Source organism: Symphalangus syndactylus, chromosome 8, assembly GCF_028878055.3.
Source record: "Symphalangus syndactylus isolate Jambi chromosome 8, NHGRI_mSymSyn1-v2.1_pri, whole genome shotgun sequence".
NCBI classification, from domain to species: Eukaryota; Metazoa; Chordata; class Mammalia; order Primates; family Hylobatidae; genus Symphalangus; species Symphalangus syndactylus.
Genome location: NC_072430.2, coordinates 142,610,093 through 142,749,403, shown reverse-complemented (window position 1 = coordinate 142,749,403; position 139,311 = coordinate 142,610,093). Strand labels below are relative to the sequence as shown.

The 139,311-nt window shown below is 52.6% G+C and overlaps 6 protein-coding genes across 15 annotated transcripts in view; 1 reads left to right on the top strand and 5 right to left on the bottom strand.

The window, feature by feature from the left end:
- The window catches only part of ILKAP (ILK associated serine/threonine phosphatase), a 33,341-nt gene extending 9,218 nt beyond the window's left edge, over positions 1-24,123 (top strand). For 2 of the 3 annotated variants that reach the window (XM_055291113.2, XM_055291114.2), the window contains 10 exons: positions 257-313; positions 4,497-4,616; positions 6,244-6,370; positions 9,249-9,355; positions 10,409-10,502; positions 10,786-10,873; positions 12,349-12,470; positions 20,905-21,024; positions 23,509-23,590; positions 23,848-24,123. In XM_055291113.2, coding sequence (XP_055147088.1) covers positions 257-313; positions 4,497-4,616; positions 6,244-6,370; positions 9,249-9,355; positions 10,409-10,502; positions 10,786-10,873; positions 12,349-12,470; positions 20,905-21,024; positions 23,509-23,590; positions 23,848-23,988 — 1,058 coding nt within the window. In that variant the 3' untranslated portion in view covers positions 23,989-24,123. The remainder of the gene's footprint in view (positions 1-256; positions 314-4,496; positions 4,617-6,243; positions 6,371-9,248; positions 9,356-10,408; positions 10,503-10,785; positions 10,874-12,348; positions 12,471-20,904; positions 21,025-23,508; positions 23,591-23,847) is intronic. The other variant, XM_063645818.1, reaches the window with a different exon arrangement.
- Positions 24,124-25,634: 1,511 nt separating this feature from the next.
- On the bottom strand, positions 25,635-35,578 carry ERFE (erythroferrone). The gene is made up of 8 exons (XM_055291115.2): positions 35,346-35,578; positions 32,812-32,934; positions 31,658-31,760; positions 30,499-30,761; positions 30,315-30,423; positions 30,138-30,228; positions 28,834-28,912; positions 25,635-27,575 (listed from the first exon to the last, which is right to left on the bottom strand). The coding sequence occupies exons 1-8, from the start codon at positions 35,538-35,540 to the stop codon at positions 27,477-27,479; spliced, it is 1,062 nt and encodes a 353-aa protein (XP_055147090.1). The 5' UTR covers positions 35,541-35,578; the 3' UTR covers positions 25,635-27,476.
- Positions 35,579-41,534: 5,956 nt separating this feature from the next.
- On the bottom strand, positions 41,535-55,727 carry KLHL30 (kelch like family member 30). Its single transcript, XM_055291103.1, has 8 exons — positions 55,637-55,727; positions 52,876-53,719; positions 51,465-51,597; positions 49,407-49,493; positions 48,562-48,717; positions 46,367-46,555; positions 45,240-45,385; positions 41,535-43,659 (listed from the first exon to the last, which is right to left on the bottom strand). Exons 2-8 carry the CDS (start codon positions 53,647-53,649, stop codon positions 43,408-43,410), a joined length of 1,737 nt encoding a protein of 578 aa, XP_055147078.1. The 5' UTR covers positions 53,650-53,719; positions 55,637-55,727; the 3' UTR covers positions 41,535-43,407.
- Positions 55,728-60,968: 5,241 nt separating this feature from the next.
- Positions 60,969-92,415, bottom strand: ESPNL (espin like). 2 transcript variants are annotated; one of them, XM_055291082.1, is made up of 9 exons: positions 92,043-92,415; positions 90,626-90,816; positions 87,911-88,097; positions 84,787-84,969; positions 76,280-76,411; positions 68,329-68,443; positions 66,469-66,581; positions 65,304-65,501; positions 60,969-64,108 (listed from the first exon to the last, which is right to left on the bottom strand). In XM_055291082.1, exons 1-9 carry the CDS (start codon positions 92,334-92,336, stop codon positions 62,504-62,506), a joined length of 3,018 nt encoding a protein of 1,005 aa, XP_055147057.1. In that variant the 5' UTR covers positions 92,337-92,415; the 3' UTR covers positions 60,969-62,503. The 2 variants fall into 2 exon arrangements, with proteins under 2 accessions (XP_055147057.1, XP_063501472.1); XM_063645402.1 differs by lacking the exons at positions 76,280-76,411; positions 90,626-90,816; positions 92,043-92,415 and having other exon boundaries at positions 87,911-88,057.
- Positions 61,498-62,277, bottom strand: LOC134737416 (uncharacterized). Its single transcript, XM_063645403.1, has one exon. It carries the CDS (start codon positions 62,275-62,277, stop codon positions 61,498-61,500), a length of 780 nt encoding a protein of 259 aa, XP_063501473.1.
- Positions 92,416-93,342: 927 nt separating the features above from the next.
- SCLY (selenocysteine lyase) lies at positions 93,343-132,402 on the bottom strand. Of its 7 annotated transcripts, none has more exons than XM_063645813.1 (13): positions 132,206-132,386; positions 128,883-128,995; positions 125,184-125,284; positions 123,863-124,043; positions 119,485-119,580; positions 111,733-111,860; positions 111,360-111,524; positions 110,221-110,327; positions 101,717-101,753; positions 98,668-98,751; positions 98,102-98,204; positions 95,744-95,819; positions 93,343-94,483 (listed from the first exon to the last, which is right to left on the bottom strand). In XM_063645813.1, exons 1-13 carry the CDS (start codon positions 132,292-132,294, stop codon positions 94,330-94,332), a joined length of 1,434 nt encoding a protein of 477 aa, XP_063501883.1. In that variant the 5' UTR covers positions 132,295-132,386; the 3' UTR covers positions 93,343-94,329. The 7 variants fall into 7 exon arrangements, with proteins under 7 accessions (XP_063501883.1, XP_063501884.1, XP_055147079.1 ...); XM_063645814.1 differs by lacking the exon at positions 132,206-132,386 and adding an exon at positions 132,000-132,158; XM_055291104.2 differs by lacking the exon at positions 119,485-119,580 and having other exon boundaries at positions 132,206-132,402.
- Between the last annotated feature and the right edge of the window lie 6,909 nt (positions 132,403-139,311).

Below are 139,311 nucleotides of genomic sequence, written 5' to 3'. Positions count from 1 at the left end.
CTGGTTCATTTGAGTATTTATTTTACTACCTGAAGTACAATTTAACTTTTTAAGGCAGATTTTTATTTCCTTTGAAATAATAGGACTTTAAAATAGGTTCAAGATATTATTCACTGCAGTATGAGTTGCCACTGGATTGACGCAAAAGTTTTGAGTTTATTTCAGTAACCTACATAGGCGTCCTGGTGGGATGGATTCTGAAACTTAAGCCTTACGTATTTTTTGTGGGCTCACTAAGTGTTCTGCTGTGTTTCAGGATCAGGGGGACCTTTGCTTTTTGATGATCTCCCACCTGCTAGCAGTGGCGATTCAGGTAAGTGGTAGGAAAAATCCAAGGTGCTGATGGAAATAATACATATAGTATTTTGCTCTTGTGTGAAATTTATGTATAGGTTTTAACAGGATTTTGGATGACATTAAGTCATAATACAGCATAAGGTTTACTAAAACTATAAACAGGCACATTAATTGGAAGCACAGAGATAAGATAATACTATATCACTTTCTGGTGATATTAACTTCTTGAGGTTCAGATTGTTGGAACTGCCTTTAAGAATTAAGAGTTCACTAATTTACTCTTAACTTTGTTATTAACATTTTTTAAAAATTCAGAGTCCATTATTCTGATTTGCCTTGTTAAACAGAGTGCTTGACTCATATGTATCAAGGCTAGTAGCATCGGCTCTACCTCCTCCTGAAAATGTTCCTTTTCATGTCCTAATTAAGTAGAAGGGAAGAATAGAGCAGATTCCTGTTGCCATTGTGGCAAAGGTATGATTCTGTCTCATGAGAACTTCTTAGGTAGAGCTCCTCTGGTTGGGGAAGGTGAGGGTTAGGAGAGGCTGGGAGATAGATGGTGTGGGGGCAGCGGGGAATGCAGGTAATCCCCTTTCATATGCAGGTGTATTTTCTGTATTTTAGAAAAAGTACTATAGTCATCTTACATAAGAATTCTCAATCTTCAGGGCTGTTGACCCATACCAAAAGACTGCAGCATCCTCACACTCACAGTGTAGCCTGAAACCTTCCCAATAAAGATAGTACCCTTAGTTGTAATGAAAGTTAATATGTTCTGGCTGGGCACGGTGGCTCACGCCTATAATCCCAGCACTTTGGGAGGCCAAGGCGGGTAGATCACTTGAGGTCAGGAGTTCAAGACCAGCCTGGCCAACATGGTGAAACCCTGTCTCTACTAAAAATACAAAAATTAGCCGGGCGTGGTGGCACGTGCCTGTAGTCCCAGCTACTCAGGAGGCTAAGGCAGGAGAGTCGCTTGAACCCGGGAGGCAGAGGTTGCAGTGAGCCAAGATCACACCATTGTACTCCAGCCTGGGTGACAGAGCAAGACTCTGTCTCCAAAAAAAAGGAAAGTTAATATGTTCAAAGAAGGCTGTTAAGGGATTTAATAGAAGAAATGAAGATACAGTATAGCTGTCTCTTAGTTATCTACAGGACAAAAGACAAAGTAGTAAAAATTTAGAAGATTTACATAACACTATTAACAAGCTTGATTTTTTGGATATATAATCTTGGGCCTAGTGTTTTAGATTTCTTGAGAAGTTACATTCTTTTTTTTTTTTCTTGAGACAGAGCCTCACACTCTCACCCAGGCTGGAGTGCAGTGGCGCAATCTCGGCTCACTGCTACCTCCGCCTCCCGGGTTTAAGTGATTCTCCTGCCTCAGCCTCCCGAGTAGCTGGGACTACAGGCGTGTGCCACCATGCCTGGCTAATTTTTGTATTTTTAGTAGAGATGGGGTTTTACCATATTGGCCAGGCTGGTCTCGAACTCCTGACCTTGTGTTCCGTCTGCCTCGGCCTCCCAAAGTCCCAAAGTGCTGAGATTACAGGTGTGAGCCACTGCACCCGGCCAATAACACATTCTTTTTTTTTTTTTTTTTTTTCCTTTTTCGAGACTGAGTCTTGCTCTGTTGGCCAGGCTGGAGTGCAGTGGCGTGATCTCAGCTCACTGCAAGCTCTGCCTCCCAGGTTCATGCCATTCTGCTGCCTCAGCCTCCCAAGTAGCTGGGACTACAGGCACCCGCCACCACGCCCGGCTAATCTTTTTGTGTTTTTAGTAGAGACGGGGTTTCACCATGTTAGCCAGGATGGTTTCCATCTCCTGACCTTGTGATCCGCCCGCCTCAGCCTCACAAAGTGCTGGGATTACAGGTGTGAGCCACCTTGCCTGGCCCGATAACACATTCTTAAGCAGGCAGGAACCATTTACAAAAGTTGATTATGTACTAAGCCATAATTTGTTTTGAAATTTTATTATTTTTCTTTTTTTAAGACAGAGTCTCACTCTGTTGGCAGGCTGGAGTGCAGTGTTGCGATCTCGGCTCACTGCAACCTCTACCTCCCGGGTTCAAGTTCCTGTCTAAGCCTCCCAAGTAGCTGGGACTACAGGCACATGCCACCACACCCAGCTAATTTTTGTATTTTTAGTAGAGGCGGGGTTTCACCATGTTGGCCAGGATGGTCTCAATCTCTTGACCTAATGATCCGCCTGCCTCTGCCTCCCACAATGCTGGGATTACAGGCATGAACTGCCACGCCTGGCCTTTTTCTTTTCTTTTTTTTGAGATGGAGCCTTGCTCTGTCGCCTAGGCTGGAGCGCTGTGGCGAGATCTCAGCTCACTGCAGCCTCCGCCTCCTGGGTTCCAGTGAGTCTCGTGCCTCAGCCTCCCGAGTAGCTGGGATTACAGGCACTACCATGCCCGGCTAATTTTTTGTATTTTAATTAGAGACCGGGTTTCGCCATGTTGGTCAGGCTTGTCTTGAACTTCTGACCTTAGATGATCTGCCCGTCTCAGCCTCCTAAAGTGCTGGGATGACAGGTGTGAGCCACCACACCTGGCCATCTGTTTTGGAATTTTAAAGGAGATAGTTTCACATCCATATGGGGAAAACTGGAACCCATGCAGTAAGCCACAGGACACTAATGGGGACCTTTGGGAGAGATACTGTTGGAAACATCTGTGTTGCATTATGCAGGGTGCGTATGTGTATTATGTTATACCGTTGCAGAAATAGGTCCTTGTGCAACTAATTTATTCTTCTTGAGGACAGGAACGTTTTCATTACTTTTTCCTCAGCACTAAGAAATGTCTGACACAGGGAGTTTGAGACCAGCCCACCCAGCATGGTGAAACTCCGTCTCTACTAAAAATACAAAAATTAGCTGGGTGTGGTGGTGCACGGCTGTAGGCTGAGGCAGGAGAATCGCTTGAACCCGGGAGGTGGAGGTTGTAGTGAGCTGAGGTTGCATCACTGCACTCGAGCCTGGGCGACAGAGTAGACTCCGTCTCAAAAAAAAAAAAAAAAAAAGACACCTTGTGTTTACAAAAAAGTTAAAAAATTAGCCGGGTATAGTTGTTCCTGCTTTCAGTCCCAGCTGCTCAATTGGCTGAGGTGGGAGGATCACTTGAACACAGGAGTTGGAGGCTGCGGTAAACTATGATCATGCCACTGCATTCTGGTCTGTGTGACAGAACGAGACCCTGTGTCAAAAACAAAAAGAAATGTCTGGCAAAGAGTAGGTTGAGTAAGTAAATAAGTACTTGTATCCTTTTTTTTTTTTTTTTTTTTTTTTTTTTTTTTAAGAGAAGCGTCTTACTACTTTGCCCAGGCAGGTCTCAAACGCCTGGGCTGAAGTGATCCTTCTGCCTCAGTCTCCGGAAGTAGCTGTGACTGCAGGCATGTGCCACTGCATCTGGCTATTGCATACTTTATACCTAAATGCAGAGAACATTTCAAGTCATTTATTAGGACAGCAGCTGCCCTTATTGGAGATTGATGTGTTAGGCACTGTGACAAATGCTCTTCCTACTTGTCCTAACCCATTTTCAAACATCCCTCTGAGATGACAGTGTTCTTACTGTGTTAAGCACAGGTGAAGACAGCTGAGAATGAAAGGTTAAGTTGCACACCTCTTTGAAACTTGACTTTTCTCATTTCAAACACATACACTGCAGATTCCCTTAGCTTTGAGTACAGATTCATCCTTTTGCTAGTGGAAACAGCTGTGGCAGCCTTATTTTGCCTTTGAAAGGATGTATTACAGTTCTTAAAGGCTGCTATTTACCTCATTTTGAGCCGTTTCGGGTACTTGTTACTTTTTGGAACTTGATTAGGATATGTTAGTTTGCTTACAGATTTTGTAAGTGTTTGTTTAACACTAAGAGCCTGTGGATATACAAACATGTATATGCTACAGGCCAAAAAAAAAATGTATTTTTACCACTGGGAAAAGTCTTACAAACCCCTTCAGCAGGGTCAGTTTGACTCAGGGCCTGGATCTCAACTTTATGTTCTCTCACTGTGGGACCCCCCACCCTGCCAACCATGAAGACACAACTCCTGAATCTGCCTGGGTCTGCCAGTCCTTGCTTAAAATGACCTTGTCTTTGAGTGCTAGGATGAAGCCCAGTCTACTAGTGACTTTTTCCAACAGTCTACAGCTGTGTTTCTGTCCGGCTTTTACTTTATTTCCAGGTTCTCTTGCCACGTCAATATCCCAGATGGTAAAGAATGAAGGGAAAGGCGCAAAGAGAAAAACCTCCGAGGAAGAGAAGAATGGCAGTGAAGAGCTTGTGGAAAAGAAAGTTTGTAAAGGTTTTCAGACAGTTTGAAAACAAATGTATTAGACTTCATATTTTAAAACAACCCAGAGCAAAACCAGTTTCAGCTTTCTAATAATACTTTCTTTTTATGTCTGTATTTAAGAAATGAGTAGGGTTCCCTTTTTGCAAATGAATTTCCAAGTTTCTCTGCGCTTTCTCCTACTTTTCATGTACAACTATCTCTGATCCTACCTTTGATCAGATAGGAAACCTACATTTGTTCCTCAAGAGTTAAAAAATACAGGTGGTTTTTTTCTTAGCCTTCTGCAGTGAATGGTTAGTTTTTAGACCACCTAATCTCTCTCTGACTTCCAATCTTTGTTCGCAGTTTGTCAATTAGTGCTTTGAATTACGTGATTTAGCTTAGTAGGCAGCTTCCCTAAGCCTGGAAAAAGCTGTTGAAATTTGTAGTCAGTTGTGTAACTTGTCAAAGTTAGTGAGGAAGAAAACGAAAAGTATTAACTAAAGAGAATACTTCAGTTGTGGTACTAAAGTATTCTTGAGCTATGGGATTTTCTTTTCTTTTTTTTGCTTTTTGAGATGGAGTCTCGCTCTGTCGCCCAGGCTGGAGTGCAGTGGCACCATCTCGGCTCACTGCGAGCTCCACCTCCCGGGTTCATGCCATTCTCCTACCTCAGCCTCCCAAGTAGCTGGGACTACAGGCGCCCTCCACCATGCCTGGCTAGTTTTTGTATTTTTAGTAGAGATGGGGTTTCACCATGTTGGCCAGGATGCTCTCGATCTCCTGACCTCGTGATCTGCCCGCCTCGGCCTCCCAAAGTGCTGGGATTACAGGCGTGAACAACCGCGCCCGGCCCGAGCTGTGGGATTTTCATTAACTGCATTGTCCTTTGTCACAAATTACCTCAGTGAAAGCTGTATGATGCAGGCAGAGGTATGTGAAAAAACCCACTTGTAGCTTTGCTGGGAAGATGTCTTCTTCAGCTTAGCTCGTCACTTCCCAGAAGACAGCTCTTCACAGTGTTCATTTTATTATTTGTCTGGCATTAGGTATCAGAAAATAAGCTTAAATGAGTCTAACCATTAAATGTAAATAGATCTCTGCCTGCGTTGGAATCTTTTATCTTTTTCTTCCTCAGTTGAAGTAAAAGCAACCGATCTTACTGTTTGTTCAAATTCTTCACCAGCCTTGAGCATGGCATGGAAATACGTATTTTCAGAGCATCTTACAGGGCTTTTGAGACAAACTCTACTGACTTGCATTTGTCTGACTGACTGCATTTGTCCTTATTCAATTATCACAAGACTAATTTGCACATGATCCTTTCCCCTGATTTGAATCTCACTTCTCTGGGATGGCAGCACATCCCTTGCCCTGGTGCTTTGACTTATACCCTAGACAGAGTTGTTTTGTGCTCACTGACTCCTCTCTCGTGTCCCTGTGCAACCTCTTAGAGCTCACCCTGTCCAGCAGTGCTCCGATTTTAGTTACAGACTTGCAGCTGGGGAGATGCCTTAAGGGATATTGCTTATTTGTTTGCACCATTAGGATATCGCTGAGTCAGACAGTCATAGTTCCCTCTCATTTGCTCTGGGACTAGGGTTTCCAGAGGGTTGGGCACAGTTTTGTATTGGCTTTTTTGTTCTCTTTTCCTTAGCCTCTTCGGTGATCTTTGGTCTGAAGGGCTATGTGGCTGAGCGGAAGGGTGAGAGGGAGGAGATGCAGGATGCCCACGTCATCCTGAACGACATCACCGAGGAGTGTAGGCCCCCATCGTCCCTCATGTGAGTCTCATGTAGGAAGCCCGGCTGGCATTAACATCTCCTGGGTTCCCACTGGCATTTTGGACTGGCTAGTTTGTATTTACTAGAAAATCTCACACATCACTTGATTCTACATCAGTGATTCTCAGCTGGGGTTGATTTTGCTCCCCGCCCAGGGGACATTTGTCAGTGTTTGGGTACATTTTTGTCACAATTGCGGGAGGGCGTTGTTACTGGCATCTGGTGGGTAGAGACTAGGGATGCTGCTAAACATCTTGGAAGCACAGGGCAGCCCCACAACAAAGAATTGTTCAGCCTGGGATGTCAGTAGTGTCGCGGTTGAGCAGCCCTGCTGAGCGGGAGATGACGCTCCATGGCATGGCTCTGCAGCGTGTGTTACTCCTTACCAGCAACTGAGCAGCTTCTGGCAGAGAATATTTTTAATCCATGGCCTAGAAGATAAGAGTTGGAAGCCACTAATTAAAGTATGAATGGTGATCAAGGAGAGCTAGTAGAGATAATCAGGGCCCAGGAAGAACAAAAGTCAAAATGATGTCAAGGAAAAGACAGACAATGAAAAATTAGCTGCAACTATACAAACTAAAATGAAGCCTTCTGGATAAGCTCTTGGGCCTGGAGGAAAAGAAACCAGAAGGTAGGACATTAAGTTGGCTGTTAACATACATTATAGTACATATTTAATAATATATATTACATAGGTTACATAATTCAGAATTACATAATAAATAGCTTACGTACCTTTACTGACACCAGCTGGTCATTAACATACAGTGTGCTGGAGCCGTTTGGGCTGATGGCGTTTGTCCAGTAGATGAGGTGTACTCATGGAGATGAGGTGATGGCTGCTGCAGAGCAGCTGATCATATGTAGAGGGGACAAGATACACACCCATTGAGACAGGGTCTTGCTGTCTTGCTCAGCCTGGAGTACAGTGGCACAATCACAGCTCACTGCAGGCTTGACCTCCTAGGCTCAAGCAGTCCTCCCACCTCAGCGTCCTGAGTAGCTGGGACCATAGGCATGTGCCACCACAGCCGGCTAATTTTTTGAATTTTTTGGAGAGACAGTGTCTCCTTCAGTTGCTCAGGCTTGTCTCAGAGTCCTGGGCTCAAGCCGTCCTCCCACCTTGGCCTCCCAAAGTGCCGGGATTACTCACATGAGCCACCATACCCAGCCTGGGATTTACATTAAAACCAGGAAGGGGACCTCTGGAGCCCAAGAAGGCAGATCCTTTGAGTGTAAATTTAATTGGGAACACTAAATCATGCCTTGCAAATAACAGGCAGTAAGAACAGCTCTGAGTTATAAACCAGATGAGGTTTTTTTCTCATGGCTCAGGATGTCCTGAATTGAAAAGGAATTCCAAAAAATTTGAAAGAAAAGCAGCTCTCTAGAATAAATGTCATTTCTTGTAGGCATTTTTGTTTTTTTTTTTTCTTGAAATAGTTTATTTGATGTCTTTTATTCCATATATGTGGGTTTTCTGGCAAAATTTGAAAGGGGAATGGGAATAAGAGTAGTAAGATAGGTTTTAGAAATGAGATATTTAAAATTTATTTGAGTAACAATTCTGTAATATCCTCCCTGCTCTTACACAGTCATGTGCTGAATAACAACATCAAGTCAGTGGTGGGCTGCATATATGACGGTGCTCCCATAAGATTACACATTTTGTAGAGATGGGGTCTTGCTATGTTGCCCAGGCTGGTCTTGAACTCCTGGCCTCAAGTGATCCTCCTGCCTTGGCCACCTCCCAAAGTGTTGGGATTAACAGGCATGAGCTGCCGTGTTCAGCCATAATACCATGTTTACTGTACCTTTTCTACGTTTAGGTATGTTTAAATAACACAAATACTACCAGTGTGTTACAACTGCCTATGGTATTTAGTGCAGTAACATGCTATACAGTTTAGCCTAGGAGCAATAGGCTCTACCATGTATGTAGCTTAGGTGTGCAGTAAGCTACGCTGTCTTAGTTTGTGTAAATATGTTCTATGATGTTCACACAACAAAATCACCTAACAACACATTTCTGTTAAGTGATGCATGACTGTTTTTTACTGTTTTCGATAAATAACTTGATCTGTTTGTTAATGTTTAAAACCAAATCTGATTTAAATAGGAACGGAGTTCTGAATTTTAGTTTTGTTGTCAGTGAAAAATCAGAATTAACAGATCTTGATCTTTGAAGCAAATGTGAGTTTTAAACATTTAATGTAAAATACTGTGAAAAGTGTTACAGCTCTTTTAGAATATTAGACCTTTAGCAGGTCTTGTAGTCTTCACCAGAAACACTCCCACACCTACACACACACACGCACACACACACACAGTGGTTTTTTTTTTTTTTTTTTTAAGACAGTCTCGCCCTGTCACCCAGGCTGAAGTGCAGTGGTGCGATCTCAGCTCACTGCAAGCTCCGCCTCCCGGGTTCACGCCATTCTCCTGCCTCAGCCTCCTGAGTAGCTGGGACTGTAGGCGCCTGCCACCACGCCCGGCAAATTTTTTTGTATTGTTAGTAGAGATGGGATTTCACCATGTTAGCCAGGATGGTCTTGATCTCCTGATCTCGTGATCCGCCTGCCTCGGCCTCCCAAAGCGCTGGGATTGCAGGCGTGACCCACCACGCCTGGCCCACACACAAGTATTTTTTAAAAAAAAAAAAAAAAGATAAAATGCTGTGAAAGTTACTTAAATATTTGTCTCAGTTAAAGCCTTTTTTTTCCCCATTTGTAACAGTGTGTGACTGGTGTCTTAACCAGTGTGACTTCCTCTGACTTATTAATGTTCACTTTTTGAGATGAAATTTAAAAGCTTTAATGGAAAAGTGTGGTTTTTGCTGTTGAGAATTTGATTAACTCTCAATTCGTTCTTTCAGTACTCGGGTTTCATATTTTGCTGTTTTTGATGGACATGGAGGAATTCGAGCCTCAAAATTTGCCGCACAGAATTTGCATCAGAACTTAATCAGAAAATTTCCTAAAGGTGAGACTGAGAACTAAATCAGTTGATACTCATTTTCGTTATTGCTGTTTGGATGGCTGTGTGAGGCAGTCAGATGTGTCATTTTGGCTTTATCAGAGAATCATTGATGAGTTTTAAAAGAGTGGTGCTGAGGAGTGGACTCCAAGGCTTCCAGGAGTAGCGGCCATGCAGGTGTGACTTAGAATGGCACTTCTCATGATTCTAAGTGATAGACACCTTTTGTGAATTGTCTTTGGGTTCATTTAGTGTCTTGCCTTTATTGGAAAACTAGTAAAACCAACTTCAAATGGCACTGTGTTATATGTGAGGAAACAGAGATTGTTCTGGCTGGGCACGGTGGCTCACACAGCACTTTGGGAGGCCAAGGCCAAAAGATCACTCAAGCCCAGGAGTTTGAGACCAGCCTGGCAACATAGGGAGACTCCATCTCTACAAAAAAAAAAAAAACCTAACTGGACATGGTGGTGTGTGCCTGTGGTCCCAGCTGCTCAGGAGGCTGTGGTGGGAGGATTTTCTGAGCCCCAGGAGGTTGAGGCTGCAGTGAACCATAGTTGCACCATTGCACTCCAGCCTGGGTGACAGAGTGAGACCCAGTCTCAGAAAAAAAAATTAAAAAAAAAAAAAAAAGAAACAGGAATTGTTCTTAATCATGCTTGAAAATCAATTGATGTGCAGAAATTACAAAAACAAAATGGCCAGCCCTGGTGACCCACGCCTGTAATTCCAGCATTTGGGAGGCCGAGGCAGGTGGATCACAAGGTCAGGAGTTTGAGACCAGCCTGGGCAATGTGGTGAAACCCCATCTCTACTAAAAACACAAAAATTAGCCTGGCGTGGTTGCGCGCGCCTGTATTCCCAGCTACTCAGGAGGCTAAGGCAGAAGAATCGCTTGAAGCTGGGAGGCCGAGGTTGCAGTGAGCTGAGATCGCGCCACTGCATTCCAGCCTGGTGACAGAACGAGACTCCGTCTCAAAAAACAAACCAAAATGACAGTGGGAGGAGGATAATCTTCCCTCCTTGAGAGATTGTTTTCTTTTGGCCCTTCTGTAACAGGAGATGTAATCAGTGTAGAGAAAACCGTGAAGAGATGCCTTTTGGACACTTTCAAGCATACTGATGAAGAGTTCCTTAAACAAGCTTCCAGCCAGTAAGTATAACTTGATGATGAAGTTTGAGTGGACTGTGTGTGGTGTTTTCCTAAATGCATTTCAGTCTTCTGATGTGGTTTAACACTATTGCTCACTGTCTGAAAAGTGCATAGCACTCAGTAAGCTCTTATAACCATTAGCTAAATCTAAAACAGAAAAAAAGCAAGTATCAAGGAAATGGTCCATTTTGAAATATAAGATACTTCCCATTGAGCTCTGAAAATTAGTCTCAAAGTGCTAGGCTGTTGGTGGTGACTGTGTTTCTGATGTGTTTCCCCCCAGGAAGCCTGCCTGGAAAGATGGGTCCACTGCCACGTGTGTTCTGGCTGTAGACAACATTCTTTATATTGCCAACCTCGGAGATAGTCGGGTATGTGGCTCTGGAGCCACCCACTTAGATGACAATACGTTTTATGGGGAAAAGACTTTAGCAAGTACTTGTTGAATAAGATTAAAGTGATGATGTCTGGTTGAAACCTTTCTTCTGGGGTTGCTGCAGAGTGTTCTGCTACAGTTTAACTTCTGGGTAAGGGAACAGCAGCTCAGCTAGAGGCCGTTTGTTCTCTGGGGAACTTACGCCCTATGATAGACTTGTGCTTTAAAACCCAGATCCCGTCTTTTTTGTTTCTTTTTTCCTCCTGTGGTTTGTGTGTGTGATGCTGTGGATCAGAATGTAATCAGTATGCAAGTAGCCTAAATCTTCTTTTATTTCCTTTCTCTGACCTTGGACAGTAATGAATGAAAAGCTTTAACCCCTGTCTCTCAAAGTTACTGTGATTTCAGAGTAACTTGAGAGCTGTGGCTGGAAAATACCAGATGAGGTGCCGTTCATCCCCTGAGCCCGGTCCCTGGCTGAGGGAGAAAGCCCAGGGTGGTGTTCCCCCTGGTGACAGTCGTGGGGATGCTGTAAAGCCTAGAGGGTGCTGCTGTGGAAAGCTGGATGCAGACCCTGCCTCCTCTGCGTCAGTACCTTATGTTCTGTTCCATTGCCACTTTTTCAGCCGGCCTCCTTACTCCTTCAGCAGTTACAGGAACCAAGTGACTCTGTCCACAGTTAAGCAGCATCTTTAGACCTCTCCCCACGATGTTTGTAGGGGGATGATTCATCAAATACTAAGCGCTAGGGGTATGGCAGGGACTATAACAGATGACAGCCCCTGCCTGGTGGAGTTTATATTCTGGTGACCCTGTAGTAGACTGGCCCTAGCCCACATGTGTTTAGACCACATGATTTCATAAATAGCAAGAGGAAAATTGGCAAAAAATAAAAAAAATAAAGACTTAGGAGTCAGACCCAAATTCAAATCCTGGCTCTGCTCTGTGACTTTATTGACTTACTTATTCTTCAGTACCTCAGTGTCTTCCTGTAAAACAGACACAGTGAGCCTGGCAGGGGTGAGAACACCTGGAGGCACTGGTGTGGACGGCCTGCCTGGCACTTGGCCAGCATGCACAACGCTTGCCCTCCTCTTTGCCTTCCGTAGGCTCATGGACATGTCTCTGGCCTTGTAGACTCCAGGCCAAAAGGGACCTTGATACTTGTTGAGTGCTTCCTTTTATGTCACAAATGTGACAACAGCCAGAGTGAGCGCTTGGCTGTAGTTATTCAGCAGAGTTTGCACCAGAGTTGATATCAAAACCAGGGGCGACTGTCTACCTGTTGTGTCTTTGACACTTCTTTGCTGCTTGATTCTCTGAACTTATGTTTATCAGCACGAGGCTGAATGTGAAACTCCATTGTTAACTGTTTTCTTCAAATTCCATTGTTAATTGTTTTCTTCAACTGGTACCTTTAGATGCTGCGCCCACTGGATTTCATGACTATTATAATCTCCATCTTCCCAGGCAATCTTGTGTCGTTATAATGAGGAGAGTCAAAAACATGCAGCCTTAAGCCTCAGCAAAGAGCATAATCCAACTCAGTATGAAGAGCGGATGAGGATACAGAAGGCTGGAGGAAACGTCAGGTAACCGAGGGACTGAGAGGAGCTCATGGGAAGGAGGGCTGTTGGCTGTAGAAGGGTCCCGAGACCTTCGAGGAGTAGAACTTTCCCTGTTACGTAGTCTTCAGTGTGACGAGGCTCTGTCTGGGATCTAACGCTGGTGACATAGGTAGGTGACTGTTGTAGATTTCACGTGTCCAAGTGGAAGGAAACTTGCCTCCCTACATTTGCAAAAGGACAAATTCATATTTACCATTCACAGTGTTTTCTCTGTGCCTAGGAAGTTTCTTAAATACTGTCACTTGTGGTGGCAGGCGCCTGTAGTCCCAGCTACTTGGGAGGCTGAGGCAGGAGAATGGCGTGAACCTGGGAGGCGGAGCTTGCAGTAGCCAGGATCACACCACTGCACTCCAGCCTGGGCAACAGAGTGAGACTCCATCTCAAAAAAAAAAAAAAAAAAAAAAATACTGTCACTTTTCGCATTGAATAAGTTACAGTTTTAGGTGAATTCTCCAGAGAGAAAATCTGAAGTAGTTAAGATGGGTTAAGTAATGTCTTTGGACTTCTTGGGAACAACTGGCAGAGAGGACCATGTCTTACTTGGCTCTGTCTTTTGCGGTTTCATTTCACTCTCTCTTTAAATCTTTGAAAACCATATGTCTGCTCTGGTTTTATTATCTGCTTCTAGCCAAGGCAGCTAAAGGAGGGCCTAAGTCTTTTCTTTAGAATTCCACTTCACGGACATTGCATTATGAATTAGACCAGGAGTATTTTCTGGTTTATTGTACAGTTTGACTATTAAAATTTTATTTTCTGCCAGAGATAAGAGAGATGTCATCTCTTAGTATAAGACTGCACTTACCTGTCCTTTGAAGTGTAGTTTCTCTTCTGTTATTCATTTGGGAAAGCCTTTTTTATTGCTCCAGGCTGAATCTAGTCAGTGGTACAGGGAGGTTTCTGGAGAGTAGTTGGAACCCTTAGCGTTTGTTCAAAAAGCTCCTGGATTAGTAAGAAGCAGTTTCATTCACGGTTGCTGCAGTTTACGTGAGCAGTGATGGGATTATAGGCCTGGTTTCAGGCCTCAAGCAGTGCTGTTTGCCTAGTATTTGCCACTGTAACTACGTCCTAGTAACTACTGTGGACAGTCATGCCTGAGAATGTGACTCTAACATGAGGGTAAGCATCCCCTCTTCTCCCCTTTCTTGTAAGTTTTACATTCATTCTGCTTTTGCCTGAACTCCTTGAAAATAATTTGATACTGACAGTCCTGTGGCTGAAAGTAAGGCCAGTTGTGTTGCAGTTGCTTCCTATATCCCAGTCCTTACCTATTTCAGAGAAGTGTTTATATGCCTTAGAGAAATCATTTGACAATGTGGGCTTTGGGTGAATCCTTCATCTCAGAGAAGGGGGGCTGCAGGCTAAGAGACCAGCAGCTTGGGTCTCTGCCCTTGAGCAGCAGAGCCCTGTTGTGGCCTGTTCTCCTGCCTGAGGCCAGGGCTGGCTCCCCCACTCTCAGCTTTTATTATTAAATTTTTCAGACATACAGAAGAAACTTTACAATAGTAAAACAAACATTTCCAAATCTACCAGCGGTGAACATTGTGTCGTGTTTAGTCTGTATAGATGTGTGTCAGGTTGAGCTGTTTAAAAGTTGCAGATACGATGACATAACACCCTAAATACTTAAGCATGCATCTCCTGAAGATAAGGACGTTCTTGACATAATTAATGAGAATTTTCACACCTAAGACAATATTTCCTTAGGTTATGTTAGGTTATCTAATATCCTGTCTATATTTTTATTTCCTGAGTTATCCCCAAAGTATCTTTGTTTCAAACCAGGGTCTAGTCAGCATTCATGCCTACCGTGGACTTCGCATTTCTTTTTCTTTTTTTTTTTTTTTTTTTTTTTTTTTTGAGAGAGAGAGTGTCTTGCTCTGTTGCCTGGAGTGCAGTGGCACGATCACAACTCACCGCAGCCTTGACCTCTGAGGTTCAAGCGATCCTCCAGCCTCAGCCTCCCAAGTAGCTGGGACCACAGGCATGTGCCACTGTGCCTGGCTATTTTTGTATTTTTTGGTAGAGACGGGGTATCTGTCTGTGTTTTCCAGGCTGAGCTAAGTGATCCTTCTGCCTTGGCCTCCCAGAGTGCAGGGATTACAGGTGTGAGCCACCGCACCCTGCCAAGACTCATTTCTTACCAGGCTTTGAACCGTGTTATAGGCCAGCAGTTGTACAGAGTCACCAACATTCTGAACCTGCGTGTTTTTTTACGGTGTTATTTCTGTATGTTTCCTATAAACTGGAAGTTAGGTGTAAGGCCTTCTTTAGATTCAGATGAGATGTTTTTAGCAATGTTTTATGGGGGATGCTGTATACTCAGTAGTCCTTCACTTCAGTAGGCACATAATGTGACCCTTAATTAAGTTGCCAAATCCCAGCACTTGGCTCCGGTGGTAACAGCCGGATGCTCCTGTTACCTTGTGTCATCAGCAAGTAATCTGGGGAGGTTCACTGGTATCTTGTGAATATTCTGTTTCCTGTCAACCTTTCACCTAATGGTCTTAGCATCCCTAAATCATTATTTCATCAGGAATGTCAAAGATGATTTTCATATTCTGTGATTCTTTTCACATGTATTAGTGGGCATTCTGTAAAGAAACTTCTTATTCATCATCAATAAGAGAACATCATAGATTCTTCTAAAAAAGCAGGGTCTATGTTTCATTCTGTCCTTTACCAATTTGAAAGGAAGATAGTCCACCTATAGTTGTGGAAATTAGTGTTTTTCTTTGACTCCTGCTTCTCTCCCTCCATCCTTCCTTTGTGAATCACTGTGTGCCAATTGACTACTCATTGTGTTGTAGTCACAGTCATGGTGTTTTCGGCTGCTCACTTTATTTCAGATATGGCCAGTGGAAACTCCTGCCTGCTGGTTCCTGTGTCCTTTTCATATGTGTATATTAATGTTTAAGAACCAAATCCAGGCTGGGCGCAGTGGCTCACATCTGTAATCCCGGCACTTTGGGAGGCTGAAGTGGGTGGGTCTCTTGAGCCTAGGAGTTCAAGACCAATTTGGCAACGTTGGTGAAACCCCATCTCTACAAGAAATACCAAAAAATAAAAAAGAGAGAAATTAGTCAGGTGTGGTGGCACACACTTGTGGTCCTACTCAGGAGGCTGAAGTGGGAGGATTGCTTGAGCCTGGGAGGTGCAGGTTGCAGTGAGCAGAGATCATACCATTGCTCTCAAGCTTGAGTAACAGAGCAAGACTCTTGTCTGAAAAATAATAATAATAATAATAATAATTGATTTACATCAGTGTAGGGAATACATTTTTTTAAAAAGAGCCCAAACCCATGTTCTCGGGTGCTCAGTTCAGTTGGAGTGTCCTTAGCTCTATGTCCACTCAAGACATGCAGAACTAGGAGACACAACACATTTTAAATTGCAAGCTTGGAGTGCTATTTCTTACTCATATTTAACGTTACAGAGTTTTCTCTTCTTTGGTTTAATATTTGTAGCTCATTTCTCTTAATGCTAGAAATCTTGGTTCTTAACAACAGTGTATTTATTTGTTAAAACAGTTTCTTAGTATCAAAATTAACACTACTAGGGGAGCAGAGGGCTCACACCTGTAATTCCAGTGCTTCAGGAAGCCGAGGCAGGAGGATCGCCCCATGCCAGGAGTTTGAGAGAAGCCTGGGCAACGCAGTGAGACCTTATCTGTACAGAAAATAAAAACAGCACCATGGAGCCAGTTCTGGTGGTGTGCGCCTGTAGTCCCAGCCACTCAGGTGGCTGAGGCAGAAGAGTCACTTGAGTCTAGGAGTTCTAGGATGTGGTGAGCTAGGATTGTGCCACCGCACTCCAGCCTAGTTGACAGAGTGAGACCCTGTCTCAAAAAATAAAAATAGCCTAACTTCAGTTTGTGTTCCTTGCTGTTCTCTTGTCCTTAGAATATACCTCACTAAAGCAGTACTGTTGGCACTGTGTGCAAAAGTGAAATAACTGTTTTTACTGTGGTTATTTTGCCACTTTGGTTATTAATATTATTAGTTTTCCATTTATTCAGTTTATTGTTTTCAGTTTATCCAATTTATAAAGGGCTTTTTTCCCTTTATAAATTACAGGGAGAAAATGAGAACCCCTGTGCATGGCTGGCGGGAATGTGAAATGGTGTAGCCACTATGGAAAACAGTATGGCAGTTCCTCAAACATTAAACACAGAGTTAGCATATGATCTGCAGTTCCACCTCTGGTATATACCCGAAAGAATTCAAAGAAGGAACACAAACAGATATTTGCACACCTTTGTTCACAGCAGCAGCATTCACCATGGGGAAAAGGGGGAAGCAACCCAAATGTTCATTGACAGATGAATAGATAAGCAACGTGTGAGATGTCTATATAACAGAATATTATTTAACCTCAAAAAGGAAGGAAATTCTGACCCATGCTACAAAATGAATGAACCTGAGGACTTTATGCTGAGTAAAAGAAGCCAGATGCGAAAAGACAAACACTAGGACTTCATTCATAGGAGGTACCAGTCAAGTTCACAGAAAGTAGAATGGTGGTTATTGGGGGGCGTGAGGTATGAATTGTGGGGAATGAATCGTGGGGTTAGTGTTTAATGGAAACAATCTCAGTTTGGGAAGATAGAAAAGGTTCTGGGGTTGGATGGTGGTACTGATAACACAACAGTGTGAATATATTTAATGCTGCTGAACTGTACACTTAAAAATGGTTAAGATGGTAAATGTCATGTATATTTTACCACAATAAAAAACATGAAAAACTCCCTATTGCATGCTTCAAAATCTAAATTGAGTAAAAAGACATTTAGAGATGTCATGTTTTCATCCCTGTCCCCTTCATCCTATTTCTTGATTCTTTCCAGTATTTCTTAACAAAAGTATGTAAATCTTTGTGCATTCTTATTTTTTTCTACTTTCTTACATTGAAGGTAGCTATGTAGCAGTGAATTTTTCTGAGAAGATTAAGACAAGTTTTATTTTTATTTTACAAGGAAGGCAGCTGAACAGATGGGAAGTTTACATATAGCATTTAAATTTAAATGTCAGTACTGTGTGCCTAGAACTTGATCAAGTGCAGGCCTCTGATAACTAAAAGTAACTGTTCTAGCATTGTACCTTTGGTTATCTCTGTAGCACTCATTGTATTAATACGTTGGATTTAGGCATCCACCAGTCTTTGGATGGTCAGGAGATGGAGCTTCCACCTCCCAGCCTTAACTTTGCAAACATCACTTGTGGATAGTCTGTTTATTGAGACCAGCTGTGTCTTGCTTTTACTGACATGCAAGAGGAGCTGAAGACCAAGCAGCTTCCAGCTGCCTTTAGCAGCCAGATTAGCCTTAAACACACCAGTAGTAGGATGTCTCAGTCTCACCCAGTCTCTCTCTCTCTCTCTGGAGAAAGAACAGAAAATATCAACAAAAATTAGCTAAGATCTGAAGACACTGTTGAACAGCTTGTCCCACAGTAGGAAAACGGTTTTCTGGTTGGCAGAAAACAGAAGAGAAATAAAGCAGCACAAAGCAAAAGTTGGAAGTGTGTAAGGGCAGGAGGCCAGTCCTAATGAGGGCTGGTACCAAGCGACAGGCAGATTGGCTTGGTAGGCTGAGACTTAAAATGCCACTTACTTGGCCAGGCGCAGTGGCTCCCACCTGTAATCCCAGCACATTGGGGGGCCAAGGCGGGTGGATCACGAGGTCAGGAGTTCAAGACCAGCCTGGCCAAGATGGTGAAACTCCATCTCTACTAAAAATACAAAAATTAGCTGTCGCGGCAGCAGATACCTGTAATCTCAGCTACTTGGGAGGCTGAGGCAGGAGGATCACTTGAACCCAGGCGGCAGAGGCTGCAATGAGTTGAGGTCGCGCCACTGCACTCCAGCCTGGGCAATAGAGTGAGACTCTGTCTCAAAAAAAAAAAAAAAAAGCCACTACTTGCTAAGCATTGTAATTATGGGAGTGGGGGGAAACTGAGGGAAGGGGAAAGAGAATGAACTTTGGGCAGTTTGTTTGAACTTTGAAAACTGGGCAACGGGGAGAACCTGCTGTGAAACAGACAGCTTTCTATTGTGTCTAGGGTAGTACAGACTTTCTAAGAAATGGACATGGATAGAGTATGTATTGGTGTCATGCGCCTGTAGTCCCAGCCACTTGGAGGCTGAGGAATGAGGATCATTTGAGTCCAGGAGCTTGAAGCTATAATGCGCCACCATGTCTGTGAATAGCCACTGCACTCCAGTCTGGGCAACATAGCAGGACCCTTTCTCTTAAAAATAAAAAAGAGTTCCGGTGAAATGGATAAAGCAGACTGGGAAGTACGAAGCCTGTGGGGCTGCTGGGGCTGAGTCCCGACCAGCTTCATCAGTGGTGATCCCTTTGAACTTGTACCAAAGTTTCCAAAACAGAGGTGGCATGGATTTACCCTTGTGTGATGCTCGATCTCAGAGTTGGGACTCTGTGATTGGCCTTTGTTGAACTGACAGGTAGTTGAATGTGCACATCCTACGTAGGACATTGCATTGAGTGTAGGCATAGTGCCAGGGCAGCTTGCCTCATCATCACCAGACGCTTTTCCTGGGATCCATCATTCTGCCCATTGTGCTTTCTCCTGTTACTCTAGTAGTTCAGTGAATGTAAGATTATTACTCTGTACGTGGAACTTTGAAAACAAGAATGAGGCCACATTACGCCTGTAATCTCAGCACTTTGGGAGGCTGAGGTGGGAGGACTGCTTGAGGCTAATTGTTTAAGGACCAGCCTGGGCAACACCCCATCTGTACAAACAAATTTTTTTTTATTTACCTGGACTTGGTGACACCTGTAGTTTCTAGCTACTCAGGAGGCTGAGGTGGGAGGATCACTTGGGCCCAGCGAGAGCGATTGCACCACTGCCCTCCAGCCTTGGCAACAGAGGGAGACCCTGTCTCTAAAAAAAAAAAAAGAGAGAGAGAGAGAGAATGAGAGATGGCAGTTCCTGTGCTGCTCATGTTTTCCTTCTTTAGACTTAGGAATTGTTTCACATTTTCTGTACTGTGTTGTGCATTACCAGAAGCTGCTGGTAGCTACTTGGTCTTCTGGGACCTGCCATTGCAGAGGTGGTCATTGTAATCTTAATCTTGTTGAAACAGGATGGGTTTATGACTGGGATGGCCGGAATCCACACCAGACACCCAGTCACCTGGTCATGGGAGCGGTACTTTGTTGGCTTTTCATAGTACTTACACTGTGAGCTGCTTCCTGAAGTGGCACTCTTAAGGCCAAGTGCCCCACCCATCTTCAGTCCTCAGCTCTTCCCTGTGCACTCTGTTTCCTCTTGCTGTTTAACAGTTTGTATCCTAAAAGATCGCTAGGCTTTTTGCAGATACCAGCAGAAGTCTGAAGAAAAAAAACATGTTTGTTACGGATACTGAACTGTGAGCCACTGAGAGGGTAACGGGGGCCCAGAGAAGGGCCAGGCTGAATTCTGCCTTTAGGACAGCAGCCCAGAAAGCATTTTCTACCATGTGCAGCCATCTGCACCGCATCTCCTGAGCTTGCTTGGTCCATGATTTGGGAGCCCCGTGGTGATCCTAAACGCCCATGTACAGCCATGGCATTTGCGGAGTGCTCTCCCACACTTTGAGTATGGTTCTCTTCCTTGCCTTTACAAACAAGGGCCTGAAGGGGAGAGAGCTTGCAGCTGCCTAAGGCAACAGTGCTACAGCCTAGACCAGAATTGTTTTTTGGGGCAGTAGGCTCCCCCAAATGGTTTTTCCTTGGCAATAGGACTGTCCCTTAGATGCCTCTTCCCGTTTGTAGATCACCGCCCATCTCCTCCATATCCCCTCACCTAAAAATAGAATGGGTGAAACTATGATGCTATGCAGGATACAGTCATTTACATTAACATTAAACCATACCTGTACTTGATGCAAAGGACGTGTGCTCCACAATCCAGGAATAGCCACTTTCAGGGATTTTCCAAATCTAATTAGATTGAAATACAAAATATCCCGCTGTTCTAGCTATTGTTAACCCTGGCTGCATGTGGGAAACGCTCAAGGAGCTTTAAGATACAAAAACACTGCCAAGCTCCTTTACCCAGTCCAGTCAAATCCGATTCTGGAGTTTGAACCTAGGTGTGTGATGAGAACTGCTGAGTCCTATTGAAGGGTAAGCTGGGCAGTACTGCTTGGCAGCCACTGGAGGTGCTGTTCCCACCCATGTGCAGCTGGGTAGGGTCCCTACCCCAGGGCAGCAGTTAATGGCCTAGACACCCCTGCATATTTGAGATCAAGAAATGTCAGTACTGGTTAATAATGTGAATTCCACAGTCTGTATCTTTCACACTTCCATTCTCTGCTTTTAAGGTGAGATTCTAAGTACTGTGGACCCATAGTCTGTCAGGTAGAGTCTGAAATGTTTTTCCTCTCATTTTAGGGATGGGCGTGTTTTGGGCGTGCTAGAAGTGTCCCGCTCCATTGGGGACGGGCAGTACAAGCGCTGCGGTGTCACTTCTGTGCCCGACATCAGACGCTGCCAGCTGACCCCCAATGACAGGTAAAATGGCCCTGTAAGAGGCACAGGTGTGTGTGCATGTGGCTTTATTTCTCTTCCTCACTTCTTCCAGTTTGTATCAAGCTTTTGTTGGAGGGAAGGTGTGCATGGTGCTAGGCCCTGGGGATGCAGAGATAAACAGAATGTGGTTTCTGCTCTGGTGGGGTCGCAGTGGTAGGGAACACACATGGGGATGGGCAGCTGCAGTCCAGTGTGTCCTAGGCATGTGCCATGTGCTGGGGTCTTTGGCAGTAGGGGAAGGGGGTATCCCTGTCAGAGGAGAAGGGCCTTCCTGGCAGAGGGAACACACAGTAAGGCATTAAAATGTGACAGTGTGAAAGCATGGCCAGACAGGCGCTTGAAGGACCAAGGGAGTGGTGGGAAAGTGATAGCAGGGTACTTTGGGGGCAGATCCTGAAGGGCCGGCCCTCAGTCCCATGCTGGAGACTTTGAATTTTAGTTGATCATTGATGGAGAATCGTAGGACGTTTTTACACAGAGCCAGGATCGGTTGAGAAAGACTGTTCACTTGTTCATCTCCTGTTCTGCATGCCTAAGGGTACGGCACCGTGCTGGCTGAGGGCAAGGTCTCAACAGGTGATTGTTAAAGATGGTATTGTGGGGCCAGGGAGGCCCGTGAGCAGCGGTGCAGCAGCCCTGGCCTGATGGTGAGGGCTGAACTAAGGCAGTAGCAGGAGGGGGTGAAGGAAAGCTCCCGGAAGCAGGATTCACAGCACTGAGTTGATGAGGGGAGGCGAGGGACACTAGCGGCACGGTGGCGGGGTGGTCCTCCGAGTGCTGCTCTGAGTCCTGCCCCAGTGCTGCGGATGAAGAGCACGTGCCTTGCTTTGGCACTCGCCTGCTTGGCCTTGTCTTGAGCCACTGCCCCATTCTCCACATCTTCCTTCAGTGTGTGTGTCATGTTCTCACATACCCCAGAGTCCTCCATCATCTTTCCAGCAGCCATCTCCTCTGGTTTTCTGAATGATGCACCTTCTGCTTTGCTTCCTAGCTCCCCTTCCTGGGTTGTAATCATGGGTCTGTGTGATTGGTTATTGAGGGTCTGACTTTCAGGACACTGGAAGGGGCGGGAGCCTGCCAGGACTAGGCCCCACTGTGTTCTTAGCATGGATGATAGGCTTAGCAAATAGTGGCTGAGTGAAAGCCTAGTCAAAAGAGGAAAACAGGCTGGGTGTGGTGGCTCACGCCTGTAATCCCAACACTTTGGGAGGCGGAGGCAGGTGGATCAGCTGCAGTCAGGAGTTTGAGGCCAGCCTGGCCAACATGGCAAAACCTCATCTCTACCAAAAATACAAAAATTAGCCAGGCATGGTGGTGGGCGCCTGTAATCCTAGCTACTCAGGAGACTGAGGCAGGAGAATCACTTGAACCTGGGAGGCAGAGGTTACAGTGGTCGAGATCATGCCATTGCACTCCAGCCTGGGCGACAAGAGCAAAAGTCCGCCTCAACAACAACAACAGCAACAACAACAACAACAAAAAGACACAGATATTACTGAGAAAAGGAAGGTGGCTTATACCGCAAAGCTGTGGGGAAGCATATTCCCCACCCCCAATGCCAGGAGAACTAGAACTGTCACATTGAATCCATTGGTGTTCAGAAAGATTCCAGGGACAGTCTAGAGGGGGGTTGATTCTGAAAGGGAGAGCATGTGGTTTTCAAACACAGGAACATGCACAGCTGCCCCTTCTTGGGCCTTGGACTTGGAGGCAGCCCCAAGCTGTGCAGTGTGCCCCCAAGGATGTTTCACCGAGGCTGGGCTCATTCTCAGCTTTATGTCTGTAAGTGGTGTAAGGCCTATGGTGTTACAAATTCTTGTATATTTTCCACAACACCCATGTTTTTATTCAGTGATTTTTCTTGAGTTTGTCTAGGAAAGTGCAGCACCTAGTGTTTGAGGTAATTAATAATTCTGTTAATTTGTGAAGAGAAGGATGGTCTCAGTTTTGATGTATAACATCCTATCCACAAATACTTTTAAGTAGTTTAAACCTTTGTCTCGGAAATTAAGTGGGTTTAAACAAATCTTAGCCTGGCCAGGCGCTGTGGCTCATGCCTGTAATCCCAGCACTTTGGGAGGCTGAGGCAGGTGAGTCACCTGAGGTCAGGAGTTTGAGACCAGCCTGGCCAACATGGTGAAACCCTGTCTCTACTGAAAATACAAAAAATTAGCCAGGTGTGGTGGCGGGCACCTGTAATCCCAGCTACTCAGGAGGCTGAGGCAGGAGAATCGCTTAAACTGGGAAGGTGGAGGTTGCAGTGAGCTAAGATTGTGCCATTGCACTCCAGCCTGGGCAACAAGAGTGAAACTCCATCTCAAAAAAAAAAAAAAAAAAAAAAAAAAAACCTTAGCCTTTGAATAGTTGCACAAATACTTATTTTATCTCCATCTCCAGGCCCTTTTTTTATTTTTTATTTTTTTGGTTGGACCTAAAACGCATTTATATTTCTCCGTGGTGTTGTAGGTTCATTTTGTTGGCCTGTGATGGGCTCTTCAAGGTCTTTACCCCAGAAGAAGCCGTGAACTTCATCTTGTCCTGTCTTGAGGTGAGAAATCTCACACGGGGGTGGTTGTTGTCCCAACTGTGTCTTAGTTTTCAGAGAAGTCCTGAGACCCCGTTTCCTCCCATTTGTGGGACAGCCCTTGTGCCCTTTTGCAGTGTGAACTCTGCCTACTGACTCACTGGTCATTTTGTCCTGCCAGCCCTGATGGAGACCAGAGCAGCTCTTCTTCCTGGCAGTAATGTCTCAGGAAGGTGACAGGGTGCAGAGTCACTCCACTCATTCCCTTTCTCATCTGGTAGGATGAGAAGATCCAGACCCGGGAAGGGAAGTCCGCAGTCGACGCCCGCTACGAAGCAGCCTGCAACAGGCTGGCCAACAAGGCGGTGCAGCGGGGCTCGGCCGACAACGTCACCGTGATGGTGGTGCGGATAGGGCACTGAGGGGTGGCGCGCGGCCAGGAGCACGCATGGTATTGACTTAAAAGGTTCATTTTGTGTGTGTGCACATTGTGTGTTTTGTGTACTCCTGTGGGACTCCCATGGTTGTAAATAAAGGTTTCTCTTTTTTTTTTCCTAGTCTTTTGAGTTCTTATACTGTGAGCACCTCTTGACCCTTCGGAAGTTGTGTTTGCTTTTGAATATGCTGTCTTTCCTTGTTAAAACCATTATAGGCATCTTGGACTGGCTCGTAGTGGCCTGCAGGCTGCTGGTTGTGTGATGTTTTGTAGTTCACGGGCATTTTGCAGTGCTTTCACTCTCATGATGACCCTGGTTGGGGAAGTGGCATGTTGCAATGAAGAGACCCAGGGGATGACTGGTTAGAGATAAGGCTAGGACCAGACCAGGGCTTTTGGAACCCTCTAGCTCTTTTCAGTTTTCCCTGTGGAAGTAGTGTTGCAAAATGTTACATAGCATGAGCTCAGGCTTAGCCAGGAAATAGACTCATATACAAGGTTACTCATGCATCAGACTCCCCAGAAACAGTACAGAATTAGCGATTCTGATTCCATTGGTGAGAGCTGCAGTCTGGTGGAAGGAGTCTGTGGAGGACTAGGTTCAGTGGCTTCCATCTGGACTCCTGGGTGTAGGTGTGCACCTTCCTGTTGGAGCAGGCAGCCTGCTGCTCAGCATGTCCCGGAAATTCTGCTTCCTACGTGAGGTGGGTGTAGGGGGTTGGCCCTGTGCTGGAATAAGGTTAATCTTTGCAATAACACCTCAAAAGGGGACACTTCTGTGAAAGATGTTAAAAGCATGAAAAGAGTGCATGAAGAATAACAAGCTCAGAAGAATAAGCTTTAAAATACTTTTCAAGCACTTGTTTATATAGAAAACATGTCATCATTATGACTGTAAGTAGTTTTTAGTAAAGCAGCTCTTGGATCCTTTTGTGTAAATGTTTGGCTCAGGATGATGTAAGAAAGATTCTAAAAATTTGCATTTTCAGAATCTGTTTTGTAATGCTCCCTGGCCCCTGCCCAACACACACACATGGTTTTATCACCCAGTTGATTGAGTGGAATTGGGATCCATGCTGCGAGGACCACAGCGGTAAACGCTTCCTGTAAACCTTAGATGCCTCCTGGGGGTCTGTTGTGTAAAAACCACAAGAAAGAACTGAACGAAGTGTTGGTGCTGCCCCTTTCTTCCCCAGGGAGTTTTAAGAGCCAAGTACCCATTTCAGTTTGAGGACTGGGACATTGTACAGTGTGGTATCATTGAAGAAAAGAGCCCTGGCACCCCAGAATCAGGAAATAGAACCATTTATTTGGTAAATATCTTCCTATAGCAAACCAGGTGTTTGCACACTGATGTCTGTGACTCTCATAACATCCCTGTGTCTCACTGTCCCCGAGAGGTTTGACCCTAGTTTCCCAGGAAGGTTCACTCCCAGCCTTCAAGGGAGTCCCTCCCACGTAGAGGCTGGAGGCCATCTCCACTTCACCTTCCAGGTTCCTCCTTACCGTGCTTAGTTTAGCGAACCTGGGCTAAAGGACTGATTCCGGATCTTAAGGTCTGTCTTTTGTTTTGTAACTAACTGTTGTGTCACATAGTTCTTAAGTGCTTGAACCACCCCACGAAGTCAGTTATATAAATATATTCCACCTGGCAGTATTAGACAATAAATACTTCTTTAATAAATTGCTGCATAACACACTGAGAAAATGAAAGAGATGTGGATATGTGGCTTTTTCAAGAGTAAAAGATAAGTTCTCTAAAATATCTGTGCCCAGTGGATACAAAGTGAAATCTAGATAAGGGCGTGGCCACATCACCCCCTTATCAAAACGCACGGGATGCAGTACCCAGGCCAGCCCAGTACTTCTAGGTAGGGTGGATATGAGTCCTACTGAGAATCGCTCCAGGCCTGCCCCAGGGCAGAGTGTTTGTTTGGTTTTTGTGTATTACTGCACTTGGGGATGGAGATGTTTGTTTGATTCGGAGTTGGGGTTTGGAAGCTGGGCACCTGGGGAATCATTCAGGCCTGGCGGCAGTCACCTCATCTGGAGGCTAGTTAGAAGGTGAAGGTGACTGGCCATTGCTCCCTTCTCTCCCAGGCCTGAGCACCCTTGCCAACCAGCTTGGCTCCCAGGAGGTCCTGAGGCACCAGGTTCTTCATAGCCTGTTGTGTGGGGAGGCAGTGGGTTAACTCTTCCTCAGCAGGTAGAAGGCCCTGGAGGTCGCTGCCGAGGGCCTTGTCCTCTTCACTACCTACTCTGGGACAGTCCTGCACTTTGAGGAAAATGTGGTAGGCTACATTTGAGGAGGCTGCGGGCTCACAGCCTGTGTGTCCTCATGAGAGCCTGCTGTCCCCATCCCCAGGCCCCATCACTGCCACAGGAGCACAGCAGGCTTGGGACCAGCCCTCCCAAGACCACCCTTTCTCAGGACCATTTCTCGTCCACCACCTGTCCAATGTCAGCGCCGCATCGCCACCCAAGTGGGAAAGATGCTTGGGAGGCTCATCCCAGAGCCGCTGGACCCAGCCAGGCCCTGGCACCCCTAGTGGAAGCCTCTGCTTCAGCTATTCGGATGAGGGGTCAGCAGGCCCAGCTGTCTCCAATCTGTAAAGACGTTCTAGATCTTTCTTTCCTCTGGTGGGTGGATCCTACCAGTGAGTCAGCACCGCAGAGGGGAGGGGAAAAGGGATCTCATCCACCTCTGGAGAGGGTGGAAGGGACCTTGGCTGTGAAAAGATTTGCAGAGGAGGGGAAGAGTGGAGCTCCCATTTGGAAAGGCCTTCTGAGGTGAATTTGTGAATTAATCTTGCATACATTAGAACTAGAAGCTGGGCCCAGACTTACTGTCCCCCAAAGGCCCTTGTCCAGTGTCCCTCTGGCCCAGGCTAAGCAGTGCTCAGCTCCACTGGCAGGTAGAACACAGGGGAGGGGCAGAGAAGACCAAGGAGCCCAGATGGAGACCAGGGGAGTGGTGAGTGACCCTGTCCCTTCTAAGCAGTAAGAACACAGCGTACTTCCCTGTGGCAGCCCGCTCAGCCCTGCGTCAGCTGACCCTCTTCCAGGCAGGGGCCCTGGCTGGTGCGCTGTGCACTCCATGAGAACATGAAGAGAGGTGGAAAAGGTGGGGCTGGGCACAGGAAAGACGCAGAGGCCATCTGGACAGGTGCTGAGCAGGCCAGGAAAGAGCCTGCAGCTGGGGACTAGCAGGTGCCCCTAGGCACGCCGACTCTTTCCTGGATAACAGCCCAAGATGGTGTCCTGAATCACCCCTGGCTCCGGGACCACCAGCGTGCATGTCACGTCCGTAGGCCTGCCTGCAGTGGCTCTGTGGGCTGAACTGCAGTGGCCAGTGTGGGCAGAGTACCGGGTGGGCCTCCTCCTCCATGTGGCCACTGCTACTCTGACACTGTCCACACATTGTCTAGACCTGTGCTCCATTTGCCCCCGAGAGGAAGGGCCTGTGGTGGCTGCTCACACGCCCAGGAGGACAGCACTGAAGTGGGAGCCACTGCGCACCGTGAGGGAGGAGCCGCTGGCGTTGTCCAGGAACACGGAGGTCCACTGCCCCATCTGCAAGGAGGCTGCCTTTGAGGCACTGGGCCGCCCCAACAGCCTGCAGAGGCGACCCAAGGGCCAGCAGCCACGCTCCCTCCTGCCCACTCAGCCCCACATATGGGAAGGGCTCAGGCCCAGAGAAGAATGTGCCGCCAAGGTCACAGAGCAAGGGCCCGCACGGGTTGGGCCCCACCCAGCACCTCTTCTTTCCCTGCAGTGCCCTGCGGTTCGCGTGTGTGGGAGCGAGCCCCTGCTCAAGGCCAGAGTGGGATTCGAGAGTCCAGCAGGTTTCTCAGCTGCAGGGCTTCTCAGAGCCTGTAAGGGCTCCAAGTCAGGTGCGAGGGTGGCCCTTCCCCACAGGCCTGGCCCTGCAGTCATTTGGCAGAGCCTTCCGTGAAACCAGCACTCTAGCCTGGCTGCTCCAAACGTGGTCATGCACCAGCAGCGTCACATTCCCTGGGAACTCCCGGAAATGTAGAATCCGGGATTCACCCAAACCTGCCTCAGGATCTGCATCTTAAGATCCAGGTGGGGCAGAGACCATCTGAGTTCACCAAGCATGCTGTGCGGCACCCAGGAGGGATCTCTAAATGCCTTTCAGCAAGCACAGACTCTGGAGCCGGAGAGCCTGGCCTCCATTTCTGGCTCTGCTGTGTGAACTTGGGCTAACTCAGGCAGTAGCACTACCTTCCCCAAAGCTCTGGGAGAATTCAATAGCAGCTGTTATTCCACACACCTGCACTCAATTGTTTTCTTTGTTAGTAAATTCCACCTTTATGTCCATTTCTCTACCACTTGCCAAAATTCCCACAGTGCCAGAGATGGTCACTTAGGGTTTTAGGTAGGAAAATAACATATCTGGCTTCCCACAGTCACAGGGGACTCAGGGCGTCAGCCTGGGCAGAGTGCTGGCCTCCATTCCCTCCCTGCACTGGTCCCTTCAGCGGGCCTGTGGCGGCCAGGAGTACTGGGCCTCAGGATGAGGTGCTCAGGAAGTCTGAATATCAGGAGTGCAGAGCGGAGCAGCTGCTCAAGCGGGCAGGCGCCCTCGGGGAAGGGCTGCATTTGGAGGAAGGAGATCAGGACTTGAAGCCTGGCTGCGCCCAGACCAAAGTAAGCGCTTGGCATGTCCTGGATCCTCTCCCAGGCCTGGAGTCTGAGGGTGCTGCACCCGACCCGGTGATCCTGAGCATCTAACAGCACCCCTCTGCACCCAGCCACCCGTGGCCGTGCCCAGGCGGTGCCCCTCCATGCCCAAGCCTGACCCACTCACCTGCAGGTACAGGACGCCATTCACGGAGATGGTGAAAAGCTCACTGCTGCTCTCCAGGCCCACGATGGCCTCCAGGGAGCTGTAGCCAAAACAGGAGGAAGGTCAGCCTGCCCCATGAGACCCCACCAACTTCACCCACAACACACAATCCTGCCAGCAGCCAACACATGCCCAGCAAAGTGCCTGGCCCTGGCCAGGTCTTCTAGTGGAGGTGGTGTCTGAACCGAGTCCCCAAGAGGAGGAAGGACACAGGGCCAGAGGCACGCTTGCTGTACTGGGAAAGGCAAGGCGAGGGCCCAGCAAGAGGCAGCTCTGATGGGAAACAGGACACTGGCTGATACAGCTGGAAGTGGGGGTGTGGTGGCAGGTGATGCTAAAAGTTGGTTCAGGCCAACACACTCTGGGGGTTCAAAGGCAGACTAAGAAGTTTTGGACTTGATCCATTCATTCGAGTCTGCTCCAGCTATCCTATCCGCAGGGCATCTCCGCTGTACGTGGGCTCCCTTCTGGGTGTGGGGAGACAGGGAGCTCACACTCACTGCACTCATGGGCTAGATGCTGCAGGAGCAAGGGATGCGATCATGGGGAAGAAAGTTCCCGGGTGAGGAGTGGGAGGGCGACTGAGGAGGGGGCCTCCAGAAAGCTGTCTGGAGAGGCCTCTTGGAGTAACACTGGTGCTTCGAGCCCCAAGATGAAAGTCCCCGAGGTGGGAAGGAGGCGGGAGGCTGGGAGGAGCCGGGCCTCCTAGGACCTGGGGAGGAGGTGAAGGTCTGGGCAGGGAGTGGCCTGGAAAGGTTTTTTTTTTTTTTTTGAGATGGAGTCTCGCTCTGTCGCCCAGGCTGGAGTGCAGTGGGGAGATCTCAGCTCACTGCAAACTCCGCCTCCCGGGTTCACGCCATTCTCCTGCCTCAGCCTCCCGAGTAGCTGGGACTACAGGCGCCCGCCACCACGCCCGGGTAATTTTTTGTATTTTTAGTAGAGATGGGGTTTCACCGTGTTAGCTAGGATGGTCTCGATCTCCTGACCTCGTGATCCGCCTGCCTCAGCCTCCCAAAGTGCTGCGATTACAGGCGTGAGCCACCACACCCGGCCGGAAAGGTCATTTGTAACAGCTCCTGGTTGCTATGAAGGGAAGGCCTGATAGGGGCAGGAGTAGACCAGGAGACCTGGAAGAAGGTGTGGGGCCACCTAGGCCACGGTGGGGTGTGAACGGGCGGAAGCCCCGTCCGGTGCCTGTTTAACCACCTCCAGCTTGTGGAGGCCGAGCGAATGCGGGTGTGGGGTCCGGGCCGGGGTGCACTCACGCGTTGCCCTGGCACCGGGACTGGATGCAGATGAGCAGGCGCAGGTGGTCCCGGGGGCGCGGCGGGCCCCTCCTCGGCGGCTTCCCGAGCGCTGCGGGGGAGGGCGGGATGCGGTCACGCGGGCGGGCGGCGGGGTGGGCGACAGGGCGGGCGGTCCCCCCAGGCCCCGGGCCTCACCCACGTGCAGCGTGGCGGCGAGAGCGTAGAAGCCAGCCACGGGCGCCCTGTACTGGCCGCTGGTCAAGTTCAGGCCCGGGCCGCGGCGGAAGGCACCCTCGGCGTCGGGCTGCGAGGAGCACAGATGGTCACCCCGGCTCCCGCCCGGCCGGACCCACCCGCGCTGCCGCGAGCCAGCACTCACCAGGTAGTAGACGCCGAGCTCGTGCAGCGCGCGCCGCTCCACCAACGCGTCCCGGCGCAGGCGGCAGAGGAAAGCGGCCTCCACGCGCGGCGCCCGCGGCCCCGGGGCCAGGGGCGCGGCCAGCAGTGCCAGCACGTCCCCCGCCGCGTCGTCGTCGTCCTCCCCGGCGGTGGCCGAGACCGGGGCGAGGCTCGCACCCACCAGCCCGGCGGGGCCACGCGTACAGGGTTCGGGCTCCGCGCGCTCCCGCTGCCGCACCGCGCCTGGCACAGAGCAAGCGGTGGCCGCGCGCCGGGGACCCCTCACCCGCCCGCCGCGTGGGTCCAGCCCTGAACGACAGGTGCTAGTGGGATGAAGGGCCTGCCGGGCCAGGGGTGGGGCGAGGGCGACGCCCCCTCGGCCTGAAGGGCTTCAGAGTCTTTGCTTCCTGACGCTGCAGGGGCTCCCGTTTCCCTTAAGATTTGGGAAGCTCGGGCAGAAGTGCCCCAGCGCCCTTGGCCTCTAGCCTCACCTCTACCCCACCCACATTTTCCAAAGGCGCTAGGGGTAAAATAAGCGATTGCAGCTTTACTGGAAGTACAAGGAGGTTCTTCAGCGCAGAAGGTGCTATATTTAAACGAACAGGACATTGAACTAAAAGGAAAAAACAGCTCAATTCTAATGACTAGTGTGAGCCGCCGCTCCGCGGGAGGCCTCAGTGTGGACTCCGCAGCTCCGTTCAGCCCTGCCTCCTCCAGCGCAGGCTGCCTCAGCCCTGGCCAGTGGTGACTGTGGGTGCCAGGCCGAGCTCCACCTGGTGCTGCCCCATACACCAGCCTCTGCCTTTCGCTGGGCTCTCCTGGCTTCCAGGCAGGGCATGGGCGCGGGTCCCTGAGCACCCGCCGTATTGAGTGGCCAGGTCCACCTTCCTCTGTGAAGCCTTCTCCTGGCCATGGTTCCCCACCCTCAGCCATCCCCAGCCCTGACCCTTGGCAGACATGGGCCAAGATGGGGCAGGGATGGACCTGGGCCAGCTCCACTGCCCTTGAGTCCAGCCCAGAGCAGGTGCCTCCTTGGGTGCCTGCCGAAGTGCTGAGGTTGGCCCTGTCGGCTCCTCGGACACCCTCCCAGGCCCTGCTCACAGCGGGGGGTGTGTGTCCCAGCCGGTGCACACCCCTACCTTTCAGCAGCAGCTGGAACTCCTTCAGCAGCGCCTCGGGTGGGATGATGGGGCCTGGGGGGCCCTGGGGACCGGGAGGCCCAGGGGGCCCTGGCAAGCCGAACTGAAAGGGAACCTTGGCAGTGAGGACATTCGAGGAGCAGCAGGCTGGAAGCCACAGCATCCCCTGTGCAAGCTCTTGCCACTAAGAGGCAGGTAAGGGAGCTCCCCAGTGGGCTCCAACCTCCAGCCAAGGATCTACCTCAAACAGTGAAAGCTTCTCCTGGAGTGAGTACAGGGACTGTGCTGGAGGTGGGGGCCCTCGGGGTGGGGCTTTGGTGGGGAAGGGCTCTGCTCTGAGTCGGGAGGCAGAGGGCTGAAGCCCAATCCTGTGGCCAGGCAGGCCTGGTGGGGGGAAGAAGACTCCAGGCTGCTTTTGGGGACTTGCCTCTCAGGGTCTGCACTGGGCCTGAGTCCACCATCAGCAAGTCCCCACTAGGCTGGGTTGGGACCTGAAACAGGAGCCAGTGAGCCCCCTGTGGGGAGAAGCTTAGGGCAGCACCAGGAGGCTGGGCAGAGGTAGAAGGCCAGGCCACGGGGACAGCCCGGCCTGTACACCTGCCTCATGCGCCGCTCTGAGCTGGCCTTCCATCGTGTGGTCAGATCCCAGGCAGGTGAGACTGGCCCCCAGGGAACAGAGAAGCCCACACTCTATATGTGCCATTTTGGGGGCTCCAAGCAGGAGGCAGCACCAGGACCAAGCACCAAGTTTCTGCCCAGGCCAAGACTCAAAGCTGAGTGAGGGTGAGAGCCCAGCAGCCGCCAGGCCCCCGTGCCCCTAGTCCCTGGGAGCCAGGCACTCCTGCAGGCCCCTCCAGCGTGGACAAGGTTCTCACCACAGCCTGGGCTAGCCCAGCCTCCCTGGCCTGGATGCAGAGGGAGGAGAAAAGAGGGAGTGCCTGGCATTTTAGGGGTGTGGGGAAATGGCTGGGACCAGGCCCCTAACTCGGGGCTCCCCCTGGGGCTGCCTGGGTTCTTTCTCTGTGTTCTCTGTCCCCAGGCCGAGGCGTGAGGGGTGTGCTATTGGAAATGTTCAGGTTGTAGGGGTGGGAGTGGATGAGGAGCAAGGAGGCGGAGCCCCCCACGGCCTGGCACTGATGGGATGCCGGCCTCACCTTCAGCTTCTTGGCCTTGCCCCTGCTCCTCTTCTTGCCATTGACACCCTTGTCACTCTGCCTGACGAAAAGCATCCAGGTGTCCCGGGGGTCAACGCTGTGTGCACGCTCAGCGGTGGGCTCCTGGAACACAGCCAGCCCAGCAGGGCGGTTGGCCTCACTGGGCTCCCACCAAGCAGGTGGGACCCTTTGCAGGAGGTGACTGTGTGGCCTTCTGTACTCTGGGACCCTGGTCCTTGTCACCTGTGGTGCCCTCAAACGCAGTGCCTCAAAGGCAGCTCCCAAAGGGGCCCCCACCCCTCGCACCTTCTCCCCCGGCCCGTGGAGGACGACTCCTAGGAATAGGCCACACCTCGGCCTGGACTTGGCACTCATGGGAGAGGCAGACCCAAGATGCCTGGAGGGAAAATGGGGTGCAGGGCTCGGGTGTAGGGGTGAATCCCTGCACTGCTGGGCCTCCTTCCTCCAGAGGAGCTGCAGTGATCACACCATCCTCCAATCACCAGGAGGATCCGACCACCAGAGCACCCACAGGTCTCAGGAAGAAGCAACTGTGGTTATCAGGGAGCCCAACTACTAGCCAGCTCTCCTCTGTCCATCCCCCACTGTCAGAAGTTCTAAGGAGGCAAATTCAGCCCTCACAGCTGCCTCGGGTTACAGTCCAGTGGGGGAGAGGACCAGGTGAACTGTCATGACGCGAGGCCTCTGTGTGACACTTTCATTTCCTCAGCACTTCTGAGACACTGACTCAAGCACGGATAGTGATGCTTCCAGAAGTTCCCATTCCTGTCTGCACTGCATCCTGACTGATGCTGACACTGAGCACAGTTTTGGGAGGGACCTTCCTGGGAGAGGCTTTGGACCCACTGGGCTATCTGGGCTCCAGGCAAGGCTGCCAGCTGGTAAGGAAACCGGCCCAAGAGGGCTTAGATTAGGTCATGGGTGCTGACGCTGGGGGCTGACGGAAGGACCCTGAGATTTTAGAGCTGACTGGGCCCTTTTATCAGAGACAAAGCCGGCTGCCAAGTCACTGCCTTTGGTTCCTGGCTGATATGGGGGCATGCAGGGCCTTCTTTTGGGAGCTGGCTGACCAATGCACAGGCTAGGGTGTTGTGGTGGGAAGATGGGGGCTGCGGTGCCGGAGGAGCCTGTGGTTGGACGGAGAAAGGGTTCAGGGTGCCCAGGGCCCTCAGCGCTGCTCAGTGCTTCCTTGTGCCTTAGAGGGTCAACTGCACCACCTGCTGGCTGATCTCCCCTCTACCCCCTCCCAGGACCCTCTTCCACTTCGTGTGTGCCCTCCAAGGAAACATGCGGCGAGGATGCCGCACACCGGCCAGGAGGGGTGTGCCCAGCTGACCCTCCCAGCTGCACCTGTAGCCTGTGGATGGACTCTGACCCCAGTGTGGTTTGGGGGCAGAGCTGTAACAGGCAGAAGTTGGCGTCCCAGGAGACGGCCCCAGCAATGGGTGTGGGTATTGGGCAGCTGCCCTGGTTCCAGCCACAAGGGGTCTCTCAGAAACAAGCCTTGGAGCCTGGGAGGACCTCTGGTGTCACCATGTCCCCCGCAAACAGGGTCCAAGGCCAAAACTCCACCTGGAAGCACCTGAGCCCCGTCTGCCTCCTGCTGACCGTGCCCTGACATTTGGCTGCTGTGCCCACCTGGGTGGTTTGGCCAACTGCACGGGGAGGGGTGCCTTCAGTCCCTGGGAAGTGGCTGGGGGTGATGGGGCTGGGATAGAGAACGCTGGGGGACCCCAGGCCTGGCTGCACCCCTGTACCCTCTAGTAGATGCGTTCCTGGCTCTCCCCTCTACTGCCCCTGAGCATCTTCAGAATAAACAGCACCAGCCGCCCTCCCCGGCTTCCCTGGGGCAGCCCTGCCTCCCTGACGCAAGGCCCGGCCACACTGAGGGCTCCTCTGAAGTTCTCCCCTCCTCAGGCCTGGGCCACACCTCCCCAACCAGACCACCCTCTGCTCAGCAGTCCAGGCTCCAAAACCCTGGAGAGGAGGGGGCAGGGCAGAGCTCAAGATCACCCATTCACGGCCAGAAGCCACTTGACCACTTGACTCAAAGCCACATGTCATTCCCCACCCTGAACAGCCCCCTGACCCCAGACCCGCAGGGAAACACTTTTTGTTTTTTAGATAATTGCACCAAATAGATTGGGGGCGGTGGCAGTCATTCGCTTACGCTTTTTACAAATGCGTTCTTCCCAATTTCCTCAAATCAAGTTATTTACACTTTATCTATTTCCCAACTTCCTTCTGTCCCAAAAGAAAAGGGGGTTTTCGCCGACCTAGCAGAACCTTGCTTTAAGTCAAACTACCCCAAAGCCAAAGTCAAGGCTGCCCCGCCGGGCTGAGGGCGGCGTCTACACGGCCCTGAGTCTCGGCGGGGCCCCGGAGCCCCGGAGCCGGGCGTTGCAGCAGCTCTCGGGAGTGAGGGCGGGCTCGGCCTCCACGTCCGCCTCCCGCCGCCCCGAGCCGGGGCTTGCGGGCGCGGGCTGGGTCTGGAGCGGGCCCGGGCGTCTTACCGGCGGACGGGCGGCCGGCCCCGCGCGGCTCTCCCCAGGGCCCCGGGGCAGCTCGTTCCCGGGCGGCGGCTCCTCGCGGGCGCGGCTCCTCGAGGGCGCCCCAGGCTCCGGGGACCCCAGGCCCGCGGCGGCGGCCAGCAGGCCTGCGTAGACGAGCAGCAGGCGGGCTCCGGCGGGGCGGCGGGCCGGGGCCATGGGGGCGGCGGTTCCCTCGCGGCTCCGAGCGCGGCGTCTCGGACGCCCCGGGCTCCTCGCCTTATAACGCGCTTGAATCCCCCGCCTCGCCCGAGATCGCGCGCCCGCCCGCGCCCCCTCCCGGCTCCCGTGCGCGCTGCATGGGGACTCGGGGAGTGTCCGGGCTGGAGAGTGGGAGGGGGGCACGGGGAGAGGGGCAGGGCAGGGAGAGCAAGGGGTGTTCCCCTGCTGGGCGCGTCCCCCCTGCAACTCCCGGTTCTGGGGTCCCTCCTTCGGGCTGTCCAGCGCTTCTGCTTCCTGGGGAGCGAGGCGCCCCCTTCTCCCGGCCCTGGACCCTCGGCCCTCGCGACCCCATTTTCTTTGCGGGGAGCCAGGCGCTGCCTCCTCCCAGCCGGCCCGAGGCATCCTTTCTCCCCGCTCTGTCCCCGACGTCCTCTGCAGGGAGCCCCGAGGTACCCCCTCCTCATTCTCCTGGCCGCGCCCCGCGAGGCCCAGGCCTCTATGACACAGGTGGAGCAAATCCGAGCCGGGGGACCCTCAGGGCCCCTTCTCAGCGCCCCTTTCCCAGGCGGGAACTCCCCTTTCCAGGCCGCCCTCCCTCCATGGCTGACGTGCTGTTCTTCCCCACCTGTAGCACCTGCCGGGACCGAGAGGATGCAGGGAGCCAAGAAACAACTCAGGACAGCTGCCCTGCCCTGGTGGGGCCGAGCGGGGCCTGGGCTGGGAGAACTGACCCCTATCGTGCCCTAGGGGGGTGTGGGGGCAGACCAGACCGGAAGCCAAGCTGCCCACCGCCCACCAGAGTCTTGCCCCCAGAGGTGGAACAGACCCTGCAGGCCTCGGAGGTGGCAGAGGGGCCTCTGGGCGGCCCTACCGGGAAAAAGCCAGCCCCCAGACCCACCCTACCCCTGGCTTTGTTATATCGCATGCCCTTTTGGCTATCTGCCCCACCACTGGACGCTAAGCCGAGGAGGGTCGCACACTTGGCTCGCTTGCCCCACCCCCGAGGCACCTGCCCCTGGTGGGTACACAGTACTTTTTGTTAAAGAACGGGAGAAGGCTCCGCTGGAAAAGCACCTCCCACTCACACCGAGGGCTGCTGTTCCCCTCTTTTGAGAAGAGCCCGCTGGGGAAAGGAGGCCTTACCCTGTCCTGGTTCACAGGATGTGGCAGCAGGGACTGAAAGGGGCACCAGCAGCTGCAGGTGGTGCCCCCCAGGCTTGGGGATGGGCCAAGGTCCGTCCTCAGATGCAAGCTGGCCTTTGTCGCCTGCCTTTTCTGGCCACTCATGCGATGTTCCACCTGGCTGGCCTCATGCCTGGCAGGTGGGGAAACCAGGAAATACTTCATACTTTGGGAAAAGCGTGGGATCAGAAGGTAATTATTCCCTGTGATTCCACCCCTTTTCCCATAGGATATGGGAATGGTGTAGAGTTGGGTGGGGAGCGTGTTTAAAGAAAAACATACCTTGCCCAGCATGAGAATCTGCCTGGCAGGGTTAAGTCCCATGGACTTACTCTGTGAAGATGTCTTTCAATGGCAGGTGAGGACACAAGAGGGAAGTCCTGCCTTTAAAAGCCACAGATGGGCCAGGCGCCGTGGCTCACGCCTGTAATCCCAGCACTTTGGGAGGCCGAGGCAGGTGGATCACCTGAGGTCAGGAGTTCGAGACCAGCCTGACCAACATGGTGAAATCCCGTCTCTACTAAAACTACAAAAATTAGCTGGGTGTGGTGGTGAGCACCTGTAATCCCAGCTACTCAGGAGGCTGAGGCAGGAGAATTGCTTGAATCTGGGAGGCAGAGGTTGCAGTGAGCCAAGATCACACCACTGCACTCCAGCCTGGGTGACAGAGCGAGACTCCGTCTCAACAAAAAGCCACAAATGGTTTTTTTTTAAAAAAGAACAACACAATGAAAACATTTGAATTCCTATAAAACATGCAAGTCTTTAAGACACATTTGAGAAATATGAGAAACACTGGCTTAGGTCGTATGTACCCAGCAAGATATCTGAACTTATTTCACCGCAAACATTCTGCAGGTTTGTCACAATTAAGGACATTTGCTCCCAAATTCACACATATGAGGGGGATGTCTTAAGGCCCTCAAAGAGTGAAGGGTTTCTCTGCTGGCTTTTCATGTCCGGTTCTATTGGAATGTCTATTAAGAAGCCTGATGTGTGGAACTTTGTCATGACATGTCTGAATGTGACATGCACATTCAGTGTAATGTGTTAACATTTCATTCGGTTTCACTTATTCAAAGGGCCTGTATCTGTGGACCACAGGACCCTGGCGTGCCATGTTCTCCTGTGCTCTGCTGGTAGAGAGGGACTCCTGTCCCCAGGAGTTGCAGCTGTGTGAATGGTACCTTCTTGCTTCTGGAGAAGCTCATCCACACCAGCACCTCATTCGATTCCCCGCCAATTAGCCCAGAGAGGTGGGCAGCTTGCACAGGACGCAGCCCATGGCCAGAGCCGGCGTGGGGCTGGAGAGGCCCTCCTGCTGGGCAGGTTACGTCTTCACAGCCTTATGTTTGGCTTATTAGGGTTCATCCTATTCTAGTTGGTGTGAAATAAGAGCTCCGTGATGAGTTGGAGCATTACTGCAGAAAACATAGCCCCATCTTTTCCCTGTGAGGAATGGGCAGCCCACAGGTCTGAATTCCCTCTGGGGCCCTGGCTGCAGCTATGGCTCAAGGTGGATGCCGTTTGGCCCCACCCGAGCCTGGGAAGGTGAGGCTCAGCCTCTGCCATCGTCGGCAACACTGAGGACATGCAGGGATGAGGTGCCCCGATTTGGGGAACATTACCCTTAAGATACTGGTGTGATGTCATTCCCCTTCGCAGTGGGGGGCCCCAGCTTTCAGGCCAGCATTGAGGACAGGAGCTGTTGCCATGTGAAAAAGTTATTTTCCCAAACAATGAACAATCCTCATGATGTCATGGGCCCTGCCAGAGGCCCAAATCCAATCGGTTCTGGTGCTGGGGCAGCCTCCTGTAACACTATCCTGAGGGCATGACTCCGCCTGGGTTGGGGGCAGAGAGCAGAGAGGCCAGGGGTCTTCAGGTGGGGCCCCTGCAGGTGTCTGTGTTCACATTTCAGAGTGGCTTTCACTCAGAGGAAGGTGGAGCTTAGCAAAGAATTGCGCAGATCAAGGAGCAGCAGAAATGGGGGCCTCCCCCTGCAGGAGCAGCCCATGGGTCAGAAGTGGGGCTGGCATCGGGGTGAGCCAGTGCATCCCAGGGTGGAAGGACTAAATGAGTGGCCACAGAATGGGGATCACTGGAGCAGGAGGTGGCCTCCCCCACGCGCCTTCACGCCTGGCTGAAATCTAATCCTCATTCTTGGGCCCTCATGTCACGGCCCGGGCCTGGCTTCCCAGCAGCCTGATGCAGCCAAGCTGTTCCCACTCTTCTCTCTTCCTCCAGAGGAAGGACCTTTGCCGATGAAGTCATGGGAATAAAAGCTCCCTCTGCCCCGAAAACAGTGGGACTGTGAAGTCAGCTTGTTGTGTGGCCTCCCGAGGCCCAGGCGGGCAGCCTTCGCTGTTTACTGGGCCTTGCAAGCCCGCGATGTCATCTAATTTGCAAATCATGTGATTATCCCCATTGCACAGATGAGGAAACTGAGGCTCAGATCTTGGGATTGGCCCGAGGTCATGGAGCCATCAAATGAAACCACATCCAGGTCTGGCCCCTACAACTTGAGGTCAGTTGCTCTGGAGAACCCACAGATTTAGCTCAGTTCAGTGAGCATTTGTGCAGTTGTGCAGTTCCCGTGACGTGCCAGCACCAGGCCAAGCGCTCGGAATACACTGTGGCCTCCTGCATGGGTGTGTGGGCAGTCTCGGGTCTCACAGGAGACAGTCCTTTCTCACCCCTACCCAGAGGTTAGTTTTTTGCTAATTGTCTACATGTTTTTAATAGATTAATTAAAATAATCATCTTTAGCACTCCTCTCAGTTGAACGCAATGCCATTTTGGAAAGAATCACATTCTTAAATGTGACTGTGATCAAAATCGCCTTGGCTTCTGAGGGAGTCACGATGGCTCCTGGGGTCTGTTCCAAACAGGACACTTCTCCCATGGAGATTTCTGTCCTAGTCTGCCTCACTCTCAGTGACAGCCACACACCTGGCTGCCCTGCCACGTACCTGGTGCTGCAGAGCCTGGGAGAAGCAGCCACACTTCAGACCAATCAGCCGGCACCACGCCAGGCACTGGGGAGGGACGGTGAACGACACAGCCCCAGAGGTGCAGACATCTTTCCTGTGTACGTGGCTGTGCCCTCTCTCCTTAAGCCATTGGCACATTCTCCATTCATACACATGCTTTCAGCTGGATAAACTGACGGCCCAACCAACTGGAGTAGTGGCCTGTATCCATCTGTTTTCTTGCTATAAAGGAAAATGTGAGGCTGGGTAATTTATAAAGAAAAGAGGTTTATTTGACTCACAGTTCTGCAGGATGTACAGGAAGCATAGTGCCAGCATCTGCTTCTGGTGAGGCCTCAGGAAGCTTCCATTCATGGTGGCAGGGGAAGGGGAGCAGGTGTGTCACACAGTGAGGGAGCAAGGGAGAGCAGGGGAGGTGTCAGGCTCTTTAACGATCAGATGTCCTTGAACGCACCAGCATTACTGCACCACACCATGCCTGAGGGATCTGCCCCCATGATCTGAACGCCTCCCACCAGGCCCAACTCCAACACCAGCGATCAGACTCAACAGACTCAACATGAGATTCAGAGGGGACAGATCTCCAAGCTATGTCATGGTCTACACTGACTATGGAAAACGACCAGTCCATTTAATTACAGTCACATGAGGGTGTCAGTGGCCTGATCCCAGCAACCACTGTCCCTGCCTGAATAGAGAAGATGCTGGATAATAAAAGGGGCCTGTCTGGGAGGGGTTGGAAAACTCAAGTCCAGTGGCTGGAAGCATGCCTAGGCCCCGGCTTACCTGGGGACCCGGGGAAGCTGAGATAGAGTTGGCAGTGCTGGGCCTGGCCGAGGGCCCTGAGTGCTCACTGAAGGCTGAGGGGCCTCAGTTTACCCAGCATCCTCTGTGCGAAAGATAACACGCACCTACCTGGAGGACATGAGTACGTGGGGCCGGGAGGTGGGTTTCACCCGCACACCCCGTGGGCTTTTGCACATGTTCCAAGGCTACACGCTCCCCTTTCTAGAAGCCCATATTAGCCTCAAGCCTTCTAATGAGTCCTTGCTGTCCTGGATTTTGATGACAGAAAGGGATGCCTCGGCTGCCCTATGGCTGTCGCTTGGTGAGTGAGTGCATTAATGTCCCTTTGTGCAAAGCTCTCAAGTGGGTGACGTGTGCCGGACCTTCTGGCTGCTGTCCTGGTGCCCTGGCCACCTTCTCCACCTGTTCTCTGTCCCCAAGTGGCCACTACAGCCTGTCAATGGCCTCTCTTCCCTCTGGGTTCTGGTTGGGTTTGGCCTGCAGGAGGCGCTAGTGGGAGACAGGGGGCAGGCCAGAGAGAGAAGGTAGATGGACTCTGCCACCTCCTCCCAGCTGGGCAACAGGGGTGGTGGCTGCGTTCCTCTGCCAAGGCCCTCTCTCAGCAGCTCCCTGGAGTCTGCGTCTGCCCTTTCCCTTCTCCCAAGACAGAGGGGGTGGCACTTCCCGCTGCTGCTGTCCTGGGACGCCTCTCCAGCCACTGGGCTCCCTTCACCCTGCCCACAGCATGGGGAGAGGCCGTCGTGAAACTCTTCTTAGCCACTTACCTCAATACCCAGCAGACGCCCCCTTCCTCCTGGTGCCCTGAAGGCTGCGATGGCCCCCTGAGTCAGGAGCCCAGCTGATCGGACGAGGTGCACTTTGGCACCTCAAAGCTGGGAGCCAGGCCCTGGAGAGGCCCACGCCCTCCACCCGAGGACCGCCCATATTCCCTCAGGGTGTGCAGGGGTGGAGAGCAGGCCTTGCTCTGGCATGCCGCCCTTTGGGCTACTTTGTGATCAAAGTCAGCCTATTTTGACATTTCATGTCTTCGGTATATTTTTATTTATTTTAAAATATTCTTGCAGAAATGGTTTACGTGGAGGCTTTGTTTTTAAACAGCCCTTTGGCTGACCTCCTTTCATCACTGTCTAGAAGACATTTCAGATTTCCACATGGAAACAGAGCCCAGGACCCCAGAAACTCTCACCCTTGCTTCATCTGATCCATCTGCCGCCGAAGGTCTCCTCAGCTCCGGGCTCTTGTTCCTTTGGAAGCACCCAGAGGCCCCACTCTGTCTGGCCCTCCAGGGTCAACTCTCTTCTCCCACACCTTGTAATCCCAGCACTTTGGGAGGCTGAGGTGGGAGGATCTCCTGAGGTCAGGAGTTCAAGACTAGCCTGGTCAACATGGTGAAACCCCATTTCTACTAAAAATACAAAAATTAGCCAGGCGTGGTGGCGAGTGCCTGTAATCCCAGCTACTTGAGAGGCTGAGGCAGGAGAATCGCTTGAACCCGGGAGGTGGAGGTTGCAGTGAGCCAAGATGGCACCATTGCACTCCAGCCTGGGCGACAAAAGCGAGACTCCGTCTCAAAAAAAAAAAAAAAGCTATGAGAGGCAGGTCTGGGAGCAAAGCAGATCCCTACCTATGGAAGCTCAAGAGGCTCAGGGGTTTCCGTCCTCAGAACCCAAGGATGTCAGAGGCCCCTCTGGTCCCCAGGGACAGGGGTTGTTAAGGAGGAGCCCATGGGCTGGTCCTGGAGAGGAAGCCTGGATCCGGCGGGGGACGGGAGCTGCCCAAGGCCTCTGCGGGGCAACACCAGGGCCTGTGCCTGGCCGGGCCTGACTCCTGACTTCTAGCCCCATGTCCCAGGGCGGAGCCTGTGACAGGAAGGACACGCCATTGGGCACCCAGGGAGAGTCCTTCATTGTCTCCTTAGCTACAAAGATGGGTGCCTCATTCAGGAAGAGGGAGAAGCCACTCGGAGCCTAAGCCAGCCGGAGTCGGGCTGCGTGCTGGCAGGGGCCCATCAGATGCTACCCCTCACCCTCAGGAGGCTGCCACCAATGCACCCAAGAGTCATCCCTGGTGGGAAATTCCATTCTAATGAAGAGCCTTTGTTCTGACACAAAGAGACGGAGGCAATCCCTTCTGAGAGCAGTCTTTCCTGCTCACCTCCCTGGGACCCTCCGGCTCCACCCCACGCCCTGCCTCCCTCCTTCCTGGTGCTTCTGTGGGCACCGCCTTCTGGGTGCAAGAGATGAGTGGGGGCCTCCTTTATCCACAGAAGCAGAAACACAGCACCAACATGCAAAGGCTGGGTGGGGACCCAAAGCCCACACAGCCAGCCCCGTGTGTGGTGGACACGGAGCTTGAAGCCCAGAGAGGGGAGGTGGCCGGCCACGGTTACGCTGCTGTGAGCTAGGCAGAAGCAGGCCCACGAGGACCTGGTGCTGACCCCATCTCCGGGGCCTGCCTTCCCCAGCAGCCTCAGCTTTCTGGGACACTCCATGTTCACCCTACATTCATGCAACTGCTCCAAAAGCCCCTGCTGGAGTCCAGGGGCAGGAGTGGAGCTCACAATCTCTGGGAATGCTGGCCCAGCCCCCGGCTCCCCTCTCTGAGGTCTCGGGAACCCCAGGGGCAGCAGAGCTTCCTGTCCCTGTTGTGCTGGCGTCCGGCACTCAGGCCCTTGTCACAGCTCAGCTCGGAGTTTAGTGTGGTGGCCGCAGAGACCAAGGCTGTCCTCCAAGCAGTGCTGTTTGATCAGCCCTGGTGGCCCGAGTCCAGGTTGGAAGGAATGGTAGCTCCAAGTGAACGAATAAGTGAAAATGAAAGGGGCCGTTCCACAGGGTGATGAGGGGCCGCTGTGGGGACCCTTCCCCGGGGAGCCCAGCCCTGGTTTAGTGCTCCTGGGTGGGGCTGAAGGGCTGGGTCCACTTGGAGACATCCAGGAAGACGGTGGAGGCCCCGTGGTAGAGCCAGAGCCGGGGCAGGGCGCCGTGGCGGGTCCAGGTGTCCCGAACTGTGTCATAGGCCTCCATCTCCACATGGTAGTCACCTTCCATGCCCTGCCAGCGGCCGCCTGTCACGTACAGCGCATCACCCAGTGGCACCAGCGCGCCGTTCTCATGCAGGCTGTGCTGGGACTGCACCTGTGCACCATCAGCCGGTTAGTGTCCGGTGGGCGGGAGCCGGAGAGCAGGGCTGAGGGTGCCCTCAGCAGGGTCGGGGGAGTGGCAGAGAGGACAGCCAGCCACCTGGCCCAGATCCCCTCCAGGGCATGAGCGCAGAGTACCTGGGCAGCCCACCCCAGCCCCTCCAGCCTCCTCAGACTCTTCTTTTGGTGGAGAGGTCCCTTTCCCTCTCTGACCCTCAGCCTTTGGGATGACACTTCTACCCCCTGCAGTCAGAGGGGGCCCTGAGGCCTGAGCCCAAAGCTGCCTCCCAGGGAGGTCTGGGCTGACTCGAGACCTCACTGAGGCTTCGCTGTCTCACAAGAGGTAGGTGTGGCTCAGCCCTGGCAGGCACTCAGGAAGAGCCTAGCCCACCGTGGGTTCCCTTGCCTCACCCCTGCACCCCCTGCTCAGTCTATGGCCTTGGGAGTGCCCCCGGGAGGGGTTGTGGGGTGAGGGCCGGCGGCTTTCCAGAGGCTGGAGACAGCTGCAGCTTCAGGAAGAGCCAGGGCGGGTGGGAAGCGGGAGGCCGGTCTGTGGCCTCCAGATGAAGACAGGGAAGAGATGAGGACCCATGCCCGGAGAGGGTGAGGCAGAGCCTGTGCTGGAACCTGAGCCTGGGACAATGGCCTGGGCTGGAGGAAGGCCTGGCTGTGGCCCAGCTGGGAGGGCCCAGGCAGACACGCTGGCCTGGCAGGGCTCGCCCTGCACCTGTCTCACCGCTGTAATGGGGACCCTGGGTCAGCTGAGCAGTGACGCCAGGGGACAGCTGTGGGCAGGAGGATTGCAGAACTCCTGCTGTCACCAGGCCAGCAGCCTGCAGGGGGGCTGCAGGAAGGAGTGCCACCTTCTCAGCCTGCAGGGACTGGGAGTCTTGGGGCAGGTGGGCAGGCCGAGAGCATCTGGCTTGGTGCCAAGACTCATCCTCAACTTCCTGGGCACTGTCCCCTCCACCAGGGAGGCCGCCCAGAGGCCCACCTCCCGCCCCTTCCTCAGGGAGTGATGGTCAAAGAGCGGGCCATGGTGGGATGGTGCTGAGGACAACAGGAAAGCCCCCTGGCTGGTGGCTCTCACCTCACCCTCAGCTCAGGAACCCCCTCCCCGACTTGGCCACCCTGCGGCAGAGGACGCCCTCCCTCCTGGTCCCTATAGCACCCTCCGGCTGAACCTGGTTTTTCTCCCTGAGAAGGAGGACAGGCCACTCCGCTGTAGGAAGCTGTGTGTGCAGGGACAGAGCACCAGTGGCCGGCAACCCAAACCGCATTCTCCCACGATCACCGTCACCCCTGTCCTCAAGGGGACTTGTGCCAGGGCACTGGTGTCACCTTGTAGCCTGGGGGGATCTCAGCCTGCACAACCCCCTTCATTGTGGGCCCTCTGTGGGCTCCCCAGCCTGTGCCACCCCCTTCACTGTGGGCCCTTTGTGGGCACCCCAGCCTGCGCTGTCCCCTTCGCAGTGGGCCCCCTGTGGCACCCCATCCCTCACTTCCCAGGCTGGCTCTCTGATGTCAGGAGTCCCGGGCAGGGGCTCACACATGTTGGGGGAGGGGGCCGCCCACCTTCTGCCACAGGTTGGCCCCGGGGTCGTACACGTAGACCTTCTTGGTGTTGTCCCCGATGAGGTAGAGCTCCCCGTGCAGGGCGGCACAGCGTGGCGAGGACAGGTACTTGGGCAGGAAGGGCGAGGCGATCACACTCCACGCATCTGTGGGGGGCATGGGCACCGGCCACCGTCACCAGGGTTGCCAGGGTGGGCACTGGCACTGTCCCCCCCTCTGAGGGACCCAGACTCAGTGCCTCTCTGAACCTCAGTGAACCTGTCTGTGAAATGGGAGTAGGTCCCTGCGGTGCAGCTGGGAGGGACCCACACCTGCCTCTCACCCAGCCTCGATCTTTCCCTCTGGGGACAGTGACCCCTCACGGGCTGCGGCATAGGTGAGGGGCCTGTGGAGGGTGCAGGGGTCCCTCGAGACTCTCCCTGTGGTGGGGGTGCTTTTGGCCTGGCTGCCGCCCAACCAACCCCACCCTGACTGGGGACTGCCGGGGGCCCCTCCCTGCCCAGCCCCCAACCCCGGGCCTGGGACCCAGGTGGGCCTTTCCTGGACTCTGGGCCCAGTCGGTCTCTTGAAGGACCGTCACGTCCATGCCTCAGAACAGGGCCCGCCACCATCTACACTGTCCAGAGGGTGAAACAGGACTGGAGACCGGGGCTGGGGTGGACGGCTCAGAGCTCAGGGAGGCTGCGCTGGGCCTCAAACTGGCACAGAGTCCACAGCCCAACATGGGCCTCGAGGTCTCGGAGGTCGGGGTCACCATTCCCGGCCCGTGAGGCCCTTTCGGGCAGAAGAACAGCCAGGCAGCTGCCAGGTGCTGGGCTCCGGTCACTGGCACCCCACCCCCAGCCCTAGCCCTAGCCCACCGCTGCCCTAAGGCCTGAGCAGGACAGACGTGCAGCTCGCCTCTGCCCTGGGACTCTGTGGAGGTGACGCAGTGGGTCCCCAACCCCTTGGGCCCCTGCCTTCCTCCACGTCCCCTCCTCTTTGTGAGAGGCCTGCGGCCGCCGGCTCTCTCCACCCCGGGCCCCGTCTATCCTCAGGATCCCCCATCCTCACCATCACTGCGAGTGGACTGTCGCCAGTTAGAGGGGCCTGTGGTCCTCTGTCCTCGGTCCCCGAGCCCCACCCACCTGTGACAGGGTTGTAGCACTGCAGGGCCAGGGCGTTGTACTTGCAGGCGCTGGAGCCCACCAGGTACAGCCGGCCCCGGCAGCCGGCGGCCGAGAAGTTGCTGACGTATTTGAGGGCCGGGCTGATGGGTGTCCAGCTGTCCGTGTAGGGGTCGTAGCTCTCCACCTCCACCACGTCCAGGGTGGTGCCTGCGGGGTGAGGGCGGGGGCAGGTCAGGGTGGGGGAGGAGAGGGGAGGCCTGGAAACTCAGGGGCTGGGGCTTGGTAAGGCAGCAAAGTGGTGGGAGTCGGGGCGGGCTCCCCATTTCACAGACAGGGAAGCTGAGGCTCTGAGAGGTGCCGGCACCTCCCAAGGCCACCCCGCCAGGAAGTGGTGTGGGGGGTGGACACTCCGGCCTAGAAATGCCCCACTCCAGAGCTCGAGCTGGGGCCGATGTTCGGGAACGGGGTGGCGGGGAGCTGTCGGGAGGCTGCCCGCCCCCAGGCCCCTCATGTGCTGGGAGTCATTTCCTGGGGTGCTCTGAACTGGAATGGAGGACGCCAGCCCTGGGAGGGCGGGTTGCGAGACCCTGGAGCTGTAGGCAGCTCCCTCCCAGTCCCAGATACAGTCTGGGTGTGGCAGTGATGGGGACCCCTCCTGGGGAGAGCAGGTCCTGGCCTGGGCCTCTGCGAGCACCTGGGGACCTCACAAGCCCTGGGCTCGGGGACCCTGGGTGCTTTCTGCTCTCTGGTTGGGGACACGGTAGCCACTGAGAGAAAGGGGACAGCTGGGACAGGTGGGGCATTAGAAGTGGCCTCAAGACCAGTTCATCACCTACAGAGCTTTTGGGCCACATGTGTTTTGTTTTGTTTTTCTTTTCTTTTTTTTTTTTATTTTTATTTTTATGTTTTTGAGACAGGGTCTTGCTCGGTCACCCAGGCTGAAGTGCAGTGGCGTGATTACGGCTCATTGCAGCCTCGACCTCTCAGGCTCAGCGATTCTCCTACCTCGGCCGGCACGTGACACCATGCCTGCCTTTTTTTTTTTTTTTTTTTTTTTGAGATGGAGTCTCACCCTGTCACCCAGGCTGGAGTGTAATGGCTCGATCTTGGCTCACTGCAACTTCTGCCTCCCGGGTTCAAACAATTCTCCTGCCTCGGCCTCCTGAGTAGCTGGGATTACCTGTCCAGCTAATTTTTGTATTTTTAGTAGAAACAGGGTTTCACCATGTTGGCCAAGCTGGTCTTGAACTCCTGACCTCGTGATCCGCCTGCCTCTGCCTCCCAAAGTGCCGAGATTACAGGCGTGAGCCACTGCACCTGGCCTGGCTATTTTTTTTTATTTTTTATGGGCTGGGGGCAGTGGCTCCCTCTTGTGATCCCAGCACTTTGGGAGGCTGAGGCGGGTGGACCACTTGAGCCCAGGAGTTTGAGACCAGCCTGGACAACATGGTGAAACCCCGTTGCTACAGAAAATACAAAAATTATCTGGGCATGGTGGCATGCACCTGTGGTCCCACCTACTCAGGAGGCTGAGGTGGGAAGATTGCTTGAACCCAGAAGATGGAGGTTGCAGAGAGCTGAGATCACTCCACTGCACTCCAGCCTGGGTGACAGAGCAAGACTCTGTCTCAAAAATAAAAAATAAAATAAATAAATAAATAATTTTTAAAAGGGAGACAGGGTCTCTCTGTGTTGCCCAGGCTAGTATCAAACTCCTGGGTAACATAGAGAGACCCTGTCTTCCTCCAAGCAGTCCTCCTGCCTTGGCCCCACCAGGTGCTGAGATTACAGGAGCGAGCCACCACACCCGGCCACATTTTGTTTCTCGATGTTCCTTTAATCAGTGAAGGCTCCTGGGTGACTCCTTGCTGTAGCTGCAGGTGCTGGCGGGTGGGTGTGGCCATCCCCACTGGCTGCTCCTGCAGGATCCCCTCCTGGGTCCTGAGTCACCATCTTGCTGTCGCTGTCCCAGCACAGCAGAGGCAATGGGAGCTGGCCAGGGAGGACACCCGGGCTGTGGGTCTCAATGGCCCACCTGGTCAGGAGCCCTGCCCTGTGGCTTGCCCGCCCCACCTGACAGCGAGCCCTGAGGGTGGCAGTGGGAGCGGCATCTCTGTGGTCTCCGAGGCCAGCATGGGGCTCTCTGTTCCTGTTGCTGCAGGGATGAGAGGCTAGAACCAGGCCCCAGGGAGGGGTGGAGAGGAAGGCCTCACCGCCGATGACGTAGATCTCCCCATTGAGGGCCGCGCTGGCGTGGTTGGTGCGGGGCTTCAGCATGGGCGCCACAGGTTTCCAGGAGGCCTCCTTCAGGGGGAAGCACCAGGCCTGGGTGGTTGACCAGGTGTCTGTCTTTGTGCCCCGAGAGCCACCTGCCGGGAGAAGTGCTGTCTACATGGGTGCCACCAGCTGGGGCACCGGGCCAGTGGGGTGTGGATACCAATGTCCGGGGGCCTCCTCCCGTGCCAGGCCATGATATCCAACGTGGTGAGCCAGAGGTGGGACCTGGGTAGCACAGCCGAGCTGTGTGACTGCCCAGGTCCCTCCATCCCCCATAAACAAGGACGACAAAATCAGTGGTTTCAAGCCCCCATCAGCAGAAGCTTGTCCCCTCAAATCTTACAAGGAACCCCAATTTCTGAGATAGGAAAGAGCAAAGTGACCTCTGCATCACATGACTCTTTCTGGGGACCACGACAGACACCTGGTCAACCACCCAGGCCTGGGGCTTCCCGCTGAAGGAGGCCACCTGCAACCTCATGGCGCCCCACGCTGAAGGCCCGCAGCAGCCACGCCAACGCGGCACTCAGCGGGAGGTCTGGAGCCCCCCCACTGAAGGAGCTGTGTGATGCAGGGGTGGGCCCACACAAGCCTGTGTACGGAAGCGTCTCCCAGCTCCCACGAGTGACCACGGATTTTAAATGTCCTTGTTTTCACATGCATGGAAAGGCCTCGGCAAGCCTGGACTAACCAACAGGGACCCCACGGAGTGCGGGGAGTTGCACTGAGCCCGGTGCTTGGCTCGGCAGCGCATCTCTGGAAGGGTCCCGGAGCTGCCCACCTGTGACATAGATGTTGTTGTTCAGGGCCGCCAGGGAGAAACCCCACTTGTGGTAGTCGGGGAAGTCTGGAAGTGCCATCCACCTCTCTGGCAGGAAGAGAGAGGCAGAAGGGTCAGGCTGCCAGGCTCCCTGCTGGGGCGGTCCCCACTCCCCCTTTCCGGGTGCCTTTCCATGCACCGGGTGCAGAAATGCCCCCCTCAGTGGTGGGGAAAGGGAGGGGCAGGGTGACACTGGTAGGGGGGCCCAGGGGGTCCTGGCTGTTCTGGCTCATTGTATCTCTCCCACCCACTCTGCAGAGCCTGGCACTCAGAGTGGACACAGGATAGCCCCCTGGAGAAGGAGCAAGACTTTGGAGGCCGGGGTCTCACCTCAACCCTGCAGTTGACCCCACTGACCCCAAACGGACCATTCAGCCCCTGGGTCTGGTCTGTCGGTTAGATGTGGTATGGGTTAAGTGGCCTGATCTGTGGGTGTCACTAGTGGGTGATAACACCAACAGCATGCCTGCCTTCCTTCCTTCCTGCCTTCCTGCCTGCCTGCCTGCCTGCCTGCCTGCCTGCCTGCCTGCCTTCCTTCCTTCCTTCCTTCCTTCCTTCCTTCCTTCCTTCCTTCCTTCCGAGCACCCTCCCTGCCCTCCTGGCAGCCAGGCACATACGGGGGATCAGGCCCTGCAGCAGGCAGAGCAGGTCCAAATCTCAGCTGTCATGCCCCAGCTGTGTGTCGCTGGGCAAACCCCAGCCTCAGTTTCCTTGTTGTAGAATGGGGATGACCCCGGCCTCCCGGGAGCTATGGGGACCTCACATAACTGCTCAGCTGATGACAGCTGTTAGGATTATTGTTCCTAGGGTCGTGGGGCAGAGCAATGTGCCCAAGTCAGGCCTGCCTTTTGGAGCTACAAGAGATAAACTGAGGCAAGAGATGAGAAAATGCTTTGGAAAATCAAGACAAGACAATAAATGTGGAAATGGTAAAGTCCTATAAATGGACATATTTTGGATGTTTGTGGAAGAGACACAGGCCTTCGGGATGTCCCCTAGGAAGCCTCTGTTTACTGTTTATGACCATTTTTGGGAGATGCGGAATTCCAGGCCTCCCTGGGAGTAGAGCCTGGCACTGTGGGCAGGGACCGTGTCCCTGTGACTCATGGCTCTGTCACCCCAGAGTGGGGGTTGCCCAGCTGTCAACAGGCTCTTCCTGCCAGCGTCTCCGCCTCCCGGCCAGGTCTGAGAGACAGCTGCTCCCTCCTGACGTCAGCCCCAAATCCCCTCTCGTCAGCCCCTGACCCGAACAGCTGGCCTTGGGCTTCCTGGAGCCTGCCAGCCGCCGATGCCAGGGAGATGGTTGGCGACCTGCCTGGTGGCCCCATGACACCAGCCAGCCTGCATCAGCCCTTTCCAGAGCACCTCCCGGGGCCAGTGCAGGGGGCCTCCAGAGCCGCTGCAGGGCCCCTCATGCCTCCTTTCCCGCCAAATGGCAGACTGGCCTCAGCGCCCACTTTAGGGCTCCCTACAACTGTGTGAGGAAGCGGCAGGAGCCCATTTCACAGAGGAAGCTGAGGCTCAGATTGAGGTCACCTGTTTGAGGGCTGGGATTAGAACCCCGTTTGGGCTGACCCAGAAGCTGAGCTCTCACTCCTCCAGCTGCCTGCACCCCTTCCCCCCCCACCCCACTCTCCCCTTGGGGTCTCGATTCCCCCGGCAGGTGCACTGAACAGGGAGCATGGGGAGGAGGCAGTGGCCAGGCCGCCCACCCCACAGGGTGCAGTCTGGGCCATGGAGCCCTGTACACCAGCCCCAGGGCCTAAAAGGGACCAGAGTCCTGGGCTCCGGCTGCAGGGAGAGGGAACAGCAGTGACCCCCAGCCTTCCCCGCCACTGGAGTGCCCCAGGCTCCTCTGCAGCCCCCAGGTGAGGCCCACCCAGGCATGCCCCTCACAGTGGCCTCACACAGCTCCGGGTCCTCTGCGAGCCTCACTCGCTCCACCTGCAAGGTGGACACAGCGGCTCCCGCCGGGACAGAGGGACAACAGGTGGGCCTGGACGAGGGAGGGGTACTTACTGGCCTTGCTGTTGTAGAAGGCGAAGTTCCCAAGGCGGGGGGTGGGCTCCTCACCTGCCTCATCCTCCTCCAGCGCCTGCCCGCCCACTACCACCAGGACCTCCTCCAGCTTCTGCTGGAGGGCAAGTGGTGCCTGCAGGGTGGGAGGCCAGGGTCAGGGCAACAGCAATGCCTCCCCATGCCCTGAGCCCCGGCGTGTCCTGGGAAGGCCTCAGCATGTGTGTGCATGTGTGCATTCATGTTGCTGGAGATGGTGTGTGCCCGAGTGCACAAGCTGCTCCCTCCTTGCACCATGTGCCTTTCGGGGGGCATTCCTGGCATTCCTGAACCACCTTCAGAACCGACCCCACAGCAGGTCCGCAGCATCACACATAAGCTTCTCCCTGCCCCTGCTCCCTGGGTGGCCTCCAGCAGGCAGCACAAGGGTGTCCCGGCTCAGTGGGAAATGCTGGCCGTCTTAGGAACGGCCGGTAAGCAGTCACTGCCTAGGGCTCCCAGGACCCCAGGCTCTCCGACAGCCATCCGCCATGGCCCCCCATATGGAACCCCCAGATCTCCCACTGCCAGGAATTAGAATACAAGGTGACCGCCTACGGTCTGAAGCTTCAAGGCTCTGAAGCTCCAGCAGGAGGCCGGGCGCTCTGTGACTGGCTGGAATCCAGCGGGGACAGGGGTTAGGGGTTAGCCCACTACTCACTCCACCCTTGGCCTGAGGACCATCAGCCTGAGCCACTCTTTGTCCCCGGACTTGGCTCTAAAGGAGTGCCCCGGGGCAAGGCCCCTGAGCAGGGTGCCTGGCAGCTGACCGAGCAGCCACTCCGAGACCTGTCACTCCATCATGACCTGCCATGCCTGCCAGGCACACTGCCAGCACAAACAGGAAGTAGCACCCCATAAGAGCTCGGGCGGACTGCCAGGCCTGTCTGTGCCTCCTTGCCTGTGCACAAGCTGCACCATCTTCCTGGATGGTTTTCCCCTCTTTGCCTCCTTGTGAGCTCCTATCCCTCCTCTAAGGCCCAGCTCAGATGCTGCCTCCTCCAGAGAGCCCTCCTTGACTGCCAACCCCTCCCAGAATGCATCCTAGGCCTGTATTTGGCCCTTCCACACTGCCTGAGGTCTGTTTCCAGGCTTGTCCCACTGAGCTGCAGGCTCCTTCAGGACAGGGTCAGATCTTACCACTTCCACATTCCCCTGCCCCTTGCACCCAGGGTGTGACACACACAGAGGCATGATCTGCACTTGAGGGGTGAATAGTGATGTCCTCATAGGGAACTGGCCCAAAACAAGGAGCACTGCAAGGTCAGAGCGCACCTTGGAATGTCCACTCCTTACTCTGTCCCTACTCAGGTGGGGCCTCTGGGGCTCTTCTCCCTGCTTCCCAGGGATGGGGGCCTGCCAGCCACTCACTCACCCCGTCATGGCCCCGGGACAGGGCTGCCCGGCATGCCTCTGACTCCTGGATCAGGGGCTCTGAGGCCAGCAGTTGCTGCACGCAGGGCCTGGGCACGGCGTCCAGGTGCACTAGGCTGAGCAGCTCGGGCAGGTGGGCAGCCCGGGCCTGCGGGTCATGGCGCACCCAGCGCAGCAGGGCCTCAAGTCGGCTTTGCTCTGGCTGCACCTGCAGCAGGTCGCTGGCCAGACAAGTGACCAGCCGGTCTCGAGGAAGCTGCAGGAACTCGTCCTCACGTGCCACAGCCTCAAAGTTCTCTCGCAGGAAGGCCCAGGCCTTGGCAGCCACGCCCAGCAGCCCTTGCTGCTCCCCAAACTCACAGATGCCCAGGCAGTTGGCAGCATCCAGTTGCTGCTGCAGGTAGCGGCCGCAGACCTTCTGCACCGAGGGGAAGTGCAGGCGCGCAGCCGTGCGTGTCAGTGCCTCCACATTGCCCTGGGTGATGGTCAGCCGGCCTGTGTACACGAAGTCCACTAGTTGCCCCACCACAGCTGGCTCCACGTCCCGCAGCTCCACGCGCGCAGAGAAGCTCTCGGCGAAGTCACCGGCAAACATGGCATGGAAGTAGGGGCTGCTGAGCGCCAGGAGGCCGCGGTGGCATGGCAGCTCCCGGCCGCCCACCAGCAGTGTGACATCCGCCAGCTTGGGCTGAGAGCGCAGCCGCTGCAGGCCGTCCAGCATGTCCTGGGCATGCGAGGGCAGGTGGAAATCCAGGTCATCCACGTTCCGCACCATGACGCCGTGCCCAGGGGACCTCAATAGTCCACCCACTCAAGGGAAGAAGTGCCTGGAGCCGCCCAAGCTCCTAGGAGAGAAGACAGCAGGGTCAGCCAAGTGGGGAGGGTCTCATTCTCCCGAGCAGCCCACCCGCTCTGTCCATCAGCCCTTTCCATCTCGATAAACACAGGATGAGCATCGACCATATGCCAGTCACTTTACCCACCATCTGCCTCAAGCCACCCCCAGAACCCTGCAAGGTAGGGCAGGTGTCATTCCCATTTGCAGTGAGGAAATTGAGGTTCAGAGAGGGTGGGAGACCTACCCATGGCCAGGCATTCAGGGAAGAACAGGGTTGGCAAGAGAACCCATGCCCTGGGTCTGGTCCACAACCCTGGGCTACACTGAGCCCACCCCCTAGGGGCCCCGGAGGCACCCAAACTCCCGGGAGGCGTCCTCTGTCCCAGATCCCACATCGCTGGGGAGGCCATTTGGGGGCTGCAGCAGCTCCTGCTTCCGCGGTGCTCCCAGGTGCCAGGCCACGTGCCAAGCATGCAGAGAAGCTGTGCATTCACCACTCACCCCACCACTGGAGGGTGGGTGCAATCATTGCCTCTTTTACAGCTGGGGAGACTGAGGCACAGAAGATTTCAGTCACTTGCCCAAGATCACACATTTAGGAAGTGGTGGAGCTGGAATTTGAACTCAGAGCTAGGCTTGGGGGCCCAGGCTCTGAACCCTGCATTCCACGTGGCGGGGTGGAGGTTGCTAAACAGAAACGGCCAGAAACGGCAGCGTTCTGGAGGGTTTCACATCACCACGCCCGCATGGTTGAAGTCAGCAAGGCCGCTTTCAGGCTCATGTAATTATGTGCATGTGGTTTATGTCCTGGTATCGCACCCTACGACAACCGTCCCTAGGAGAAATCAAGTCTGTGCACAAGCCTTCGACCCGGGTCACCCCAAGGCGAAAAGCTGCGCAGCGGAGAGGCCGTTCGTCCGCTAGGGGGCGCCTCGCGGGGCCATCCCGGGCAGGAGAGGCGGCCGCGCGTCCACAGGTACAAAATGCGTGGGAACGCCAGCGGCATGGAAATGACAAAGCTCAGCTGGAGAACGAGGAGGCCAAGAATCTGGCCCGGGCAGCCACAGTGCAGGTACAGGTGCAGGCAGTGGGAGCTAGGGCTCCCCGACTTCCCGACCCCGGTGCCACCTCTTGACCCCAGAGCAGGGAAGCACCTGGGAGCCCACAGGGCCTCGCGGACCAACCCGGGCTCGCGCACAGGGCAGCTCAGGCGGCCGGCGGCCCCACGCCCCCGCATCCCAGCCAGTACACGAAGTACCCACCCAACACTGCATGCATGGGGGTCCTGCCTGGCCCCTCCCCAGGAGGCGCTGGCCCTGGTGAAGGCGGCTCTGCCCTCCCTGGGCAGCTGGGAGATGAGCTGGGGCCTGAGTAGGCGACGGGGCTGTCCCTGGGCCACTGCCTGCGGGCCTCGCATTCCCGTCATTGTTGTGCTCCCTTGGGCTAGCTGCTGCCGGGCAATGGGCCGGCAGCCGTGAGCGCCCCCACTTCCCCTGGGGGCCTCAAGGGGTGCCTGCTGACACCTGTCACCCTGCAGTCCCTGCATGGGTCGGGGCTTCCTGAGGGTCTCAGAGCCTCACCCCAGTGCCTGCCCAGGCCCAGAGTGAGGAAGCTGAGTGGGCAGGACAACAAAAGGCCTGAGCCCAGCCAGGCTGGCGACTGTGGCTGAGTGGCCCTGGCTGCCATCCGAGGGGTGGCCCAGCCTCCCCCTCCCACCTCTCCAGCTGGGACACAGAGGGAAACCTGTCTCCTGGGCCCCCACCCTGAGGAGCCTGGCTTGGCCGCTGGCAGGTGCCGGGGGCGTCTCCGAAGCACCCTGCTGTGATCCCTGGTCTCCGAGGCCTAACCCACCCTCCCCGCTGCTCCTGGCTGGGTTCCCCCTGCCCTCTCTGCTGTCCCCTCCCCAGAGCCCCCTGGATCCTACCTCTCACTCAGCCTGGACCTCGAAGCTGAGAACACAGACCCGAGAGAGCAGGACTGCCTAGCCGGCAGCCAGGGGACACGGAGGCCTGCAGGGCGGGGCAGGGCTGGTCTGGTGGCCACGTGGGGAGGGTATTTTTAGCCTCTGTCTGCAGGGCGAGGGGAGGGTCAGGCAGTCAGGGCTGGGCTGGTGGGGGAAGGAGTGAGATGCCGGCTCCTCGGTGACTGTTAGCTCAGAAAGCCCACTGAGGCCTTCCAGGGACTTGTAGCCTAGGACAGACATCAGGAAGGGCTCCAGGGCGAGGACAGGTGAAAGCTGTGGCGGTTGGGCTGGCTGGTGGAGGCAGGGATGCAGCTTCCCCACCTGTTTCCTCGTCTACAAGGTGGGGACAGTGGAGCCCGTGGTGGGGGCCCAGGGTCGCAGAGAGCCTCAGCCCAGGGCCAGGACACAGACAGGCACTGCCCTCACTGTTGAGGTCAACGGCACCTATGTGTCCTCTTGTTCTGTTGTCACATGGGAAAATGTGATTATCATGAATAAGCACAGGTTGGTCAGCAGAGGCTTTCCAAGCTTGGGGTCCATGGTGGCGGTGGGGAAACTTTGCCCAGAGAGGGGAGGCACCACCCTCAGTTTCCCTGCCCTGCTAGCACAGACAGGGGAGATCCTGGGGCTCCTTGCCCTGCTACCCCATGGCCTTGGCCTCGGGGCTGCCCAGGACGGCTAAGAAACAGGGTCATCTAAAAATACAGCGGACTCTCAGCCTCCCGTCCAGCGCTTGGTTCACCATAGTCGCAGGGGGAAGCCCTCACGCCTGGGACGGAACTGGGCTCAGAACCACAGGCCCTGACCAAGGTCAGGTGAGCTGAGTTGGGGACCGGGAGGCCACTGGACATTTCTCACACCAGTGGCCAGAGCAGAGCTTTGTGGCTGAGGGGCTTCAGGTGCATGGGAGAGAAGCCCTCAGCTGTCAGCCCTCTACCCATCGGCCACGTGGGCCTGACCAGTATGACCATTTCCAGGTGTGCTGCGACCTGGAGGAGCTGGGGAGTGTTGGGTCCGGCTGTGGCCTCTCGATGCTACTAGGGATTGTCCTAATGCTCTTACAGACCAGAGAGGCCCAGGTGGCCCCCAGGGAGACAGAACCCCACTCCCGCTCCTGAGATGCACACAGCCTATGGAGGGGAAGCTCACCCACAAATTACTGCCAAGTCTGCAAGGTGCCCTCAGGGTTACCTTCCACAGAGGTTCCCTGAGTCCATGCTTCCTCTACAGCCCAGCCTGGCCCAGCCATAGCCCAGCCCAGCTCAGCCATAGCCCAGCCAGAGTCCAGCCCAGCTCAGCCACAGCCCAGTCCAGCTCTGCCACAGCCCAACAATAGCCCAGCCCAGCTCAGCCATAGCCCAGCCATAGCCCAGCCCAGCCCAGCCCAGCCCAGCCCAGCCTGGCCCCCGCTCCTGCTCTTTCCCCTGCTCGTGTCCCACACTGTCACAGGATTTTCCCCCTGGCCTTGGGCATCAGCCTCATGTTGGGTGGGGGACCCTCATGGAGGACCCCAACTCTTGCTGTGTCCAGGACCACTATGGGGCGGGCGCTAGAGTGTTGGGTTTCCATACTGTGCCCCCTGTTTGCAGTCTGAGGACAGGGGATTCTGATGACAGGCTGCCGTCACGGGGAGCTGGCTCTGCTCGGGGAACAGCACTGCTTGCCAAGTGTGGAGGCCTCACAGCAGCCGTCGTGGGGCTCGGAGCCCCAGCACCTCAGATGACAGGTCAGTCTGGGAAACTCAACACCGGGGGCGCAAAACAGATCCTCCATCAAGAGATTGCTACTGAGTGGCGCAGTTTTTAAAAATACACCGCTTGTTTCTTTTTATGAGGATAAAAATAACACAAGTTCCTTTTGGAAAACAGAAAAATAAAAAGCAGAAAGTGTCACCAGTAAAAGATCATTTGCCATTAATATGCTTCCAGCTCTTTCCTGTTGTCAAAATGAGCCTGCCTGCGTGTGTGAGTCAGCGCCCTTTCCTCACACCTTGTTATATTGTGGGCGATTCTGATGTGATCAGCACTTGAAGATTTTTAATTTTTCCAGGCGTGGTGGCTCATGCCTGTAATCCCAGCACTTTGGGAGGCTGAGGCGGGTGGATCACCTGAGGTCAGGAGTTCGAGACCAGCCTGGCCAACATAGTGAAACCCCATCTCTACTAAAAATACAAAAATTAGCCAGGAGTGGCGGTGGGCACCTATAGTCCCAGCCTGCAGACCCTCCCGCCCCAGGCCAGGCTTCCCATGACTGCAGTTGGGCTGAGCACTTCGTGGGACCCTCCTGAGACATCCTGAGGTGCAGCCACCCCACACACATGCTCCCAAGGAGAAACTGAGAGACGATGCATGTGACCATGCGTGTGCGCTGTTCTAGGACATTGGATTTCAGGCAGTTGACTATGCAGCGCTAGGTCACTAGTGCAGTGAACAAAAACATGTAAACAGCAGAGCAATGGGGGGCTTCCATCTCAGATACGAAGATGTCATCATTACAGCGTCATATGCCATCAAACAAGCTGGTTTTGACCCAAGAATAAACAAATCCCAACAGCGAACGCACAGAAAGCGGTGCCACAGCAAGTCTGCGGGGAAGGAGGGGCCGTCTGACGTGTGAGAGTGCTGGTGAAAGGGAAACAAGGACAGCCCGATGGAACCCAGGCCCCAAATCACCCCGGATGGAGTGAGAGGTGCTGTGCAGGGCTGTAAGGCCCTCGAGAGGTGGGCAGACTGATATGCGGACCCGGCCTGGGACATCCTCAAGCGGGAAGGCCCCAGCGCAGCAGAGGGGAGCTCACTCACACAGTTTGTTTTTTTTTGGAGATGGAGTCTCGCCCTATCACCCAGGCTGGAGTGCAGTGGTGCAATCTCCGGTCATGGCAACCTCCACCTACTGGGTTCAAGCGATTCTCCTGCCTCAGCCTCCCTAGTAGCTGGGATTACAGGTGTGCACCACCACGCCCGGCTAATTTTTTTGTATTCTTAGTAGGGATGGGGTTTCAACATGTTGGCCATGATGGTCTCCTGACCTCAAGTGATCTGCCTGCCTTGGCCTCCCAGAGTGATGGAATTACAGGAGTGAGCCACTGCACCCAGCCTTACACATTTTAACTTGGTGATTTCACGCTCAGAATCTATTCTGAGGGAATAAGCACACAGGTGACGCCACCTTCGTTGTAATAGTCCCAAATGGAAAACAGCCTGCGTGTCCACGAACAGAAGGTTATCACTCCCAGCTTCACAAAGAGTGATGTCATCCTATTGAGATGAAATTGAAAATCTTTTTTGTTTTTGAGACAGAGTCTTGCTCTGTCACCCAGGCTGGAGTGCAGTGGCACGAGCTCAGCTCACTACACCCTCTGCCTCCCAGGTTCGAGCAATTCTGCCTCAGCTTCCCGAGTAGCTGGGATTACAGGTGCCCGCCTCCACGCCCAGCTAATTTTTGTGTTTTTAGTAGAGACGGGGTTTCACCATGTTGGCCAGGATGGTCTCGATCTCTTGACCTCGTGATCCACCCGCCTCAGCCTCCCAAAGTGCTGGGATTACAGGCGTGAGCCACCATGCCCGGCCGACATTGACTTTTTAAATGAGCTGGGCTTTGCATTAAGCCTGTGCACCAACATGCAGGGAGCCCGCCCCTCTGCACATTGACCCAGCTGTGAGGGAGAAGCTGGGGTTCCAGCACTGCCCTTGGGGAGGGTTTCTGTTTTTCCACATCTCCATCCTGCCCTCGTCTATGGGCTGGGGACACGGGGCTCCCTTTCTCCTGGATGTTTTTGACTCATCGGGAAGTCCCCAGGCTTTGCGCCTTTGCTTTGCATGTGGCCGCCTCACTGATGTCGGCACCTCCGGGGCGCTGTGGATGCTGTCTCTGGTCCTCAGTGAGTTTTTTGTCAATTGAACAACAGATTTATAGGCACCAAATGGGCCCTACAGCTGTGAGTGTGGCGTTATAGGGGCCAGTGCCTGCCTGCCCCGGGGACACGTGCTTCCCACAGGTGAGCTGCTGGTGGGCCACGGGTTCCAGCTGCTGGGAATCAGAATCGCCTGGAATGTCTTAAAACCCCAGCTTTCCAGACCCACCCCAGGCCAAGGGAATCAGAATCCCTGGGGCAGCTCCCCAGAGGCAGGGTATTGGCAGAAGGTCATTTAGGGGTCACCCCAGGGCACTCCAGCAGCACTCCATGGGCCCAGCCTGGATCTGAGCCACACCTCACCCCTCGCCTGGCATCCCACCCCAGGCTTTCCTGGGGTCCCTGATGCGTGTGTCCCCTGCTGGCCTTGATCCAGCTCCTCAGCTGGGAAACTGAGGCCTGGAGGCTATGGAGGACTTGCTCAAGGGCGCAGCCAGTGGGCAGGGACAGCCGGAGCCAGGAGGGCCGACTCCCTCCCCAGCGCTCTCTCTTGAGCACCCTCGGCCAGGGAGTGACCTGAGGCCTGCTGCCTCTGCCTCCAGCCCCCTCCTCTGTCAGGGCCCTCAGAACAATATTGCCAGCAACTGGTGCATGAGGGGATCCCAGGAGACACGAGCGCCCAAACCTTCTGACACCCCCAGCCAAGGGCTCTCCCTAGACCCACCTGCTGCCCCTTGCCCTCTGCCAGCCCTGGGCAGTGGCCGCACTGGGTGGAGCAGCCCTCCTCTGTCTCCACTGGGCGCATGTCATGGCCAAGAGCCAGGGCCCCACTGACGGAGAAGCAGTGTTCAGGATGCTCCTGGCCGCTCCCAGTGCCCTGCTCTTTAGAAACAACTCTGAAACACCTGTAATCCCAGCACTTTGGGAGGCTGAGGTGGGCAGATTGCTTGAGCCCAGGAGTTCAAGACCAGCCTGGGCAACATAGGAAGACTTTGTCCCTACAAAAAAAAAAAAAAAAAAAAAATTAGCTGGGCGTGGTGGCTGACACCTGTAGATTCGGCCACTGAATCTACAGAAAAGAAAAGAAAGAAAGAAAAGGAAAGGAAAGAAAGGAAGAAAGAAAGGAAAAAAAGAAAGGGAAGAAAAAGAGAAGGAACTCTGAAACGCTGGCTGCACGTTGGTGCGTGTCTGAGACGATGCTGATTCCCCAACACAGAGGCCCCTCCCATATGGGACCTCCGTCCTCCTTCACCACAATCCCAGGAGCGTGAGGTCCACATGCACCCCAAGCTGCAAATGAGAAAACCAGAGGCTCTGAGGGACCAAGGACAATGGCCCTGGTATTTCAGCAGAGCTGAGATGAGGACTCAGGTTTGGTACCGGGCTCTGTGAGGGCGTAGGCGGCTCTTGGGGTGGGTGAACAACAAGCACGAGAGGGGGTGGGCTAGGAATGGGAATCTTTATTTAGCAAACACATGTTCAGCTTCAGCTCTACGGCAGGGTCTTCAGCAGTGGAGGAAGCTGGAGCGGGCCGGCTGCAGAGCAGGCCCTTGGGGAAAAGCCACTGGCTTGGGGCTGGGGCCAGTGCTAGTTCCCTTCCCAGCCCTGCCTGCTCCAATGCCAATACCACCCCTCCCAATTTGACATCTTCTTGAGTGTCCCTCCCCTTGGGCCCTAGGGTCTCTCTGTTCCATCCAGCAGCTTGCCCGCTGCCCTCCAGGTTCTGCCTAGACAATCCCCAGGGAGCGAGGCGGGGAGCCTTAACAAGCCTGTCCCCTGACTGCACCCTCCTCTGTCCCAGGGGGCCTGGACGCCAGGAGGAATGAATATTCCTGAAGCCTCCCCTCCCTGCCACTCCCTGCTGGGCCATCTCACAGCTGCAGAGCCCCGCCTCCAAAGTCCCTGTGGGCTTGGGCCCAGCCCTCCTCAGCCCCAGAGCCTGGGTGATGACCCATTCTCCTGGATGCCATCAGGAGCTGGGGACAAGCCACACCCTATGCCAGCCATGCCCAGCACCATGCCCATACTCGGCAGCACTCAGAACCCCCGAGGATGGAATCCATCTCCCTTCCTGCATCCCTCCCTCCAGTACCCAGGCCCCCGTGAAGAGATGCACTGTGGGTGACACCCAGGTGCCCTCACGGAGTATCCACGTCCCACCGAGGTCTGGCTGCTGCCCACCCCTGCTGGCATTGTCCTCTGTGTGCAGCAGCCTTTGAGAGTGGGCGCCAGCCACCCTGCCTGGAGGACTCTCTCTCAGCCACTGCCACTCCCACGTCCCTGATCTCTGGCCTTGCCGGGGCCCATGACTAGGCCGGGGCTGGTCAGGCTGGAGGACAGGGGCCCCATGGGGAGCCTTCCTTTGAGGGAGCAGGGCCTCTGGAGCACCCTGGGGTTGGGGCACTGGCCTGGCGGGTGTCAGTGTGTGACCAGCAGGGATGGCCTGGCAGGAAGGCCTCCTGCCCATGGAATCTGTCCTCGGAATCACTCCAGCTCCCCCAGATTCACAGACGGGAGGTGAAGGGGTGTGGCCCAAGGTCAGCAGGAGAAACAGGGGCAGGACCAGGGCCTGGGGCCACCTCAGACTCACATGAAAGTTGGATGTGGCCGAGGCCACCAGCACCACAGAAACTGAGGGACAGGACGCCAAGGTAACTGGTGGCACTGGGGAAGAACACGCAGGAAACAGGCAGCATCCCAGGTCTCGGGGGCTGGCTGGGCAGAGGTGCCTTGGGCTGGGGTGGCCCATTGCCTCACTTCAGGGCCTGCCAAGGGGCTTCCTGGTGCAGTGGTGAGAAGGAGTCTGAGTCCCGGCTCGGAGGAGAACCATGCCACAACAGAACTGTCCCGCAGCCTCTGATAACCGGCAGGACTGGAGGCAGCCTTGCCTGGCTCACCTGGCCACCAAGGGTGTGAGCAAGGATAAGAAAAGAGAAACCCCAAGTCACCCCCAAACCACATTCTGGAAAGCAGGGTCATTCTCCAAAGCTGAACATCTCAGCTTCCTTCTCCTTCCAGAAGGCAAAGCTGCGGTTGATGTAGCCGCAGATGTCCTCACTGTTGAAGCTGCCCTGCTGGGAGCGGAACCCCAGCCGCTGTGCTGTGGGCTCACGGCCGCTGCAGGGGATGGTGGCGTGCGGCAGGGGCCCGAGCAGGGTCAGGCCTGACTTGCGGCCAGGCTCCGTATCCCAGGCGGGACGCTGGCTGGAGCCAAAGAAGCGGGCTTTGATGTCCTCGAAGCCGTCGGTCCAGGCCCGGCGGCCAGCGGCCACCTCGTCGGTCACGGCCTTGTGGAAGGCACGCACAGCCTCCCAGCCGTGGGTGCCCAGGTGTTCGAAGACCTCGAAGCACAGCAGGTGGCGCAGCTTCCGCTCCTCGGCCGGCAGGTCGCACTCCAGCAGCTGGAAGTAACCCAGCATGAAGAGATCCAGCGAGAGGCTGCTGTAGGGCATGGGAGCCCCGTCCACGTGGGGCAGGAACTGCTCGGGGGACAGGGCCCCGCGGGGCCGCCGGCTCAGCCGCCGCAGCTGCCGGGCGGGCACGTGAGCCATGATGGCCTTCCAGTTGCCCAGCAGGTGGGTGATGGTGCTGCGTTGCTGCCACAGGTGGCCCAGCCGGGGGCCCTCGCTGGGCGGGGAGGGTGGCCCAGGGCTCCTGGCGGCCTCCTGGCCCCTCGACCCCACGTGGCGGGCTCCGAGGGTCCTGCAGGCCGCTGTCTTGAGGGCCGGCGTGTAGGCTGACCTCCTCCAGTGGCTGAGGAAAAGCATGATGATGCGCTCCTTGCGCAGGCTGGCCAGGTCCGGGCCGGCTGCGGCGCCCGCCTCCGATGGCACCTCCTCGCAGCTGATGCCGGAGTCGCTGGCCTCCTCTGTGTCACCAGGCCTGGGCTCCCCTGAAGCCGGGCCACTGCGGGGCTTAGGCAGGGCCGGCCAGCAGCCACTCAGGCACTGCCTGCGCTGGGCCCCTGGCTCGCAGGGGCCAGGGTTGAAGCCACAGAGTGGGCCGGGGGCCGACTCGAAGTTGCCCCGCAGCGTCCGCACAGACACCCCCCACTCCTGGATCTGGCGCTGGGCCTCACTCCGAGCGGGGCTGGCCGAGGCCTCCCTGCAGTTGTCCTGCAGGGGCCGGGTGGCCGGCTTCTCATCCCCCTGTACCAGCCCATGCACGCCCTTCAGCAGCAGGGACAGGCTGCGTACCAGGCGGGAGATGTGGCTGCACCAGAAGGGCAGGGGCTGCCCCCTGGGGGCCACCTCCGAGGCTTCCGCAGAGCCTGCAGGCTCAGCCGCTGGGGTTGAGAGCTCCTCAACATCCAGTCCCGGCGCCCGGGGCAGGAAGTGGCTGTTGACCGTGATGCTGACCAGGGGCTCAGGCAGCAGGGCCTGCAGCTCAGCTGCCAGCCGTCCCAGCTCACTCTCATACTCTTGACAGCGGCGCCGAAGCTGCAGGTCTGCAATCTGCTTCTCCAGGTAGACCAGGTCGTCCTCCGTCAGCAGCTCCCCAAAGGGCCCCAGGATGGCCTGATGAGTCTGTGAGTACCTCCAGGCTGCCTGCTCCATGGGGCCTGAGCTCCCACAGTTGTCCTGGGCACAGGAAGGGCAGGGTGAGCAGGGTGAGCCCGTCCACCATCAGCCCACCTAGCTTCCAAGTCCCTGAGTTCTTAGCATCTCTGCAGAGCCTCTGGTCCTGCCCCAAGGTAAGACTTTAAAGGGCTTCCCAGCTAGGGCAGAAGCCCCTGACCTGCTCTGCCCCAGTCTTGCTCTGCTCTCAACCCTGTGGCTTTCAGCCCCTATGGCTTCCGGCCCACCAGGCAAGGACAGGCTGGGCCCTCAGACAGGGCTGTCCCACAGTCCTGAGACGATGGAGACGGGCTGTATTCCAGCAGCCAGGAGCCACCTGGGACTACAAAAATGACAGGTGGCTGGTGCGACGGAGGGGCAGGACTTTTACTTTCCTTAAATTGTAATGAATTGCAATGGCTGCCTGTGGTTGGCGGGATTGCGCTGGACCGGGGGCGCAGAACTCAATCATCCTGACAAAATCGTAGGCCTCTGAGGGCACAGTTCCTGAACTCCTGTCTGCACAGCAGCCGGGGGATCCAAAGCACATCACAGCCCTTCTCTGCTCAGATTCTCAGTGGCTCCCCACGGCCTCACAGAGGTGCAATAATCCCAGCCAGGTTCCTCTCCAACCTCAGGCGCCCACTCCACGCCAGGGCGCCTCCTCCTGCTCCTCCCTCCGCCGGCCAGGCCTCAGGACCCTTGCACTGGCTGTTCCCTCTGCCTAGGAGGTGCTTGCCCCAAATTCCCACAGGGCTCCCCCTCTCTTCCCTCTGGCCCCTGCTCAAGGCCATGTCCCCAGAGGGGGCTTCCTAAGCACCCATATATCATAGTCCCCCAACTGCTTTGCTTCTCCAGCAGTGGGAATCGCACCCCACACACCTGCCGGCACCTGCCCATGGGCCACCGTCTTCCCTGCTAGACGCTGCGCCCAGGAAGGCCTAGAACAACGCTTGGCACAGGCAGGCATGTGCCATAAATCCGCCAAGTGGAAGCATACGTGGGACCCGTGCCTCCAGAGCAGGTGAAGGGGCTCTGCTCAGAGTCCTCTGGTCAGATTCACTTCATCCTCCAGCGGAAGCAGCAGTTGAGGCCACAGAGGAGAGGGGCCCCTGGGTCTTGGATTCAGTTCTGGGCTTCGGGCGCCCTGACTTCCACTTCCACCTACCTGGAAAAGGCCCCGCCCAGCCCACTGGTCCCGCCCCTCCCCGGGGCCTACCTGGGCCTCTGCGGAGCTCTCTGCACCCAGGCGCGCCTGCAGCTTCCGTACCATCACCTGCCGCTTCCACTCGGGGATGGGCCGGCCGTGCTCATCCCGCGTGGGCACCAACCCGTCAATGTCGCCTGAGGGCAGCCCATCCAGCTGTAGTGCGGCCAGGCCATCTGAGGTGTCCCCCGCCAGCGCCGTCTGTGTCCCCTGTGCAGAAGGGGGTGGGTCACACAGGCCCGAAGGGGACCCAGGCCCTGAGTGGAGGGAAGATCCGAGAGGACGTGGGGGGTTGGCTCCGCCCAGGGCACGCTAACAGGGCGCCCTGAGAGGAGGGACAGTGGGGGCCACGGACAGCACCCCACCCCTTCATCCGCAGTTTAAGAGTGACGCCTCGGAGGGGAGGGACTGGAGGGGGGCGGGGTAAGATGTGTGTGAGGGGATTGTTGGCAGAGAAATGAAACCAGAGGTCCCTCCCCGTCCCCTATACAAGCCCAGCAGATGCTCGGGGAGCACACCGTGTCCCTGGGCAAACTTGCTCTGGGCGCAGCTACATAGACAAAGCCTGGCAGCCAATCCTGTGCCGCAGAGGGCCTGTCAGAGCCTTCAATGTGCTGTGCACACTCCAGCTCTCCAGGATGGGCAGCAGCGCCACGTGGCATTTCTCAGACTCCCGCCGAACATCTCAGTGGTTGAGAATCTGCAGTACCACTCAGGGAAAGGCTGGGCTGGCTTTCTAAGGGCCCGGCGCCCAGGAAAGGGAAGGTAAGGGGGAGCAGGACCCTTCTGCTGGTCTGGGCTGGTGGAGGCCCTGAGGAGGACAGTGGCAGCGGGGCCCTGCCCAGGGATGGCTGCTGCAATCTCCGCACTCCAAGAGGGCAAGGAGCACCCTTGAGCTCAGAGGTCAAGGAGAGGGGCTTGGGCCACTGCAGCCCTCTGGGATGACAGAGAAGGGTCCCCGTATTTCTGTGGTGGGGGGACAGCTGCCGTTGCCCTGACACTCCTGTCTCCTCAGAACTCAGCGTGTTCTTGAGAGCAGCGGAGTGACGCAGGCAGCCTGGCATCCACCCTTCAGGAAAGGCCTGGCTGTGCTGGGGGCTTCCCTGGGCCCCTGAGGATGGGAATGGAGGCTGGCTGGGGGCCCTGGGAGACAGGAATGCAGGGGTGGGGGACACACCTCGGGGTCGGCTGTGGCACTGGTGGTGATCCTCGGAGGGGCCGAGCTGGTCATCTGCTCCCTGGGAAGACGCTGGTCAGGATGGCCAGGCCAGGCCAGGCTGAGGGACATGGCTGCCAAGAAGAAGGGGGGTGTTGCAGAAAGGGCAAGGGCTGGGGAGCAGAGACCCAGAGCCTGGGAGATCCGGCCCTGGGGGCAGAGCTGACCTCCTCAACGATCCGCGAGCTGGGAGCTGACCCCAGCCCGCCCTGCCCCAGAACGCCTCGGGGGCCCCACTGGACCTTCTCTGGGGAGTCAGTGGGGCCCGCCCCCGCCTGGTCGATGGGAGAGCCTGCGGCACACCCCTGGGTCACGCCGCGGTCCCTCCTGCAGCAGGGGAGGAGCTGGGAAGGGCTTGAGGCCTGGAGGTCACCTGCCCCTAACGCAGCTCTGCAGGCCCTAAAGCTGGTTCCTTTGCTGCCCGCAATGCTCCCTGCCCCGATGAAAACACACTTCAATGTCAACCTCCAGTGAAGAACACGTCTGCAACACAGCCAGGCAGACACACACAGACACAATCATACACACAGACACAATCACAGAAACACACACAGAACACAAACACAATCACACACAGATACACAGTCACACACAGATACACAATCACACACACACACAATCATACACAGACACACAGACACAATAATATACAATCACACACAATCACACAGGCACACACACAGACACAATCACAGACACGATCATACACACAATCACAATCACATCACACACAGACATACAGACACAATCACACAGGCACAATCACAGAGACAATCACATAGACACAATCACACACAGACACACACAATCATACACAGACAATCACACACACATACACACACAATAACATACAATCACACACACAATCACACACATACACAGGCACAATCATACAGAGACACACAATCACACACAGACACAGACACAATCACAGACACAATCACAGAGACACACAAACACATACAGACACAGACACAATCACACACAGACATAATCATGCACAGAAACACAAACACTCCACAGATACACAGAACACACACATATTACAGTCACCACATACAGACACAATCACACACACGAACACAATCACACACAGATGCACAGACACAATCACACACAGATGCACACACAATCACACACAGATGCACACACAATCACACACAGATGCACACAGACACAATCACACAGACACAATCACACAGACACACACAGACACAGACACAACATACACGGATACACACAGACACAATCACACACAGAAAATGGTCCCTGTATCTATGTGTATCACACACAGAACACACATACACAATCACAGAAGCACACTCCCACATGTGAGTACAGGGCTGCAGCAGGGCCTGTGGAGGAAGCTCGCCCTCACTACCTGTGGCACCTGTTGATCATTCCATTCCAGTCCAGTCCAGTCCAGTCCAGTCCAGTCCACGCTGGTCACAGACCCCTAATGGTGGCGGCCCACAGTGTGAGGACCGTTGCTTGCCCTGCTAGCCCATGCATGCGAGGCGTGCTGGGGTCTGAGGGGCAGCAGCCCATCCACAGGGGGCCTGGGCCCAACCGGCCCGTCTCCCCGCTTTTACCCCTGGATAAGTTGCTGTGACTGTAAGTGCCCACCATGGAAGATGCTAATCCTCACCTTTGCAAAGCACCAAAGACAGTCAAGGAAACCTGGAGGCACCTGGCGAGGGAGGGTGATGGGGCCCGGCCGCCCGCAGACTTCCCCACTGGCCCAGGACCTCGGAGGGGAGGCCAGTGGCACCCTCTCCCAGGCCCATGCCCCGGGCGGCCCACGTGGGGCTGTGCACTCACGGCTGGGGTTCCCCGGCCCTGGGCCTCCTCTTCTTCCATCCTCCAGGGAGCGTCTCGTGGCCAACAGTGGAGGTGGAGGGAACGGCGGTGGTGGGGGTGTCATCAGCAGGGGCACCTGTGGGTGGATGGACCTGGTCAGTGGGGGGCCCCCGTGGGCTCTTCCCTGCTCACCCAGACAGGGGCGGGAGCACCCAGTGGGCGAGCCTTGGGGAGCTTGTGCATCTGAGAAGGGCTGGGACAGGTAAGGAGGTGGCAGGAGAGGGGCAGGTCCTTGATCAGGGTTCTGTCCCAGGGTCATCTCCTGCCTGAGTGCCGTCACTTCCCGGCACCCCACCTTGGTTCCCCGCCCACTGCCACCTCTATTGGGTGGGCCACCCCCATCTCAAAGCTCAGCTTCTGGCCGGGCGCGGTGGCTCAAGCCTGTAATCCCAGCACTTTGGGAGGCCGAGGTGGGCGGATCACGAGGTCAGGAGATCGAGACCATCCTGGCTAACACGGTGAAACCCTGTCTCTACTAAAAATACAAAAAATTAGCCGGGCGTGTTGGCGGGCGCCTGTAGTCCCAGCTCCTCGGGAGGCTGAGGCAGGAGAATGGCCTGAACCCGGGAGGCGGAGCTTGCAGTGAGCCGAGATCGCGCCACTGCACTCCAGCCTGGGTGACACAGCAAGACTCTGTCTCAAAAAAAAAAAAAAAAAAAAAAGCTCAGCTTCCAGTCTCCGTCTGGAGGCAGCCGAGCTCTGGGGCTCTGGACACTGGGTTAGGGCCTGGTTTCCAGCTGTGCCCAGCACCCTGTGGTCTCACAAAGACGTGTGCACGTGTATGTGCACACACACGCATATACTCTCCTGCACACACACACGCATATACTCTCCTGCACACACACACACACGCATATACTCTCCTGCACACACACACACACGCATATACTCTCCTGCACACACACACACGCATATACTCTCCTGCACACACACACACACGCATATACTCTCCTGCACACACACACACACGCATATACTCTCCTGCACACACACACGCACGCATATACTCTCCTGCACACACACACGCACGCATATACTCTCCTGCACACACACACACGCATATACTCTCCTGTGTGTGCATACACTCACACGCATACACTCCAGCACACACACGTACACTCTCCTGCACACCCCCCTCCCCGACTGCCCTGACTCCTGTGCTGTGGTCCGCTTGGAACTTCAGCCCTGACATGGGGCCTGTCAGTGTCTTGGGGGTGGATGGCCCCGTGAGAAACCTGGTGGGGAGAGGGAAGGGCAGTGGACTAGGATGGGGTCCCCGATGTGCCCACCAGCCGAGGGCATGGGCAGCCCTTGTCCCCAGCCAGCAGGGCCGCATGCCACCGTCCCTCTGGGCACCTCCCCCCCATGCCTGTCAGACCAAAGTTCTTGTCCCTGCCCTCCGGTGGGCACTGGAAGCCAGACGTGGCCATCGGGGCTCCAGGATCAGTGCTAGCGAGAGCCCTGGGCAGAGCAGAGCTCTCAAATCGGCCATGATTCCGGACGTGTGGCCTGGGCCCAGGGCCTGTCGTGAGAGGGGGAGGGACCCTTGCTCGAATGCACGGCTGTCTCCGCCTTCAAATTCGTTCTTTCCAAACGAAGGGCCCCCATTTTCATGCTGCACTGGGGCTGGCCTGCAGTGAAGCCGGCCCTGCCTGAGCAAATCTTTGGCCTCCCTAAGCCTCCCTTGCTCATGGACAAGGTGGCACAGGCTGCCTCCCAGCAAGGACGCTGGGTGGCCCCTCAGCCACCTCTCCTCCAGGACCCTCACCCCACTGGGCCACTGGGGAGGGAACACAGTCTGAAAGCCCATCTGCCCGGCCCCCACGCACCTCACTCCTTCCGGGAATCTGTGCCCACAGCCCAGGAACCCTGGTGCATGGTGGGCTGGGGAGCAACCGCCCAGCCCCAGCCCCGGAGGCCCTCAGACGCGAACTGCGGAGTGCAGGAAGCACAGCCGTCCTGGGACACCGGGGGCTGCTGAGGCTGCCGCCCCCAGGAGTGGGAGGTGTCACATGAATATTTGAAGGCCGAGGTGTCAGGTGGCCAGGCGGGCTTGGGCTGGGTGTGGGATCTCTTACCACGGCACCTTTAACTCTCCACAGAGCAGGGGCCCGGGAAGGGATGCTTTGGGAGATGGAAGGGGACCTGAGATCCCTGGGCCCCATGAGAAGAGAGACCTCCCAGACGAATCCCCAGCCCCACGGTATGGCTCCCAGGGCACAGATGGGGAGACTGAGGCTCAGAGAGGGCAAGGGGCTTTCTCAAGGCCCCACAGCCGGGCTGCCGCAGAGCCGGGATGACAGTCTCACTGGAGACCTCAGTCTCTGCTCCCTCCAGTGCCCCTGAACAGCTGCTTCCTTGGTGGGGGACACCACAGAGGTCGGCCTCTGGGGCAAGACCAAGAACACAAAGCCTGGCTGTCCTTTCTGGGCCACTTCTGAGGGCTGTGTGTGCAGGGAGCGACCGAGGGACTAGGAGCGACTTGCTCTCTGCTGAGCGACAGCGTGTTCCCCAGACCCAACAGTCCTCGGAGGATACAAGCCTACGCGGCACAGCTGCCATTGGGACCCAACTCGCACCACCTGGGACTCGGGGCAAGGGACTGCCACAAAACATGATGCGTGCTCCCTGCCGTGCTGAAGGAAGGTCCTCCGTCTTGGACCCAGGAGTCTGGTGTCTTTCTCCACGTTCAAGACATAGTGAGAGGCTGGCTTCGCGGCTTCAAGCAGGGCAGAGTCAGACTCCAGACCAGACACGGCCAGAAAAGCCAGACACAAGTGGTGTCACCGACAGAGGTGGGCTGAGCCCTGCCTGGAGTGGGCCCTGCAACAGCAAGGCCACCCCAATGCCGCTGCACTGTCCCCTGCCCCGCCAGGACCGAGCCGGGAGTGGGATGGTGCTTCTTGCCTCCCCTCTGCCCCTGCCTGGGCGCCCTCAGCCCCCTCCCTGAGATGGAACCTGCTGTCAGTGGGGAGGGGCCACCCCTGGCAGAGTGAGGGCCTTGGCAGGATGGCAGCGGCCCTCTTATGCTGGGGGAGACAAAAGAGGTGGAAGTTAGTCTGGGGCTCAGGGGACTACTGGACTCTGGCCCCAGCACAGCACCTGTGGCTTAGGGGACCTTACTCGAGGTCCCTGTGGCCCAGCCCTGCTCCACTCCTCACCAACAAGAAGCCCGGGACACCACCCCCTGAGCCTCCATTTCTTCGCCTGTAAATCAGAGTTCTTGGAAAGTTGAGGGACCATGGAGAGCACCTGGCATGGGCCTGCATGACGGTGGCATTCAGACCTCGACACTGCTGCCACTGTCGGTATTAGGATGGTCTGAGTTTAACAGGGATGAGAAGTCTGGCTGTGGCATTTCCCCAGCAACGGGAGTAACCACACCCCTGGCTCCCATAGGAAGGCCCTGGACACAATGGAGCCTCAGGGATCTGGAGGCGCAGATGTTGGGGTCCTGTCCATTGGGGTCTTAACATTTAGACATGTGCTGCCCCGAATCCCAGCATTGGACAGTTGCCCTGAGGTTGGCAGTCATGTGGCCCCACAGCCCCGCCCGCTGTCCCTGTCCCTGGTTTTTGGTGAGATTTGAGCACCGCGGAGGCTCCATGCATTATACATGGAGAGCATCATGGTGAGCCAGGTCACAGGCCTGTAATGCCACCCGGTCGGAGAGAATCACGGCCCACGGATGGGTGCCGGACACCAGTTGCCATGGCTGAGATTCCATTACTGGCTGCCTGGGTGCCACCCTTCTCAGCAGAAGGAGAGTGCCCAGGAAGCCTCTCACCTTCTCTGGGCCTCAGTTTCCTCATATATAAAATAAAGATGTCTTAGTACCTTTCTGGACCAAAGGGGAGGGAGTGCACCTGTCCCAAGGGCCCACTAGGGCAGGCGCCTCATTGGCTGCTCGAGGAGCTTCTTTACCCAAAAAACAAGGCTCTGGGCCGGGTGCGGTGGATCACGCCGGTAATCCCAGCACTTTGGGAGGCAGAGGCGGGAGGATCACTAGAATCTAGGAGCTCAAGACCAGCCTGGCCAACATGGCCAAACCCTGTCTCTACAAAAAATACGAAAATTAGCTGGGTGTGGTGGCGCACACCTGTAGTCCCAGCTACTTGGGAGGCTGGGGTGGGAGGATCACTTGAGCCTGGAAGGCTGAGGCTGCAGTGAGCTGAGACTGTGCCACTGCACTCCGGCCTGGGTGACAGAGACCCTGTGGTGAGAAAATTGGGGTTTAGAGACGCTCAGAACTTGCCAGTGCCCCATGCCCAGGAAGGGCAGCACCAGTGCTCGCAGGTGGGGGTGAGTGGGACAGCCCTGGACACCATGGGAGATGCTAGAGGCTCTGCTCCCCAAGCATGGAGGGTTCTATGCACCATCCCTGCCCAGACAGGGCGCTCAGAGCCCCACAGCCAGGATCCCAGCTCCTTAGCTAGCAGAGGGGCGGGGGCCTGCCTCGAGGGCAGCCCCTGGCCTTCAAGACCCCATCCCTCATTGGTGGAGAGGGACCCCAAGGCCCAGGGAGGGGCAGGGCTGGCCTTCCGTAGCACCCTGAGCAGACCCCGAGCTGGGTGGGCCCCACAGACACGACACAAAGGAGGCACCGAGGGGGCACCTCCCACAGGGCAGGTCTCAGCACTACTGTCCAGCATTGCTCCCCAAGCTGCTGCTGCTCTTGGAATGCACGAGTCCCCTGGGGGCAGATACAGGCTGTGCTGTCATGGGGAAGATGATGGATTTCACCACCTCTTCTGAGGCCAGCTCGGAGGCGGCCGGTGTGAGCAGCCCCTGCGGATTGCATTCCCATCAATATTGCAGCAGACACATGGCCTCCCCCGGCCCACAGCTGACAGCCTGCCCTCCCTCAGAGGCCTGGAGAGGGGACAGCTCTAGTGGTGAGAGACAAGCCCCCCTCCGCCCCCGTCACCAGACCCTCCCAGAGGGAGAAGACAGAGACAGGCTCCAGTCCTCACCCCGAGCTCCCAAACCAGCTCCTGAAGCACACCAAGGAGCCAGGAAGGCCCTGGGGTTGGGTTTTCATGCACCGGGCAGGGGGCGCCCAGGTGCGGGCAGGAAGAGACTGTGGGTGGGAAGGACATGACAAGCCTAACGCGATCCGTCCTCCACTACCACGGGGTCTGGGGACAGAAGGCAGAGGCGCTGCTTGGACAGAAAGCCCAGGCATGGGACCCCAGAATGGCTGGGGTGGGAACAGTGTCAGAGACTCCCAGGAGGTCGGGCAGGGCTGTTCCCTTGTGCCAGGGGCTTGTGGAGGCTGGGATACCGGCAGAGCGGCTGCTCTCCCCACCTGCTAATCTTGGCTGCCATCCAGGCAGGAAGTGCAGGGAGGGGCTCAAAAAAGCCCGAGGCCAACCCAGCGGCCTTGAAGGAGCTGTGGGGAGACCCAGGCAGCCAGCACTCCTGGACTGTGGGCCATGGAGCACCATCTTCTGTGGCAGAAGCCAGCAGAGCGCTACCACCTTCTCAAGCTACGCCAGAAAGACAGCCTTCTGCTGAACCAGGATCCATCAGACATCTAGCAAGCAAGCCCACCATTTAGTAAATACATGACTTCCAACAGTGACTGAATTCTAGTTCCTGAAACTGCTGCACCAGGGCAAAACCAGGGCAGAGCTGTGCTCTCCGGAGGCCACCTGAGCCACCTGCGCAGCACGGCAGGACCGGTGTGGGTTTCCATCAGTGCTAACAGAGGCCTCGGTGGTGGCAGTGTGACAAGAGTCCAGCAGGCCCCAGGGGCTGGGGGCGGGGGGGGACTGTGGCTCTGCTCCAGTTGGTCCCAGATGCTTTGAGGGGACACATCAGAGAAGAGGAGGCACAACAACCCCTTGGGGAGACAAAGGGTTTGGGCGGTGGAGGGCAATGACACCTTCCGGGCCTCAGTCCCCTCACCCAAAAAGAAGGGCCAGGTAATTTCAGAACACCTTCCTGAAGGGGTGGCCACTAAAAGAGGTGTGGAAGAAACTGAGGTGGGTTAGATGGATTTGTTACAGTAACTGCCCTAGGCCTCCCCTCCTCCATCTCCTCTCCTCCATCCATTCCTCCTCCATCCACCTCCTCCATCCACCCTCCTCCATCCACCTCCTCCATCCACCCTCCTCCATCCACCTCCTCCATCCACCCTCCTCCATCCACCCTCCTCCATCCATTCCTCCTCCATCCACCCTCCTCCATCCATCCTCCTCCATCCACCTCCTCCATCCATTCCTCCTCCATCCACCCTCCTCCATCCATTCCTCCTCCATCCACCCTCCTCCATCTCCCCTCCTCCATCCACCCTCTTCTACCCACCCTCCTCCATCCACCCTCTTCCATCTGCCCTGCTCCATCCATTCCTCCTCCATGCACCCTCCTCCATCTCTCCTCCTCCATCCACCCTCCTCCAACTACTCTCCTCCATCCATTCCTCCTCCATCCACCCTCTTCCATCCACCCTCCTCCATCCATTCCTCCTCCATCCACCCTTCTCCATCCACCCTCCTTCATGTCCCCCATCCACCCTCCTCCATCTACCCTCTTCTATCTGCCCTCCTCCATCCATTCCTCCTCCATTCACTCTCCTCCATCTCTCTTCCTCCATCCACCCTCCTCCGTCCACCCTCCTCCAACCACTCTCCTCCATCCACCCTGCTCCATCCACCCTCTTCCATCCACCCTCCTCAACCATTCCTCCTCCATTCACCCTTCTCCATCCACCCTCCTCCATCTCCCCCATCCACCCTCTTCCATCTACCTCCTCCATTCACCCTCCTCCATCCACCTCTTCCATCCATTCCTCCTCCATCCACCTCTTCCATCCATTCCTCCTCCATCCACCCTCCTCCGTCCACCCTCTTTCATCCACCCTTCTCCAACCACCTCCTCCATCCATTCCTCCCCCATCCACCCTCCTCCATCCACCTGCTCCATCTGCCCTCCTCCAACCACCCTCCACCATCCATTCCTCCATCCATTCCTCCTCCATCCACCCTCCTCCATCTATTTCTCCTCTGTCCATCTCTCCTCCATCCACCCTCCTCCTTCCACCCTTCTTTGTCCATTCCTCTTCCGCGCATCTCTCCTCTGTCCACCCTCCTGAGCTCTCCCGCCTCCATGTATCCCTCTCCTCATTTCTCACTCCTTTGGCCTCCCTGCCCCATCCATTCCTCCTCTGTCTGTTCCCTCCCCACCCATCCCCTCCTCTACTCACCCTCATGCATCCACCTGCTTTTCTATCCACTTGCTCATTGGTTCATTCAGCAAACACTTGTTGAGCCCTGTCATGTGCTAGGGGCTGGGGACCAGTGGGACAGACAAGATCCCTGTCCTTACAAATGGGGAAATGAGAGGCTGTGGGGTCCCAGGCTGAGAGATAAGAGCCAGGGCTGGAATCTGCTGCCTTCCGGCTGCTGCAGGGCTGTTGGCCGCCTTGCAGTCACCTCTGGGAGGTTCTGCTCCCACTCCTGGGGCTCATCACCCACGAGGAACTCTGGCCACGGAGGCTCTTGAGTCACAGATGTGGTCTCTGTGACCCAGATGAATGGCATGGCCTGGCCAAGTTCCAGCCACAAGCCCAGGCCGGGCCCTGGCCACAGCCATGGCCCCAGGCCCTGTCACATGCCCTCTGTCCTGACCCCTGTTACAGCCCCTGTCCTTATCACAGCCCTGGCCCCACCCCTGTCACGGCCCCTGTCCTGGCCCCTGTCACAGCTCCTGTTACAGCCTGGCCCTAGCACTGGCTGCCCTGTGGCGCCTCAGTCCTGCCCAGGCCCTTGCTCCTGGCTCCGATGCCATGTATGAGTTGGACATGGTGAGCTTCCCAGCTGACTATGCTGCAGGTTCAGCAGTGGGGTCCTGGCTGGGATCTGGGCCCACCCCCCATGCCTCCAGGGCAGCTGGGGACCGTGAGCTTTACCGGCTGGGCCACCTCCCGCAGGTACTGGGCACAGTCCCGGTGTCCGTGGTACTCTGCCAGGTCTGCCGCCGTGTAACCATCTTCATCCCGCAGGGAGGGGTCCACGTGGTGGGAGACTAGGGTCTGGCAGCACTGCAGTGAGGAGGGCACACGTGTGACCCACCACGACACAAACTAGGTGCCCATGGGACTGGCCCTGTGCAGGCTGCTGCCCTGGCTCCATGGCACAGGCTGCCCTGATGACCTTCCCAGCAGGGGCAGGACTTGAATCTGGGCCGTGGGGTTCCAGAGACCTGCCTAGGAGCCCCCAAGCCTCATCCCACAGCCACCCCATCCTGGCCCAGACAGTACCAGGCACTGCATATGAAGCAGTGCTGAGCTGACAGGCATCAGGGTGCCCCGTCCAGACCCCTCATAGCTGCCATGGCCCAGGTGTTAAATGCAGAACCAGTTTCCATGTTTGCCACCCTTGGAGGTGTGGATCAATGCACATGAAGAAACGAGGCTCAGAGAGACAAGCAACCGGCCCCTGCCCCAGGGACTCAGGGCTACCTCCCGCCACAGCCCCACTCTCCGTGTGACCATCCTCCTGGCCCCATGAGGGTCCCCCCTAGCGCCCGGAGCACCAGCTCATGCCTGACCAAGGCCGCTCACCACCTTTGCCAGCCACATTGCATCCTACCCAGCCAACTTGGGGCCAAGACCCTCCTGTCTCCTTGTACCTGATGGGCTCTTGTGATGGGAGTGGGGAGGAAGAGGGGAGGGAAGGAAGCTGGGGAGGGAGTCCACAGGACTGGAAGGCTAGAGGCCATCTGGGCCTGTGAAGGATTCAGATGGGAGAGGGACGGGGGACCTCAAGAATGAATTCTGTACTTTATTCTGTAAACATTTCTGTGTCTCTTTTGTGGTACTAGGGAAACACAAAAATGAACTTGAGTTAGGCGAATGCTGTGTTCACAGAACTGTGCCTTTGACCCAAACGTATCTCTGCGATAGACCAGCTGGGCCTCAGCATCTTTGGGTGACACTGAATTGAACTAAGTAAGAAGTTGTGAGACCCTTGGCCTGGCGCAGTGGCTCATGCCTGTAATCTCAGCACTTGAGGAGGCCAAGGCGGGTGGATCACCTGCAGTCAGGAGTTCCAGACCAGCCTGACCAACATGGTGAATGAAACCCTGTTTCTACTAAATACAAAAGATTAGCCAGGCGTGGTGGCGGGCGCCTCTAATCCCAGCTACTCAGGAGGCTGAGGCAGGAGAATTGCTTGAAGCCAAGAGGTGGAGGTTGCAGTGAGCCAAGATGGCACCACTGCACTCCAGCCTGGGCAACAAGAGTGAAACTCCGTCTCAAAAAAGTTGTGAGACCCCAAAGGAATTTTTAGCTCCTCTCTGGACTGCAGTGCCTCACCTATAAAAGGTGCAATTAGTGTTCATTCTCTACAGATAAATGCAGGTTCAGCATGCATGTGGGGCGGTGGGTGTGCCACGCCGTGAGTAAGCACAACGTGATGCTGTCGTGGGTGGCAGGGGGCCTGGCAGCGAAGTCCAGTGGCCTTGAGCTCATCTGGCTCTGTGACTTGCTGGTCAGAGAACTTGGCCAGCTAACTGGGCCTGTCTGTAAAGTAGGGACAGCTGCACTGATCTATGGCCGGCACCACCAGCCTCGCCTGCCCCGGTCCCTACCGACACTCAGCTGTGCAGCTAGCAGGTCAGCTCGAGACCTCAAGGATGAGTGCCTCGTCCTGGAATCCTCTGGAGGGCTTCCCTTTGCTTCCTTCCTCTGCCCTGAGTTCCATGGCCTCCAAGGTGGCCACAGCCTGAGGAGGCCATGGCGCCACCAGGGGAAAGTGGACGAAAAGATAGAAAGAGCCCTGCTCCCTGGAAGCCCCGCAGGTCCGAAAGACCAGTGCCAGAACCACTGCAAGATCAGCGCCAGAACCGTCGCAAGATCGGTGCCAGAACCGCCGCAAGACCAGCTCCAGAACCACCGCAAGATCAGCACCAGAACCACTGCAAGATCAGCGCCAGAACCGTCGCAAGACCAGCTCCAGAACCACTGCAAGATCAGCGCCAGAACCACTGCAAGATCAGCACCAGAACCGTCGCAAGATCAGCGCCAGAACCACTGCAAGACCAGCACCAGAACCACTGCAAGACCAGCTCCAGAACCACTGCAAGATCAGCACCAGAACCACTGCAAGACCAGCGCCAGAACCGTCGCAAGATCAGCACCAGAACTGTCGCAAGATCGGTGCCAGAACTGCCGCAAGACCAGCTCCAGAACCGCCGCAAGACCAGCGCCAGAACCGCTGCAAGATCAGCGCCAGAACCACTGCAAGATCAGCGCCAGAACCGTCGCAAGATCGGTGCCAGAACTGCCGCAAGACCAGCTCCAGAACTGCCGCAAGACCAGCGCCAGAACCACTGCAAGATCAGCATGAGAACTGTCGCAAGATCGGTGCCAGAACTGCCACAAGACCAGCGCCAGAACCGCCGCAAGACCAGCGCCAGAACTGCAGAGCCACAGGGCTTGTCACTGCCTGAGGATGATGACCCTGTGCCTCTAAGCCGCGGACTGGGGTGTCTGCTCGTGCACTGCCTGCCTTCCTGGGTGCCACGCTACCCTCCAGAGAGTAAGCAGCTCAGCCCGGGGGCCACCAGCTCTGGCACAAATATGCAACCCTGGTCGTGGTGCGAAAGCTGCCACCCATAGCGTGGCCGGGTGCCCACAAGGCTTTATTTGTGGACACTGACGTTTTAACTTCAGGTGAGTTTCATGTGTCATGAGATGTGATTCTTTTTCTTTTTCCCCATTTAAAAAGGGAAGAACTATTTTGAGCTCGTGGGGCCACACAAAATCAGGCGTGCGCGCACCCCTTCCCGGGGGCTGCTGGGAGGCTTGAATCAGATAACGCCTGAAGGCTCTTGGAGGCCCAGAAGGGCTGAGCCAGTGGCTGGTGTGGCTGAGGAAGCAGGAAGCATTTGTCAGATGTGCAAGGAGGCTGGGGCAGGTCGCTGAAGCCAGTCGCTGGAAAGCAGCACTGCTCCCGGAGGCTCTGGGCTGGGGGAATGGCAAAGGTCTGCCAGGACATGGTGGGCGTGTGGGTGGGTGGAGGTGCAGCGTCCCTAAGGAGCTGTTGCTGGGAAGAGGAGGCCAGGATGCGGAGGAGGGGAGTTACGGGGTCTGCAGGAGTATGAGGGGTGTCACAGCAGAGGAAGGGGGACAAGTGTCGGACCTGGCCCCAGATGCTGCTGGGGAGAGAGGGCAAAGCCCTGACAGGTACAGAGCCATGGGGAGGAGGAAGGGAACCTCTCCCCCAGAGTGACGGACCCCATTGCCACTGGGATTGTCAGCAGAGGGTGGGTGGTGACAGACAGACAGAACTCTGTCTGGAAGTCTGTGCAGAGGCCACAGCAGTGGAAAAGCAGGTGAGCAGATGGATTCATTCCAGGGAGGGGAGAACCAGGTGGGTCAGACCAACCCACTGCCCAAGGACGTGAAACATGGATTCACTGTAAAAGTCACCTGCCGACAGCCTCAGTAAGGTAACACAGAAGTCAGGGAGGAGTGACCCGGCCACACTCAGGAGAAAAGGAAAGCCTCGGGGGTGAGGGGTGTGGGGGAGCCCAGCACTCAGAACTGCCCTTGCCCTGAGCCTGGGCTGATGCCGAAAGAACAGTTACATGACACGTTGTCCTCCAGCAGCCTCAGGGGACCAGGGAGGCTAGAAACAGTGCCGGTTCCACCAGGGGTGGGGGCTCTGGCTGACTACCTCCCAATGTAGGCCAAGGGCTCCACCCTCAGAGAAAATGGAACCCAGACACCAGCCAGGCCCTGGGTTCCTGTCACAGAGGTGGTCCTGGGAACTTCCTGCCTGGAGTGCGGATTAAGATGATCCTAGGCCCACATGTGCCCAGCAAAGGCAAATAAGATATTGCCAAGGCCTCCAGTTATGCCTATGCTTCATTTTTCATGTCAGCATATGTCAACAAAAATAAAAATACAAGGAAATAAGATACCATGAACGAGAACCAGAAGACCCAGCCCACAAAGAAATAGAAATAAAGCTCTGAGAACTAACAGACAAAAAACAACTGTGCTTACTACTTTTAAATAAAGAAAAACCCAGGCAGCCAGATCACATCTCCTCAAAATAACAGAGTAAAAATAAACCCCTAAACATTAGTAATTATACTGACTATAGATGGTCTAAATGCACCAATAGATAAAGACTGTCAGGCTGATGAAAAAAATTAAGTATGACTGCATATGCTTAACCAGAGGTACTGGCAAACATGAGGATTCAGAAGGCTGAAAGTAAAGTATGAATAAGCTTCACCATCAAATAAGTATAGAAAGAAAAGTCATGTGTGTACATATATCAGATAAAACAGACTAGATATGGGGTTCAAAATATATAAAACAAACGGTGACAGGATTATAGGGAAACGCAGACAAATTCAGAATAATAGCCAGGAATGTTCACACACTTCTCTCGAGCCATTTGAAATCCAATAAGCTAAAATATGTACCTATGGAGATCTGAAGAACACAATGACATAATGGACACATAGAGAACAGTCTGCAAACTCTACAGTCTTTCCAAGAACACACGCAACATTGATAAAAATTGACCATACACAGGGCAATAAAGTAACTTACCAAAAAATCAAAGGATTGAAATCACCAGAGCATATTTTCTGACCACAATGCAATTTGGACAGAAATTAATAACAAATAGAACACCTGTTTGTTATGGAAGGAACACCTTCATATCTGGAAATTAAGAAACATAATTCCAAGGAATCCCTAGGGCAAATAACAATCAACATGGGAATTAGAAAATATTTTTAACTGAGTAATTATCAAACAGTGGGATACAGCTAAAGCAGTACTTAAGAGGAAAATTTATAGCCTTCAATAAATATATTAGAAAAGAAAAAAGGTTGAAAAGTAAGTGAAGTAGGCACCCATCTCAGTAATTTAGGAAAGTAATAACAAAGATAAATGCAGAAATTAATGAAAAAAAAAACAAACATACATTGGAGACAATTAAATGCTTTTTGGAGGACCTTGAACAAGTTAAAACCTGATGGTTGGAAAAACTAGTGACTAACATCTAGTGAGGCTGATTGAGGCAAAAAAAAAGAAAGACGAAAATAACCAATATCAGGAATTAAAAGTGGGGAAATTACTACATACAGACAATAAAGGATCATGAGGGGATATTAAAAATAACTTTATGCTAATACACTTAACAACTTAGATAAATTTGATTCCTAGAATATTTCTAGGAAATAAATCCTAGAAAAATATAATTTGCTGAAACCAACACATAAAAAATAGAAAGCCCTAGTAGTTCTATAATTAAATAAATTGAATTAGTAATAAAAAACCTTCCCTCAAAGAAACAGCCAGATTCAGAGGATTTCACTAGTGAATTCCACAAAATCTTTAAAGAAAAAAATAAGTCTAATATAACCAAAATGTCTCAAAAAATAAGAAAAAAAGAAACACTCCTTAATTCATAGCATACTTTGATACCAAAATCTAACAAGAATAAAACAAAAAAAGGACATTCCATGCCAATTTTACTCAAGAATGTAAGGCCAAAAATCCTAAACAAAATGTTAGCAAATTGAATTCAGCTATATTTAAAAGGAATAATATGTCATGTTGAATTTATTCCAGGAATGCAAGGTTGGTGTAACATTTTAAAGTAATCAGGGTAGATCCAGGTATTCTAATGCTGGGTATACATATCCAAAAGATTTGAAGGCTGGATCTCAGAGATATTTACACACCCCTGTTCATGGTAGCATGACTCACAACAGACAAAAGGCAGAAGAACCCAAACGTCCATTAACAGATGAATAGAGAAAGAAAATGTGCTATATACATACAATGGAATATTATTTAGCTATAAAAAAAGAAATTCTGACGTGTTACAACAGGGATGAACCTTGAGGACATTACGCTAAGTGAACTAAGCCAGAGACAAACGGATAAATACTATACAATTGCACTTATATGAGTTATCCTAAGTCATCAAGTTCATAAAAAACAGAAAGTAGAATGTTGCTTGCCAGGGGCTGGAAGAAAAGGGAGATGGAGAATTGCTGTTTGATGGCCACAGAGTCTCACTTTTGCAAAATAAAAAAGTTGTGGAAATTATGCTGCACAACAATGTGAACAGACAATGCTGCTAAAGTGTATGCTCAAAAATGGCTAAGACGGTAAATTTTATGTTATGTATTTTTTAAATCACAATTTAACAATTTTAAAAAATAATTAGTGTAATTCACACCATTCAAAGAATAACTAGGCCAGGCACGGTAGCTCACTCCTGTAATCCCAGCACTTTGGGAGGCCGATATAGGCGGATCATTTGAGGTCAGGAATTCGAGACCAGCCTGGCGAACATGGTGAAACCCCGTCTCTACTAAAAATACAAAAATTAGCCAGGCGTGGTGGTGCGTGCCTGTAATCCCAGCTACTCAGGAGGCTGAGGCAGAGGTTGCAGTCATTTGAGGTCAGGAATTCAAGACCAGCCTGGCCAACATGGTGAAACCCCGTCTCTACTAAAAATACAAAAATTAGCCAGGCGTGGTGGTGCGTGCCTGTAATCCCAGCTACTCAGGAGGCTGAGGCAGAGGTTGCAGTGAGCCGAGATTGAGCCTCTGCACTCCAGCCTGGGCGACAGAGTGAGACTCCATCTCAAAAAAAAAAAAAAAAAAAAAAAAAAGAATAACTAATGTGATATACTGAAACATAAAACCTATTAAAAATAACCATCATTCCTCTTTAGAGGTTGCTGGAGGATCAACTCATTGTTTTGACATTTTATTTTTAAATGGGAAAAAGCTGTCAGAGCCAAGAGGCATTTAAGGAGACTTGATAACTAAATATAATATGTCATCCTAAAGGGGATCCTGGGACAGAAAAGGGACATTCGGTAAAAGCTAAGGGCATCTGAATGAAGTGTGGGCTCTAGTCAGTAACACTGTGTTAGTTTGGGTTCACTAATAGCGACAAATGTACTGTACTAACATAAGTTGTCAAGAATGGAGGAAAAAGCCGGACACAGTGGCTCACACCTGTCATCCCAGCACTTTGGAAGGCTGAGGTGGGAGGATTGCTTGAGCCCAGAAGTTTAAGACCTGCCTGGGCAGCATAGTGAGACTCCCATCTCTACAAAAAGGAGCCTGAGGATTCAGCTGATTTATTAAACTTCTTGGGCTCCTATGGAATATTTCATTTGAAAGAAGATTTTGCTGCTTTAAAAAGGCTTGAAAACCACTGCCCCCTTCTGAGCCAAGGTCTCCTGGGGGCCTGCCTGAGCCACTCAGCAGAGCTCCTCCTGCCACCAGCTACCTGTCGGGGACACACCTCCCATGGCCTGTGGGTCACCCCTCCCCCCACTTCCTGTCTCTGTCTAGGTTGGGGACAGAGACTGGGGAGACGGGGCTGGGTTGTACAGAGCTGAGTGGACGGGGGATGGTGAGAGGAAAGGCGGTAGTTGGGGGGCCTCAGAGAAAGATGCTTTCAGCAGCGCTGCTGGGAGCAGGGATTGGATTTCCTCTGCATTCTGCCAAAGGCTCAGCTCTGCAGGGAGTGTGTGCCTTCCGATGGATGGCTCTGCGCTGCACCGTGTGTGATTGTTTCAATGGCACTGCTGAGACTGGGTGACCCGGGGACCCAGGAAGACCTTGGGTTCCAGCTGGGAGCAGTTGTCTAGACTCGCAGACCCAGAAAGCGATGGCTGGTTGCACTTCCACGTAAGATCCCCCCAGACTAGCCTTGCAGAGGCCTGGAGCACGCTTCTGGCTCCAGACTGAGCAGCCTGAGCCCAGAAGACTTCATGGAGGTGAACAGACCCGACACTGCTCAGGACTGGATGGGGCTGGGGAGAAGTAAACTGTGTGCATTCTCCTGAGATGGGGCCTTGCCTTTAGATGAGGTCGACATCGGGTGGGCACCTGTGCAGGGCCAGCGGCTTATGGCTGCGCCCACCCTCAAAGGCTGGGTGTGGTTCTGATGTTGTTGAACATTTGAACACCATCCTTGCCTACATGGGGTTTTTGGATGTCATGTCCTTGAGGCTGGGCCATGTGAGCCCCCAAGATTTATCTGGGTAATAGCAAAGGGGCTGACATCACACCCCTACCACAGCTCTACTCACAGGCCACCCACGGCAGAGTGTCCGTCCCTAAGGGCTGTTCTGAGAAGACTGTCACCAAGACCAAGCCCTGACCAGGCACGAGGGAGTTTCTGCGTGAAGGGAGGGAGGATGGTATGCAGGACGAGAGCATAGAGCTTGGATCTTTCCACTTGACCCTGGGCTCTTGACCTTGGGCAAGTGACGGTGCCACTCTGAGCCTCAGTTTACCCATCTGTAAAAGGGGGGGTCACCATTCTTACAGGGTTGCTGTGAGGGTCAGTGACACAGCAGTGGGCATGGCTGGCACTTGTGACTGCTCACCCTGTCTCCCTCACGCCCACCTTACCTCCATCTGCCCGTTCTCTGCTGCGTCGTGGAGGGGGGTCCCCCCCCAGGAGTCTCTCAGGACAGGGGCACCCATCAGCAGGAGTCGGTCTAGAATGGGCGTGTGGCCGCCTCGGGCTGCAAAGTGCAGGGCCGTGGCCCCCTCATTGTCTCGTGCCGTGAGTCCGATGTCAGTGAATGTGACCTGGGGAAGAAGGAGCAGAGGGAGCAGCCACCCTCCCAGGGAGGAGGCACACAGAGTGGGAGGGGCTTGGAGCAGAAGTGAAAGTGGACTCTGGCTGTGCCTCTCAGGGCACAGGGTACAACCTCAGGAAACCCTGGACAGGGCTGGCTCAGCACGTGCGTCCCCGTCACCCTGCAGCAGCAGGACCTCTGGGGTCCAGGTGGGGATGAAGTGAGCGCAGTAGCTTAATTTGGAGACACCATGGTCCCAAATCTGAAAGCAAACATCATGGCAAATGAAAACACCTAGGGAACAGTAAACATGTGTTTGCTATGAAGGAAGGAGAGAAGGAAAGAAGGAAGGGAGGGGGGGGCAGGGGAGGAAAGAACTTCATTTGACCCAAGGGTGGCACTGCCTTGTTGGGCATTTGCACTGAGCCCCTTTGCTGGAGCAGCGGGTCCTGTGGCCTCCCTCCAGGGCCTGGATTCGAGCCAGGCAATGAGGTTTGGGGCCCTGACCTGCCGGCCACCACTGCTGGAGCGACCTGAGGCCAGCCCTGCCTCTGGGGCCTCATCTGCCTTCTGAAGGGCCTCTTGCTCTGGTGCACAGCACTAGCCAGGTGACAGTCCTTTACACTGACTCGCTGAAACCTGTGCAGCTGGGACAGCCACGGGGCCTGGGACTGCCAGTGGGACGCGGGGGTCTTCTAGGACAGCCTGCCTTCCTGACAGAGGGGTGATGGGCGTGCTGGCTCCCTGCCTTCACCCTCCTTCCTGCCTTGAGTGTGCCCGCTTTCCCCACTGGGGAGGCCGTGAGAACAGCAGAGCCGTCAGCAGCCCCTGCCGCCTTCGGTGTGAGTGCCTCCTAGTGCAGCCAGGGCGCTCCTGACTGATCAGTACTCAGAAGTGTCTGTTGGGCAAAGCACAATGAGCTGGAAACAGACATGGCTGCCATGGGGCTCCTTCACATCTGGAGTGTCCTCTCTGGCCCTGAGACCTGCCCGCTTTCTCCCCAGGAAGGGCCGCTCATGCCTCAGCACGGTCCCGGGGGCTCAGTGGACACCCTGCTTCCCTCCGTCAGGACCCCCTGCAGTGAGCTGCTGCTGCTCCGCCTGCTGTATGCAGCCACCGCTCATCTCAGGAGCCAGCCATAGTTTGGGAGGCTGAGGTCTGGAGTGAATGGGTTGGAACTGCTGGAGGGGCGAGGGGAGGATGGCCAGGGTGGGACCCAGGTCCAGAGAGCTTCCTTTGGGGGAGGCCACTCCAGCAGGAGGAGCTGGAGAGGCAGCCCCGGGGTGGGGAGGGGTGCCCTTGCAGGCGAGGCACCGGGAGGGGCTGCAGTCTCCATGAAGGGAGGCTAGAGGCCAATTCAGGTGGCTTTGGGGACAAAGTGGGCAGGCAGGCACCAGCCTGAGGACCTTGGGGCCAAGGGGAGCAGGCCAGCGCCATCCTGAGCGCCCGGGAGCACGGTGAGAAGGTGGGACCCGTCCCAAGGGCCTCAGGGCCACGGTGAGCAGCAGGCGCCATACTAAGCGACCAGGCCCCCTGTTCCTTCACTTGCCCATTGGTTCAGTAAACATCTCCCGAGCCTGACCGCGTGCCAGGTGCAGGGAACGTAGCAGGTGGCAAAGTCCTGCACCCACGGAGCTTCTGGCACCTACAACCTGGCAGGTGGAAACCGCCACCAAGGCCAGGAGTCAGACGTGCCATGTGCCCGGTGCTGGTGCGCCGGGGGTGGGGAGGAAAGCAGGAGTGAGGACGGTCTGGGCAGGCGGCTCCCCCCCATAAACCAGCTGGGCAGGGAAGGCCCCAGGGGCGCCTGGGGAGCTGTGTGCCAGGCCCAGGGTGCAGCACATGCAAAGGCCCTGGGGGCAGAGCCAGCCTGGCTTGCTGGAGAAGGAGCTGGAGCTGAGTGGGTGGGAGCCAGGAGACAGGAGGCCCCAGGCAAGCATGGGAGGTCTGGGGGCGGGCAGCACTCACTTCTCCAGCAGCAGCCACAGTGACCTTCCAATATGCCAGTCAGATCCTGCTGCTCCTGGCTCCGAGCCTTCCATGGCACCCCAGGACCCTCAGGAAAGAGCCCCAGTCCTCCAGCGCCTCTGTCTGCCTTCCTGCTCACCCCCGGGCCCCATGGGCCAGGCTCTCCCCGCCTCTGAATGAGCTGTGCCCCCCTCAGGAAATTGCTTTGGGCCCCGCTCCTTGTTCAGCCGCCTCCTGTCCATCCTCAGTTCTGCCCCCAAGTCCCCTCCTCAAAGAGGGCCTCCCCTACTTTTTTTTTTTTTTTTTTTGAGACGGAGTCTCACTCTGTTGCCCAGGCTGGAGTGCAGTGGCGTGATCTTGGCTTACAGCAACCTCTGCCTCCCAGGTTCAAGCAATTCTCCTGCCTCAGCCTCCCGAGTAGCTGGGATTACAGGCCCCACCTGCTCTGCTTTTCCGTTGTAGAGGCAGGAAGTCCCCAGCCCCCTCCCCCCTTGAAGATGGCACCTCCCCAACCTCAGCCACTCTGCTCTGGGGTCTCAGGTCTTCCTTCCCCAAAGAGGCCAGAAGTGGAGAAAGGTGGAGACTGGCCTGGGGATCTCAGGCAGCAAGGCCTGAACAAGTGGCCGATTGGCCCAAACTGGGCACTGCTGGTGTGAGTGCAGACAAAGCACCTGGGCCACCACCAACTGTGAGAGCACCCGGGAGGCCTACCAGGACTTCCAGGGAGAGAGGGACTAGGAGAGCCCCAGGGGAGCCATGGCACGACCCCACGGAGCAGAGTGCACTGCAGGTGGCCAAAACTTCCGGGGCCCAGCCTGGCCGGGGCTGCAGAGTCTCAGGAGCCATGGACCAGCTCATCGGATGCCCCAACAGCCCTGCGTGTCCCCAGTTCCCTCTGGAGCCCCCATCGAGGCTCCAGGCTCTGCTTGCTACAGGGCCCACACTCCCTGGATGTCCCCTTCCCACCTCTGACACCTACTTACCAGCCAGACGACGAGGGAGTAGTGGCCGCGGGCGGCAGCAGCATGCAAGGCGCTCATGCCGTCGAGAGCACGAAGGTGCACGTCAGCGCCACAGTCCTTCACCAGGAACTGGGTCAGGTGCAGGTGGCCCTCCTGACAGGCCAGGTAGAGTGGGGAGGCGCCACTGCGTGTCCGCCGGTTCACGCTGCTGCAGGGAAGGGAGGGTTTGGAGGCCCAGTCCATATGCCTATGGCTGAGCCCATCCCTCGGCTGCTTGGACTTCACCGCTGCCCCCTGGCCCTGCCCGTGATGACTGAGTTTCCCACGTGCTTTCCAGCTGCTGCTGCGGGGATCCCCCCTCCAGGTCACTCCCCCAGGTGGCTGTGCAACCCCACTCTCCTATCCTTCTGTCCTTCTCTAGGGACTCCTGGGTCCAGGTCTGAAACACGCATCTTAGACCTGAGGGGTCACAGTCTTGGCTTCCAGGTTCTCAGTTGTCTCAGTGGAGGCCCTGGATTGACCCCCAACTCCCTTAGGGTTTCCCTCTGCCCTGTGCCCTGTGGCAGGTGGCACTGGGTGCCTGGTAGCTGTGGAGCTGAGGGTTGCACTGGCTGGGCTGGGGTTGCAGTGGCGGCATGGAGGCAGGGCCAAAGTCACTGAGGAAGGTCAACTCTCGGGCTGGTGCCTGCTTTCCCACCAAGCCTGCTGACCACACCACCCTGTCCCAGACCCTCCACCTCCGGGCCCTTCTCCTCTCAGGAGGGGAAGCTGGGGAGTAATGAAGGGATCTCACGAGCACCCCCACACCTGCTCCCCACTTCCGATAGACGAATCTGAGCAACTCAGGGTCCACCCCAGAGGAGAGTCCAGTCACAGACCTCAGCTGGCAGAGGGGAAACAGAGGCTGGGAGCTGATTTGTCCAGGGGCTTGCACCTGGGTTTGAACCCCCCTCCCCTCACAAAGTCCCTGCCAGTACCAGCCCCCTAGCAGCCTCTCCCCTGTTCCTAGCAAGGGGGACACAGGACCTTGGTGGCTGTTTCCTGGCCTTGGACCACACAGGGATCGTCCCCTGCACCTACAGAGCCTGAGGGTCCACTCCGTCATGGAATGTACCCCAAAGGGCTGCCAGTATGCCTTGGTGCCCTTCTCAGGGGAGGGTCTGTGCTTTCACCGGACTCTGCCAGGTGTCCTTGAGTGCATCCAGGGTTGGAACAGGCAGTGTCCAGCGCGGTGGCTGGGAGCAGGCCATGATGCAGCCAGTGGGTCAGCGGCAACTGGAGGGGGCATGGTCTGGCCAGGGGCAGCCACCTCTTGGCTGCTGGTCAGTGCCAGGCGGGAACTAGGCCGGGGGTACAGGGCCTTCCCAGTTGTGTGTGTGTGTGTGTGTGTGTGTGCGCATATGCATATTAACATGAAGTCTCCTGGTTTTCTTTTTTTTTTTTTTAGACAGGGTCTTGCTCTGTCGCCCAGGCTGGAGTGCGGTGGCACAATCTCAGCTCACTATAACCTCCGCCTCCCAGACTCAAGTGATCCTCCCACCTCAGCCTCCTGAGTAGCTGGGACTACAGGCACTCACCACCATGCCTGGCTAATTTTGAAATAAATTTTTTGTAGAGGTGGGGGCCTCACTATATTGCCCAGGCCGGTCTTGAACTCCTGGGCTCAAGCAATCCTCCCGCCCCAGCCTCCCAAGATGCTGGGATTACAGGCATGAGCCACTGTGCTCAGCCCAAGTCTCCCAGTTTTCAATGGAAACTTCTTTAAAAGCCGTGTGGGTCTGAGAGAGACTGTGGCCAGCCAAGGCTGGGGGTGGTGTGGACGCTCTGGGGAAGAGCCACAGAAGCAAATCTGAAAGGCCTTTGCCAGGCAGTCCAGGATGGGAACACCCGGGAATGAGAACCCGATTCCACAAGCAAGCTGTCGGGGCTTGTCCTGGAGCTAAGGAGGTGTGGGGGACCGAGGCCTCTGGGGCAGCGACAGGAAAATGAGATGCTCCCTCGAAAAGAGAAGAGCCATGGTCAGAGGTAGATGGGTCCCTGGGGGACGGGAAGGTTCGCCCTCAGCCAAGACCGTAGGAGGCGGAGGGCCTGTCCCTATGACAACAGTGACCTTTGTAAGTGGGGCAAGGACTGGAGGAGCTTCCAAGTGGGGAGGGAGGCCGTCTGCCTCACTGGCTGTCCTGACCCTGGTCTATCCTCGTTGCCCATCCACCAATTGCAGCAGGGGGCACAGGGCCCCGGAGATGATGAGGCCAGTGCCCGGCTCTAGGGGTCCCAGCACAGGGGTGTGGCAGTGCAGAGGCAGCTCCAGCCTCTGTGTCCCCAAGTCCACTAGACAGTCCCCACTCCTGTCAGGTGATGGGAGGGTGCCCTCACAGGTTGCCAGCTGCCCACGTCCCCAGCTGTTTCAGGTCCCGAGATGCCCCCAGGCGGGGCCAGAGCTGCCCTGGACATCACAACAGCATCTTGCCATCGTCACTGCCCCCAGCCACTCTCCAAGCTGAAGCACTGGCCTGTGTCCCCTTGGGCCCTGGCATGGCACCGCCACTGCCTGGCCTGTGGATAGAGGCCTCATTGCCCTTGGCTCCTGCCAGCTCACCCCCACAGTGACAGCATGCCCACCTGCAGGATTCACCTCAAAGGCCACCAGCCTGTCCTCTTGGCCCTCCTTGGTGCAGCCTCCCCTTGGCCAGCTTGCCCCAGGCTGCCCCCCAGGCGGGACTCAGGGCTCCTTACCTGTCATGCGCAGCTGTCAGGAGCTTCAGGCAGGTCAGGTCCCCACTGACAGCGGCGTGGTGCAGCGGCAGGGCTCCCTCCCGGGTCTCTAGCGTGGCCGAGTGGCCCTCGTGGAGCAGCCACTCCACCAGCACTGGGTGTCCAAAACGGGCGGCCAGGTGCAGCGGGGAGACACCCGAGGCATCTTGGTCCTACCAAGCCCCAGGTAGGTCAGTGAGTTGGGGGTAGGCTGTGAAGCCACAGCCAGCTGCCGGAGGTGGGCTCTGGGCGAGGGCTCACACTGCCTGCAACCCAGCGAAGGGGCTTCTAGCTCCTTCCTCCTTCCCTCCGTTTCTGCCTGCAACATGGAGGGAGGTGCTCCCTGCTGGGACTGAGGTGACAGGAGGGCCAGGACTCAGGTCCAGGGCTTGGGAGGCCACCTCTGGCAACCCTGCCCGCTCCTGGGTTCCTGTCCCCAGTGTGGAGAAAGCCCTTTCCCACTCAGTCGGGTGCCCGCAGACACCCGCCCACTCTGCTCATGGTCAGAAAGGCTTCCCAGGACACCTGCCTCTGGCTGGTCCCCTGCCCCAGTGCCCTCCTGCTGGCCACAGGGTCCCGGGGCCAGGGAGCGTTCCCACCACAGGTGTCAGGAGTCCGGCAGACCTGGGCCTTCTCCAAGGGCCCTGTCAGAATGGATCCCCAGGCAGCCACAGCTCCCGCCTGCTGCCCTTGGGTTTGGCAGAAGGGTCAACAGGAACAGGATGCTGGGCCGGGACTCTCAGGCACTCTGGCGAACCAGTTGCTGGGGAACCTTCCTGCTCTGTAGTCTCAGCAGGCTCCACCGGCCCCCACCCCAAATCTGACCTCTGGGCGGCATTCTAAGGCCGGTAAGTCCTGCTCGCCCTCAGCCCTGAAAGTTCCACAGGGCTGAGCGACAGCCCTAAGGCCCTCACCTGCACAAAGGGGACTGGGAAGCCAGGATAGGGGAGGGGGGCCCCCGTAGAAATGCTCCAGACAAGACGATCACCATCAGCAGCCCTCACTCCCGTCCCCCAGAGCTGGGATCCCAGCTCTCAAGCCCGAGTTCCCACAGTGCTTCTGTAAAGATCCCTTTCTAGACCCTTTGGGAGGCAGGCCCTGTGGACCAGGCCTGATCAGAGACAGGGGTCCTGATATCTGGCAAGACCCCCACTGGCAACGCCCAGCTTCCTGGCAGGGGAGGTGATAAGAAAATTTAGGAGGTGTTCTTGGCTCTCAAGCCTTTGTGCTCTGAGAGGCTGGGGCAGAGACGGCAACCACTGACTGAGTCCCTAAGAGAAACAAAGGGCCCAGGGCCGTGGAGCCCGGGGTGGCCAGTACCCTGAGCCTCCGTGGCTCACACCTCCCTGGTTCCACCCCAGCCAGGTTCATGGAGCCAGGCTGCCCCATCCCCGCTCACCTGCAGACTGCAGCCCCCCTCGCGGACCAGCCAGCACAGCTCGGCCAGGCTGCCCGTGGCAGCGGCGTCATGCGCTGGGGTGGCCCCATTGTGGGCCCGCTGGTTGCCCGGCAGCTGGGCCCGCTGCACCAAGAACTTGACACAGTCCAGGTGGCCAGCCCGGGTGGCGTGGTGAACCAGGCCGGCCCCCAGAGCATCGGTGATGCCCGGGCCCAGGGTGCCAGCCTCCAGCAGCCGCTCCAGTGTCGCCACATCCCCATCCTTGGCAGCCACGAGTGCCCGCTGCTCCTCCATCCTCTAGCCCGGGCTCTCGGTGGTGACTCATGCACAGGCCGGGCTTCCTGTTTCAGACGTGGATGAAGCTGCTGGCTCTGGTTACCCGATAAGCCGCCACAGGGCAGATGGGAGGCGGCGGGGCGGGGTCGGGTGGGGGGGACAGGCCTTGAGGACCTGCCCAAGCCACTCCCACAGTGCGAGAGTGCCAGGTGTCTGGAGCTGGGAGGATGGAGTACAGGGCACAGGGAAAGGCCCACACCAGGCTAGGTCAGGGCTGGGTATGGCCAGCAGAGAAAGGAGGCTGGCCCTGAGGCTGTCAGATCTGTCCAGATGGCAGGAACCTGCCTCTTCATCTGCGGAGCGAGGGCTGAGGCCACGTACCACTGAGCTCACAGGAGCCCCGAGTGGCCTGGGAGACGGTTCCCCTAATTCTCACAGAAGGGCATCCCCCCAGCCACCACCACAGTGTGTCTGAAGTAAAGGGTGCCCAGGAGGTCTACATGTTTGGCTGTGTTGACACCCACAGAGCTGAGCGCCCCGCCTCTGGATCCCGGCCCGCGGCCCTGGAGGCTCCTAGGAATCTCTGGGGACACAGTGGCTCCACAGGGCCTGCGATGGGCTGAGGACCCTGACTTGGGTGTGTCCAGGCCTCTGAGGCCAGAAGGTGTCAGCCCCTGCCTCGGCCCCCTCTCCAACTACACTGACCAAGTCTCTGGGCTGCAGCCCCAAGGGCCCAAATACATTTAACCCCTTTCCAGATTGTTCTGGACAATCCATAGTTCTTTAAGGAAGTCAGGACCACCACAGCCTCTTCCTGGCAGCAATGGGAAGCTGCAGATGGGGGACTCACTACATTTGTAGGGGCTTCCGGAGACGCAGCCTCAAGCTGGATTTCTGGACTAACGCATCATCACACAATGGTGACCTGCGGGCTGCTGCGCCCCTGGCTTCCCCTCCACAGGCTCCGTCAGATGACTTTGCGCCCAAGTGCAGCGCCCACTAGAGAAACCACAGGATCCCCAAGCCGGGCACTGAAATCTTTTATTCGTTAATTTAATTTCTGGCAAGTGTTTCCTCAAAATCATCATGTAGTTCCTTGAACCGTAAAACCACACATTAAAAATGTTATTCCACTGAAAATGACTCCTATGCAAATATCGACATGTGATGTGTGTCCAAATGCCAGAGCATTTTGAGAAAAGAATCCTCCGCAAATAAAATTAAGGTAAAAGCTGAGTCAGGGATGACCCGATTCCTACCCCAGGAATGACCCGGAGCTGCACCAGCTCAGCGAGGTTGGCGCTGAAACCCTGAGTTAATGATCAAAAGGGACAAGACAAGAAGGGCCTGGGGACCGTGGATGGGGAAGTGCGCAGCCCTGACTGCCAGTGGGCGGAATGGGGTCAGGCTCGGGGAAGCAGGAGGGCTGGTGGGCGGTGGGCGCTGAGCAGATCAGGCCTGGCCGAGGCTGGGGGCCACTGTGCACTGAGGCCAGAGGAGCAGGGTGGTGGGGGCAGCTTTGGAAAGGGACTAAAAAGGGCCTGAGAAGAGACCACTCTGGAAAGATGCATGTGCGAGGCCATGATCAAAACAAAAACATCGAGTTTCCTATGTTCACGATAGCACTTGGCTGACAATGAGTTATAAATACTTGGATTCTATCTTCCAGAGAAAAACACCTTCCAGGAAAGGGCACTCACAACAGGCTTGCCCAGTTCCCAGTGGGGAGGGTGGATGAAGCTCAAGTGTTTCCATCCTTCACTGGAGAACGGTTCTATGTGGGCGGTCCTATGTGGGCGGTCCTATGTGGCGTTGGTGTCCTGGGCCCTGTGAGCTCTGCAGGGGTCCAGGGAAGGAAACTGGGGGTGCACACTCGCAGGCACTCCAGGACAAAATGCAGAGGGGGCATGAGACAGTCATCCTGGCACAGCCCTCAGGAGGGAACTGGAGGGACAACCCTGTGCCCTGCCACGGGCTTCCTAGAAGCGGGGCGGGGAGGGTGGCCCCGGCGCTAGGCCTGGTCCTCCAGCTGTGCCACGGCCTGCTTCAGGTCCTGCACGACGAGGTCCACCTCGGCCCTGGTGGTGCTGCGGCCCACGCTGAGCCGGAGTGCGTTCCTGGCCACGTCGAAGGGGACGCCGTAGCTCAGCAGCACTGGGGACGGCCTGGGGAGGGTGAGACCGAGCTGCAGCTGCTGCTGAGGGCACATGGAAGAGACACAGCCCCCCCTGCTCTGGACCACTCCCCCACCTGACATCCACCTCCTGCTGAACTCCCGGACCAAGCACACCCCTAAGACCACCCACATCAAGGTGCGGCTCAAAGTCGCCCCTGTTCTCCCTGCAGAGTTCTCTTGCACTTGGCACTCCCAGGTGACACTGCCTCCCTCTCGCACTGAGCTCTGGGGCCAGGGGCTCTCCTGTCCTTGAGGAGTCCGAGGTCCTGGAGAACACGGATGCCAACACAGACAGTGCCTCACCCATGCGGCCCACCTGAGCCACTTGGTAACTTCATGGCACCTGGCACAGGGCTTTGCAGACACTAGGGAACCAGTCAGTATCTAGCCATGAACAGATGACTGCGTGGGGACATCCTGAAGCAGGGCTGTTGGAGGCTCGAGATGTGGGCTCTGTCAAGGGGCCTGCCCTCATCACACCCGGGCCCCTTTCCTCCCCTGCCCCTCCTGCAGCAGGGCACTGCCCGCCCCCACCAAAGGGCCCATCCTGCCCCTCCTTTTCCCTGGAGCCAGGCCCACCACTGTCTCGCTCCAGGTGCTCCTGCGCAATCCCTCTGCCCTGACCTTGATGACCACATGCTCCTGGCTACAGTTCTGCTCTCTCCCCAGAGCCCTGAGTGTTCCTCCTGCATCCACTCCGACCTCCCATAGGGGCCTCACATTTTCAGCAGGCCAGACCCGGAACAGCTTCTCCCCTGCTGCCAGCAGGCCGCTGCTCGGGTGACCCACGCCCTCTACCCCACAGTCTCCGCCAGGCAGCCCACCCGCTCACCCGGGCCCTGCTATCTGAGAATCTCTGCTGCATCTTGCAGATGGCTGATCGGACACCTGAGTCTGCTCACACCATGACTCTCAGGGCTCCCACTTCCGTGAGGTTTAAGGGGCCATCCCCGCCCCAGCCCACCCCAGTCCTCCCCAGCCCTGGCCACACTGGCCCTCCAGGCCCTGCCCCCGCTGCCTTCGGAAATGAGCAGGAGAAGCCCCCTTCTCCAGCACAAGTCCTAGTCCTTCAGATGGCAGCTTGGAAGTCTTCTTCCAGGAAGCCCTCCCTCTGCCCCTTCTAGGGCCCAGACAGGGCTGTCCTTCACCAGCCAGAGTGTGGCCAGTGGCCGGATCCTGCTGCCTGCCCACCACACCTAGTGCCCAGAGGACCCCTATGCCCTGGAGTGGGTTTGTGAAGCGCACTTACTGGTCCCCGTGGTCCGAGTGGCACGCGGCCCCCACACTGGCTATCAGCACTCGGCACTGCGCAAGCACCACGCGGCCTGAGGAGACAGAGCACACGCCCCTGAGATGGGGCTCCAGCCAGGCCACCCTTCTCTCCCCTCCTGGGGTCCTGCTGGGCGCAGGATGCTTCCCTCCCTCTGTGCCACCTGGTGGAATTCCAGCGCCGGCCATTCTGGCAGCTGGGGAGAGATCTCACAGCAGGAGCCGAAGAAAACGCTTCATTTCTCCCTTGGCTGCAGAAACGCAGACACTATTCTGCCTCACAAAGCTGGCCTTGAAAATCGCATTTGTAATCAACTGCCTGCTAAGACACCTGGAGTCCTGACCCGCTCCTTCCTTACAAGCTGGCAGTCCCGGCAATATCATGTCTCCACCTGTGTTCTGGATGGTAGCAACACGTGGGAGTTCTATTAAGCCAGAAGGCATTTCCCTCTTCTTTCACAAGCACAGCGATTAATGACTGCTGATGTAATTAACATGAGAATTTCAGCCGGGTGCAGTGGCTTACACCTGTAATCCCAGCACTTTGGGAGGCCAAGGTAGAAGGATTCCTTGAGCCAGGAGTTTGAGACCAGGCCGGGCAACACAGGGAAACTCTATCTCTACAAAATATTTTTTAAAAATTAGCCATGGCCGGGCACAGTGGCTCATGCCTGTAATCCCAGCACTTTGGGGGGCCGAGGCGGGTGGATCACCTGAGGTCGGGAGTTCGAGACCAGCCTTGCCAACACGGCAAAACCCTGTGTCTACTTAAAATACAAAAATTAGCCTGGCGTGGTGGCAGGCACCTGTAATCCCAGCTACTCTGGAGGCTGAGGCAGGAGAATCGCTTGAACCCTGGAGGCGGAGGTTGCGGTGAGCCGAGATCACACCACTGTACTCAAGCCTGGGCAACAAGAGTGAAACTCCATCTCAAAAAAAAAAAAAAAATAGTTATCCAGGTGTGGTGGTGCATGCCTGTAGTCCCAGCTACTAGGAAGGCTGAGGCAGGAGGATCACTTGAACCCAGAAGGTCAAGGCTACAGTGGGCTGTGATTGTGCCACAGCACTCCAGCCCGGGTGACCACAGAGTGAGACCCTGAGTCAAAAAATAAATAAATAAAATGAGAACCTCTGTCTCATTTAAAGTAACACAGGTGGTCATTGAATACAAAGTCTGACCCCAGAACAAGGGGAACGTTGACAGAGAACTCTCCTTTCCATGGTGAGGAATTTGAGATGGTCAAGGAGACCCAGGCTTCACTGCCCACAAGAATGCATTTCAGCCCAGGTTCTCATGAACGCGGCCATCATGACGGTTACCCACTGGCTCTTCATGGGCCAAACACGACTGCTGGGTTTCTCTGTGCGATCCAGGAAGAAGAAAGAAGCAACACTTTCATCTTCTGAGAAGTCAAAAACTTGTCTACAGGTGCAGCTCATCATGATCTCAGGGCCACTATAACCTCCTCCCAAATGACACGCGGCTGGTCAACCACCTGGACTTCCACTCTCAGGGTGTCAGGGCAGACCAGGTTTTAGGTGCATCTGGGACGGGGGTGATCCTAACTGCTCCTAGCCAAGACAGATGTCACAGGAAATCCAGATTTGCACTTGATCCTTACTCTGCCAGTTATTTTTGTTGTTTTTTGTTCGTTTGAGACAGAGTCTCACTCACTCTGTTGCCCAAGCTGGAGTGCAGTGGCTCAATTATGGCTCACTGCAACCTCCAGGTTCAAGCAATTCTCCTGCCTCAGCCTCCCAAGTAGCTGGGACTACAGGTGCACACCATTATGCCTGGCTAATTTTTTGTAGTTTTTGGTAGAGATGGGGTTTCTCCATGTTGGCCAGGCTGGACTCAATCTCTTGACCTTGTGATCAGCCTGCCTCGGCCTCCGAAAGTGCTAGGATTACAGGCATGAGCCACTGTGCCCAGCCTCTGCCAGTTTTTAAAACTGATCACCTCGCCTTTCCCTTACTCTAATAAAATATTTAATAAAAACTGCCAACAAAATAGACAAATGTCTAGAATTTAATGTTGCTTCCTTCCCTGATGGCTTTTGGGATGGTGCTAATGCCAGACACGAGAGTTCGCCACGGTCCACATCCCAGCAGCAGCAAAATGAGCCACATCAGGGAGAGGAGGGGCCGGCGGCGAGAGCCCTGTGGACCACAGCACAGCCACCCGAGCCTGCTCTTGGCAACCCCTGCAAGGCCCTCTGACAGCCCGAGCTGTGTCATGCTCAGGGCAGGGCAAGTGGGAGTCGCTGGCTTGGACCAGAATCCATGCACCGTGGGAGCTGTGCTCACACTCGGAAAGACCAGGGTGAGGGGTCATCACCTTGAAGCCGGGGTCCCCGGATAGAGAAGTTGCAGGTGTTGGGAAGCCGCTGGGTGCCTGGAAACTGGCTATTCAGATGGATTCTCTTTTGACCGAATTCAGCCTGAAAAAAATAAGTGAAATATTTGGTGACAGCTTCAAAGACACCACCACCAGCAACTGTTTGAAATTTAGACTTCTCCAGAAACACAACCTCAGCAGGTGCATACTTTTCAGTCAGCATCTACCCAGAATAGTTATGGGGACGGACTACGGAAAGCAAAGTTAATTAGGAGAAAAACCAAATATTTGGAAACATATGAACCTTCCACATAAACCATGAAGTACACCACCTCTGCATATCTGATCCTGTGGCTCTGAAAAAGATCATGCCCCTGGCCTAGGGTCCTGCTTTCGGGGTTTCTGATCCCGCCACTGTTCTTTCTTCCCTCACTGCATCCTGCCGAGTTCCAGGTTACGCTGCAATCCCCACAGGTCCTGGGGTCCAGGAGCACCACGCCCCCTCTCTCTGGGCACCTGCCCCACGCACCCTCCCCCTCCTGGTGCCCACCCCACGCTGCGCTCACTTCCAGCCTCTCTTCCAGGTAGTCGCGGACGTCCCTCATGTGGGCCTCATAAGCCTCGCAGTTCTGGGTCACCAGCTCCGCGGCCTGGGGGCAGACACACAACAACGAGTGGATGATGCACAATTCTTGCACAACAGAGGGCAAAAAAGCTTTCAATGGCACAGGTGGCATTTCCTGAAACTGCTCATTCTCCTGACAGTCACAGACAAGCCATATTTTTTGAGTGCTGCCATTTGGAGGGTGTGGAAGTGCCCCAGAAACTGACTTCACCAGGTACTTCCTGACAGCACCAGGTACTTCCTGACAGCACCAGGCACTGGAGATGCCTCAGCAAAGCAGCCCTGAAAGGGATCCCAAACCTCGAGGAGCCAGCATCCCAGAGAGGCAGACGGACAAAAGCAGGGGAACAGGGAAACAGACTCCTACCCACCAGTCGGCGCTGTGATGGGACCTTGCAGGCCCAAGGTGGGGTGGTGACAGAGATGGCTGCACAAGGGCAGGGAATGGCATCCCAGCAAGGGCTTTGCAGGGGACAGAAAGCCATTCTGTCTCTAGAACAGAGGGGCCTGGTGTGGCGGGTGGAGAGTGCGGAGGGGGTGAAGGCGCAGGGACAGATCGACAGGCCCTGCAGGACCGGCCACAGGACAGATGCAGTGAGGCTCTGAGGGAGGGATGCAATGGTCTGACTGGCCTGTGTGTTGGTCACTCTGTGGACGTGTGGAAAATGGCAGCAGCAGGCCCCCAGGAGGCCATGGCAGGCGTCCAGACCCTTGGTCTAGGGTTGGTGGCCATGAAAATGGACATGAGGCTGGTAGTGGGTGTATTCTGGAGTCCAGACAGACAGGACAGGCGCTGCATGAGAGGCAGGGGACGACGACAAGGGACTGAGGGCATCTCCTGGACTTCAGAGGTGAGAACCTGGATAGCAAGAGGTGCCCAGGGTGGGAAGAGGGTGGAAGAGAGCAGTCGGGACAGGTTTTGAACTCAGAGGAATGGATCTCTCAGGAGATGGGCCAGGCCCTAGCTGAGATGTCAAGTTCAAAGGCAGAAGCACAGGCTAGCATCACAGTGACAGGACGGACAGACGGATCCACAAGGGCTCAGGTGCAGGGAAGGGCCGCCAGCACGCAACCAAGGCAAAAAGGAATGGGTGAGGGAAAGCACGCTGGGGAGGGCGTGTGCAGGATGGAGTCCAGGCTGGGCGGCAGAGGGGGCGCTGTCTAGAGTGCTGGTGGCATTGGGGTCTGGGCTGGGCGAAGCTGAAGAACCAGTGGGGTTGTGGTGCTGGGGCTGGGACCAAGCCGTGGCACTTGTGCCATTACAGGTGCAGATGCAGCCGCAGGGGCATGGAGAAGGTCAGGGGCTGGGGGGCTTCCAGCACTGTGAGCTGAGGCTCTATCTAGGAAGCTGTCACCATGATTTCCATCTGGCAGGGCGGATAGCCAGGACTCAGGGAGTTCCAGAGACCTGACCCAAGGCACATGGTGAGTGAAGCTTCGAGACAGGATTTGAACCCTGGGTATTTCAAAGCCTGTGGACCTCACCACTACTTCATCATTCAGGTCAATATGAGCAGGTACTGGACTCCACTTAAAACACACTCTTCCGGCTGGTGGCTCACACCTGTAATCCCAGCACTTTGGGAGGCCAAGGCGGGTGGATCACCTGAGGTTAGAGGTTCGAGACCAGCTGGCCAACATGGTGAAACCCTGTCTCTACTAAAAATACAAAAATTAGCCAGGCATGGTGGCGCATGCCTGTAGTTCCAGCTACTTGGAGACTGAAGTGGGAGAATCTCTTGAACCCGGGAGATGGAGGTTGCAGTGAGCCAAGATCGTGCCACTGCACTCCAGCCTGGGTGACAGAGTGAGACTCCATCTCAAACAAACAAACACACTCTTCCTTCTAGTAAATGCAGCCTTAGTTATCACTGTTAGTAATATAATTTTGAATATTCTAAGTAACAGGGAATCCATTCATACTCTTCCCAAGGCCCGGCCTCCTGGGCGCCAAGCCCTTTCTCTGTACTGGGGATACTGAGGCCGACATGGCCAAGCCCCTGCCCTTGGGGAAGCAGGAGGTGGGGCATACATCTGAACACACTACAGAGAAACATCAGACAGGGGAAATAAAGCAGTGTCAGGGATAGAGAGTGACAGCAGGGGACATGGGGGGACCAATGTAGCTGTGGTTCATGAAGGGTTGCTTGAAGGTGGTGGCATTTGACCAGAGGCCGCACAGTGAGGGAGCAGCCTGCAGACGTCAAGGTGTGACCAGTACCTCTGCCTTCGCACGGCAAAACCTGAGCCTGGTTACTGTCGCAGAAGCAGGACAGGCCCCAGTGGAGGGCTGGCGGCAGGTGCTGGATTGGCCACCCCACGGACCAATCGGGGACAGAAAGTCGATGGTGCGGGGGCTGCCGACGCCTTTGGGAATGGTGAACCTGCGGCCTGACGCTTCACCTCTGCTGTAACAGTATCACTGTTTCTCATGTCAGAAGAGACAGAGACAGGGAGTTTTTCCCTTTTTTTTTTTTTTTTTTTTTTTTTTTTGAGACGGAGTCTTGCTCTGTCCCCCAGGCTGGAGTGCAGTGGCGCAATCTCGGCTCACTGCAAGCTCTGCCTCCCGGGTTCACGCCATTCTCCTGCCTCAGCCTCCTGAGTAGCTGGGACTACAGGCGCCCGCCAACACGCCCGGCTAATTTTTTGTATTTTTAGTAGAGACGGGGTTTCACCGTGTTAGCCAGGATGGTCTCGATCTCCTGACCTCGTGATCCGCACGCCTCGGCCTCCCAAAGTGCTGGGATTACAGGCTTGAGCCACCGTGCCCGGCCTTTTTCCCTTTTAAATGCTGAACAAGTGCCACTAATCCACAGATCTGAAAAAGTACAGCTCTCCAGGTTGATAAATCAGATTCTAGGCTTTTTCTTGTCAGTCCGCTTATGAGGTCATGAATATGATCTCCCTAAAGCCCCAGAGTCCTACTAGAGCCGCTGGGGACACTGATGAGAAAGCAATCAACTCATGTCCTTAAGCTCACCAGGGCTCACCTTCCCAAGGCCGGCAATCATTGGGGTGTTCTCTGTCCTGTAAGAAACAAGGGATTAAGCAAGAATAAACAAATGTCTCAGGAAGGAATCCCGTCTCCATGAAAGTCATTGTGTTAAAATAAAAACAAACTCATGCTACATCTTTCCTAAGCACGCGCCATGTGGCTATCTCAACGGCAGCTGCAGACCCCAGAAACCTCCCCTGCCAAGTTTTCACTTGCCCTGGCCCAGTGAAGGTCAATGAGACCCACTGTGGGTGACGTGTTGGGTGTTCACTGTGACAGTTCTATCTGGACCCTTTTCCTACCCAAAGCAAGCACTCTGCCTCCTGCAGGCCCCAAGGCACAGCTCTCTTTAGTCCTCACTGCCAAACCAGTCTAGTATGGAACAGGGGAGAACCCTTTGTTCTCAACATTTCAGGCATCAGCAAACAAGAGGGGTGTGTGTGTGCGTGTGTGTGTGTGTGTGCACACACAGGAGATGGGCAAGAGACCCCTAAAGACAATGGCTTGCATACTCTGACCTAACAAACCGAAAAACAGAACTCATTGCCCTATTTTCAGGAAAAAAAAAATAATAATTTCTTAATTTTTTTTTTTTTTTTTTGAGACGGAGTCTCGCTCTGTCGCCCAGGCTGGAGTGCAGTGGCACAATCTCGGCTCACTGCAAGCTCCGCCTCCCGGGTTCACGCCATTCTCCTGCCTCAGCCTCTCCGAAAAGCTGGGACTACAGGCGCCCGCCACCACGCCCGGCTAATTTTTTTGTATTTTTAGTAGAGACGGGGTTTCACCGTGGTCTCGATCTCCTGACCTCGTGATCCGCCCGCCTCGGCCTCCCAAAGTGCTGGGATTACAAGCGTGAGCCACCGCGCCCGGCCATTTTTTTTTTTGTTTTTTTTTTTGTTTTTTTGAGACGGAGTCTCACTCTGTCACCCAGGCTGGAGTGCAGTGGCGCGATCTCGGCTCACTGCAAGCTCCGCCTCCTGGGTTCACGCCGTTCTCCTGCCTCAGCCTCTCCGAGTAGCTGGGACTATAGGCGCCCGCCACCACGCCTGGCTAATTTTTTTTTTTTTTTGTATTTTTAGTAGAGACGGGGTTTCACCGTGGTCTCGATCTCCTGACCTCGTGATCCGCCCGCCTCGGCCTCCCAAAGTGCTGGGATTACAAGCGTGAGCCACTGCGCCCGGCCAATAATTAATTTCTTAATTTTTTTTTTGAGATGGGGTCTTGCTTTGTTGCCCAGGCTGGAGTGCAGTGGATCTCGACTCACTGCAACCTCCACCTCCCGGGTTCAAGTGATTCTCCTGCCTCAGCTTCCTGAGTATCTGGGATTACAGGCACGTGCCACCATGCTCGGCTAATTTTTGTAGAGACAGGGTTTCACCACATTGGTCAGGCTGGTCTCGAACTCCTGACCTCATGATCCAGCTGCCTCAGCCTCCCAAAGTGCTGGGATCACAGGCGTAAGCCACTGCGCCCGGCCCAGTAATTTCTTAAGTTTGCCTGAACAAAGTTTTCTTAAACCTCTGGACCCAGCTATTGCTTGTTTACCAATAGATGTTTTCTCTGCACCCTCACCAGCATTTGGTGGTGTCTCTATTCTTATTTTAGCCATTCTGATAGGTGTTAGTGATATCTGGTGGTTTTAATTTGCATTTCCCCAATAACTAATGCTGTTGAACATCTTTTCCTGTGCTTGTTACCTGCATCTCCTCTTTGATGAAATGTGTTTATATTTTTTGCCTATTTTCTGATTGAATTTTTTATATTATTTTTGCTGTTGAATTTTGCGAGTTCTTGATACATTCTAGATACCATTTCTTTGTCAGATATGTCATTTGAAAATATTTTTTCCTAGATTTAGCTTATCTTCCCATCCTCTTAATATGGTCCTTCCCAGAGCAAAAGCTTTAAATTCTGATGAGGTCTAATTTATCAATTTTTCCTTTTATGGATGCGTTTGGTGTCAAGTCTAAGAACTCTTTGCCTAGTCCTAGAACTTGAAGATTTTCTCCTATTTTTAAACGGTTTTATTGCTTTATGTTTTACATTTAATTTCATGATCTATTTTGAGACACTATTTTATGAGGTGTAAGACAGGGGCGTCTAATGCTTTGGCTTCCCTAGGCCACACTGGAAGAATTGTCTTGGGCCACATATAAAATATACTAATGATAGCTGATGAGCTTTAAAAAAAAAAATCAATGTTTTAAGAAAGTTTATGCACTTGTGTTGGGCTACATTCAAAGCTGTCCTGGGCCGCATGCAGCCTGCAGGCTGCAGGTTGGACAAGCTTGGTGTAACACTTGGGTCAAGGTTCATCTTTTGCCTATGGATGTCTAAACTGCCTTGGCACGATCTGTTGAAAGGCTAACTTTCATCTGCTGAACTGATTTGCATCTACTGCGGTTGTATCTGCACCCGTAACTCATATGGGCCTATTTCTGTTTGGGTCTGTTCTCCTCCATTGATCTACTTGCTGGGATTTTGATAGAAACTGTTAGGCTTGTATATCCGTCTTTGACATCTTTGGTATGTAGAATCTTCCAATCTATGAACATGGCATGTGTCTCTGCTTAGATCTTCTTCTCATCCACATTATATTATTTTCAGCATATAAGTCCTTTATATTTTGCTAGTTTATATCTGAGTAATTTTGTTTCATTGTAAATGGTATTATATTTTTAATGTTACTGTCCACCTGTTCATTACCACTATATAAAAATAAGATAGATTTTTGCATGTTTATCTTGTGTCCTGCAACCTTGCTATACTCACTTATTAGTTCTAGGAGTTTTCTTGTACATTCCTTGGGATTTTCTTTATAGACAATCGTGTGATCTGATTAGAAATAATTTTACCTCTTCCATTCTGATCTATATGCCTTTTGCTTCCTTTTCTTGCCTTACTACGCTGACCGGAACTTCCAGCACTATGTTGGATAAGTGTGGTGACAGTGGACATCCCTGCTTTGTTCCCCCAGCCACAGGAGTAAAACATTCAGGCTTTCACCACCAAGTATGATGTTAGCTGTAGGTTTTATGTAGATGTTCTTTTTCAAGTTGAGAAAGCTCCTCACTAATCCTATTATTCTGAGTTTTTAACACGAATGGTTGAATTTTGTCAAATGCTTCTGCTGCATCAAATATGATCATGCTATCTTCTTTATTCATTAGCTTGTTAATATGGTAGATTACATTGATTGAATTTTTTTATTTTTGTAGAGCTGGGTCTTGCAGTTCACCTAGGCTGGCCTTGAACTCCTGGCCTCAAGTGATCCTCTCACCTTGGCATCCCAAAGTACTGGAGGATTACAGGCATGAGCCACTGTGCTCTGCCTTGATTGCATTTTTTCTTTTCTTTTTTTTTTTTTTTTTTTTTGAGAGTCTTGCTCTGTTGCCTAGGCTGAAGTGTGGTGGTGCCATCTCAGCTCACTGCAACATCTATTACCCAGGTTCAAGCGATTCCTGTGCCTCAGCCTTCCAAGCATCTGCCACCACACCTGGCTAATTTTTGTATTTGTAATAGAGATGAGATTTCACCATGTTGGCCAGGCTGGGCCCAAACTCCTGACTTCAAGTGATCTACTCGCCTTGGCCTCCCAAAGTTCTGGGATTGCAGGCATGAGCCACCACTCCTGGCTCTAAATTGCATTTTGAATACTGAACCAGCCTTGCATCTGTGGAATAAATGCCACTTGGTCACAGTGTATCATTCTTTATTTTTTTGAGACAGAGTCTCACTTTGTCACCCAGACTGGAGTGCAGTGGTGTGATCATAGCTCAATGCAGCCTCGACCTCCCAGGCTCACTCAAGCGATCCTCCTATCTCAGCCTCCCGAGTAGCTGGGACTATAGGCGTGTACCACCACACCCAGCTAATTTTTTTATTTTTTGTAGAGGGGTCTCACTATGTTGCCCAGCCTGGTCTTGAACTCCTGGGCTCAAGTGATCCCGATCCCCCTGCCTCAGCCTCCCAAAGTGCTGGGATTAGACACGTGAACCACCACACCCAGCTGTGTATAATTCTTTCTATGTATTGCTGAATTCTATTTGTAAACATTTTGTTAAATATTTTTTGCATCAAAATTCATGAGGATGTTGGTCTGTAAAGGATTTTTTTGTACTGTCTTTATCTGGTTTTAGTGTCAGGATAATACTAGCTTCATAAAATGAACTAGGAAGTTGTCCTTCCTCTTTATTTTCTGGAAGAGACTGTATAGAAATGTTAATTCTTCTTTAAACAAAGAATTCTTCGATAGAATTCTCTAGTGAAACCACCGGGCCTGAAGACTTCTCTCTGGGGAGTTTTAAAGCTCTAAGTTCAATTTCCTAATGGTTATAGAGTTATTCAAATGATCTATTTTATATCAAGTGAGTTGTGGTACTTTGTGTTTTTTGAGGAAGTGGTCAGTTTCATCTAAGTTGTCAACTTCCTATGTGTAGAGCTGTTTGCGGCATTCCCTTATTATCCTTTTGATGGCTGCAGGGCGTGGAGTGATACTCCTTGTTTCATTCCTGATGTTATAACTTCTCTGTTTTTTTGGTCAGTCTTGCTAGAGGTCTGTCCTGGGCTCAAGCCATCCCACCATCTATCTCAGCCTCCCACATAGCTGAGACTACAGGCCCATGCCACCACATCCAGCTATTTTTTTTTTTTTTTTTTTGGAGAAACAGTTCACCACGTTGCTCAGGCTGGTCTTGAACTCCTGGCCTCAAGAAATCTACCTGCCTTGGCCTCCCAAAGTGCTGGGATTAGAAATGTGAGCCACCACGCCCAGCTAATGTTGTCTTTTTTTTTTTTTTTTTTTTCCAGACAGAGTTTCGCTCTTGTTGCCCAGGCTGGAGTGCAATGGTGCGATCTCGGGTCACCACAACCTCTGCCTCCCGGGTTCAAGCGATTCTCCTGCCTCAGCCTCCCGAGTAGCTGGGATTACAGGTATGCACCACCACACCCTGCTCATTTTGTATTTTTAGTAGAGACGGGGTTTCTCAATGTTGGTCAGGCTGGTCTCAAACTCCTGACCTTAGGTGACCCACCGGCCTTGGCCTCCCAAAGTGCTGGGATAACAGGTGTGAGCCACCGTGCCTGGCCAATATTGTCTTTTTTTTTTTTTTTTTAAAGAGACAGGGTCTTGCTCTGTTGCCCAGGCTGGAGTGCAATGGCATGATCATAGCTCACTGCAGGCTCGAACTTCTGGGCTCGAGTGATCCTTCCCCGTCAGCCTCCTGAGTAGCTGGGACTACAGGCACGCACTGCCATGTCGGCTAATTAAAAAAATTTTTTTTAGAGATGAGATCTTGCTATGTTGCCCAGGCTGGTCCTGAACTCCTGTCCTCAAGCAATCCACCTGCCTTGGCCTCCCAAAGCAGGGGATTATAGGTGTGAGCCACCGTGTCAGCCTGTGCTGTCATTTTGCCAGTTCCAGTGAAGCACAGACCTCGTCTCCTTTTATGTTCCTTTACCTTTGCCTTTCTATAATTATCTTAAATATGTCCTTTATGTACATTTTGAACCACATCAGATATTGCTATGATTTTTGCTTCTGCTATCAAATGTAATTCAGAAAACTCTAAAGGAGAAGGAAAGCCTATTGTATTTGGTGACAAATTCTTAGTTTTCCTTCATCTGAGAATGTTTTGATTACTTCTTCATTCCTGAAAGATATAGAAATTGAAGATATATTCACTGAGTACAGGATTCTAGCTTGGCAGTTTTCTTTATGCACTTGAAGAAAAATAATTGTGTCCCTTTCTTCTGGTCTTTCTGGTTTCTGATGAGAAATTCACTGTCATCCAAATTATTTTTCCCTTACTGGTGAAGGGTCATCTTTCTCTGACTGCTTTCGAGAATTCTGTCTTTCATTTTTAGAAGTCTAATCATATGTCTCTGGCATAGATTTCTTTGGGTTTATGCTATTTGGGGTTTGCTCAGTTTCTTGATTCTGTATGTTTATGTCTCTTGCCAAATTCAGGAAATTTTTTAGCCATTATTTCTTCAAGTACTTTTTCAGGCTGTTATCTTTCTTTGTTTCAGGGATTTCAATGAAACGAATGTTATATCATTTGTTATCGTCTCATAGGTCCCTGAAGCTCTATTTTAAACCCCATTCTTTTTATTTTTTTGAGACAGAGTCCCACTCTGTTGCCCAGGCTGGAGTGCAGTGGCGCGATCTCGGCTCACTGCAACCTCTGCCTCCTAGGTTCAAGGGATTCTCCTGCCTCGGCCCCCCGGGTAGCTGGGACTATAGGCGTGTGCCACCAAGCCCGGCTAATTTTTTGTATTTTTTTTTTTTCAGTAGAGACGGTGTTTCACCGTGTTAGCCAGGATGGTCTCGATCTCCTGACTTCATAATCCGCTCACCTCGGCCTCCCAAAGTGCTGGGATTACAGGTGTGAGCCACCGCACCCGGCCGAAGACCCACTCTATTTCTTCTCTGTGGTCTGGATTTCTATTGTTCTGTCTTTCCGCTCATAGATTTCTTTCCCTGTCCTCTTATTTTTCTATTAAGCCCATCCACTGAGCTTTATATTTTGGCTGCTGCTGTTCTTAGTTCTACAATTTCCAATTTCCATTTGGTTCTTCTTTTATGTTGTCCTTCTCTTTGCTGACACTTTGTTTCACTTGTTTCAAGGGTGTTCACAATTTCTCATTGAAACATCTTTACTGTGTCTGCTGTAAAATATTTGTTAGATGATTTTAACATCATCATCTTAGTGCAGGCATATATTGATTATTATTGTTCATTCAATTTGAAATCTTTCTAGTTCTTGGTATGATGAATGATTTTCACTTGAAACCTGGACATTTTTGCCTTACGTTATTAGAAAATGGATCTTATTCAACCTTTCTGTTTGGGCTGCCATTTTCTGACGTTGTGCTGGCAGGAAAAGGGGTATGCCACTCATTACTGCCAAGTAGAAGTAGAAGTCTAGGTTTCTTTCTTTCTTTTTTTTTGAGATGGAGTCTCTCTCTGTCACCCAGGCTGGAGTGCAGTGGCACGATCTCGACTCAGTGCAACCTCCGCCTCCCGGGTTCAAGTGATTCTCCTGTCTCAGCCTCCCGAGTAGCTGGGATTACAGGAACACACCACCACACCTGGCTAATTTTTCGTACATTTAGTAGAGATGGGGTTTCACCGTATTAGCTAGGATGGTCTGATGGTCTCGATCTCCTGACCTTGTGATCCGCCTGCCTCAGCCTCCCAAAGTGCTGGGATTACCGGAGTGAGCCACCGTGCCTGGCTTTTTTTTTTTTTTTTTTTTGAGACAGAGTCTCGTTCTGTCACCCAGACTGAAGTGCAGTGGTGCCATCTCGGCTCACTGCAACCTTAGCCTCCTGGGTTCAAGCAATTCTCCTGCCTCAGCTTCCCGAGTAGCTGGGATTACAGGCGTGTGCCACCACATCTGGCTAATTTTTATACTTTTAGTAGAGACAAGGTTTCACCATCTTGGCCAGGCTGCTCTCAAACTCCTGACCCCAAGTGATCCGCCCACCTCGGCCTCCCAAAGTGCTGGGATTACAGGCATGAGCCTGTGCCTGGCCAACGTCTAGATTTTTTACTTGGCGGATGTTGACACTCAATGGGAGGACGCTCCCTGCGACTGACAGGTGTGGGTCCAAGATCCCGACATGGTCTCTACTGACACCATGGTGGCGGTGCCTAAGTCCTCGTTCTCTACCTGGCCTTCTTGACACACCCGGTGGGGGTGTGGAATGCCTTGTTACAGCCTGTATTGGTGGAAGTCTGGGTTTCCCACTCCATCTTTGCAGGCGTGGATAGGCGTGGCTTCACAATTTCCCCTGTAGCATCTGGCTGGAGTAAAGCAGGTGGTGTCTAAAGGTTTTCTGTCTTGCTAGGCCATTCCTTTCCTGGTCCACTGGCTAGAGAGGACAGGCTTTGGTTGGGGCATTTTTGTGTCTGCCCTTACTGGCACATCAGGTTTGCCGGCTTCTTCAGCACTAAGTGTGGGATACACAAGGTGAAAAGAAAACCCGGGGAACTCACCACCACGCTGTTCCTGTTTCTCTCTCTTGTTAAGAAGTTTCTAACAAAAGGTGTAGTAGGGGCAACAACTAATTTCCCAGTTAACACGTCACTGTACACAGAGGGGACACAGGAGCTATCAGAAAGGAGACCAGTGCTTCTGTATGGTCCTGCTGATCCCCGAAGTTAAAACAGCAGCAGGCCTCAGCCATGAAGGGTCCAACAGTTATCTCTTTAGTGGGCTGGACCAAAATTACAAAGGGAATTGGATGTGTTGGAGCGGTTAAAAGAAACAGAGATTTCCTTCATTGCTTTCAATCATTCCCAAAGAGACTGCAGGTCCTGTGAATCCTCAGTGTAAAATCAATCAGTGGAGCCAGTTCTGGCACAGCAGCAGTGTGGACACTGCTACAGAGCCTCCACGAGACCAAGAAACGGCGCCATGTTTCTTTACAATGTCACTGCTCTACAAATGACATGGTCAGTAGGTCAGAGACTTTGTTAACTTTCTGCCTTACCCTGGCCTGAAGTTCCGTTCTTGTCCACCTCCAAATAGCATGGGGTAGAGAGGGGTAAATTCACCAAGTCCTCGTACATAAAGTGCACCAATCCTGGGACCATAAAACTGGAAGGAAAAGTTGGTCATTTATTCAACAAGAACTTTCCAAGGACCTACTCTGTATACATGCTAAGTGCTTAGGGGCACACAGGAGAAATGCTCTGCAATGCACAGTCCTGCTGCTTCCTTGTGGCGCCTCTGAGTGCCACCCCTTTTGACACGCAGAGTCACAAAAGCCTTCGGGGCAGGGTGGAACCCCAACCTAGGAGGCAGCGCAGGTGCCAGACTCGTGGCCAGCTCTGTGGCAGGCAGCTCTCCCCTGAACATCATGTGATAAATTTGTAAATGGATCTCAAATCATATGAATCACAGGTTTTTAAAAAAAAAAAAGAAAGAGAATGCATAAATAGAGAGGGGTTGGAACCAGCGGTTGGCCAGGGCTTTTCCTGCAAATGATTCCATGTTTCCAAAGGACACACTGCAGAATTCTGGAGTGCCAGTGTCAGGCCAGCACAGACACTCCTTTGGAAACCAGCTGAGGACTGTGCTTCAAAATTGAGTACTAAAAATATCTCAGGCCCTGGTAAGCCGCCAGAAAGATGTGCAAAATTTTCAGAAGGGTCTTCCCTGTTAACTATTTTCCCTATACTCCCACCTTAAAGATAGCTGCAAAGTTTTTGCTGAGGAGCCGCATCTGAAATCACATTAGAGAAAGCAACAATTTCCTGTCCCCATATCTTCCACCCCACACCCTCTGTATATGCTCTGTCCGCTGCAGAGACACTCGCTGGCTGGCTGAACCCCCTGCCTTACTCTCCCTGAGATCTCAACGTCTCCTCCCCTAGCTTGGTCTACCGCCCCCACCCTGCCCCATGTGGGCCTGGCACCCCCATCATCCCTGCCATGGCATTCGTCCTGGCATGCTGGCCGTGTGGGGCTCCCCTCTTAAAGCTCCTGAGGACAGGGATCCCATGTTGCTCCTTGCAGTGCCCCCAAGGCCTGGCTCACGGTGGGCAGTGAGGCTTACGGACCGAGGAGTAAACAGCCACCTGCACAGCAGGCTCTGCCCACAGAGGCAGGAAGCCTCTGCAGACATACCTTGTGCCCCACGATTGTAAGGAAGTCCACGCCCAGGTCCTCCACATCCACGCGCTGCTTCCCCAAGGCCTGTGCAGCATCCGTGTGCACGAGGATGGGAGGCAGCCCAGCTGCCACCCGTTCCTGGTTCAGGGCTTTCACGCGCTGACTGATTTCAGGGACAGGCTGACGGGGAAAGGAAACAGTTGAGTATGTTGCTCCGATTTGATGAAAACTGAATGAAAGAAATCAGGAGTAGTGAGCACAGGCCAAATGTTATCAAACTGAACAGAGAAACGGGAGAGGCCAGAGCTGGGAAACCTGAAACACCATGAGTCTAAGCCGCTGTTCTTCCCCATGAGCTCTCCTTAAAGAGAAACAAAGGCCGACTCACCATGACAATGCCAGTCTCATTGTTGGCCAGCATGATGGTCACGAGGCGTGTGGTCGGGCGGACTGCCGCAAGGATGTCGTCCACCGCTGCCTGCCCGCTCACCTTGGACACCGGGACAAAGGTGACCTCTGGGAAACAAACATGAGTACTGAACTGAGCTGCACAAATTGATTCCTCTCAAAACTGCATTCCAACAGAGCGAATTGTTGTCCAAGTTCAGAAGACTATAAAGAAGAATATAAGCTGCCCATCATCACTGGCCCAGCGTCACTGTCAGGTGCTTCAGTGTGAACGCGTCTTTAACGCGGCTGCAGTGAGTGAATCTGTGTCGTGGAACCTATGTGCCTTTCTGCTTCTATGGAGACGGAAGGGGAAGCGGCAACAGGGATGCAGGCTCTTGCTTTCAGGGAGGGTCCTAGCTGCACAGCACTTCACTGCCACGCATTTGGCACCAAGCCAGTGCTGATGAAGCCGCTCCTACACGCCAGGCGCTGGCTGCCCCAGGCACTGAGAGTCTCACTACTACAGATGGAAAATGAGCAGAGGAGATTACATTGTTTAGCTTTAGTCCTTTGAGTTTAAAATGGTGAAAAACAAATGTATCCACTGCCCACTCAGGATCCTACTGAAATGAAAGAGAAAACAGCTACTTCTCCGAATAAGAATCAAATCAAAACAACACCAACAAAGGGTATCTGGCCAGGCGCAGTGGCTCACTTTGGGAGGCCGAAGTGGGTGGACTGCTTGAGCCCAGGGGTTCAAGACCAGCCTGGGCAACATAGGGAGTCAGGCCACTGCACTCCAGCCTGGGTGACACAGTAACACACTGTCTCAAATAAAAAGGGGTGGGGTGGGGTATGTGGACTAGGAATTTTGAGGAGTCCCTAAAATGTAGCAAGATGATGACATTAGATTAACAGAGAAAAGAACACTTAAAGACCAATCTGAAAGGATCCAGTGGCCGCCCAAGTTCAGGGTGGACAGCAGGAAGCGCAGGGCAAGGGCCAGCTACTGAGGCCGGCAGAGGACAGCGTCCCATTGTCTGAGCACTCTCTGCTCCCGTATACCAAGTCAGTGGCAGAGGCACTGGCCTCAGACTGAGATAGCACCACAGGCCCAGAGAGGCACAAGGCAGGCCCCCAGGATGGGGGAAGGATCTAGAAAAGGGGGAGGAGCTTGAGGCATCTGCTAGGGGACTCAGAGGAGCAAAGCAAAGGCAGCTCCGTCCCGGGAAGTCACAGAGAAAAGTGGGCGGGGTCCGCCCGGCTTGCTGGGCTCCGCTGCCACCACCTTATGCAGAGCCCACTGTGGGCCCTCCCTTCCTGGGAGACACCTCCTGGGGAAATGCATTGAGAATTGGAGATGAGCCATCTCTAGCCCCTACATCAAACAACGAAATGCTTCATCCATCCACAGGAACAATCCAGGATCCCCAAGCCTGAGGAAAAACCAGGATGAACAGGTAAATGACTGATTCTAGATCACACAGAAGCAATCCCAGGAACAGGAAAACTAAAAAAATTCTAACTGGTATCTTCAGTGTGTGGAAAAGCAGGAAAAAAGGCAAGCGATAAAAACTGCCTGCGACTATACTTAAAGAGATAAAGAAAAGTATGATGACAATGGCTCATCAAATAGACAATCCTCAAGATAAACGAGAGAGAAATTATGAAAAAGAACCAAAAGGAAATCCTGGAGTCGGAAAGTACAACTGATATGAAGAATTCACTGGAGGGGCTCCAGAGTATATTGGAACTGGCAGAAAATACATTTAGTCAACATGAAGGTAGATTTACAGAGATTATGAAATCCAAATATAAGAGAGGAAAAACATGAGAAAGATAAACAGAGCCTCGGAGAAATGTGGGACACCATAAGGCACCAAATAGGGAAAACAGGAGTAGCAGAAGGGCAGGAGCAAGAGAAAGGGGCAGAAAAATGTCTCTGAAAAATAATGGCTGAAAACGTCTCAAATGTAATGGAAAACACTAATCTACATACCCAAGAGGCTCAATGAATTCCAGGTAGGATAAAACACAAAGACGTTCACTCTCAGACACATGATAATGAAAATGTTGAAAGCCAAAGACAGAAAAAGTATCTCAAAATCAGCAAAAGAGATTCTGTCTCAAAAAAGTAAAGGAAAAAAAGGGCAGTGTAACTGTATATTGCTTCTCTTAACTGATTTAAAAGCAACTGTATAAAATAACATGTATGTAATTATTTTGTTAGGGCTATAACACACAATATTTCATGATAATAGCACAAAGGAGGTGGGAGGGAGCAGAATTGTCTATTAAGGAAAGGACACCAGATGATAATTCAGATCCATGGAACAAATGAAGATAATGTGAAAAGGCAGCTAAGAAGATTACTCGAACAAAATCTATAAACATATACTTGCTCTTTCTTCCCTTAGCTTCCTTAAAAGACATGAAATTGGCCAGGTGCAGTGGCTCATGCCTGTAAGCACTTTGGGAGGCCAAGGCAGGAGGATCACTTGAGCCCAGGAGTTCAAGACCAGCCTGGGCAACATAAGGACACCTTATCTGCACAAAAAATAAAAAATTAGCTGGTGCGATGGGATATGCCTGTAGTCCCAGCTACTAGGGCAGCTGAGGTGGAAGGATCACTTGAGCCTGGGAGGTTGAGGCTGTAGTGAGTTGTGATTGTGACACAAAACTCCAGCCTAGTGGACAGGGTGGAATCTTGTCAAAAAAAAAAAAAAAAAAACAGGAAAAAGAAAGAAGGAAGGAAGGAAGGAAGGAAAGAAAGAAAAAAAGACAGGAAATTAACTAAAATGATATTTGTGGCTGGGTGCAGTGGCTCACACCTGTAATCCCAGCATTTTGGGAGGACAAGGTGGGCAGATCACCTGAGGCCAGGAGTTCAAGATCAGCCTGGCCAACATGGAGAAACACTGTTTCTACTAAAAATACAAAAATTAGATGGGCCTGATCGCACACACCTGTAATCTCAGCTGCTTGGGAGGCTGAGGCATGAGAATCACTTGAACCTGGGAGGTGGAGGTTGAAGGAGCCAAGATTGCACCACTGCACTCCAGCTTCGGTGACAGAGCAAGACTCTGTCTCCAAAGAAAAAAAAAAAAAAGATATTTGTAACAATGCACTGTTGAGTTTGTAACATATATAGATGTAATACCCATAACAATGAAAGCACAAAAAAGAAGAAGGAACAGAACTGTATAGGAGTAACATTTCTACATCTTACTGGAATTAAATTAGTATAAATCTGAAGTAAATACTGGTAAGTTTATACATATATAGTAAGCCCTTGATAACCACTAAGGAAACAACTAATTTAAAAAGTGAAAAAAGCACTAAAGAATTTTGATGTTAAACTAAAAAATATTCGTTAATGCAAAAGAAAACAGTAAGGGGGGAAAGAGAACAAAAAGTATATGAGACATCTAGAAAACAAAAAGTGAAAATATAGGTGCTACTCCAACTATGTCAATAGTAACATTAAGTGTGAATGATTAAACAATCTAACAAAAAGGCAGAAGCTGTCAGACTAGATCTAAAAAGAACTGGCCGGGTGCAGTGGCTCACGCCTGTAATCCCAGTACTTTGGGAGGCCAAGGCGGATGGATCACCTGAGATCAGGAGTTCAAGGTCAGCCTGGCCAACATGGTGAAACCCCGTCTCTACTAACAATACAAAAATTAGCCAGCCATGGTGGCGGGTGCCTGTAGTCCCAGCTACTTGGGAGGCTGAGGCAGAAGAATGGCTTGAACCTGGGAGGCGTAGGTGGCAGTGAGCCAAGATCGTGCCACTGCACTCTATAGCCTGGGCAACAGAGCAAGACTCCATCTAAAAAAAAAAAAAAGAGAATCTACAGGAGACCCATGCATCCTGTTCAGGGATCTTGGGGTGGGCCTAGTTAACCTTCCCCAAAGGTGACTTTTCCCTTTTCGTATTATTTACATCAAAGATAAGTCTTAGCTGCTGTGTGATGTTCAAGCAGTTTATTCTGGCAGTGCTCTTACAAGATAGCTAGCAGGAGCAGGCAGGTGGCAAGGATCAGATACATTCAGGTATCAGATGACTGCCTGGCCGGGAAAGTGTCTGTCCAGAGAACATTCTCAGAGTTTGGGGATTCTTCCCCTTTCTTATCTTGTATTTAGTCCAGGTCAGTTACCAGGTTTTTCTTCCGTAAGGGAGTTAAGCTATTTTGGTAAGGGTAAGCTTTGTATTTATGGTTTATGAGAGTTCCATCTATGCTGAGGTGGTCTTACCTCCTGGAAATTCCCAAGCCAGGGTTGGAAATCCCTAGGCCATGTTGCGTCATACTGCTAATTGATACATAGGGTCAGCCCTGCAAGATGTTTGCATGGGCCTTATAGCTATCATTAATCTTATAGCCACAATATGTCTCTTACAGTGTATTACAACATGTCAGATTTAAAGACATAAATGGATTAAAAGTAAAAGGATGGAAAAAGATATTTATGCTAGCAGCAACCATAAGACAGTTGGAATGACTATACTTACATAAAATAAAAGAGACTTAAAAAGTTAACAGAGATAAAGATGGACATTTTATAATGATAAAAGAACCAGTTCATCCATAATATATAACGAATAAAAATGTATATGCACCTGACAATAGAGCACCAAAATACACAAAGCAAAAACTGACAGGTTTGAAGGGAGAAACTGATTAATAGTGTGATCAACTATTAATCAGACCACTGATTAATAATAGTGGGATCATTCAAAATCACATTTTCAATAATGGATACAACAACTAGGCAGAATTTTAACAAGGGAACAGAAGACTTCAATAACACTATAAATTAAGTAGATCTAACAGACATCTATAAGACACTCCACCCAACAACAGTGGAATATACATTATCCTCCAGTGCACTTGACATATACTTTCAGATAGACTATATGGCTAGGCCACAAAATAAAAAAAATTAAAGAATTTAAATCAAAGTATTTTCTAGCTCTTATGGAAGAAAATTAGAAATCACTAGCAGAAACAAATATTAGAAATCAAAAAACTATGGAAATTAAACAATACACTCTTAAATATCTAATGGGTCATAGAAAAAAAACCACAAGGGAGACTAGAAAATACTTTGAGATGAATGAAAACGAAGACACAACATACTAAAACATGTGGAATGTAGTTAAAGCAGTGCTTAGAGGGAAATTTATATCTGTAAATGCCTACATTAAAAAAGAAAAAACGTCTGGGCATGGTGGCTCACACCTGTAATCCCAGCACTTTGGGAGGCCAAGGTGGGTGGGTCACGTGAGGTCAAGAGTTTGAGACAAGCCCAGCCAACATGGCAAAACCCCGTCTCTACTAAAAATACAAAAATTAGCCGGATGTGATGGTGCATGTCTGTAATCCCAGTTACTTGGGAGGCTGAGGCACAAGAATTGCTTAAATCTGGGAGGTGGAGGTTGCAGTAAGCTGAGATCGTGTCACTGCACTTCAGCCTGGGCGATAAGACTCTGTCTCAAAAAAAAAAAAAAAAATTCAAATCATAACGAATCTTCCACCTTAAGACACTGTAAAAAAAGGAACAAACCAAACCTAAAACGAGTAGAAAGAACCCATTTATGCCTAGTGCTCCATTATTGGAACGCTAAGCTTGTGGGAGTTATTTATATCCTACTGCTCAAGGTTATTTTAGTGCCAAGGTCTGATTTTTCACACAAAAAAACCTGCGACTTCTGGCATAAACGGGTTAATAAAGATTAGTGTAGAAGTTAATAAAATAGAGACTACAAAAAAAACACAGGAAAATCGAAAGTTAGTTCTTTAAAAAGAGTTTTTAAAAAGATAAATCTTTAGCTAAATTGATCAAGAAAGAAAAAAAGAATAAAATTACTAAAATCATGAATGAAAGGGATATATAAATCTTACAGAAATAAAAAAGGATTACCAGAGACTACTATAAACAATGGTATGCCAATAAAATTAGGTAACGAATGAAATGCACAAATTCCTAGAAGGACACAAACAACTGAAAATGACTCAAAAGAGATAGAGCCTGAACAGACCTATAAAAAGTAAAGAGACTGAATCAGTAACTTAAAAATTCTCCACAGAGAGAAGCTCAGGCCCAGATGTTGTCATTGGTAAACTCTATCAAATATTTAAAGATGAATTAAAACCAAGTCTTCACAAACCCTTCCAAAAAACAGAAGAGGAGGGAACACTTCCCATGATTTATATGGGGCAAATTTTACCCTGACACTAAACTAGACAAAGATACCACGAGAAAACTACAGACTAATACCTCTTATGAATATTGACAGAAAAATCTTCAGCAAAATACTAGTGAATCAAACCTAAAAACGTATGAAAAGGATTAAATGGTTTAACATCCAAAAATTAGTTAAGGTAATACAACATTATAAACAGAATAAAGAACAAAAACCCACATGATCATCTCAATAAATGAAAAAGCATTTAACAAAATCCAACACCCTTTTCATGATAAAAACACCCAAGAAACCAAGCACAGAAGGGAACTTCCTCACCCTGATAAAGGCCATCTATAAAAAACCCACAGCTAACATTATATGAAATTATGAAAGAACGAATGCCTTCCCTTACAATCACCAGCAAGATAAGGATATCTACCTTGGCCACTTCTACTCAACATTGTACTAGAGGTCCTAGCCAAGGCAATTAGACAAGAAAATAAAATTAAAGAAATACAAGTTGGACAACAAGAAGTAAAACTATCTCTAGTTGTAGATGATATAACCCTCTATATAGAAAATCCTAAGGAATCCATTAAAAAGCCAACTGAAACTAACAATTAGGCCACGCATGGTGGTTCACGCCTGTAACCCCAGCACTTTGAGAGGCCAAAGTCGGGGGGATCACCTGAGGTCAGGAGTTCAAGACCAGCCTGACCAACATGGTGAAACCCCATCTCCACTAAAAATACAAAATTAGCCAGGCATGGTGGCACATGCCTATAATCCCAGCTACTTGGGAGGCTGAGGCAGGAGAATCACTTGAACCCAGGAGGCGGAGGTTGCAGTGAGCCAAGATCACTCCATTGCACTCCAGCCTGGGCAACAAGAGTGAAACTGCCTCAAAAAAAACTAAACTAAACTAAACTAAACTAACAATTAAAACTAATAAATTCAGCAAAGTTGCAGAACACAAGAGTAACATACAAAATCAACTGTACGGTTGACCCTTGAACAATGTGAGGGTTAGGGATGTGGACCCCTCATGTAGTCGAAAATTTGTGTCTAACTTTTGACTCCCCCAAAACTTTTTTTTTTTTTTGAGATGGAGTCTTGCTCTGTTGCCCAGGCTGGAGTATGGTGGCACCATCTCAGTTCACTACAGCCTCTGCCTTCCAGGTTCAAGTGATTCTCCTGCCTCAGCCTCCCAAGTAGCTGGGATTACAGGTATATGCCACCACTCCCAGATAATTTTGTATATTTAGTAGAGATGGGGTTTTGCCATGTTGGTCAAGCTGGTCTCAAACTCCTGACCTCAAGTGATCCATCCCCCCTTGGCCTCCCAAAGTGCTGGGATTACAGATGTGAGACACCACACCCAGCCAGCTCCCCACAAACTTAACCAACAAATAACCTCCTGTTGACTAGAAGCCTTACTGATAACGTAAGCAGTTGATTAACACATATTTTGTATATTATATATTATATGCTATATTCTCACAATAAAATAAGCTAGAGAAAAAATACTAAGAAAATCATAAGGAATAAAAAATATATTTACTATTAATTAAGTGGAAGCAGATCATCATAAAGGTCTTCATCTTCATCATCTTCACATTGAGTAGGCTGAGGAGGAGGAGGAAGAAGAGCGGTTGATCTTGATGTCATAGAGACAGTAGAGATAGGAGAAAATCCACATATAAGTAGACCCACAGAGTTCAAACCCATGTTGTTCAAGGGTCAACTACATTTACATACATTAGCAATGAACAATCCAAAAATGAAATAAGAAAACAATTTCATCTACAATAGTATCAAGAGAATAAAACACTTAAGGATAAATTTAACAAAAGTGCAAAAACTTAATCCTGAAAACTGCAAAAATTGCTGGAAGAAATTAAATATAAACACATCACATGTTCATGGATTGGAAAACAATATTGTTACAGTAGCAATACTGACCAAATTCATCTACAGATTCAATTCAATCCCTATCAAACTCCTAGCTAGATTTTTTTGCAGAAATTAACAAGCTGATCCTAAAATTCTTTTGAGATTTCAACAGATGCAGAATAGCCAAAACAATATTAAAAAATAACAAATTTGGAGAACTCCTACTTTCGTATTTCAAAACTTGCTACAAACTACAGTAATCATAACAGTTTGGTACCAATCTAAAAACAGGAATATGGGTAAATGGAATAGAGTTGACAGTCAAGAAATAAACCCTCACATATTATGGTCAACTGATTTTCAATAAGGGTGCCAAGACCATCCATGGGAGAAGAGTCTTTTCAACAAATGTGCTGGAACAACTGGATGTCCACATGCAAAAAAAGTAAATTTGGACTCCTCCCTCACACCACACAGAAAATTAACTCAAAATGTACCACAGATTTAAATGTAAGAGCTAAAACTATAAAACTCTTAGAAGAAAATATGAGTACATTTTCACGACCTTGAGTAGGACAAAATCTTCTTAGATATGACACAAGGAACAACAACAATAACAACAAAAATAGACTTCATCAAAACGAAAAGCTTCTGTTCTTCAAAGGATACCACGAGAGTGAGAGCAAACCCACAGAATGAGAGAAAATATTTACAAATCATCTATCTGACGAGGGACTTGTATCAAGCATATATAAAGAACTCTTACAACTCAATAAAAAGACAAGTCATCCAATTAAAATAGGATCAAGGACTTTAATAGACATTTTTCCAAAGAAGATATATACAAATGGCCAATGAGTACATGAAAGATGCTCAACACTACTGGCCAACAGGGAATTGTAAATCAAAACCAAAATGAGATACCACTTTACACCTACTAGGCTGGCAATAATCAAAAAGACAGATAACAAATGTCAGCAAAGACATGGAGGAATTGGAACCCTGTGACACTGCAAATAGGAGTACTAAGTGGTGCGGCTACTGTGGAAAACAAAGCTTAAGGTTAAACAGAGTTACCTAACAGTTGTCAGATAGTTACCACATGACCCAGCAATCCCACTCAAGTATAAACCCAAAAGAAACAAAAACACACCAATACACTAAAACATACGCACAAATGTCACATTAGTCGTAACAGCCAACAAATGGAAACAACCTAAATGTCTATCAACTGACAGACAAATAAAATGTGGTACAGATAGACAATGAAATGTTGTTCATCTGTAAAAAATGAATTAAATACTTATACATGTTACAACATGGGTGAACCTTGAAAACATTATGTTAAATGGAAGAAGCCCGTCAAAAAGAGCACGTTATAAGATTCCAATCACAGGGGAGTCTAGAATAGGGAAATCTGTAGAGACAGAAAGTAGATGAGTGGTTGCCTAGGGTTGAGGGAAATGAAGATTTACAGTTAACTGGTACAAGGTTTCTTTTGGGGCTGGCGAGAATTTTCTATAACTGATAATGGTGATAGCTGCACAACTTGGTGAGCACACTAAAAACTGCTGAACTGTACACTTTAAGTGGATGAACGATAGCTCATTAAAGCCGATGTACAAGAAATCCACTGGGATGTGTGGAGGCAGAGGCAGAAGGAGTGCGAGGAAGGCTTATGAAGGTCCAAGTCCTCATTTTTACATTGAGGATGCTTGTGTTGATAAACCAAGAACTGAGGGTTAGGTTTTTAAGTTATTTAGCTTAAACTGGAAGTGGTTGAAATGATAATATCCACAAGAAAAACTCAAGGCAAACTGTAACAGTGGTGCCGCTGCAGAGGTTTAGGGGCAGCAGGAGAATGACTTGTTTTTCTGTTTTGGAGGCAGTGTCTCACTCTGTCGCCCAGGCTGGAGTGCAGTGGCGCGATTTTGGCTCACTGCAACCTCCCCTCACAGATTCAAGTGATTCTCCTGCCTTAGCCTCCTGAGTAGCTGGGATTATAGGTGCCCACCACCACGCCTGGCTAAATTTTTTTTGTTTTTTTAGTAGAGACGCGGTTTTGCTATGTTGGCCAGGCTGGTCTCAAATTCCTGACCTCAAGCGATCTGCCCACCTCGGCCTCCCAAAGTTCTGGGACGACAGGCGTGAGCCACCGTGACCTGGCAGACTTTTTACTTTATATTTTTCTATAATATTTTAACTATTTCCGTCACATGCATGTCTATACTTTTTTTAAATTGTACAATTTTAAACAAAAGGTTAATTAATTATAACAGTAACTAATAATGATATATACTAAGTTGCCCTTCTCTGTATTGGTAAGATAGGGAAATAAAGGTACCAGAGGCTGGGCTCTGGCCGGGCTCAGGTGGCTCACACCTGTAATCCCAGCACTTTGGGAGGCCAAGGCAGGCAGATTACCTGCGGTCAGGAGTTCAAGACCAGCTTGGTCAACATGGTGGAACCCCATCTCTATTAAAAATACAAAAATTAGCCGGGCATGGTGGCGTGTGCCTGTAATCCCAGCTACTCAGGAGGCTGAAGCAGGAGAATTGCTTGAACCCAGGAGGCAGAGGTTGCAGTGAACTGAGATCACACCACTGTATACCAGCCTGGGCAACAGAGTGAGACTCCATCTCAAAGAAAAAAAAAAAGGTACCAAAAACTAACAGTACTTAAATAAGAAAATCAGATTTTTTTTTAAGTGGTAAAAAATTAAATCTTAGAATCTAAATCCTTCACGTGAATATGTTTACCTATGGGAAGGCATTCAAGTAAGACCACAAAGAGAATGTTATAATTTTTTTTTTTTCCCCCTGAGATGGAGTCTTGCTGTCTCCCAGGCTGGAATGCAATGGATCTTGGCTCACTGCAACCTCCATCTCCAGGGTCCAAGTGATTCTCCTGCCTCAACCTCCCCAGAAGCTGGAACTACAGGAACGCACCACCATGACTGGCTAATTTGTGTATTTTTCGTAGAGATGGGGTTTCATCATGTTGGCCAGGCTGGTCTCGAACTCCTGACCTCAAGTGATCCATCCACCTCCGCCTCCCAAAGTGCTAGGATCACAAGGCTTGAGCCACTGCGCCCAGCCAAAAAAAAAATAGTTTTTCAAAAAAGGCTTCATGGTCAAACCAAGCAGTTCGGCCACAGTCCCTTAATCTTTAAGATAAAAATATTTTCTTTTTATTCACCTGCAGGTTTCCAGACAGATTACACAAGAAAACTCAGGCTGAGAAGAAAATCTGTTTCAAGGACAGTGTTGATTAATTGGCTGCCCCATTTTTACAAGTTAATGGTCTACACCTGGTGAACATGTCACTCCCGTTTGGGACTTCCTATGACTCTGTGGCTCTGTCCGTGCTATGTGACAGCCACAAGGCCACTGCTGCTGCAGCGAGCCTCCTCCTCCCTGAGGGCCCCTGTGCCTCCTACTGCACCTAGGCACCACCTCACTCCACTTCTCCACACACAGCAGGAGGTCTCGCGTCATGGGTGCTGAGATCAGGTGTGGCAGCTCGCTTATTCCAGGCTTCACACCTGAAGTTTAGGTCTATTTGATCCTTTTCCTTCATGTGAGAGGAGAGTGGGAGCTGAGATTTTATGGTGAAAACCAAATAATGACAAGCATCATTTGCCTATTTGCAGGCGTACTATTTAAAGGTCAAATATTTATTATATGCAAGTTTCAAATATCACTCAGTTATACAAATGGCTAGTTCTACATATTCATTCTCAATGTTTTTCCTAAGGGAAAGTTTGGCCACACTTGCCGACCCCCTTGTGGCAGCTGGCCTCTGCACCGAGAGGGGCAGCCAGGGAGCCCAGTGCTTCACTGCAACTATTGATATAATAGTCCCTCAAGGGCAACTATTCACCAAGTTGCCAGGGCCTGCCTCCCCATCAGAAGTAGTGAGTTACAGTGAGTGGCACAGTGAATCTACATCTCCGCAGCGGATCCCGGGCTCTGCCCGCAGGCCACTTCTCGCCTCGCAGCTGGAGCTCAGCAGGCTGGTCCCAGGGCCACCCTGCACTCACTCACCTGCCACTTGTTCTTCCACCAGGTGTTCCAGGGGCAGCCGGATGGAGTCGTGTTCCACCGAGGAAGTAATGAAATGGGGCTTGGCCCCCTTCACTGGGCTGTGGTGCCCACCCGTGTGTCCCTTTGAGGTCTGGTTTGCGTGGAAATGTTTCACCACAGAATGGATTACTAAATTATTTGACTGCAGAGATACAGCAAAAAAAGCATTTACAAAAACTGTGCTGAGGTAAGGGTCAGAGCAACAATTTCTGTTACTTAATTTCTTTTGTGGCTAACATCAAAAAAGCTTCAAAGAAATTCAACTTCCTGAGTTGGACCTTTTGAAAGATTTGGGGTTTTCCAAAATTCATAAACATGAGATTCATTTCCAGTCAATCATGTCTGTTTTATTGTTAAGCAAGATTATTAATTTTTAATAATTTGTATAAATGTATTGTTATAAGTGCAGTTTGGTTATATGCATAGAATATTATGAATTTTTAAATTTTATAAATCTGCCATAAAGAGTATTTTGTCCAGCCACCCACTATTGGTGGGAGTATAAATTGGTACAACCTCTACTGTGGGCCATTTATCACATCTACCAAATGAGCCACATGACCCAGCAATTCTAGTTCTTGGACTTTTTCCTACAGCTACATTCACAGTGAAACAAAACAGTGTGTATAAAGGTTACTTATTAATATTAAGTGCAGCACTGTTTGTTACAGCAAAACCTTGGAAAGCCCTTAAATATCTATCGATTAGGGATGAAAAGGAATGATTCCAGGGCAACAATGACGGGGAAACCTTTATGGAAATAACAGTGCAAAGCAGTTACTTTACATATTACATTACAAAAATCCTATCGGCCACCTGGAATTTACTTAAAGGATAAATACTAATTATCTCGAGCTAGTATGCAATATAGCAAGACCACACATTACTCTTTCTTTCTGAGACAGGGTCTCGCTCTCTTGCCCAGGATGGAGTGCAACAGCATGATCATAGCTCACTGCAGCCTTGAATTCCTGGGTTCAAATGATTCTGCCACCTCAGCTTCCCTAGTAGCTGGGACTACAGGTGAACACCACCACGCCCAGCTAATTTTTTTTTTTCTTTGTAGAGGTGGACTCTCCCTATGTTGCTCAGGCAGGTCTCAAACTCCTGGGCTCAACCAACCCACCTGCCTTGGCCTCCTAAAGTACTGGGATTACAGACATGAGCCACCACACCTGGCCTACTCTTTCTTTAAATGAAAATGTAGCAAAAGAGCATCACTTTCTGTGCATTTTATTATAACTCACAGTTAAAAGAATGTGAGTGTGTTCAGAAGCTTTACCTCGGTGCCCCCGGAAGTGAAGATTATATCTTGAGGTTTCCCCGCTATCATCTTCGCTAGGCTTTCCCGAGCTGCATTTATAATATCCTTGGCCTTTCTTCCTTGAGGGACCAAAACGGAAATTCATTAACATTGCTTCACCAAGCTCAATCAACGCATCTAAAAGGACAACCAAATACAAAGGAATAAGAGGTTGCATGGGCCGTTCTAAGACAAAACCTGGCCCCTTAATGTGAGTACAGCAAAACGCTACAACCTAGACACAACCCGGCAAAGGGGCGGCCGAGACAGCAGCAAACCAGGGACCAAACTGAGAGTTACTAACTCCATGAGACCCAGAAACAAGTAAGGGAGCCTGGCTAAGAACCTCGATGTCCCCCAAGATGTGGCTTTCTTCTTACCGGATGCTAGAGGGAGGGAAGCTGTGGCCATCTGCCTTGCTTCCCATTCATCAAGAGAGGAGAATGAAAGGATGGAATGAGTTGCAAACAACAAAAATAAGCAAAAACGGAACTCATGACTCCTCAACACGAAGTCCAGTGCCATATCTCATTTTCCATGTCGCCCACAGCGTACCTGGGCTACGAAGGTTGCTGTCTCAGGGACACACCTGCTTTCAAACAGGGCTATGCATCCGGCCATCACCCAGTTTCACTGGCTAGAAGGAAAACACAGGAACCATGCTTGATGGGGCAAAGAAAGAAAGGCTCTGGCATGGGAATTCCAAAAGTTTCAGTGACCATTCTTAGTGTACACACCAGGAGTCCCCAAACTTTTTTGACCATTCAGTCTTATTTAAAAAAAAAAAAAATTGAACAGGCACCACTAAAACATATACTATTACAAGACATCATAAAAAAGAGAAATATAAAAAGCTGAGGTAAAATAAATATGCAAAGTAATTCTGCTGCTCCTTAACGCTACTGTATAGATGTCAGTTTTAGTAGCAGTTTCCTAAACACCTAAGTGGTATTTAGGAAAACTCCATCATTTTTCTTGGTGACACTAAAAGTCACTGTAATAAACTGTCACCCTGTCAGCCTTCCCTCTCTCAGTGATAATGGTTTGGCTGCGTCCCCACCCAAATCTCATCTTGAATTGTTGCTCCCATCATTCCCACGTCATCAGAGGGGCCCGGTGGGAGGTAACTGAATCACGGCTGCAGGTCTTTCCCATGCTATTCTCCTGATAGTGTATCAGTCCCATGAAATCTGATGATTTTATAAAGGGGAGCTCCCCTGCACACACTCTCTTCTCTGCCGCCATGTAAGACATGACTTTGCTCCTCTTTCACTTTCCTCCGTGATTGTGAGACCTCCCCAGCCAAGGGAAACTGTGAGTCAATTAAACCTCTTTCCTTTATAAATTACCCAGTCTCAGGTGCATCTTTATTACCAGCATGAGAACAGACTAATACACTCAAGAAATGGCAACTCCATCCCTCAGCAGCCCAGGGCAAAAGCGTGGGCTCTTTCCCTTTTCATTCCCCGCCAATTAATCCACCAGCAAATGCTGTAGGCTCTGTGTTCAAAAGATGTTCCAAACCTGACTCTGCCTCTCCACCGCCCAGCCACCAACCAAGCCAAGGCCACTGCTGTGATGTTTTCCTAGCAGGCCCCCACTAGGGTCCATTCTCCACATAGTGGACAAAGTAATGCCTCAAAAACCCAAATACATTTTGGGCACCGTGCTTCGTCCCTCCCCCAGCAGGGTGCTGAGTACACAGCTGGTGCTCAGTCATTGCTGCTTACGTCAGTGGTTTCCAAAACCCCAAGGGCCTCTCACGAGGTCCACAAAGTCAAAACTGTTTTCATGATGATACTAAGAGATGAATTGCCTTTTTCATGCTCCTTTTGTCACAGGTATATATGGTGAAGCTTCCAGAGGCTTCCGTCACTATGTGACTGCAGTGGGCCGGACGGGGAGGTCTGAGCACCAGCTGTCTTCCAGCAACAGGCAGTAAAGAGACTTCCACGTGCACAACAGTGCAACGCTCACTAGGTTTCTTCTGTTTTGCCGAAGATAGTTTATTTTTCATAAAAATTCATGAATGCTGAGCTTATTTTCAGGGTTTTTGTTTGTTTTGCTATTATAAGCAAGACTGTGATAAATATCTTAGGTATGTAAAATCTTTCCCCACATCTTCAACATTTTCCTTAAAATAAATTTCCCTCAAAGACTTTAGATAATAATATTTAGGCCGGGCGTGGTGGCTCACACCTGTAATCCCAGCACTGTGGGAGGCCAAGGTGGGTGGATCACAAGGTCAGGAGTTCAAGACCAGCCTGGCCAAGATGGTGAAACCCCGTCTCTACTAAAAATACAAAAATTAGCCAGGCATGGTGGCACGTGCCTCTAGTCCCAGCTACTTGGGAGGCTGAGGCAGAAGAATCGCTTGAATCCGGGAGGCGGAGATTACAGTGACCCGAGATTGCACCACTGCACTCCAGCCTGGGTGAGAGCGAGACTCAGTCTCAAAATAATAATAATAATAATAATAATAAAAATTATTAAATAATGTTTAAATAAAAATATTGTGAAAATAATTAAACCACTCTATAAATTGATTTTTTTTCTTTTGCATTTCTATCTGAGTAGCAACAGAAAGTAAAGTGCAACACTTTTGAGTTTATGGTTCTTAATTTGTGGCAACAAAGGCTATCGAGGAAACCTAAAAGCCACTGCCAGGCTTCATTCAGGTCCAGAACATGATTTCTCCCTGAGAGCGATTCCCAGACTTTTTCATGAGACAATGCCTGTCATCGGCATTTAATGATTCTCCATATTTTCAAGTTTAATACGTCAGAAATTTCTATTTTACTAGAGGAGAGACTGGATACAAGGCAATGTGCAGAAGATTAGCTAGAATAGACCAACAAATAAGCCAACGAATAAGTTAATGAGTGACTAGTATCTGCGCTGAAGGGCTTTGTTATTAAGTTGCTGAGAAATGTTTAATAAGCAAATGGTTATGAGAACATATGAAACCTGTAAATGGTACACAAGTGTTACTAAACCGTATGGCCTGGCAACATTCTGTTTGAAGTTATTTTAGTTCATCATAATCCACAGTTAACATAGTTTATCTTCATTATCCCTAATAAACATTAAATAAGAAAGGTAAGACTTTAGTTTGCTCATCTGTCTGAAAAACAGAATGTAACTCTGTCATATAACTGACTTGAAGCAAATTATTCTCCAAAACCTCCAGTTTAATGCTCTACATTACAATAAGAATAAATTGGAAACAAATAAGAATATTCATAACTAAAGTAATTTAATGAAAAAGTAATTTTCATCTTTAAAAAGGGCCAGGATTATATGTTATCCTGATGACCTAAAAGACATATTTTGCAAATTCTGTAAAGATTGACTGAGCTAGATCTGTGAAGTGCTCCACAGGTGCTACTGACTGCTACTTCAAGGAACTCTCAGTAGACACCTTTCTCATCTGGGAAAGGGTGACAGGACAGCATGTTAAAGATTAAACATTAAAGGTTAAAGACTACAGTATCGACAAGGCTCAGCTTACAAATGGGGACTTCTCAGAAAAGAAACTATCAAAAATTATAGCTAAAGATTTGCAGCTAACAGAAACCTATTCAAAACAAAGCCGTCATATGTGGGTGTGCAATTTCTCTAAGAGCGCCCCATCCCCATTATCTCCCATCTGTGAACACGTGCATCTTCTAGAATTACCTGCTGAATACGGGCTGCTGGGATTTCCCCAGGCTTCCCACATGGCCTCGGTCATGGCCTGGATAACTTCTGGCTCCAGGGGAGTGGTTGCATTATAGTCCATATAAACTTTCCTGAAGGAAAGAAAGCAAAGACACCCATTAAGGAAAAGGTGATGGCATATGGGAAATACGGCTGCTCTGTGTCTATCCCATCAGCAAGGGCAAATAATGTCAAGGGCACGGCGGTCCTCTGCGTAAGCACTGCAGGCATCCACAAGCTGCACTTGGGAATCTCCAGATCCGCACTACTTATGGAAAATGTATGCATAATTTCTAATAATCTAGTTTTTGTCAATTTCTTTTATAATTGATAGGACTTGGATTTTCATTCAGGTTTTCAAAATTTCTTTCTAGCAAGGTGCAGTGGATCGTGCCTGTAGTCCCAGCCACGGGGGAGGCTGAGGCGGAATGACCTCTTGAGGCCAGAAGTCTGAGGCTGCAGTGAGCTATGATGGTGCCTATGCATAGCCACTACACTCCAGCCTGGACAACACAGCCAGACCTAGTCTCTAATAACAAACACTCTTTCTACCCTTTGGTAGGATTAATGGTCTGCTGGGCCCAGATTACCCATCTGACTGCTGTAAAGGGCAGATCACCAGCCTCTTCCTTATGGAAGGAGGGGAACAGCAGCACATTCCCAAGGGAACTTTCCTGTCTGCTGTTTTAACTTCATCAGAGGTTCGCCTTATTTCCCCACACCCATTTTTGCGATGGCTGTGGGGCTGGTGGTGACCTGGGCTTCTCCCTGGGGCAGGTGAACTTTGGCCCCAGACCTTGCACTTTCAGTTTCTTTGCCCAGAAAGACTACATGCCCTGCCCCTACCTTACTTTTTTAGGTCTTTGTTCCAACTTAGTCCTCTTGTGAGACTCCCTGCCCCGCAGCTCTGTTTAAAACTACAGCTGGCTGGGCGCGGTGGCTCAGGCCTATAATCCCAGCACTTTGGGAGGTCAAGGCAGGCGGATCACTTAAGGTTAGGAGTTTGAGACCAGCCTGGCCAACATGGTGAAATTCCATCTCTACTAAAAATGCAAACATTAGCCCTACTAGGGAGGCTGGGGCAGGAGAATTGCTTGAACCCAGGAGGTGGAGGTTGCTGTGAGCCGAGATCATGCCACTGCACTCTAGCCTGGGCAACAGAGTGAGACTCCATCTCAAAAAAAATAAATAAATAAAAATAAATAAACCCACAAAACTGCAGCCACCTATGTCCCTCCCTCCCCAGCCTCCAGGTCACCTTCCCGCCTTCCTTTCCAGGCAGCACCACCATCTGACACACTAGACTTGCTCCCTTACTGTCTACCTTAATAGAGTGACAGAAGTATGGCTCATGGGCATGGGGGCTCTGTTTTTCTCATTGCCCTGTCACCAATGCTGAAGCCCATGTTTGCCACACAACAGGGGCCTGATTTTTATAAGATGAGAAAATAAATGCCACAGAAAGTACAAATTCCCTGAAAGATCCCTCACTAAGTAAAATTTATCTGTATATCTTTTTACTAATATCCAAAACCTTCGAAAGCCTTTAGAAAAATGTGTAGTAGTAGTCCTGCCTGATATTAATTTACCTAGTTTTTAAATAAAAAGTGCTTACACCAATCCACATGAAAACCCAGATACAATGACTAACTATGGCTGTTAAGCCACCGAGTGTGGACAGAATGTGCATTAGTTGTAATGAAGCATCTTTTCTGTTCAAAATCACTCAACAGGCTGTGCCCTGTGGCTCACGCCTGTAATCCGGGCACTTTGGGAGGCCAAGGCGGGCAGATCACCTGAGGTCAGGAGTTCAAGGTCAGCCTGGCCAACATGGCGAAACCCCATCTCTACTAAAAATACAATAAAATTAGCTGGACGTGGTGGCACGTGCCTGTAATCCCAGCTACTTGGGAGGCTGAGACAGGAGAATCGTTTGAACCCAGGCAGTGGATGTTGCAGTGAGCCAAGACTGCACCACGGCACTCCAGCATGGGTGACAGAGTGAGACTCCATCTCAATTAAAAAAAAAAATCACTCAATAGGTACAAGGCTTTGACAAGTTTGACTTGCCATCCTTTACCACTCTGGTACTAGTATTAATAGTCCTAGGAATCCCCCAGCCCGGCTTGACTTTGCATGTGTCCTTAAATCTGTTTTTCTTTCCTATAAATAAGCATCCAAAGTACCTTAGGCTAGCTGGTGTTTGTTGAGCGACTATAGCTCTTCAATCTGCTACTGGGCTGAACAAATCTATGGCTCGAATTTCAGATTAATACTTTACACATTCCTTTGCTTCATTATTTGCTGCTTCCTTAAAATGCTATCAGTATTGCATGAGCAGGCTCAAGTTTGTTAGCTTCATAACTAAAAAATAAAAAGTCTTGGGAATCTCGCTCCACTGATTCCCTAGGGGATATTTTCCCAGATCCCTTCACTTTGTTCCAACCAAGGTAGAATGCCAAATGTGTGTGCTTTAGGCCTGGACCCCTCATATCCTAAGCATGGGTAGCGAATGAGCTCACAAAAATGAAAAAGAGGGGTCTGGAAAGAGAAGACACACAAACCGGAAAATGCATACCCCTGCCTCCTGCCTTTCTCGGACTTAACTAGTCTGGACACCACGTGCTCCGGGTCTCTGCGCTTCTCAGCGGTGGCTTTCCCCAGTTTCCTGCGGCTGGGCCAGTAGCCTAGGAGAACCCTTGATTCCCTTTCACCTGTCCCAGTGCACAAGCTTCCTACCAACGCATCCGTTTCTGGGTGCACACCACATCTCCCTCCTAGGTGGCTACAAGATCCCCAACTGGCTTCCCGGCTTCCTCTCGTCCCACGCCTACCCGCGCCCCTACCTTCTAGGAAGCAGCCAGAAGGGCTCCTTCAAAACACTTAAATTGCATCGCCCCGTGATCAACCTCCGAGGCCCCATAAGTCTCCGAATGAACCCCAAAGTTCTTCCCGGGCTCAGGGGCTCTGCCGGGTCACCTCCGACAAGTTCCCTGCCCTTCGCATCTGCTGTACCCTCTTCCTGGCAGGCTCTGCTTCCCCAGAACCTGCAAACCTCACCCCTGGAAGTCACTCGGGTTTCGGCCCCAAATTCACCTCTCCGTGGGCCCTTCCGGGGCCACAGCTCGCACCTGCTCCTCCTCGAAGCTCGCATCCCTGACTTAGGCCGACCTCGCGGACATCCCCGCGCGGGACGCCCCACGCGAAAGCGGCCACAGGCCGGCAGCCCCCTTCGTCCTCCCGCGCGGGACAATCGGCGACGGGCGCCGGCCGCTCCCCGCCCCTCTCCTGAAGGCGCGCACCTCTCCGGCGAGTTGTGTTTCCCGCAGCCGCTGGGCTTACTCGCCGCGGGTGCCGGCGCACCCCTCCCCGGCGCCACGGCCGCCTCCATCTCCGCCCCACTGCTGCCGGGTATACAGCCTCCTTCCCGCGGAGCGCTACAAGTCCCGAGCGCCGGGGCGGAAGCGGGGCCGCGACGCCCGGGCGCGCCCGGATTGGCTGAGCGAAGCACCCCCAGCCAATCCGCCCGCTTCACAGGGGCGCCGAGCCCCCAGCGGGGAGGCGGGGCTGCGCGGGGTCAGGTGACGGGTGGGGGCGGGGCATAGCGCGTCACAGAGCTTCCCGGGAACTGGGCACGAGGAGCCGCGTCTCCTGGGCAGGCGGATCCCCGCACTTTCACTTCCGGGGGAGCCCCATGACCTTCGCTGTCTGGGGCAGGGCCGCCTTCGGGCCGCGGCCGGTTAGTCGGCGGCTGGACCTGAGGATCAGAGGCGGCTGGGCAGTCCTGCGGATGCCTCCCTGTAGCCTCATGAGCGCGGGACCGTGCGCTCCGGGAGAGCCGGGGCCGCGCGGCCTTGTTCGCCGCGAACCCTCGAGGGGAAGTGCCGGGACCCCGGGGGTCTCCCGCAGGCCACCCTGGATGATGAGCAGGTCCGCTGGACCTGCGCGTCCGTTAGTCGGAGCGGCTCCATAGGGGACCTGGATGGCGTGAAGTTAGAGTCACGCATCGAGGATGGACTTGAGGGGATCTGGAGTAGAGGATGGGAGGGCATTGAGAAAATAGGGCCAGAGATGAGGGACTCTAAATGGGCGTGGAAACGCAGGAAAGATTAATTCAAGATCTGTTTAGGCCGTTAAATAGGAATTGGGGCATGAGGGACAGGAAGGAATCAAGGATTAGACAAGTGACTGGGAAGATGTTAGTGCCTTTATCTGGGTAAGAGGGAACACGGGAGGGGGAAAGATGATGGGTTGAGCTTTGGACATGTTGAGTTGTCTGTGAGACAGTCACAAGTGTAAACATCCACCATTCAGGTGTCCTGCCAACCATTAAGAAAAGTCAGTTGTGAAAGTGGTAAAAATGAGCAAAAATCCCTGAACTCTCATGAAGGCATCCTACCATCACTTTTTTTTGTTTTTTGTTTTTGTTTTTTTGGCATAATAGTGTCTAACTTTGACCCTTGAACTATGCCAGGCAGTGTTCTAGGTATTTTTCGTGTGTTCACTAATTTAATCTTGATGATTAACCCAGTCCGGTAGGTATTTATATATGAGGAATCCAAGATACAGAAAGGCATCTTGCCCAAGTTCACACTAGTAGTAGTTGGAGCCAAAACTCGGTTTCAAGCATGCTTTGCCAAGGGGTTGAATTTTAATTGGCTTTTCATGGGCTTTCTCTATTTTATGTCCTGTTGGGGTCCAGAATAACTTGACTTTTCCAGCACAGCAAATCTGCACATTTCTGGACTCATTCTCTCTCATTCTTCCCTATAAACGCAGCTCATTTCTTGCCAAATGCAGCCAATAGTAAAGGGCCCACCAACATTTAAGAAGCAAATGGATGCACAGGAGCATGAGAACAGTCAAAAGAGGAGGAAAGGAAAGGGAATTGAGAAGGAATGTCAAAAAAGCCAAGAAGACAGATAATAGTGTAAAGTGTGGCTGAGAGGCAATCCGAAGTCTACTGTGCGTACCAATTAGGAGGCACTGATAAACTAGCAAGAGGCATGGAAGTCGTGGGAGAGGCATGGAAGTTAGAATGCAAAGATGGGATATGAAAAAATGAAGAATGCAGTCAACTCTTAAAACGGTTGAGAAAGGAGGAATTAAAAAGGCGTATAAGACTACAGGCAAGCTGGGTGCGGTGGTTCACGCCTGTAATCCTAGCACTTTGAAAGGCTGAGGTGGGCGGATCACCTAAGGTCAGGGGTTTGAGACCAGCCTGGCCAACATGGCAAAACTCCGTCTCTACTAAAAATACAAAAATTAGCTGAGTGTGGTGGTGCATGCTTGTAATCCCAGCTACTGGGAAGGCTGAGGCAAGAGAATCACTTGAACCCGGGAGGTGGAGGTTACACAGTGAAGTTGAAACCATGCCACTGCACTCCAACCTGGGCAACAGAGTGAGACTCCGTCTCAAAAAAAAAAAAAAAAGAAGATTAAGAGTAAATAGAGACTGAACATGTTCATAGGCTAAAGGGAGGTAGCTAACAGGACATGCAAGAAAGAGGAGCCAAAGTCCTGGAGGAGATGATAGGGGATGAAGTTAAGAGTAAAGGTGGCTAGGGAAGTTGATAGGCATGGGGAGAATTCATTCTCTAAATCTGTTTGGAAGGCTGTAAGGATAGGAGCCCAAGGACAATGGACAAGGTGACGATTCATCCCAAGCACTCCTTGGGCCACTTAGGCAGCAATAAGGTTTGTGTTTCCAGGTGAACATAGTGAGTGTAGTGGTGGAGTCGGACAAGATAGTGTCCAACATGGCTGATGATACCCAGAAGGAACTGAGTACAAACATATAGAAGCCCAGGTGCTGAGGTAGCCCAGCTGAAAACAGTTTAGGGTGCAACATGCAGCAGCAGCTACCACCATTCCAAGTATACTGGTCACACATGCAACAGATGACCTACCAAGATGTCTCTAATACAAACACAAGTGCCCCATAGTGGCAACATTTGAGGAATGCCATCTCCATGAAGATAGTGAGAGGTGACAGCGTGCTGGCAGCCCTCGCTGGCTCTGGGTGCCTACTCTGCCTGGGCTCCCACTTTGGCGGCACTTGAGGAGCCCTTCAGCCCACTGCTGCACTGTGGGAGCCCCTTTCTGGGCTGCCCAAGGCTGGAGCCGGCTCCCTCAGCTTGCAGGGAGGTGTGGGGGGAGAGGCACGACTGGGAACTGGGGCTGCGCAGGGCGCTTGCGGGCCAGCTGGAGTTCCGGGTGGGCGTCGGCTTGGCGGCCCCGCACTTGGAGCGCTGGCTGGCCCTGCTGGCCCCAGGAAATGAGGGGCTTAGCACCCGGGCCAGCAGCTGCAGAGGGTGTACCTCGTCCCCCAGCAGTGCCGGCCCACCTGGGCTGCGCTGGATTTCTCGCCGGGCCTTAGCTGCCTCCCTGCAGGGCAGGACTCGGGACCTGCAGCCCGCCATGCCTGAGCCTCCCCAGCTCCATGGGCTCCTGCTCAGCTGGAGCCTCCCATACGAGCGCTGCTCCCTACTCCACGGCAGCCAGTACCATTGACCGCCCAAGGGCTGAGGAGTGCGGGCACAGGCAGCTCCACCTGCGGCCCTGGTGCGGGATCCACTGGGTGAAGCCAGCTGGGCTCCTGAGTCTGGTGGGGACTTGGAGAACCTTTGTGTCTAGCTCTGGGATTGTAAACGCACCAATCAGCGCCCTGTCAAAACAGATCACTAGGCTCTCTGTAAAATGGACCAATCAGCAGGATGTGGGTGGGGCCGGATAAGAGAATAAAAGCAGGCTACCCGAGCCAGCAGTGGCAACCCGCTGGGGTCCCCTTCCACACTGTGGAAGCTTTGTTCTTTCACTCTTTGCAATAAATCTTGCTGCTGCTCATTCTTTGGGTCCACACTGCTTTTATGAGCTGTAACACTCACCGTGAAGGTCTGCAGCTTCACTCCTGAAGCCAGCAAGACCACGAACCCACCGGGAGGAACGAACAACTTCAGACGCACCGCCTTAAGAGCTGTAACACTCACACGCCGCCTTAAGAGTGAAGGTCCGCAGCTTCACTCCTGAGCCAGGGAGACCACGAACCCCACCAGAAGGAAGAAACTCCAAACACATCCGAACATCAGAAGGAACAAACTGGACACGCCACCTTTAAGAACTGTAACACTCACCGCGAGGGTCCGTGGCTTCATTCTTGAAGTCAGTGACACCAAGAACCCACCAATTCCGGACACAATAGCACACGCACCAAATAGAATTCTCACCTAAGGGAAAAAGTTAATAGAGCTATCAGAGTAGGTCTCCAATACAGCAAGGTCTTGAGACAAATGGGTATTTTATTTAAAAAAAAAAAAAAAATAGGCTGTCAGGAAACAAGAACAAACAATGAAAAGAGATACTGGACATTAATAATTGAAGTTTAAAACCTCAATATGAGTTGTCAGGTGTTGGGGGAGGAAAAGATGCATAGGCAGAGAACAGAATTTTTAGGGCAATGAACTATTTTGTATACTATAATGGTGGATACATGTAATATATTTGTCAAAATTCACAGAAGATACAACACCGAGAATGAATCCTGATGTAAACTATGGACTACGGGTGATGATGTGTCAATGAAGGTTAATCAGTTGTTAACAAAAGTACCACAGTGGATCTTGATAGTGGAGGAGGTTGTGTACATGTGCACAGGCAGGGGATATATGGTAACTGCTCAATTTTCAAGTGAACCTAAAACTGTTCTAAAAAATAAGGTTTATTGTTTTTTTTTTAGAACCCCCAATAGATGGGTTGAAGAACAGATTAGGCATAGCTGAGGAGTGAATTCGTGAACTGGCCCTAGGAATTCTCTGATTATTGCTCAAAAGGATAGAGATGGAAAATATGAAATAAAATCGTCCATTGAATACGGTGATTCTCAAGCAGGGGTGATTTTTCCTTCCAGGGGTCCTTTGGTCATATCTGGAGACAATTTTGGTTGCCATAACAGGAGCTGTGGTGCTTCTGGGCTGTAGTGAGTGAGGCTATTTATACTACTGAGCATCCCCCACAATAAATTATTAGCCCCAAGTGTCGCCAGTGCCAAAGGAGAGAAACCCTGATGTGGTTCCACGTTTCCATTTGGTATCATTTCTTCTGCCAGAGGACTTTGTAGTGCTAGTCTGCTGGTATGCTTCCTTCAGCTTCTGTACACATGAAAACTCGTTATTTTGCCTTCATATTTGATATGTTCCTTAGATCTAGAATTCTGGCTTGAGTTTTTTCTTTCAGCACTTTAGTTACTTCTCCAATATTTTGCTTGTATTGTCTGCATGAGACATCTGTTGTCACCCTTATCTTTGTTCCTCTATATGTTGTCTCTTTGTTTCCTTCCTGCTTGCTTTGAATATTTTGCTCTGGCCAGGCACAGTGGCTCATGCCTGTACTCCCAGCACTTAGGGAGGCAGAGGTGGGAGGACAGATTGAGCCCATGAGTTCCAGACCTGCCTGGGCAGTATAGCGAGATCCCATTCTTCACAAAAAATTTAAAAAAGTATTTAAAATATTTTGCTCTGTCACTGATTTTGAGCAGTTTCATTATGAGACTTCATTATGGAGTAGCATTCTTCATGCTCTTGTGCTTTGGGTTTGTTGACCTTTTTAGACCCATTGGATTAGAGTGTTTATCAATTTGGAAAAGTTTTCTTTTCAAATATTTCTTTCTCCCCTGCTTCTTTGGGGATTCACAATTACAAGTTATCTCACAGCTCATGAAGTTCTTATGGGGGGAGAGGTTCCCAGTTTTTCCCTTTATTTTGGATTGTCTTCGTGGCTCTATCTTGAAGTCCATGTTTCTTTCGCAACATATAAGCTGCTGTTAAACCCTTCCAGTGTCTTTCTCTATTTTTTTTTTTTTTAGATGGAGTCTCTCTCTGTCTCTTAGGCTGGAGTGCAGTGGCGTGATGTTGGCTCACTGCAACCTCCGCCTCTCGGGTTCAAGTGATTCTCCTGCCTCAGCCTCCCAAGTAATTGAGATTACAGGCATGCGCCACCACGCCCAGCTAATTTTTGTATTTTTAGTAGAGACAGGGTTTCTCCATGTTGGCCAGGCTGGTCTCAAACTCCTGACCTCAGGTGATCCCCCTGCCTTGGCCTCCCAAAGTGCTGGGATTACAGGTATGAGCCACCGAGCCCAGCCTGTAATATTTAATTGAATGTTAGGCATAGTATATTTTCTCTGGTGGGTATTTTTTATTTTTAGACAAGAGTCTTGCTCTGTCACCCAGGCTGGAGAGCAGTGGCATGATCTCAGCTCACTGCAACCTCCTCCCAGGCTCAAGCAATCCTCCCATCTCAGCCTCCCAACTAGCTGGGACTACAGGTGCATGCCACCACACCTGGCTAATTTTTGTATTTTTTGTAGAGATGCGGTCTCACCATGTTGCCCAGGCTGGTCTCCTGTGCTCAAGCCATCCTGACCTCTGCCTTAGCCTCCCAAAGGGCTGGGATTACAGGCATGAGCCACCACTCCTGGCCTGGATATATATTTTTAATTAAAAATTGTATTGAGATCATTTTGGGATTACAGACATGAGCCACAACTCCTGGCCTGGATATATATTTTTAATTCAAAATTTTATTGAGATCATTGTAGATTTACATGCAGATGTAAATAAATGAAAGAGATCCTGGCCAGGCGCGGTGGCTCACGCCTGTAATCCCAGCACTTTGGGAGGCAGAGGCAGATGAATCACCTGAGGTCGGGAGTTCGAGACCAGCCTGACCAACAAAAATACAAAAATACTCTCTACTATACAAAAAACTATACAAAAATACTGTCTCTACTAAAAATACAAAAAATTAGCCAGGTATGGTGGTGCATGCCTGTAATCTCAGCTACTTGGGAGGCTGAGGCAGGAGAATCACTTGAACCCGGGAGGCGGAGGTTGCAGTGAACTGAGATCGCACCACTGCACTCCAGCCTGGGCAACAAGAGTGAAACTCTGTCTCGAAAAAAAAAAAAAAAAAAAAAAAAAAGATCCTTTACCCAGCTGTCCACAATGATTAACATCTTGAAAACTATAGTATAACATTACAACCAGGGCCAGGCGAGGTAGCTCATGCCTGTAATTCCAGCACTTTGGGAGGCCGAGGTGGGTAGGTCACGAGGTCAGGAGTTCGAAACTAGCTTGGCGAATATGGTGAAACCCCGTCTCTACTAAAAATACGAAAATTAGCCAGGCGTGGTGGCGTGTGCCTGTAGTCCCAGCTACTCGGGGGGCTGAGGCAGAAGAATCACTTGAACCCGGGAGGCAGAGGTTGCAGTGAGCCGAGATCACCACTGCACTCCAGCCTGGGCAACAGAGCAATACTTTATCTCTCTCTCTCTCTCTCTCTCTCTCTCTATATATATATATATATATATATATACACACACATATATATACACATATATATACATATATAT

Coding starts and splice junctions, on each gene's coding strand:
- ESPNL (XM_055291082.1), bottom strand. CDS start 92,336: ATGGAGGAGCAGCGGGCACTCGTGGCTGCCAAGGATGGGGATGTGGCG. Junction 65,502..66,468: donor GTGCCACAGCCGACCCCGAG/GTGTGTCCCCCA, acceptor CCTTCTGCACAG/GGGACACAGACGGCGCTGGC. Junction 64,109..65,303: donor AGAGCTCCGCAGAGGCCCAG/GTAGGCCCCGGG, acceptor TCCTGTGCCCAG/GACAACTGTGGGAGCTCAGG.
- ERFE (XM_055291115.2), bottom strand. CDS start 35,540: ATGGCCCCGGCCCGCCGCCCCGCCGGAGCCCGCCTGCTGCTCGTCTAC. Junction 30,762..31,657: donor GTTCCAGCTGCTGCTGAAAG/GTAGGGGTGTGC, acceptor GCTCTGTGCCAG/GCGCGGTGCGGCAGCGGGAG. Junction 27,576..28,833: donor ATGGCGTCCTGTACCTGCAG/GTGAGTGGGTCA, acceptor GCCTCCTTGCAG/ATGGGGCAGTGGACCTCCGT.
- SCLY (XM_063645813.1), bottom strand. CDS start 132,294: ATGGAGGCGGCCGTGGCGCCGGGGAGGGGTGCGCCGGCACCCGCGGCG. Junction 125,285..128,882: donor CAGCAGCCCGTATTCAGCAG/GTAATTCTAGAA, acceptor TGGTCCCTCAAG/GAAGAAAGGCCAAGGATATT. Junction 94,484..95,743: donor CACTCGGACCACGGGGACCA/GTAAGTGCGCTT, acceptor CACCCTCCCCAG/GCCGTCCCCAGTGCTGCTGA.
- LOC134737416 (XM_063645403.1), bottom strand. CDS start 62,277: ATGGGCCACCCCAGCCCAAGGCACCTCTGCCCAGCCAGCCCCCGAGAC.
- KLHL30 (XM_055291103.1), bottom strand. CDS start 53,649: ATGGTGCGGAACGTGGATGACCTGGATTTCCACCTGCCCTCGCATGCC. Junction 49,494..51,464: donor CTTCTACAACAGCAAGGCCA/GTAAGTACCCCT, acceptor TCTTCCTGCCAG/AGAGGTGGATGGCACTTCCA. Junction 45,386..46,366: donor GTGCTACAACCCTGTCACAG/GTGGGTGGGGCT, acceptor TGCCCCCCACAG/ATGCGTGGAGTGTGATCGCC.